At 41.9% G+C, this 144179-nt stretch overlaps 6 protein-coding genes across 6 annotated transcripts in view; 3 read left to right on the top strand and 3 right to left on the bottom strand.

Moving 5' to 3' along the window:
* The first annotated feature begins 41292 nt into the window (after positions 1-41292).
* gsx1 (GS homeobox 1) lies at positions 41293-42139 on the top strand. The gene is made up of 2 exons (XM_056284459.1): positions 41293-41668; positions 41790-42139. Exons 1-2 carry the CDS (start codon positions 41293-41295, stop codon positions 42137-42139), a joined length of 726 nt encoding a protein of 241 aa, XP_056140434.1.
* A 9144-nt stretch (positions 42140-51283) lies between these two features.
* On the bottom strand, positions 51284-66899 carry arhgap31 (Rho GTPase activating protein 31). Its single transcript, XM_056284458.1, has 12 exons — positions 65999-66899; positions 62091-62193; positions 61259-61403; positions 60991-61073; positions 60738-60845; positions 59352-59494; positions 58958-59165; positions 58565-58689; positions 57335-57391; positions 56478-57134; positions 54394-54545; positions 51284-54135 (listed from the first exon to the last, which is right to left on the bottom strand). The coding sequence occupies exons 1-12, from the start codon at positions 66096-66098 to the stop codon at positions 52042-52044; spliced, it is 3975 nt and encodes a 1324-aa protein (XP_056140433.1). The 5' UTR covers positions 66099-66899; the 3' UTR covers positions 51284-52041.
* Positions 66900-75055: 8156 nt separating this feature from the next.
* b4galt4 (UDP-Gal:betaGlcNAc beta 1,4- galactosyltransferase, polypeptide 4) lies at positions 75056-88968 on the bottom strand. Its single transcript, XM_056284595.1, has 7 exons — positions 88904-88968; positions 84172-84722; positions 82433-82665; positions 79706-79893; positions 79184-79306; positions 78864-78968; positions 75056-78730 (listed from the first exon to the last, which is right to left on the bottom strand). Exons 2-7 carry the CDS (start codon positions 84434-84436, stop codon positions 78592-78594), a joined length of 1053 nt encoding a protein of 350 aa, XP_056140570.1. The 5' UTR covers positions 84437-84722; positions 88904-88968; the 3' UTR covers positions 75056-78591.
* A 7667-nt stretch (positions 88969-96635) lies between these two features.
* On the bottom strand, positions 96636-100985 carry casr (calcium-sensing receptor). The gene is made up of 6 exons (XM_056284222.1): positions 100801-100985; positions 100344-100650; positions 99152-99991; positions 98783-99013; positions 97881-98004; positions 96636-97783 (listed from the first exon to the last, which is right to left on the bottom strand). Exons 1-6 carry the CDS (start codon positions 100983-100985, stop codon positions 96636-96638), a joined length of 2835 nt encoding a protein of 944 aa, XP_056140197.1.
* A 14969-nt stretch (positions 100986-115954) lies between these two features.
* zgc:175280 (cationic amino acid transporter 2 family protein) lies at positions 115955-131585 on the top strand. The gene is made up of 11 exons (XM_056284221.1): positions 115955-116324; positions 118344-118499; positions 119141-119303; positions 119565-119698; positions 119962-120184; positions 122747-122883; positions 127379-127481; positions 129516-129649; positions 129748-129914; positions 131216-131324; positions 131434-131585. Exons 1-11 carry the CDS (start codon positions 115955-115957, stop codon positions 131583-131585), a joined length of 1848 nt encoding a protein of 615 aa, XP_056140196.1.
* Positions 131586-135472: 3887 nt separating this feature from the next.
* Positions 135473-144179, top strand: part of kif20a (kinesin family member 20A) — a 21317-nt gene continuing 12610 nt past the window's right edge. The window contains exons 1-5 of the mRNA XM_056285014.1: positions 135473-135662; positions 135822-135998; positions 136795-136920; positions 138672-138791; positions 141281-141419. Coding sequence (XP_056140989.1) covers positions 135660-135662; positions 135822-135998; positions 136795-136920; positions 138672-138791; positions 141281-141419 — 565 coding nt within the window. The 5' untranslated portion in view covers positions 135473-135659. The remainder of the gene's footprint in view (positions 135663-135821; positions 135999-136794; positions 136921-138671; positions 138792-141280; positions 141420-144179) is intronic.

Here is a 144179-nt window from a genome sequence, read left to right as displayed (position 1 = left end):
ATGAAGTTACATCATCTCAGAAATGGGCTCAGTTATTTTGCCTTTTCTATTGAGCCAAAACCTGGGACTTAAAAGTTCTTTCAAATTATAGACTATAGAATTAGAGATCAACATCAGACCTTCTGTCATTCTCCTGGAAAAGGTTGCTGCCCTACAGTTCCAGTTTCTTCTTATTACCTGTATTTATGATCCTTTCATATGCATAAAGACAGCAGCATCAAAACGAACAGTTGTCAATGGCCTCTTATTCACAGCTGTGCCCTAAGGTAGGCACAATAATGAGGCCGGCTGGAGCCTAACGTGTAACTAATCACCAGACCATTTTACTGAGTTTGCTGATATCTGTAGGACATCTAAAGGTTAAAAACATGACGGGCTAGTCTTGGTGCTCTGTAATGTAAGCATAGTGGGATAAATACAGCTGCAGATAATAAAATAATAATGGTCCACATTGGTAATGGGTCCGTTTCAGTTGGTTTACCAGCACAACTATCAGCATTAGTAGACTGGCACTTTTAATGCTCAAGAGTGATTGGGATATCTTTTTGGAGGAGAAGGATTTAATGAGAATCATCCATCAACTTATACATAAATGCGGAGAATATTTATCTCTATAACTCCTCCATTTAAGAGGTTTCCTTTTTCCTTGTGTTGATAAAGAAAACATCTCATTGTAGATGGGATAAAAATCAAACTATTCAATGACGACTTGAAGCTAAGATGGAAAAAGGTGTACACTGACCTTGCTAGCTAACTAAAGCTAATAGTCAAATGACTACATAAAGAGAGATTTTATGCCTACCTACACTACCGTTCAAAAGTTTGGGATCACCCAAACAATTTTGTGTTTTCCATGAAAAGTCACACTTATTCACCACCATATGTTGTGAAATGAATAGAAAATAGAGTCAAGACATTGACAAGGTTAGAAATAATGATTTGTATTTGAAATAAGATTTTTTTTACATCAAACTTTGCTTTCGTCAAAGAATCCTCCATTTGCAGCAATTACAGCATTGCAGACCTTTGGCATTCTAGCTGTTAATTTGTTGAGGTAATCTGGAGAAATTGCACCCCACGCTTCCAGAAGCAGCTCCCACAAGTTGGATTGGTTGGATGGGCACTTCTTTGAGCAGATTGAGTTTCTGGAGCATCACATTTGTGGGGTCAATTAAACGCTCAAAATGGCCAGAAAAAGAGAACTTTCATCTGAAACTCGACAGTCTATTCTTGTTCTTAGAAATGAAGGCTATTCCATGCGAGAAATTGCTAAGAAATTGAAGATTTCCTACACCGGTGTGTACTACTCCCTTCAGAGGACAGCACAAACAGGCTCTAACCACAGTAGAAAAAGAAGTGGGAGGCCGCGTTGCACAACTGAGCAAGAAGATAAGTACATTAGAGTCTCTAGTTTGAGAAACAGACGCCTCACAGGTCCCCAACTGGCATCTTCATTAAATAGTACCTGTTAGAGCCTGTTTGTGCTGTCCTCTGAAGGGAGTAGTACACACCGGTGTAGGAAATCTTCAATTTCTTAGCAATTTCTCGCATGGAATAGCCTTCATTTCTAAGAACAAGAATAGACTGTCGAGTTTCAGATGAAAGTTCTCTTTTTCTGGCCATTTTGAGCGTTTAATTGACCCCACAAATGTGATGCTCCAGAAACTCAATCTGCTCAAAGAAGTGCCCATCCAACCAATCCAACTTGTGGGAGCTGCTTCTGGAAGCGTGGGGTGCAATTTCTCCAGATTACCTCAACAAATTAACAGCTAGAATGCCAAAGGTCTGCAATGCTGTAATTGCTGCAAATGGAGGATTCTTTGACGAAAGCAAAGTTTGATGTAAAAAAAATCTTATTTCAAATACAAATCATTATTTCTAACCTTGTCAATGTCTTGACTCTATTTTCTATTCATTTCACAACATATGGTGGTGAATAAGTGTGACTTTTCATGGAAAACACGAAATTGTTTGGGTGATCCCAAACTTTTGAACGGTAGTGTACATGGGGATCACTGGTTTGAATCCCCGTGTTGCCTCTGGCTTGGTCGAGCGTCCCTACAGACACAATTGGCCGTGTCTGCGGATGGGAAGCTGGATGTGGGTATGTGTCCTGGTCGATGCACTAGCACCTCCTCTGGTTGGTCGGGGCACTTGTTCTGGGGGGAGGGGGAACTGGGGAGAGTAGCGTGATCCTCCCACTCACTACGTCCCCCTGGCAAAACCTCACTGTCAGGTGAAAAGAAGCGGCTGGCGACTCCACATGTATTGGAAGAGGCATGTGGTAGTGTGCAGCCCTCCCCGGATCAGCAGAGTGGGTGGAGCAGCGACTCGGACAGCTCAGAAAATAGGGTAATTAGCTAAGTACAACTGGGGAGAAAAAAAAGGGGGGGGAGAGATTTTGGAGGTTGTCATCACTATTCAACCGACAGTATTAGCAGAGAATCAAGATACATTATCAAAGGTTAACTACTTCAGAAATGTTACCATTTCTTTTTTCGATGATGTGCTGGCAAACAACCTCAGGGACTGCTTTACAGTAGTTTTCAGTCCAGTTTTGTGCTAAACTGGACTGAGAACTACTACTAGACTGGACTGAAAACTCCAGTTTACTGCTAAACTGGACTGAGAGCTGGGATAGCCATGGTATATGATGTTCATCATTTTTAGGATTAGGTTGGGTATGGTTATCCAAAGATTCCCCTCCCATTTGGAAAAAAACAGGAGGGAAGGAGAATGCTTCATTCACCATACTGTAGAATGGACAAAATGGTGCCATATTTATTGGCACCTAGATGTAATGTCTGGAAAATGAATTCCACACTCATGGTTAATACGCCCCAGTTTTGACCATTAGATTATCTATAGTTGTAGCTGACTGTAGACCTTCGCATTTGCCACCATGAAGTTCAGTAAAGAAAAAACAAGTTGTGTCTTGCTCTCCTTCAGTTATGTGTGCGCATTAATCATTTTATTATCATCCAGATTAGGCAAACCCAAGTATTTTGCTACTTCTTTGATTATTTCCTTTGTAATTGGGCTGAGTTCTTGTGATGTCATGACATAGCTGGGGGCCCCTGGTAATGTTGGCCCCTGCACTGCTGAATGGTTCACAATTGGGAACTGTTTTCAGCACACAACTCAGATGAAGGAATTCTATCCAACTATCCAGACATCTAAAAAATGGTATGAAAAGGTTAAGTTTTCAGTTATTGTATTTTCCACCTCCATCAACTGTTAGGAGTACAATTTAACAATTGGAAATACTGCCTATTCATAGTTTATTCTGTAATTTATGCTTGTGTTCCCTCATTGAAACTAGTCATAGGTGGTTACTCTCTGATTGGAGGAGTTCTGTCACTCTGTCATTGCTCTGGATATATGAGTAGTCCAGTTTGCTGCTAGAGTATGCTGGGGCACTTTAAATGCCAATTTAAAAATGCACCCGGTTTGCAGATGCCTTTTCTCAATGGCTGGAAGAAGAAGAAAAAAAATGCCGTCAAACCAGGAGGCTGTCAACTATATGTACATGGGCCATTGGAGATATAATGACATCAAGGAATTGAAATGAAAGCAGGTTTTTAAACAGACCGATGCAAGCTTACACTTAGTACACAGGTCAACTTCAGTGCGCTCATCTGGACATAACTGAGGTTGACACAATTTGACCTCACCAAATACCCAACTCCACTGGTCTTTGTGTTGCATTTTCTCTCTTGAGAAGTGCGTTTAATACTAGCCATACAGATTATATACATTTTTTTATAGTCCTCTGAACTCTTAATTCCCAACAATTGTTTTTCTATTATTTCTCAGAACTCTCTGTTCTTTTAGAGTAGATTTTTTTTTCTTTCTTTGTTGGGACTGGGAGTCTGATAGAATTGTTTCTCTTGGCATAGCCTTCAAAGGACAGCCCCTTCAGAAGCCTGAATGGAGAGGCCATTGTTGTTGAATTAACTTAAATGTTTAAACATTCGGGAATATTTCGAAAATTTAATTACTTTGATCAATCCGAGTTGACTCCGAAACTCATTTGGCAACGTTTAAACATGTTTGTTGAACTTAAAACAAATACCCAATGTGGGAAACTTTGAACGAGGTGGATTCTACGATGTAAGCTTAGTCTATAGCCAGGCCTTAGCCCTTAGAAACAGTCATTCCAAAGATTTCACAGTCAGATGAACAGCAAAAGATTAATATGTTTAATGCTTCCCTGTACAAAGAGGGTTTAATCTTTGCTTCATTCAATGGCTTGAACCTCAATGCCAGGCAGCGGAGTCGTGTCTTGGTGAACTGTGTTGTTATAGCACAGTCACCTGCCCCATGCCACAGGTGTACATGGTCTTTTCACTTAGGCTCTGCTCCGTCAATGTCTTCGCTTTGCACTCTGTATAAAAAGCGTAGGTCAGAGGTGGAAGGGGACGTGGTTGCTATGCTCAGCTGTGTTTTGATTATTAGCGGTGCTTGCACATCAGTAGGCCTTGAATGGAGACGTAGTTTCAGAGAGCTGGGCTTTCACTGCTCTCAGTGCAGGCACAAATCAGAACAGAGGTTCTTCCAGCCCTGTTGGCTTTGTTAGCGCAATTGCTTTTTTTTTTTTAATGCCAAGGCCAGGAATGCATTAAAATTAATGTTTTGCTTTTGTTGTGCAAACATTAAATTTTACAACAATTTTTACGAGTGCTCGACACATTAGAATGACTCTTTGTCGACAGAGGGTTTAAATCCTTTTAAATTGTTCAAACGGTGTACTTCGAAGGACTGTTGTTCTGATTTGAAATTTAACATTTCTTGACGTTGACACAAAGAAGGCATTTGTACTGATAGATTGTAGAAATGTGATGGGAAACACCACAATACAGCCCCCCATGGCCTGGCAATGTTTAACATGTCATGGGGCACAGACTGCCTATATTTGGAAACCTATTTAGATTCTTTTAAGAAGAATCTGAACAAAAAAGACCATCATTTGGGAAGAGCAGGTGGATCATTGTACACGGTTGACTGATTTTAAAAAAAAAAATGCCTAAGAGAGCATTCACGATGGGAAAGGCAGCAGCCCTCATTTCCCAATTAGCGTTTGGATTCTGCTTCCTTGTGTTGATATCCCATATTGTTGCAATGCACCAACAAAAGGGTGTGTTAACCCTCAGAAACTTTTCAGTGTCCTTTCAGAGGAACTGTTTCATTCCAGAACAATGCAGCCTTTACATGTTTGTTTCATTTGTACCACTGAATGGCTGTTAGGTGCGAGGTTTTGAATACCCTTTGAGGTTGATTCGCCCATGGATGAATCTTTTTACCGTGAATCTGTAAATACAAATAGAACCAGCCATTGACCCCGAAACCGCGCTACCCTCATCAGTTCCTCTAATCTGAGAAACAAATGATTGAACAATGTGTTAGCATGACCTATAGCGAAACCATTTGAGATTGAACAAATTTTAATTCATCCCATACACGGTTTTTCTATAAACTTTACATCTGTGCCATAGGCAGAAGTATTATACTCTCTAAAATAATATGTTATGGAAATATACACAGTTTTGAATGAAATTAGCTCCTACTAGCAGCTGACCCTATAATACTATCTATTACTTGTTACTTTGCAAATGAGTACTTAACACTTGATGTGATTTTTTTTTTCTTTTTAACTCAATGGTAAACTTTGCAGCACATACATTTTTGTTGATGTTCTTTGTGGAGGTGGATGCATTTTTCAGTAAAATAACTAAAACCTGGAAAGTCAGTTTTCTTTATTTCTCTGTATTATATAAATTGCATAAACACATCTATTGCATGCTGTCCGTCTTCGGGGAGAGATCCCTCCTCTGTTGCTCTCCCTGAGGTTTCTTCCTATTTTTTCTCCCTGTTAAAGGTTTTTTTTTTTTTTTAGGGAGCTGTTCCTTATCTGATGAGAGGGTCTAAGGACAGGATGTTGTGTTGCTGTTAAGCCCACTGAGGCAAATTTGTAATTTGTGATATTGGGCTATACAAATAAAATTGATTTGATCCATCCATCCATCCATCCATCCATCCATCCATCCATCCATCTATCTATCTATCTATCTATCTATCTATCTATCTATCTATCTATCTATCTATCTATCTATCTATCTATCTATCTATCTATCTATCTATCTATCTATCTATCTATCTATCTATCTATCTATCTATCTATCTATCTATCTATCTATCTATCTATCTATCTATCTATCTATCTATCTATCTATCTATCTATCTATCTATCTATCTATCTATCTATCTATCTATCTATCTATCTATCTATTACATTTCACAAGTAGTTTATTTAGACTACCATTAAATTCCAAATGAGGCAAGAGCACAGTCTTTTAAAAATTCAAACACACAGGTAAAACACAGAAAGTTGTATCAGTTCATCTGGACACAACGTTTATTGAGAGAAATGTTTCATCACTCATCTAAGTGACCTCTTCAGTCTCCACCGACTGCAGACTCAGTCTCAGACTCAGCCTCAGCTGACTCCACCCTTATAAACAATACAGTGGCATGACGACCGAAACCAACGATCGGTTTCATATGCAGATTGCCGTGGCCAAGTGTGGGGATACCTGCAGTCAGGTGAGACCGAAGATGTCACTTAGATGAGTGATGAAATGTTTCTCTCTCAATAAATGTTGCATCCAGATAAATTGATTAAACTTTCTATGATTTCCTTACCTGGATTGTTGAGCATGCATAAATGCACAGGGAAAAGGATGAAATAGCCAAGTTAGATTCTGGATGTGGATGTACTGTACACGTAGCCTGCCAAATTGCAAATGTAGGAAATTTGGTAACCTGTCATAACCTGTCACAACTTGTCTGTTATGACAGGTTAGTGACATTTCCTGGTTGGTCTACCTTGAACTGATTATTATAGTAATAGTCATGTGGGCATTTGTGTGTGTGTGTGTGTATATATATATATATATATATATATATATATATATATATATATATATATATATATATATAAGGATAGCTTTAATTGGCTATAGCATACCCATTTTCATGGGAAGGTCTATGGTTTAGGTCATTAAAGCTATCCTGTTTTTGTTTTTCTTCTCCAGTCTGTATAAATCAACAGCATATCTTTTCTGTAGTTTAGAAATGTGTATTGGTAGACCTAACCCCAGGCTTGGCGCAAACCTAACTTACTCAGCTGCATCGGCTTGGCCAACATTTCTAGCATAGGCTACAATATAAGCTTCTGCATTTCAGCAGCCTGCACATAAGTCAGCCAAAATATGGACAGCTCTTAATCGTGTAACTGTGGACCAACCCTGTTCACAAAAGCCATGTGAGGCTGATGGGTCTCTAAATTCTTCATATATTTCTAAACCCATTATACTTCTGATGAGTTATGTCTGTTATACTCCGACCCCCTGAAGTGAGCCACATAACGAGCAGTCCAATGTGCATTCAAAAGGGAGAAAAGCAGGTGGGCTATAGCCTACTGCTTTGGCAGCTAATGGCATAATGCCAAAATGGCCAGAGCATATTACTTCAGTGGTAAATAGCATACCGCTTGAAAGCAGTAGAGGTTGATGTGAGACTTGAGAGCCTGTTTTCCTGTCTGTTCCTTCATGTATAACAAGTATATAAATCTGTCTTTTGTTTCAGTAAGACTAGTCAACTTATTCATTGCACTCAAAATGTTTTGCTTATGTTGTGCAGAATACTGCAGGTGCAGCTCTCGAAATGCCCAAACCTCATTATTAGTTGTCATTAGTTGTTCAAGTTGCACGTTGTTTTTGCTCAAGGCTCTCTTTTATATCTGCAGCTTTCATATTTTTTTCTGTAAACAAGATGATGTTTGTGTCATATCCTGAGCCAAAGCACAGGCAGTATGACTCTTGAGTTAAAATGTCTCTTTGCCAGTGTCAGCCCTTAACTTTCGAGAGCCTACACATGATTTGGTTTGGGGGTCACCAAATTGTTTGTTGATGGCTGTTTCAGGGCCAGGGATTGTAAAGTCTGACAATTATGATAATAATAATTAATAAACTTGATTTGTGTCGCACCTTTCTAAACAACATTAAAAAGTACCTTACACAACAGGATAAAATAATGCACATTGTCAAGATAAAACAAAAAAATACCAAAAAAAATAGGACATAATGCCAGATCCGCTCCACAGAACAAGGTAAAACATGGTCAGGATAAAGTCACAAGAGCATAGTTAAAACAAAGAGAATTAGACCCGATGAAGCAAGGGTTATGATAAAAACAGCTAAAATAAGGTGATGAAAGAAAAATATAAAAACAAAGAATTAAAAATGTAAAATCATAAAAGTATAAGATATCTCTACTACTACTTTTGGCTGCTCCTGTTAGGGGTCGCCACAGCGGATCATCCGTTTCCATCTCTTCCTGTCCTCTACATCTTCCTCTGTCACACCAGCCACCTGCATGTCCTCCTTCACCACATCCATAAACCTCCTCTTTGGCCTTCCTCTTTTCCTCTTCCCTGGCAGCTCCATATTCAGCATCCTTCTCCCAATATACCCAGCATTTCTCCTCCACACCAGTCCAAACCCTCTCAATCTTGCCTCTCTTGCTTTGTCTCCAAACTGTCCAACCTGAGCTGTCCCTCTAATATACTTGTTGCTAAGCCTGTCCTTCTTTGTCACTCCCAGTGAAAATCTTAGCATCTTCAACTCTGCCACTTCCAGCTCCGCCTCCTGTCTTTTCATCAGTGCCACTGTCTCCAAACCATATAACATAGCTGGTCGCACAACCATCTTGTAAACCTTCCCTTTAACTCTTGCTGGTACCCTTCTGTCGCAAATCACTCCTGACACTCTTCTCCACCCACTCCACCCTGCCTGCACTCTCTTTGTCACCTCTTCTGCACTCCCCGTTACTTTGGACAGTCGACCCCAAGTCTTTAAACTCATATGCCTTCGTCACTTCTACTTGCATCCTCACCATTCCACTGTCCTCCCTCTCATTGACACATATGTATTCCGTCTTGCTCCTACTGTCTTTAATTTCTCTTCTCTCCAGTGCATTCCTCCACTTCTCCAGGCTCTCCTCAACCTGCACCCTCTGCAGATCACAATGTCATCCGCAAACATCATAGTCCACGGAGACTCCTGCCTGATCTCGTCCGTCAACCTGTCCATCACCATTGCAAACAAGAAATGGCTCAGAGCTGACACTTGGTGTAATCCTACCTCCACCTTGAACCGATTTGTCATTCCAACTGCTCACCTCACCACTGTCACACTTCCCTCATACATATCCTGCACCGCTCCTACATACTTCTCTGCAATTCCCGACTTCCTCATACAATACCACACCTCTCCTCGGCACCCTGTCATATGCTTTCTCTAAATCTACAAAGACACAATGTAACTCCTTCTGGCCTTCTCTATACTTCTCAGTCAACATTCTCAAAGCAAACATCACATCTGTGGTGCTCTCTCATGACATGAAACCATACTGCTGCTCACTAATCATCACCTTTCCTTTTAACCTAGCTTCTATGACTCTTTCCCATATCTTCATGCTGCGGCTGATCAACTTCTCAACTGTAGTCGCTACAGTTCTGCACATCACCCTTGTTCTTGAAAATCGGTACCAGTATACTTCTTCTCCACTCCTCAGGCATCCTCTCACTTTCCAAGATTGTGTTAAACAATCTAGTTAAAAACCCCACTGCCATCTCTCCTAAACATCTCCATGCCTCCACAAGTATGTCATCAGGACCAACTGCCTTTCCACTCTTCATCCTCTTCGTAGCTGCCCCCACTTCCTCCTTGCTAATCCACTGCACTTCCTGATTCACTATCCCCACATCATCCAACCTTCTCTCTCTATCATTTTCTTCATTCATTAGCCCCTCAAAGTACTTCCATATTATCAACACACTATCCTCCTTTGTCAGCACATTTCCATCTCTATCCTTGATCACCCTAACCTGCTGCACATCCTTTCCAGCTGAGTCCCTCTGTCCAGCCAATTGGTACAAGTCCTTTTCTCCTTCCTTGGTGTCTAACCTCTCATACAACTCACCATATGCCTTTTCCTTTGCCTTTGCCACCTCTCTCTTCACTTTACGCTGCATCTCCTTATACTCCTTTCTGCTTTCTTCATCTCTCTGACTATCCCACTTCTTCTTTGCCAACCTCTTCCTCTGTATACTTTGCTGTACTTCCTTATTCCACCACCAAGTCTCCTTGTGGTCCTTCCTCTGTCCTGATGACACACCAAGTACCTTCCTAGCTGTCTCCCTCACTATTTCTGCAGTGGTTGCCCAGCCATACAGCAACTCTTCACTACCACCCAGTGCCTGTCTTAACTCCTCCCTGAACTTCACACAACAGTCTTTCTTCTTCAACTTCCACCATTTGATCCTCAGCTTTTCCTTCACTCACTTCTTCTTCTTGGTCTCCAAAGTCATCCTACAGACCACCATCTGATGCTGCCTAGCTACATTCTCCCCTGTCACCACCTTGCGGTCTCCGGTCCCTTTCAGATCGTGCCTTCTGTATGTAGTCCACCTGTGTGCACTTTCCTCCACTCTTATACATCACCCTGTGTTCTTCCCTCTTCTTGAAAATTCACCACAGCCATTTCCATCCTTTTCACGAAATCCACCACCATCTGTCCTTCCACATTTCTCTTCTTGACACCATCACCTCTGTTCCCTTCACCAACATGCCCATTGAAGTCCACTCCAATCACCACTCTCTCCCCCTTGGATACACTCTCTACCACTTCATCCAACTCACTCCAGAATTCTTCTTTCTCTTCCATCTCACACCCAACTTGCGGGGCTGATGTTACATATGTGCTGATAACATTCATCAATACACCTTCAATTTCCAGCTTCATACTCATCACACATGCTTCACCTCCAGCACACTCTTGACATACTCTTCCTTCAGAATTACCCCTATCCCTAAGTGCTCTGGTTTCCCCCACCATCAAAAGAAACATGCATGTTAGGGTTTATACTCCTGTCTGTGCCCCTGTCCAAGGCAATGGGAAAAGAATTGGAGTTGGTCCCTGGGTGCAGCATGAAGGCGGCGGCCCACTGCTCCTAGCTACACAGATCACAGCTAGGAGGGGTTAATTTTCAGTAAATGAATTTCACCAAGGGGATTAATAAAGGAAACATAATTAATTTAATTTCATCTGATAAACCAGGAGCTACTGCAGGGTCTGAATCATGATCTGGACCACATATGTTGTTGCAGCCTCTAATGCCTGCTTCAGGATTCTGTATTTAATACAACAAGGACACAGTGTCATAGATGCAAAGCCCAACTGTTTTGTGACTACAAACAAGAAGACAATTCAGGCACTCCAAATATAAGAAAAAGTAGCAATGAGGGAGGAAAATGTTAAAAATTCTTTATTATAGTGGCTGACTCAATGTTTTGTGACTTTGTTGTGAACACAATATGGAATCATTTTCTTAAGTTTGCAATTGGAAGTAGGGCTAGTACTGACTGCACATTTTCAATTGAGTACATATTACTAAATATGTTATATTTAGTAATATATTACCATGTAACGTTGAGTACATATTCCTCAATGTTACATATTGTTTACATAATATCCTGATTGGATGTTACCACTGGCATTTTAAAACAGATGCTTTTACACTGGTTCAACAAAAACAACAAACCACTAAAGTTAGCTCATCTGAATCATATTTTCAGCTAAACAACAACCCAGAAAAGCTGGCACATCAGAGACATGTAAATCCTCTAAACAAAAGATTAAGGGCTCTTGTTTCCGGATGGCGCAAGGCCAGTGGTAGCGCTGACACAGACGTAGTGACAAAAAGGAGCTGGATAGAGTCCCTGGTGAGGATGGGCTGTGGCTGTGCCATTAATCACATCTATAGGTTTCTGATGATCTGGACAGAGAGGTCTTGCAGAAGGCACGATTTGTCAATGAAGAAGCGCAGTTTATTGTTGAGGCTGAACTTGAGCTGGAAGGCAGATACTGAACTAGAGCTTCCTTTAGGCAGGCAGGGTTAGAAAGCCTCAATTTCCTTTCAAGAGCATAGGGGTTTTTGTTATATATTTATAGCCCCTATCGGTACCCCTCTTCCACATGTTTGATCAGCTAAACAACCAATCAGCATTGCTTCTCCAAGAGGGGGACAATCACCACAAGTGAAACAAGGAAACTCAGAAATGAAAAACGACAACATGTAACAGTTAAAGGAGAAGACAAGAAAAAAAGAAGGGGGAGAAAAGACTAAGAAGAAGAAGGATTTAATTCAGAGATTTCCAGGGAGTGTGCGAGACAGATACTAGCAGTGTATATGTGTGTGTGTATGTGAAGTGTCCACCTGTGAGTGCACGGGATTAGTCCCAATAAATTCTGGTGTCTGAGATCCGTTACGTTTCGTAGTGCCTCTGAGCAGCAGACAGGCTCTGGAGCCGCCCACAGGCACCACAGTCATGCAGATACCCGACAAGAGAACAGCCAGAGCCCAAAGTACTGCAACCCCAGAGGAACACTGAGCCCACAGGTGGGCAAGGAGCCCACAGAGTAACAGCTGCGCATGTCCCTAAGGAACAAAAAACAGTCTGCAAAAGCACAAGCTGAGGCAAACCCACACTGCTAACCCCCAAGCACAGGTACAAGGTGCATGCACAGGCATGAGACCCGAGCCATGGATGGCAAGCACTGCCTGTCAGCCCGGAGCCAGGCTCCGCAACCGACAGATCAACGCACCGCCGGAACCACCCACCCAGTGGGCGGTCGGGGGGGGGGGGCTATGCCCGGCCATACCCCACCTAAAGGCAAGCCCTCCCAAAAGGCCCAGGATGCCACCGTAACTACAGCACCCAGGGTTCAGGACAGCTGCAGGACACCCACCCACCACACTATAAGGACCCGACACGGCCCGAGAGCCCTCTACATGCCCAAAACCCACAACATCATCCTGAATCAGGAATACACAGGTGTTGATGGATGGTGCTAAGTCTTTCTCTTCTTATTTTTCTTTTGGCTGCTCCCGTTAGGGGTCGCCACAATGGATCACCTGTTTCCATCTCTTCCTGTCCTCTGCATCTCCCTGTCACGCCAGCCACCTGCATGTCCTCCCTCACCACATCCATAAACTTCCTCTTTGGCCTTCCTCTTTTCCTCTTGCCTGGCAGCTCCATCTTAAGCATCCTTTTCCCAATATATCCAGCATCTCTCCTGCAAACATGTCCAAATCATCTCAATCTTGCCTCTCTTGCTTTGTCTCCAAACCGTCCAACCTAAGCTGTCCCTCTAATATAGTGTTATACTATATACTATACTATAATAATATATTCCTAATCCTGTCCATCTTTGTCATTCCCAATGAAAATCTTAACATCTTCAACTCTGCCATCTCCAGCTCTGCCTCCTGTCTTTTCGTCAGTGCCACTGTCTCCAAACCATACAACATAGCTGGTCTTGCTACCATCTTGTAGACCTTCCCTTTCACTCTTTCTGGTACCCTTCTGTTGCAAATAACTGCTGACACTCTTCACCCACTCCACCCTGCCTGCGCTGTCTTCTGCACTCCCCGTTACTTTGAACAGTTGACACCAAGTATTTGAACTCATCCATCATCGCCACCTCTACTTCTTGCATCCTCGCCATTCTGCTGCCCTCCCTCTCATTCACACATACACTATATGGACAAAGTATCAGGACACCTGGCCATTACACCTACAGGAGCTTTTATGACATCCCATTCTAAATCCATAGGCATTGATAATGGAGTTGGTCCCCCGTTTGCAGCTATAACAGCTTCTACTCTTCTCCACATCCACAAGACTTTGGAGCGTGTCTGGGAATTTTTGCATAGATTCCACCGGTGCCCTGCTGGGCAACAGTACCAATGTCAGTCATTGATCGTGGGCATTGATCGATCTGATATGGAAATCTGATTTATGATCCACATATTTGATTGACCCTCCTTGACACAGCTCTCCCCTATCCCATTTATGGGACTGGCGCTAAGAATAGACTGGCTTGTGCAACCCCTAGCTGGGTTATTTCTAAGTCACTGATAAAAGTAGTCCATATTTCATTAAATGAATCCAGTTCATTTTTTGGATAATGCCCCTAGTCTTACCATTGAAATTTTTTTTTTAAATAGATGTAACCATTGGGATGTGGTACTTGTCCAATTGAGTACAACTGTTTTCTTGATAAGTGTTAAGGCCTTCAAAATGGGTTGCTGGTGTTTTGGGTGATGGTTTGACCAAGGAGAGATCTCCAAGAAGACAAACCAAAGGGCAAACTGGAATGCTTTCGCCCAGGAGAGAGGATAGTTTATTTATTATGTTGGTTCAGAATGTCTGAATATGTGGGCAGAGCCAGTTGGCGTGGAAGTAGTCATCTGGGGTATTGAGTGTACAACGTGAGCAAGTGTCGTTGTGTAGGAATCCCATTTTGAACATTTGGTGTTGGTTGATATGAACTCTGTGCAAGACTTTGTACTGGATAAGTTGCATTTTCAAAGACACAGTGTCATCTGTTTTTAATAAGAGTTTGTATATCCTAGGAAAAAAAAATAAGCTAGCGGTATGAGTAACGTCATTATCACAGGTGGTTGAAAAGTGTTGTTTGTTAATTTGATTTTTACTTTTAGAGATTGCTGCAGTTGGAGATATTGCAGTAAGCTGTGGCCACCGATGTCATAAATCTGGGTTAATGTTGGGAATGATGAAAATGAATTGTTTTCAAAAATGTGTTCCAGATGAGTGATTCCTTGTTGCTTCCAAGACGAAGAGAATGGTGGTTTTTTTCAACCGGAAAATCTGGGTTGTGTCAAATTGGAGTGAGTTTGTTTGGGGATAGAGTGTAACTTGAGAGTTTGTTGAATTTCCACCAGGCTGTCAGAGTCGTTGAGATAATGGATTTGTATAGCAATTATGTTTCTGTATTGATTCGGGGAGAAATGGGAGATCAGATATTGATAATTCCTGACATTCAGTTTGTTCTATTTCCAGCCAAGTGTGGTTTAATTGTTACTGTGGCCGCAGCCATTTGGCAATAAATTGAAGATAGTTAGCCAGATAGCAGTGAAGAAAAGAATAAAAGAAAGCCCCAATTTTAGTGTTGGAGGAAGGAAATGACGGGCGGGGTTAGGTCCTGTCAAAGTGGGATGTGTCAAGTGGTCTGTTGCAGAGAGAAGAGGATCTAGGACAGAAACCTCAAAACCTCACTGGAGAAGTTATGTGGTAAAGACAAAGAAACCTCCACATGACAGCTGTTGTGTGCTTAGAAAGACTGAAGGTTAACCATAAGAAAGAAGAACCAGATGTGTTGCGGAGAGTAAGGGATGTGAGGAGCGTGTTGTGGTTGTCAGTGTGAGAGGCAGCAGACAAGCCTGCCAGGATTAGAGTGGAAACTTTATTTGAAGAAGATATCGAGGAATGTGGTTAGACTGAGTAGAAAGGGAGAAAATCTATTTGATGTTATACAGCTATATACAGCAAATAGCCAGGGTGTCTTGACTTAGGAATACTAACTAGAGTTATAAATGTTGTCGTAACTAAATCTGTAGATGCTGAATTAGCATTAACATGTAAAAAAGTAGATATTTTGTTAAAACGAGGCTGAACATCCTATTTTTGGGCGAACAGCCCCCCCCCCCCCGTTAGGTTTAGAGCATGGTTTAGAATGGTTTATGATTTTATGTTGACATACAGTTTTAGTTTTTACAAAATTCTGCATGTTTTATTTTAGTTTATATCAAAGATTAATACAGTTTTATTGCATTTTCTCTAAAGAAATTGCTACAAACCCATACTGACAGGTTGTCACCAAAATAACTATCCTCAGTGATTGGTGAGCTGCTTGCCGAAAATGGTTTCACTGCAAAGATATCAAACAGGCAAAAGCCGTATAACAATCTGTTAAAACAAAATAAAATCAACCATCGTTTCAGCCAGTAACTTAAGTATAGCAGTATCATCTCGAGCCTGTTTGTTCAAGTATGGCCAGTAAGAAAGTCTTTCAGTTTATGGATGTGAAATTTGGCTTCAGAGATTTAATGAATTAACGATAGCATTGTTTGAAACATCAGTAAAGTCGTTTTCGAGCAACTGCAGTTGCACTATTTGCCCATAGGGTGTCACTATATAGAAGGTAATCATAGCGGAAAACCTGTATCTGTTGTACCTGTATCTGTTTTTGGCTATTTACTGTAATGCTTTTTATATTTTGTTTGCCTCTATACAACTTAGTATGCCTTCAAGCATTCAGGCTTGACAAAACTGGAGCTGTTTCATTTCCTAAAATAAATGTATCAGTAATTGAGTGGAGATAGAGTAAGTCTTGCTGTTTTAGAGATGGATGAACAGCCATATTAACTTCAGGATGAGAAAAAAAATACATTTATGACATTTTGTGGCACCATCTTGTCCTGGCTTTTCTGCATGAAATCTCCTTTACAGAAAAGTTTGTTTCTTGACCACAGAGTATCTGGTAAGAATACTCAGACTAAATTGTTTCATCACCAGCCTTTTGCAATCTGCTGAATTACCTCCCTGATTTTTCAGACGTTGCTTTCACTTTGCATTTGGAAACGACAACTTATAGAAGTAAAACCACCACCAGCATACAATTAATGTGCAGTAATTTATAACGGCAACATCGATAATATACTAACATACTGTAAGTAATATATTCTCTGTAAATGCAAAGGCAGTTTGCCAACTGCCATTACACCAGCTGCAGAGCCCTCGGTTTCTCAGCATATCAAACTTGCAGATGGACCACTGTAGAGGCACTTTACAATGGGTACTGGTACGGTACTGGCTAGTTTAGAGTTCTTTAAGAAATATTGGAGAGAGAGCAGGCTGTTGCTAACAAGGCTACAGCCTTCAGTGTATCTTTGTATCTTTGCTCCCTCAAGGCTCTCTAATGGGGGTGGGACCATCCTACCTCTGTCAGAGCTGCAGACAGTTTCAGTGCCAAACATCTGTCATGAACAGAAAAATCATCTTTTCCTCCTTGTGCTCTCTCTCTATGACTCTGTCTACCTGCAACTTTGCTTTCTTCTATTCAGGAAGGGTCCACCTATATCTTATTACCAATTACCACATGATAATGTATGAATATTATAGTCGTATTTGTTGCATCCCTCATTTGTGGCTTTCAGCTGAAGACTTCTTACTTTTGCTCTCCCTGAGGTTTCTTCCTATTTTTCTCCCTGTTAATGTTTTTTTTTTTTTAGGGAGTTGTTCCTTATCCGATGAGAGGGTCTAAGGACATGATGTTGTATTGCTGTTAAGCCCACTGAGGCAAATTTGTAATTTGTGATATCGGGCTATACATATAAAATTGACTTGACTTGACTTTTTCTGCCCGCAGTGATGACATTTTACCTGACTACTACTGCACTCACTGAGAATTTCCCTTGGTAACAACAGCAGCAAAATACAAATATTTTTAATATAACTATGAAAAGGAATATCTTATGAACACCTTTTAGATAGATGCTTTATTTTTTTCCCTATGGAGAAATTGGTTTCTAGCACAATCACAAAGCATTTCATTACAACATCACAGTCACCAGTAGTCATACACATACACATACCTCGCACCTTGCTTATTATTACATACATTACCTGTTTAAAAACTTAATGGCTTGTGCAACAAATGAAAATTTGAATCTATTTCTAGTGAGTAGAGGGGGTCAATATTGGCTCCTGGATGGCGGCAATTCAAATGAGGAAGGCAAGGGGGTGCCTCTTGTCACCCACAATGTTGTTTGAACTATATGTGTTACAGAAAAATAGAACCTAATTTTTAGGATTTTTGCATATGCTTGTGAAAAAGTTAGTGAAGAAAAGTTGTTATCGCTAGGGTAATGATTAGAAAGTATTGGGGGTCTGTTCCAAAGAAGATGTATTTCCCTTCTTTTGGGAGGAGCTGCTAATGATCCTGGTAGACATCCAGCAATTGAGCCAAGCTATACTAAGTTCACCATTCAGCGTACCTTCAAACTGCATGCAAAGACATAAAAAAGGCACTCGTGAGTGTTTCAGACTGTAAAGACATAGAAAAGAAAAACCCTGCTAACTCAGCTATCCATTTACTGAGCGTGACAGCCTATAGAGGAACCTGTATGTGCGAGCTTGGCCTTGTGTGTACAGAAACATTATCATAACCTGCAGGGCACAGGTTCAAATCCACTGCAGCGGTAGAGTTGATTGTCCTGTTAAAAGTCTTTTTGATCAAGACAATGAACTTTCACCTATTTGCTTATTTGACATAATGGTTTACGTACTGTTTCTGCAAAAAAAAAACAATATAAAACTTCATTTTATCTGCAGTGATTTGAGATAACATGCTCTGGATAAGGGCTTCAGCCAATTTCCGCAAATGTAATGTAATGAATTAAGTAAACATTTTGTCTGTGAGCAGGTGATCCATTTGCTGTAGCTGCTGTTGATTAGTCATTCATCCTCTGCTGAGGCCAAAATGCTCACTGCCTACTCAACCCGTCTCCTGTTCAAATCTCGTTCTCTGTGTCGGAAATACCTTTCAGTTTCTGCTTCCTTCTGTCTGGTCAGGATGTGAGGATTTTTGGCTGTGTCTCCACGATTATCGGTCTGTCGTTTATTGCGTATGCTGTATTTTTTGAAGCCAGCATCCTCTAAATCTAATAATTCATGAATAAGAAAGTACATGTTATTGGCTGTGGTGGGCAAAGGCTTTTATCAGGCAAACTCCCACTGGCTATAGTAGGAATTTAAAGAGTAACTGAACCCTGGTGAGTTTGATGGCATCTACATGTTAAAAACCCTCTCAAGGTCTAAAACATGCCAGGCTGATGTTCGTACTCTGTGTTGTAAGCGTAGCAGGATAAACACAGCTGCAGATAATACAGTTAATAATGGGTTCATTTGAATAAGGTGTGCCAGCACACCTATCAGCATGGAAAGACAGACAGACAGAACCAGCACCAATAATTTTTAATGGTACTATCAACACTGGTCCTTTGGGACACTTAGATCCAACAGACCCATTGTTAATGTTATTAGCTGCAGCTGTGTTTATCCTGCTACACCTACATCACAGAGTACCAAGACCACGCTGGCGGGTTTTTTTTTAACCTTCAGTTGGTTTTTAACCTGTAGATATCAGTAAACTCACTAAAATGGTCTGGGGTCACTCTTTAATGTCCTCTAAAGTACGGCAATTGGAGATGTTACCTTACCCAGTGTTGACAAAAACAGAACCTCTGGGTCGAAGAGCTTCTTTTCATTTAGCCTCTTGCTAACCGAAAGGTATCTGTTCTGTAGCAACCTGTGACCTCTCTGTTCAGGGGTCAAGGGTGAAGACCGCGTTGCCGACATTCTTCCTTTCATATGTGACTGCAGCAAATTACGTTAACAAATCGTGTTCAAATATGTCACCTTGTCTTCCTCAATACTTCCTAAGCACACAGGAATTAGATGTAAATAGAAAAAAAACCCAACAACAACCACAACTACATACTTTCTCTACTGACACTGTTTCAGCGTTGCTAACCTTTGAATACCTATAGCTGTTTTTAATCAAAATAAAATCAAGGCTAATGCTTCATTATCAGGTATTTTTACATAATGATCCTCATGCTGCTGCTGTTAATTTTTTTATTAACGCAATTACCTGGCTCTTAGTGGATGGGGTCAGAGAGGTCTAATTACCCTGCGTCATGCTGGTAAATAGTGGGAGGTGTCTCTGAGCAGGTGGCCCTGGAGGTAAGAGGGAGACATGGGGCATGCCGAGGCGGACAATTACTGGATGAATTTCACTTTAATAAATGTTGAGCTACATTTGGAAATTCAGATAACAGCGCTTTCTGCCTAATGGGTGCCGCACTGAAGCCACTTGAGCAAGAAAATGATCTGAAAGAGGGTTTAATTAACACAAGCTACATGATCCAGAGCGAGCGTGGCAGAACGCTAGCATGAGGGGGAGAGTACACAAGGATAATATGAAAATTAGCGAGGGAGGAGGGTGCGATGGGAAGGGGGTTAAGGGAGCACGGGCATAATTTTCCTGCCAACTTTGTTTTCACTGATTTGTAATCTCAAATACGCCGGCTTTTATCATTACCAGCCACGGCAGAGAGCAAGTTTAATGTCTGCCACAGGACGCATCACAGTGACACCTAATAAAAGCTACCCACGAGGCCTGTGTCATTATTCATTAATGAATTGGCTTCTGGGACTGTCGGGGGGCTTGTGACCAGGTGATTGGGACTGGTCCTCATCATGTTAAAAGTTACTCGATAATGTAAAAGATACATTAATTTGGTTACAGGTTTTTTATTTTTTATTTATTTAATCCAGACAGTGTAAATTCGGTCTTAACTTAGAGATCTCTGTGGCATCAGATATACCCTGTTTTAGTGTAAGTATAAGGAGACATATTAGAGAGAGGCTGTACTCTTGACATCAGTACTTTTCATCACACTCTGAGACAGCTCGGTACACCAGTCACTTTTTCTGTTTAGTCTGTAAGCCGTATAAAAGTTGAGGTACTTCTAAGACTATACACTTCCATCCATCCATTATCTTAACCGCTTAACCTGCTCTCAGGGTCGCGGGGATGCTGGAGCCTGTTCCAGCAGTCATTGGGCAGCAGGCGGGGAGGCACCCTGGACAGGCCACCAGACCATCACAGGGCAGACTATACAGTGATCTATTAATCTGAATTTTAATGTAGCCCAAAATAGAAAAATGTCAAATTTGGTATATTGTTATATCAGCAATGGCCATAAATCATAAGTCACTTTGGGCATGCGTGCATGTGCATATATGTATATATGGGTGTGTGTGTGTGTATTTGCATTTGCGTGTATTTTCATTTGTGTAGGGATAGGTAAGTATTTTCTTCAAGACCACCGCAAAAGTCAAACTTTTCAGTTGCAAGTCTGCATGCAGCATACCTGAGACCCAGTGCATTTATGAAAATATAAGTTATCTTAGTCATCTTTAGCTGAGGGTTATTTTACCATGCTTGCTTGATTCGTTTTGAGGAAACCTGGGCAAGAATACATGCTTACGTAAGACACAGTACAGCCGCTAGCTCAGTGCAATCGAAAAGTTAGGCCATAAGCGATTAAGTATTGTGACCTGAGTTATGTGCATGCACAGATCAGCGACACAACTCTTCTCAGAGTTGTGTGCAGCTCCTGTTTGTCTATCCGATGGGCCCCGCAACAATCTTTACTGTGTGGGACTATGTTTTTGTGTGTGTGTGTGGACGACGTGGGGTTTTGTTTTTGTTTAAACAGTGTTCGTGCGGTTTTGTTCATGTAAGGTCCTCATGGTTTTACACACCGCGGTTTCCCTCCACTCTCCACTGGAGCTAAAAGCCCCGAAACGGAACGGTAATTGCCCAATTAGGGCCCTCGCTCGGTGGGCCGCGGAGCACTATGCGCCTCCACACGCTCACAGAGTCAGATAATTGAGCTGAAAGCAAATGAACGGATGGCAGACAAACAAGCTACTAGAAAATAATTACTTGGAGTGTTTCTTTTCAGTACCTGTACAGCGAATTTCATTATTGTCAATAGCCTCTAAAGCTGCTCGAAACGCTGGTATTTGTCATTTTCATAGAGACTTGATAATGACATTAATTTGTCTTAATGGGCTGGTTCTATTGTTAAAAATAGTAAAATGAGCTGAAATTGTCTTTCCTCAGCAGGTAGAGAGGACTTCACCACGCTCCCGTCAGACATGAGGAGATAATTTGGTGTGCTTGTCAAATTTCCAATAATTTGTTATATGGAACATGAGTAATGCTAATACCATTAATGTCCATTTTCCACAAAATTCATTACTGCCCTTTTTCCCTTTTATGTTTTTAATGCCTCTACCATTTCTCTGTGCTTCGAGAGGTTACACCAGGACTTATTAAAAACATGCACATTTGGACTCTTGCCTGACAGACACACATAGACGCCTACAAAGCACATACATATACAAAGTTAAAAAACATCTGTATAAGATATCGCTTCAATTCAAGCCAAATCCTCAATAAGTGAAGTACCCCTTCTGCCAAAGCCTGCAGCGCTGTTTTACCTCAATGTGCAGAAATCAGTCGTTTGCAAAACTTCAGTGTGGATACCATCCAAAATAGTGAAACTTAACATAGTAAAACTCATTGACATCACAACACTGAGGACTATTTGTTGCATGTTAATTCAGAATCAAGGTGTGCATGCTGCTCTTAAGCCCAATTTATGCTCCAAATGTCGGCTAGCCAACATAAGAAAATGTGTAGTGTACACGACAGCCTTGGGAGACACAAAAAGTGTCTCTCATGACGTCAAAATTGTCGAGAGACATCTGTCTGCTAGCCGACATTTGGAGTATAAATTGGGCCTTATCGTTGTCATGATGGATAAAGTGATATTTTTTCATATCTGAGAATCTTGTTTATGCTTTTTTCCCCTGGAAGTACCTCTGCAGTAGACTAATTTTACCTCTGATTCATGTCAGTGTAATCTTTGTTTGTCATGTTTATAACTTCAGCATCTAATAATATCTAGCTTGGCGGAACTTCTTTTTCTGATTTGGTGGTCCCGGTATTGAAGGATAATGATCTTCGTCAACATGTTTTGCAGTATTTTTGAAATGAGATCATCAGACTCTCTGAATTGACAAAATACACAGTTTGAATTTGGTTAAATTTTCACCGGAAAACATCATTGAATTAAAGTTGGGATTCGTCGATAATGATAAAAAATATAATTATTTTGCTAGTTTTATCCATATAATGCAAGATATTAATAACTGGACAAATTATACTGTAAATCAACGGCTTTGCATTCCTCACCATATGGCATCATTTCCATCATTTGTAAAATATAGATATGATTTTAAATAGATATGTAAAGACTGTGACTTTTTTCTAAATACGGCTAATTTCTCAGCCAACACACCTTTATCTTTAATTTAAACTTCTGATTTCACAAACATTTAGATTAGACAAGCAAACATGTTTTAAAAAATTGTGTGTGTATATATATATATACACACACACACACACATATATATACATATATATATATATATACATCCATCCATTATCCAAGCCGCTTATCCTAGGTAGGGTTGCGGGATGCTGGAGCCTATCCCAGCAATCATATAACTTCATTAAATGAAACACTCAATGGTAGGGAAAGTGCTCAACAAACAAGGAGCAAAATAATCCAGTGATTCAGATAATTCTTTAATTGACAGTACAAGCCTGTTTCATGCTGTGTAGCTCTAGTCACAGCTGATGATTGCTTATGGCATGAAACAGGCTTGTACTGTCAATTAAAAACACTGGATGATATATATAATATATAATTGATCAAGTTATTGTTTCAAGGTGTTTCCCATTTACAGGTCAGTGTAAAAAGTCTGTCTTCATGAAATTATAAATGAGTACAAATAAATGGTCGTAGAATGAAAAGGAATACAATTGCAACAGTGAGAATAATAAAGACACTCATGAAAATACTTCATAAGAAAGGATGGTGGAAAGCATGCAGTGGCTTGAACATAAAAAACCCCCACAAACAATGGTTGGATTGGAAGAACTAGACATTTTGTGCTAACCCCCCCCCCCCACGCGTGTCTGCGTGCGCGCGCACACACACACACACACATATTCTCAGCATGAGTAGAAAAGCATTGTTTTTCTTTTAAAAATCTTTTCTGCTTTTTTTGAAAATGTATTTGTTTATTTGTTTATTTATTTTACTTATTGTCTTGTCTGTAAGTACTGACCTGAGAAAAATAAATGTCCCCTGTGGAAGCGGTTCAGCTAATGGATGGACAATGAACTACATCCATCTATCTGTCTATTTATCTTTCTATCTATCTATCTATCTATCTATCTATCTATCTATCTATCTATCTATCTATCTATCTATCTATCTATCTATCTATCTATCTATCTACTGTGTGTGATTTTATCATATGCACAGGGACAGGGGGCCTCAATATTCATCCCAGTATTTATGGTTCATAACTGAAATGTATCCCCCTTGTTATGAAATGTGATAGAGGTACAATGAGATGTTAAGTCGTTAACAGTTTTAGTCGAGTGAAACAAAAGTGGTTATTCACAGTGGTTGGTTTTACCTGCTATTCTAAAGATTGATTTCAAGTGCACCAAAAGATCAAGAGAACAGCATAAAAAGTGTGTTTAGGCTTCATGTAGAAGGAATCAGTGATACCCATGTTGAAGCGAGCTGTAACCGTGGTGACCGTTGGGAGGCAGCACTTCAGCCACCTCCTTTGGTAGGAACATGACTGTTGCATTGCCGTGTCAGGAAAAGAATCACAACATTCTGCTCATTTCCATAAGATAGGAAGCAATGTCTCTACTTCTCTGAGAGGCAGTTTCTAGTATTTCTCATTTGTTGCTGCTGCTGATGAATTCACTCTGACCCAAAGTGGAGAAAGTCATGTCGGGGCATCTTTTCGTTGCTTTCCTCCACTGTCTGTACAGGTTGTTGTAAAGTGGGCACAAAATAAATGCGACAGCGACCTAACCTAAACTTAGCCAAATCCGGTCCATTGTATGTTTGACTTGCTTAGGTTGTGGCAACACTGCTTGTTGCCCGGCTGCCGGAGTCGGGAGTCTTTCTGAGAACCTGTGGGGATGTGATGTGGGCTAAGCAAGCGAGCCACTTGACCCTTGACCCTAAGTTGCTATTATCACAGCGTGCTGCCAGGAATAAAACAGCTTTACTCTGGAGCTTTATGAATATAACTGATGATAATAAACTGCAGTGACCAACCCATATCTACATGCAAAAGGATGGTGCAATTGCAAGTGCATTTGATTTTGTGTGGTTGATAGAAGACATGCATTCAGTGTAAATTAATATTCTATCAACGTCACAATATCTGTTCTGTGTCTGTTCACACAAAGGTGGAAGTCAATGCTGAATGTGCCAAAGCATGTCTCACTCTATTCTTCTGCCAGTAAGTCCTTGATATTAACAGTCCTCAGAGGATGCTGTTGAAGCCAGAATAAAATAGAAAGGAAGGTATGCAGGTATTCAGAAAACTTTGTCAGTACTAGAAAATATATCAGAAAATAGCGAGAAAATTTTACTGAAATCAATTGAAATTTTTGAATTGTGACTTATAGTTACATCCTGAAGGTCTCCTAAATGTTTAAAGTATACAGTTAATGTCTGTTTCATACCTTAGTACATTAATTGATTTTTGTTTTTTAGAACAGGAATTGAGCAACTGTGGTGATCAGTAAGAAAGTGCTAACTGTCCAAAATAATAATTTTGGAATATTTAATATACAAATGAGATTTGATTTTTAGACTAATTTAAAAGTGGTCTGTCATGTACTTAGCTAAGGGGCCCGAGAGGAACCAGGGAAACATGTTCTCACCAGCACATTATTTCACTATTAATATCCTTCTAGAAACAACTGCTGATATTTCTTATTTATGTCTCAACAAATGGCAAGAGTTTACAGTTTATAGCAGATATTTTGATTATGTATTTATTCCACACTTGGTCCACCCCACATGCAATTCAGTTGTACTTTGTACGGTGGGGGGGCTGATATCATGTATGCCTCCTTAGCCTTTTTTTGACTGCAAAGCAGATCTCAAGCCAAACTGCAGTCCACCACATGTATAGGAGTACCTATGGCCTAAAACAATAGATAAGAGACAAGGAAATTGGGTTTAAAGAAGGATTCTGGCGCATCATTGGTGAGACAGGTGTTGGGGCCTGCCCTTAGCATGTCCTAAAGGGAGATGTGTCGCCAGTTCATTGACACCACACATCACACATAAACAACCACTTTTACACCCATTTACATCTTGGGCAGTGGTGGCTGTTGCTAAAAATTTTGGGGGTGAAAAAATTGGAGGGCTTACATAAGGTATCGTTTGGCCGGCGCCCCTCATCCAAGAAGTATATGTATTCAGACAGAAATCAACCAAATACCATTTGGAACCTATATTTAATGGCTGCTGACAGATGCTCACAGACTGAAAAACACTTTTATTTCATAATTATTTGCATTATACAACTAAATTATATTTAACATGTTAAAGTAGATTCTCATCTCTTGATATTTGAACGGGGCGGCGCCCCAGCGCTCTGTACTGGCCAGCTGCCACTGATCTTGGGACACTTCACAATTCCCTATTCATCAAGGACAAGCATGTATTTGGATTTTGGCAGGAAACCTGTACATGCATGGTGAGATCTTGCAAAACTTAGTGACCTTGATCAAGCCCAGGATCTTGTCATGTGCTGACCACCTGGCCACAGTGTTCTTATTTTTCATCGCCTGTCTTGGCAAAATTACTTCAAGACATGTCATTCTTCATCGTTTCTTCATCTTCATCTTTTGCATGTTTTCCCCATGTCTGCATGGGTTTCCTCCTGGTGCTCCGGGTTCCTCCCACCATCAAAAATACATGCATGTTAGGGCGTCCGGGTAGCATAGCGGTCTACTCCATTGCCTGCCAACATGGGGATTGCCTATTCACATCCCCGTGTTACCTCCGGCTTGGTCGGGTGTCCCTACAGACACAATTGGCTGTGTCTGCGGGTGGGAAGCCGGATGTGGGTATGTGTCCTGGTCACTGCACTAGCGCCTCCTCTGGTCAGTTCAGGGTGCCTGTTCGGGGGGGGGGGGGACTAGGGGGAACAACTATAAAAATTGATAGAATGTAAATAAATAGTGTATAAATAGCGTGATCCTCCCATGCGCTACGTCTCCCTGGCGAAACTCCTCACTGTCGGGTGAAAAGAAGCGGTTGGCAACTCCACATGTATCGGAGGAGGCATGTGGTAGTCTGCAGCCCTCCCCGGATCAGCAGAGGGGGTGGAGCAGCAACCGGGACGACTCGGACAATAGGGTAATTGGCCAAGTACAATTGGGCAGAAAAAGGGAGAAAAAAATCTAAAAAACAAAACAAAAAAAGACATGCATGTTAGGGTCAATACTCCTGTCTGTGCCCCTGAGCAAGGCAATGGAAAGAAGAACTGGAGTTGGTCCCCGGGTGCTGCAGCTGCCCACTGCTCCTATACAATAGGATGGGTTGGATGCAGAAGACAAATTCATTGTGAGAATACAATGTCAAATAAAGTGACATTCATTCATTAATATTTCAAAGGTTATTCCACAACTTGCTGGAGGACCTGATTTCTTCCTGGTCTCTCTGCGGTTTCAAAGACCGGCCTTCTGTAAAATATTATATCCCCTTTGAAAGTTTGCTCAACAATGTGTGAAGTTTATTCCCATCTACCACTGGCTCAAAAGCATCATTGTCCCAATTTGAAACATTCTCAACCATTATGTCATTAATTCAAGTTGTTCAGTGTAATGTTTGGGCCTATCAATTGAAATATGCATTTTAATGTCTTAATTTCAGTTCCCCATTTTCTTTCAGACATGGTTGAGCAATCATGAGCATCGCTCAGTATCTAAAACCGCTGTCTGTTGAGTTTGGTTTTACATTAACCACTATCAACAACAGCTACAGCTGTAAGTACATACCCCTGTTCCCACACAAACAGCCGTATTCACAGTTCACACCATTCAGCTCTTTGCAAGTTGCTGCCAGTACACGTAAGTAGGGGGGAGTCTTTTTAAATAGCATATAATGTCATTCTCAAGTGTGATGAGAAGTGCCACAGAGGAAGGGCAGGATGGCTGAGCTGATGACTCATTTTATGGCCACTCTCCCATTAGGAGCTTCTTGTGTAACGACGCCTTGTTGAATAATACTTTTTAAACAGCTCTCTGTAAAGCCTCTCATGGGAAATGCTGTCTTAGTGTGCAACATTAGCCTATGCATTTCCCCAAGTACAAGGTTATGTAAAAGTTAACCAGAAGGAAGAAAAATGTCTGTTTGGCTGTTGAATTTGACAAGCGTCAATGATGTTTGGGCTGACGTACAGGAAAATTCAGCCCAATAGAATAGAATAGAATAGAATACTCTTTGTCAGTCATTTTGTACATACATATAAATGAAATTTACTCTCTGCATTTAACCCATCCTAGCTGTGTAGCTAGGAGCAGTGGGCAGCCGCAGTGCCCAGGGACCAACTCCAGTTCTTCGTTTCCATTGCCTTGGTCAGGGGCACAGACAGGAGTATTGACCCTAACATGCATGTCTTTTTGATGATGGGAGGAAACCAGAGCACCCAGAGGAGACCCACGCAGACATGGGGAGAGCATGCAAACTCCACACAGCAAGGACCTGGGGCAGCCTGGGGTTCGAACCCAGGGCTTTCTTGCTGTGAGGCAACAGTGCTAACCACTGGGCCACTCTGCATAGTGGATGTCTGTCTGGTCCAATGGGATGTATACATGAGTACTAACTGTCTATATCTGGTCGGGACTCTCATGGGACAGCAGTCAGTTCTACTATCAGAACAGTGACAGGGACAGGATTTATTCTTTCACTGAGACATAGGATCAGGGCATTCTCTAGCCAAGACCGGTGTCCACTGTCGGTCTCTGTAGGCTTGTGCATGACATGAGAACACTCTTGGGAATTTGACATTTATGTCAGTAAGGAATAATGCTTCACATTACATATATTTTGTCATATCACAATCCATAGGGATGGAGTATATAGTTAGAAAAAGGTGGCACAGGGAAATATTTACCGCTGTCAGATTTCATTCTTCCAGTCAACCGAAGAGGATTGTGAAGCCGTTCTGATGCGCTTCCCTCTTCATCCATCAGGAAAATGACAATACACTGTGGCACAGCACATCTACAGGGTACGAGAGGAGCAACAGCACCACGCTCGCCACATCAAATTCCTAGTGCACAAATGTCATGTGCTTGGCATTTAAAGTAGGATTCTGGGTCTAATGATTCTGAGTCTGATGATTCTGATTGATTCTCATTCTGATTTTATTGGGCCAAGCTGAAGCCTGCCCCAAATCCACCTGCTTATAATGTGTTCATCCTAATCCCAACCCTTTTCTCAACTGTGCCAAGGGTTGCACATGTGCCTCTGGTCACCGAATTACCAGAAATATATTGGGCATGCCCACATGTGCCAGCACGCCTGTGTTTGTGCTTGTGCCCAGTTTCACAAAATGGAGCCCTTAATATTAATTCTGTGCCATGTCATATACACGCTGGTCTAGTGGCCCAAGGCAGCCCAATGCATAAGGCACTTAACTGTGTTTGCATTATATCCGCGAATATCTGCAAGTTCAACAAGTGAACAAAAACCACCATGCTTTATGCAAACTTTATGCATGTTTTACAGTGTGACTTTATTTAAACTGGGTGATACTACCTGCTCCCTAGAATGTGTATTTGCCAACGGTATTAGTAAAAGGACATAAAAAGATGATCACAGGACACAGAACAATATTTTGGGGTGGGTTCAGTCTGTTCTAGCTGTATCTTTTAAAGGTGTGGTTTTTAAACTGCTGGGAAGAAAGGAAGAGATAATAACTTTCAAGAAAAACAAATTTAAGCAAGTTCAACCTAAACTGGATGCTCCCAATAACCATGGCTAGTTAACAACAAGAATTACCAAGTGCACGGCTAAAAAGCAATGCGGCCTGTATATATTAGGAAAATATTTGGGAATAATTCCTAAATGCGTGTCTCCACCTGCCTCTGCCTAAGTGCAAGCTTCTTTTTTTGTTTGAATGAGGGGCTGAATAGTGATGTGTGACACACTCCCGATGAAAAATAACAGAGGCTCTCAGATCTGCACAACGGTTGATGAAGAATCGGTGACTTTTATTGGTGTTGAAGAAAAGGATGTGATGAAAGAGTCAAAGCCCAAAGAAGAGAAAGAGGGATTCAGTGGGCGGGGCAGAGGAGTGCAAAACAAGGCCCCATCCATCACAGACGTTGAGAAGACACATTCCAGTGCCCTTAGCAAGAGGATACATTCACTCAAAGTCACAATAGAGGGGGAATCTGGGAGAGGCTGGGAGGAGCAACCATCAATACACAACCTCACCCTCGGGCTCTCTGTCCACCCAAACTCAAAGCCTCTTCCAGTCCAATTCACTGCCATGACAAATGTACATTTAGCTGCCAGTGAAAGCATTTCTACTCAAAACAACAAAACAGATGAACAACAAAACTTGCACCTCACTGCTTGGATGCTAACGGCAGACATTTCTAATTCCCCCCTGCTTCTTCCCCTCTTGTAGCCACTGCCATCTCTCCACAGCTCTCTCGCTCCTATCCCTCATTCTCCCTTTCTCCCATTAACCAGAGTCTGGAAGAAATTAGAGTTGGGTTTGTAGGGTATCTACCCCAGCACAGTTAGTGGGGATTTTAGGGTGGAGGGAGCAGGTGATGGCTTTCTGGAGAGCACCCTTTTACACCCCTCCCTTTCTGTGGCTGAGCAGCGTGAAGAGGTGGGAGAGATGAGGGGCCGCCTCCTCTCACTCATGGGCTGCACCTGCCAGGGGTGAGAGTATCAGTTGTGAACTATGACCTGGTATCTTCCAGAATGCTCATTTGTACATGTGCATGCAATGTGTGCATTTTTCCTCAAGACAATTCTTTTATGATTTTTTTTATGACATCTAAATCAAGTGTGGTCACAAAAATACAAGCGCACAAGTGACTAATGTATATTGCAAGTACAAAGACACATACTCTCTCTCTCTCTCTCACTCTCACTCTCACTCTCTTTCTCTGTCTGTCTATCTGTCTCTGTCTCTCTCTGTCTCTCAGACGCACACACACACACACACACACCCACACACACACACACACACACACAGCTTTATGCTCTTACTAAGAGGAAGTGAATGACTTGATTGCAAACTTGGGCAGATAAACTGGCCTCTCAGTCCGACATTCTTGTATCTATGTATGTCAACTTTATCATACTTTTTTGTGGCAGTTCTTTCCCGTGAACTGAGTAGAGACGGGTATTATTCAAAGTGCCGACGTTCATTTAGGTTTTGTCGAGACTCAGGGTAGTGTGAAAGTCGATGTCAGTGGACCCCTGGCCTAGATCAGCTGAAAGCCAGTGTGTTAGTTTCTATGGTAATGGAGAAGTAGTAGCCACCTCCCAGCAGCGTCCCGCCGCGTGTCGCCTCCTCAATGGGGCGCATCTGCAGAAAACTGGCGGACCCTGTGAAATGGGCAGTGACCCGTCACCAGTGGCAACCTCATGGATATATTAACTTATAATTGTAAACCAACGCCAAGTTTTTTTTAACAGAGTTTATATATCTTCCTGGCAAAAGGCTGTGGTCAGTGTGTGTGTGTGTGTGTGTGTGTGTGAGAGAGAGAGAGGTGCAATCACCCAAGTCATTAGGTTATACATGTATGTGTGTGTTTATGTTGGGGGGGGGGTGGTTGCAACAGCCAAAATGTATAGAAGACACGCAAACAAAAGCGAATTGGGAAACATAAAGCCTGCAATAGAAATTTTAGAAGAAAAGGAGATATTGGGTTATGAAAATCATACAAGGGGCTTTTCTTACTTATGCAAATGTCTTTAAATTTTTCATTCATTGCCATGAGAGTGTTGCTCTCACCTAGGAAACGGCTGCTTTCTCTCAAGACTGAATAAAGTTGGACATTTGGAAAAAAAATGTAGACTACCTTAACTTTCACAGCAGATACATAAGAAAACTAGATTTATTTATTTTTTAAATTTCGTTTTACACCTCCTTTCTAGTTTCCCATGTGGATTATTTAAATGTCATCTCATATTATTGTATAAATTTGCCAAGTTATTTGAAAGAAAAGCTCTCAGCATGCAATATTGTGCTGCACAAAACAGGTTTTAATGGAAAATGTAATAAGTAAACACATTTGAAAGGTTAACACTGACTATCCCGCAGTTTTTAAATTTATAGTTAAGGCAAGCCCATTACAATATTGGCTCTTGAAAGGAGGCTAATGTGCAATGAATGGAAAGGAAATGAGGCAAACCACAGGGGGTTATTAATGAGAAAGACTTGGAGAGTAAGAAATAACAGAGTTTGTTGTCTGTTTCATAGATATGTTATAGTGAGATGATTCAGTGCTCCCCTTAAAGGCCTGGCAGTCAATACAAAGACTTTCAAAATAAAAGTAATTTTGGTTTCAAATCAGTGAGTAATAGTTACATGATTACTCCGGGGCCTCAACCGCCTGCATTTACTCTCTGACCCCCCTCCCTCCCATCCCCGGCCCCCCTCAGTGGTTTCCCATGGTTCTCCAATTGACTCAATTAAGTGAATACACAAATACCATATGATGAAAGATGCCTTTTTCTCAACGCGGCACAAAACGACTCGGCAGCTGCGCCACACGAGAATGCTTTGGCCATTATCTCCGTCATACTGTCGTAGAAGTCGAGCTCATGACAACTGAAACTTTTCAAAATGGCACTTTAATGCAAACAAAGCGTCGCCATTTTTATAACAACTTGCCCTCCTCTGTCATCTTGTCCTTTTACTTTATTACCATGTCCTCTCTTTACAAGAACCGCTGCAGAAAGCCTGATGGGACATCAGAGGGCCAAAGATGGAGGCTCTCTGATGTCCCACTGGGAGGAATAGTGACAATCAAAGATGGGGAGGACTGAATGAAGGGTGGGAAAGAGGGGAGGATCAAAAAAAGCAAAGATGATATAGGGAGGGAGGAGAAGAAAGTTAGTGTCAGAGGACAGTAAACAGGCTAAAATTCTTTGTTTTTGTTTTTTATTTTCTCCTCATTTCTGTACAGCTTCGTCATTTTCCGTACCGTACAGCATAAAACGTGATGAGGGGAAAGAGGATCATGGGGTACCGGAAAAGTAGCTGGCGTTTTTTTTTAACTTTTGCAAGTTGGGAAGTGGTCCTGAAAAGAGAAACACAAACAGAATGGGCAACAAAGGAGGCGCACTGTGGACGAAGGCGCAATCACCGACATCCCCAGTACTGTGAAGCGACACTGGAGTGACTGCATTCTGTTGCATGTGTTTACAAACCCTGTGAAAGGCCTTGCTGACCTGCCCGTATCCCTTTATCAGGGTTCAAATGGCAAGAGGCATTCATTGTGTCTGGGGGAGTTCATTAAATTCATTGGTTTGACCTGTTATTCCTAGGCCAAAAGTCCGCCGATTTGGAAAAATGTTAGTCAGCCATACGTAATAGCCTACTGACCTCCACTGGGTAGGGGGAAAAAAAACCCTCTTTGAAGAGGATTTCAAGGCTTTTATATGAATAAGGCCAAAGGGGATGTTTGAGACGCGTCTATACCATAACCAATGGATTTACATCAAAAGGAAATTTAAAATCATCCAAAAATATTTAGTTCTTCAAGGCAAAGGGAAAAAAAGAAACTTTGCAGTGACTTTTTAACCCTTTTTACAAGTATTTGAAGGAGGGCTGTAGAGAGGATTAAGGAGGGACAAAAATCAAGAGACGTTTTATTTTTCAGGTTTTATCAAGTGCATTGATTTGACCGGGTATTAGTGTAAAAGACATTGGCAAGCAATGTATTAGTGATCTTATCTCTGAAAGGACAAAGTTAAGGCAAAAAAAAAAAAGACAACATGCATTTGGGCCAAGTTTTGGTACTTTCTAATTCCTGTAATAACATGTTGATCAGATGTAAATTTACTCATTGAAAGAGAGTCTTAATTAGAAACAGACTTGGGATCACATAGTTACATCTGTAAAATTACTGCAGAGTCGCTGGAATCGTGATAATAATTTCTCTATGTTGGCCCTATAAACTACCCTTGAGCAACACAAGGTTACAACCATGTGACGCTAACTTTCAGTTTACCCCCCTAAATCCACATGAGATGATACAACCATCTAAACCTCCGCCACAAACTTCAGAGCTAGGTGATTTAAAGGTGTGTTGTGGTTTTGAGGTAGCTTCATTATAAAGAAGCTCTATGTATCTAACAACTCTTGTAGAAAGCCATTTCCCTCGCAATAGCCGAAGTGGATTGCAATTGTCACACGGGCAAGTTTAAAGTATGTTTTGTAAGTTTAAAGACCTCCTAGCTTGTTTTTCACAACTTTTTTTTCTGTCACTGGCCAAAAAAGGAGAAATTGAGCTTGGCTGAGGAATTTTGCTCACAAAATATGTTTTGTTTTTGTTTTTTGTTTTTTTTGAAAGGTGCATTCATCTGTGGTTCTTGACTGAAACTGGAGGAAGTTTATGGTAGTGGAAGAGCAAACAGATTTAACCAAAGCATCTGTGTGCACAGGCTCCTCCAGGGGAATTCCGACTGAGACACCCATGCTAGCCAAAACATGTAATCCTTTCAGTCTACCCTGGTCCACGTATGGCTCCCTCTTCCATTCAGCTCTCCCCAGATCAAAACGGAAGTAACTGCAGGGCATCATTACCAAACAATCAAGCCAGCTCAACTGACTGCTCAGCTCTGAGGTCCTCTTGAATTGCTGTTCTCCTCACCGTCTTACAAAAGGTTTAACTGCATTGCCCTGTGGAGAGAGCTCATTTCAGCAACCTGTGCCCTTGACCTCATTCTCTCTGTCACTACCCAAATCTCCTCACTGTGGTTAGCTTGTATTTAAGTCACTGCTCATCCATCGAAGGGCGCGTCCTGTCTTTTGGTGAACCTCATCATCCCTTTTACCCTCCCTCATCATGAAAAAAAAAGACACCTAAAGATTTAACATCTGCTAATTCCCTTCCATAATGACAAGTCAACTTTATCTCTGAGAGCAGACAGAGGTCTAATATTTTGAGGTGCTGACCCTTTTGCTAAATATGTTATATCTGCTAGCAAACAGTTCCAATGCAAACAGGAGTTTATTGACTGACAAGGCCAAAAAGGACTACATCATCTGCAAACAACAGCGATGTCAGCCTAGTGTCACCAAATTGGACATTTTTAAGGCCTTGGTTTATTTCCAGTCCACAAACAGACGGGGAACTCAAATGAGCTTCATCTAACAACAATTTCCCACTCTTGAGTGTACATGGGCATAATGTCGATTCAGCATTCAAACATCATCATTTAAGGTAGACGCATTGTTGCTGAATAGATGGCCGAAACAATATACAAGATCAATGTTCAATCATTGTTGAAGGCTAAGTTGTCTTACAACTTTTGCACATTTTTTCATGGAGGCAGTGATTGACCAGAGTAAGAGACATGGTTTGTCATATAAAAAGTTCTTAATTCTCGCTGGTTCGAACCCCAGTGTTACCTCCGGCTTGGTGGGGTGTCCCTACAGACACAATTGGCCGTGTCTGCAGGTGGGAAGCCAGATGTGGGTATGTGTCCTGTTCACTGCACCGTACTTTGGGCGGTCAGGGTGCCTGTTCAGGGGTGAGAAAGAATTGGGGGGAATAGCGTGATCCTCCCATGTGCTATGTCGCCGATGAAACTCTGTCAGGTGAAAAGAAGCAGCTGGCGACTCCACATGTATCGGAGGAAGAATGTGGTAGTCTGTAGCCCTCCCCGGATCAACAGGGTGTGTGGCTCAACAACCGGGGTGGCTTGGAAGAACAGGATAATTGGCTGGATAAAGTTGGGGGGGGGTTCTTAATTCAAAGCTCATAGTTTGTATTTTGACCAGAAAATGATCCTAAATGTAAAATTCTGAAAGAAGAAGCACTATCTGAAACTCCCTGTTTCAGCTTAGTGCTTGTGATTAGATGTTTTCCTATATCCTGGGTTGTTTTGAGACTTCAATTGGTGATGTCATGCGGATTTACCAATCAAGTTCAAGGCCAGAATCACCTGACCGTGTCTAGGGAAAAGGTGATGGTAATGATATCCAAGGAGGATTTGGTTGGTTTGAGAGTATGAAATAGGTGCGGGGATATTAGTACATGATCATCTTAAGTACGCTCTACTTTTTATGTACTTTCTTATATACAAACTCTTTGCCGCTGCGATTACCAAATTTGTTCATAGGGATCATTGTAATTTCTCTGATATTATCTGCAAAAAAAACCCAACAACCTGAAAAGCGTTGTGAGAGGGGAAAGACGTGCACTAAGTAGATAATCGCTGGAAATTTGACACGTCTGTCTCATGGAAATCTCTTGACTCCTGAACAGAATAAAGTCACAGGGGTCCTCAATCTTTTTCAATTTGCAAGTGTGATATGCAATTTTTTTTATCACCAGCATCACTCAAACCACTTCACCATGCTCCCTTACAAGTATAGATTTAGTTTATTTGTAAACTTGTTATATTCGAGTAGTCATCGTCTTTATAAAAACATCTTTCTGAAAGGTAACTTGTGCTGCTCTTCGAGCAGTACAGTGTCATCAGTATTGAACCAGATGTGCAATCCAAATGTACAATTATAAATACACATTAAACTGCTGTATACTGGTTACAAATCATTGCTGTTATTTTTGTGGTTATAACATAGGAATATAATATAGTATGTAGTTTTCTGGTGGATGGTAGGTGAATATAAAGTGTGTACTTCTGATATATAAGATAATATAGTGTACTATAGTGTGAGTATATAGTATTGTATAGGGGCATGATAGGTTATGGAGTTGTGGTATTGGTATATGGTATAGTGTATGGCCAGTATAGTATATAAGCAACATGGTATAATATATGGGCATAGGTTGTTGATGATTCAGCCATAACAAAACTCTGTATAGTAGTGACATACCTGTTGTGCATACATGCTTGCCTCTGATCTCCTGTTCGTTGTTCCGTTTATTTCTTCTTGGGTTTTTTTTATGTTTGTTGTTTGTTTGTTGTTTGTTTTGTTTTTGTTTTGTTTTTGTTTTGCATGAGTGATGTGTGCAAGTGTTAGAACCTGCTGTGAACTGGAGTCAAACTCCTTGTGTGCATCAGCACACTTGCCCAATAGAGATGACTCTGATTCTGATTCTGAATATGCCATCTGAAATCATCATGTGTAGGAGGAAACATCTTTCTTTAAAACCAGTGTGGATAATTGTATATACAGAACAAATATGATTTTCATGCTTCTCTTTCACGGCCTGCTGAGTAAAGTTGTTATGTTGTTTGTCAGAAATGTGTATGGTTGCTATGCTTGGCTTGTGGACATGTAACAGAGAAGTCCTAATCACAACCTTGGAGGGAGACCTCAATAGTCATGAATCAACACTTAATTATCTAAAGCCTTTATTTTTATTTATTTATTTTTACTTCTAAGGATCATGAAATCGGCTGTTTCCTCTTTTTTTTTAATGTAAACTGTGTAAAATGTTGACGTATCCACTGTCCGCAAAATATTGTTTGCCTTTTTGTATGTATTTGTTATTTCCGGTTCATCCCGCTTTCTTAAAAAAAGGTGTGAGTGGATGCAGTCGATGTGACAAGAGAAAGTCTTCTTGCAGCATCCTCTCCTACACATAAACATACATGAGGGGTTTTTCGTCACTACATTCCCATACAATATTTCTCTGCATGCTTATCCCCCACAATGATGAATCTATTATAATGTTTTTTCCAAGCCATACAATGACATTTTGAGAGGGGGGAAAAAAGCAACATCTTTGCCATGCGTTGACACATTTCAGATCTAACATTCATATATTTCGTGTCTTTTTGAATAAAGCACCCCTTTATATATCAAAAGATGGGGCTACAGCTCTATGTTGTTGCTCAAGAGGTGCTTTTACATCACATCATGCCAAAATAATGATAGAAACGAGTTCTTTATCTACATGACTGTGTTCACCTGTCGCACCCTCATTTCTGTCAAACAATGCCACCATAAAATCACCATCTCAGTGTCTATCTGTCCTCCTGCCCCTCGCTGTCTCGCTTAAGGATTCATTAGCGCCTACGTATGTAGCCTGCTGCAGCCTAAACATATTGCACTATTCAGCCGGTACTTACTTGTCATCTGTTATCTGTTGGGCTGGTTGCTCTGGTGAGCATATGAATGATAATCAGGCCTTTGTGTGTCCATAGAGGTGCAGCGGGATCTTGAGTCTGTGAAGTTGCCTTAGGGTGAGATTAGGAGGGGCAGCCGGCCCTCTGTGTCACGTCGACAGTCACAGCGCCCATCCGCGGCTTGGCCCAAACCCCACTGGGACCTTAAATCCTGTTACACTGTCAGCTAAAACCATCATTTGTATCAGACATGTGTGGGTGTTTAAGTGTGTGTGTACATATTAAGTGCGGGGGGATAGTGTCTTAAACTATGAATTATTCATACTAAAAGAAAAGGAGATATTGACTACATCTCCATAAACAGACCACTCTCTCTTTATGTCATCAGGCACGAGATCTTTGGATATATAATTACATAAAAGCCCTTGAAAACGGTCCCCTCAAACGGCACAGCAGGCATGCAGGCACCGGGCCGCGTTATCGCCCCGGCTGGGTTTGAGTGACGGGCCATTGTTGGTATTTAATATGCAATAAATAATGCACATTCTCTCTTAAGTTTGCGATTTTTTTCCCATTTCTAATCCTCTTGAAAACTGGTAACATTATTTCAATTAATGTAAAAATTGTTTAGCACTCGGCACACAGAGAGAGAGAGAGAGAGAGAGAGAGAGAGAGAGAGAGAAAGGATATGAGTCAAAAAATTGCATAAGTATCTTGGAAAAAAAGAGAAAAAGAAAAAGGCATGCTTTTCCCGGAGTTTAGAAGCGGTGCAGGGTGTAATAGGATCGTGGTGGCACGAGTGGGCTATCTCCCTCGGTTATTTATCTCAGTAACAAGTCATTACGCCCAATGAGATTCTTTGCACTTCTGGCCCGCGCCTCCAGAGGGAGGTCAAAACTATTTGTCAGTCTCCAGTCGAGATGGCAAATTGGGATGAGCCTCCCTGCGTGACGACCCATGAAACCTCTATTCCTAACCACGGGGGTGACTGCTGTGTGTACCACAATCCGAGAACTAGGGGCCTTTGATGATATCTCTATGTTAGGCGATAGCTGTACGCCTCGAGACACGCCAGACTTCCGGTCCGGCACGTCTGCGTCTGAGCTGCGTCTGTGGGCTGCGTGTCAGAAAATGAGACTTGTATTTTGTTGTGGCTCTTCACTCGTACCTCAGCACACTTGCGGATCACGCGCAGAACAGTTCATTAATCCATTAGATTAAATGCATGATGACAATACTTGCGATTGATTGTTTTGTTGTTATGAAGAAATCTTAAACCCTTATATCGCCCATAATTAAAGACCACCGTAGACGTTGCACAGCTGGGAGTGCAGGAGTAAAACACTGCCTGTTACTGGTCTATTTATAAAAAACATCCCTACTCGTGACTCACTATCTGTACAACTTGTTTAAATTCCTACTTTATTGTTCTCCCTAATTCGTCCTAATAGTAGGGTCCTAATTATAGGCCTACCTGTTCTGCAAGATTACAGTTGAGTGAAGCTGATACCTTTCGGTGTAACGTTATCATGGATTAATGAGATATCACACAGTCCCCCTGAGCCGAAAAGCCCCCCTCGCTGGTGGGCTTGTTGCTTCTCAAAAGTTATGTATGGTGTGGAGATGGTCACGCGCACTAAAACTGATCTTTTATATATATATATGTGTGTCTCCTAAATGACTCGTTTATGCTTATAAGTCGCGGTTCTGCAGCACGCCGAGCTGCTGTGCGCGTCCCCCACGTGTCACACTGAAGTAACGGATCTGGCCGGAGACTTGGAGCGCGCGCGGGACAGTTGAGTTTCCTGCCGCAGTCCCGCGTGTTCGCGGCTGGGCCCGTGGAGGGTTGAGAACGTGGCGATCACGCGAAGACGTCGGGGATCCCACACAGGCTGCGAGAGCGCTGCGCACATCCGCCTTATAACGCCCCGGCATACCGGGTCGCTCTGGTTACTCTGATCTCCCTCTTCTTCTTTTTTAATTACCACCGTTATAATGGAGTATTTGCTGTTATCATCTAACAGGCCTATCTAAACGATTTGCCCCTCACGTTACACATACAGCGGGGGCGAAAAAATAGCCAAAACCCGGTAGGAGGAGGAAGAAGAAAAGTGGCGTTTCACTGTTTACTCACACATTCTGGACGGCCTCCCTTTGAAGGTCTCGCTCGGAGCGGCTAAAGTGAAAGAAAATGTTTTCCTATTACTTAATTCAATCAGAGCGAGGCGGGGGCTTCACGCGCCGCGCATTCGGCCTCTCTATGACAGAGTCGCCTTTGTGTGCGTCTATCCGCCGCTGTCACACACTTTAATTCGAGTCTCTTTCTCTCTCATTCACAACTCCCCACAATGACATTCAATAAGGGCCGGCAAGTGAAAACCTGGTTATTTTTACATATTCTTTCCCCCGGCTCGGCAGGGGCCCGAGCAAAGGAATTAATCACTGGTCTTTAACAGCGTTGCCTTAAGGCGATGACTTGTCCCTTTTTGTGTGTGTGTGTGTGTGTGTGTGTGTGTGCCCAGAAATGACACATTAACCTTAAAACGGCTATGCATTTATACTCAATACTTTTAAATTCGGCTATAGAATCTGTTTGAGCTCAGCCCTAGATGAAATGCATATATGCATATATACATATTCTCATTGGGCCACTCTGTTTCTTCAGAAAGCGCCCAAAATAGATGTTTCCAAAATTTTGCAAATATAGAAAGACGCAGAATTTTTCACATCAGTTTACCCATCTGGACGGCCTTACTCTCTCTCTCTCTCTCTCTCTCTCTCTCTCTCTCTCTCTCTCTCTCTCTCTCTCTCTCTCTCTCTCTCTCTCTCTCTCTCTCTCTCTCTCTCTCGTGTCCGGGATACCGGGGTAACTGAACATAACGTTAAAAAATACCAAAGCGATGTCACCAATAAGATGCTCGAATTATTAGAGGAAAGACCAAAAAGAAATGTAAAAAATACACCTGTGGAGCTGTGAAAAGTTTCTTCGTGCTCCCACGGATGTCTGAGGCGGGCGCACAGACCTAGAAACCCACTTAAATCCACATAGCCACCACATCCCGGAGATCCTCAGTTCTGAGTCCAAGCGAGGCTATACTAGCTTTCCAAATTTGACAGATTTGGTTTTTTTTTTTGCTTTCTCAAATGTATGCTATAGCGATGATAAAATGAGAGTGATGATAAAAAGGAGAATGGGGCAGTGCCGCCTCTTGCGGCGTGGGTGGGGCTGACAAGAATAGACTACATTATGCAGTTCATTTAGTTAACAAGTGAAATAATGGGGAAGCGTGCAGTGGGAATGCCGAGAGAAAGGCACAAAACCCTATTGAGTGCTCTCAGGCGCTTGCAGCGTAACCGTCACATGGCCGAACCGAGTCGACACTTTGGTATATATAGGAGCAACCGCGACGCTTCAGCACCACTTCGCTGTCCACCCTCCAGGCGAGCGCTTCACACACAACGCGGTGGCTCCCAACTTCATCCGGACTGAACCCCCACCACCAAAGCGAGCGAAGATGCCCAGGTCTTTCCTCGTGGATTCCTTGATTTTAAGGGAGGCCAACGACAAGGGAAACGAAAACAACCCACCCGTATTCCCCTACGCCATGCACTCGTCTCACCCTCACGCGCTGCAGGGCTCCTGCCACTCCAGGAAAGCGGGGCTGCTCTGCTTCTGTCCGCTGTGCGTGACCGCCTCTCAGCTGCACCCGTCCCCGCCGGCCTTGCCCCTCCTGAAGGCTTCCTTCCCCGCCTTCGGATCACAGTATTGCCACTCCGCCTTATCGAGGCAGCACGCCTCCTCCAACGGCGTTAACCTCAGCCACGCTCCGGGGATTTACCAAGCCGCGTATTCAGTCCCGGACCCGCGGCAGTTCCACTGCATCTCCATCGGTGAGTAGCCTCTTAAGCGTCCGCCAGTTTGCGCAATGTGTACCCGACTCCCGCACGTCCCGTTTCCCCCGCACTTTCACACCGTCTTCCACGATTAACCGTGTTGTGTTATTTCCCGCAGAGAACAACAGCGGCAAACTTCAGAGCAGCAAGCGCATGCGCACGGCCTTCACCAGCACGCAACTTCTGGAGCTGGAGAGAGAGTTCACCTCCAACATGTACCTGTCCAGACTGAGACGCATCGAGATCGCCACGTATCTGAACTTGTCCGAGAAACAAGTGAAAATCTGGTTCCAGAATCGCAGGGTGAAGCACAAAAAGGAGGGCAAGAGCAGCGGGCACAGGACTGGCGCGCACAGCTGCAAGTGCTCCTCGGTGTCGTCGGCGAGGTGCTCGGAGGAGGAGGACGACATCCCGGTATCTCCCTCGTCGTCCGACAAAGAGGACGTGGACCTCTCCGTCTCCCCTTGAGTGTGGCCTGAGCGCGCAAGAGCCCGGCCGTCGGTTTGAAACTCTGAATGCAGCCCCAAAAAACAAAAGACTGTTCAAACTGTGTTCAGTCGTGTGTACATAGGAAGAGAATATATGATCAGGGAGTTGCCCTGACTTGTTGTATAGCTGTGTACATGTTGTACGTCTTGTATGTAGGTTTTTTTTCTTTTCTGAAAACGGTCCAACTGTTGTTGCCAAGCCCGTAAATATGGCCCGGCATATTTGTAACGACATATCCAAATGACAAAGATGAATAGCACCATTTGTTTATTAGCATTATTTGGGGGGGGGTTGGGGGGGTTAAAGCCGTATTTTGTATACGTGATGAAAACTGATTAGATTCATTCTTTGTGGATGGTACTGTGACAAAACAAAAAAAAGATAATAGAAATGTCCTTTGTCACATCATTGATATAAGTCTGAAATTATCTCTTCAGTGTAATTGAAAAAAAAGTATTTATTTATTTAAGAATGTTGACACATAAATAAAAAAAAGGTATTTCTAATAAGAAGTGTGGCCTGCGTTGTCTTCTGAGTCACACACTTCACTTTTGCGCGCCGCTGGGAGCGCGCGGCGGGGCTGGAACCGTATATGTGGGAAGAAAATAACCCCCAAATCGTGTTGGGGTACAATAACCAGACAAGTAGGAATAACGCAGCGAACAGTCCACATACCCCATACGCCTATAAGCACATCTGCGTATACTGCGTATGGCAACAAGTCTAAACGTGCAGTTTGTTTTATTTTTAAGCATCAAACTTATTTACACATTACACCAAACCCTTCCTATCCGCACACCAGCTTGTGATGCTGTTTACGTGAAGGCTGCTATGCGCAAGGGTGATTTGACCAAAGGGTTATGAGGAGGGGAAAAAACCCCAAACTGAAATAGTGAAAGACTGTGGTGACAAGAAAGAAAGGCTGCGTGCAACATGCTTTTTAGGTTAAATTTTTTCTATGAGATGCGTAATATGTATTGTTTAATTCATTATGGTCCCAAGGGGACACTCAGACCACAGTCGGGCCAGCCGGAGCTCCATCTGAACTGTCGTGTGACTGAATTAATCATTGCTATACGGTTTGTACAGCAGTGAATCGAGAGTGCGCAAAGCCCAATTGTTTGTATGGACGTGAAAAACAAATGTGGGAGAATTACAGTTTGAGGTCCGCAACCCACATTGTTACGTTGTTACTTCGCAACATTGTTACATTGTTACTTTGCTACATTGCTACATTGTCAAGGCAACGGTCCGGTCAACGTGTCCATTTTATGATTTACAGGTGCGTTTTATTCCCTCTGAAAACCCCATTCCAGACATAAAACCCAACTTTTTGAAAGAATACTGGTGTAATAGTTTGGAGTTGTGTGTGTGTGTCTCCAATCCCAACCAAACCAAGACAAGGTTTGGACAGCATGTAACTTGCAAAATAGTACGTGGCATAAATTTACTCGGCAGCACTACATTATAAATGTCACGATTGAACTTTTTACCTCAGAATATAGGCAGTCCCATGCAAATAATGACAAATAATGCAGAGGTAGAAGTATGATTTATGTGAATTCTACAAATCAGCCCAAATAAAGGAGCATGTTTTCTAGGGGGTTGCTGTGAGAAGCCCGCGGTTTCCCGTCCATTTTACGCACCGCTCGTGAGGCTCACTGGCTCACCGGCTGCGTCTCCAAATTAAATATATTACGTGCAATAGTGTTTAAATTGTGTTGGCTTCCTCAGAAACGTATGACCAGACTCCGCTGACAACAAAAAACTATCCTTAAATAGGGAGCCGCGTATTATCTGCATCATTGTATCTTTCGGGATGTGAGGCTTCACTTGTAAACTTTAATTTAATCGTTCACTTAACCATTTTAACAAAACTCCCAATATTTGCATTTGTTAAGATATGGGATTAGACTATTTTGTTAATTGCACCATAGAGCCCCATTTTGCTCACTTGGTCCTCTGCAAAGCGCCCTTTATCCATTCAATAGCCCCGGGGGTATGCGCCCTGGGGGAGCTTATATACGCTCGGTGCTCCAAATGCCCAATTTATTTATTCTTAATTTTGTGCCGATCAATTCATTGAAGCAAAAGAGTCCGTGGTGTCTTTTTTAAAAAAGAAGAAAAGCGAATTGTTGACGTAACCTCGACGGGGCTGAGGAGAGGGCTCGCCTGACGCTCGAGAGCCGCTTGAGTCAACAGGCGCCCATCTAGCAGACTCGCCCTTGTCTTTATTCCGACTAATTTTTTATTTACGGCCTTTCTTTGACATGTCTCTTATCTATCAGATTAAAAGAACAGCTTGTAACAAATCAGTCTGCACGATTTACAACAGCATTAAAAGGGGACAAAGGGAGCAGGCCGTCAGTACCTGAGAGTCTGGTAGACGGCGCGGCGCTGCAGCTGATTCGATGGTTTGAAAATACGCACGAAACAAAATACTTGAATCCTGAAAAAGAGCCCTTTGTACGTTTCTTTAGAAATCAAGCAATTCTGCATGACAAAGGACAATTAATAAGCCGTCTTTTCACGACCAGCAGCTGGTTTCCCCGTCAAGGAAAGTTGGAAAAAATTCAGACTGAATGCGCGCAAAAGCCCTTTGCGCGCAGACAGCAACCCAAGGTGACCCATTTGGCACAGTTAAAATAACCAAGCCGAAGTAAAAGCGAGGGAACTGTCAAAAACATTTAAGCTGAAATATCTTGAAATTGCAAATCCCTTTATGTGGAGGGACGCTGCCGATGTGGGTTAGTCGTACAAAGGAGGTGGTTAAGTTGGAGAGGCTTTGGAAACGGACACGTGGCTTCTCAATGAGAGGGAGAGAGAGGGAGAGAGGGAGCTGTGGGACCCGCGTGGCTCGCTGTGGCACTGCACGCTCAGCGGCAGTTTAAACTTAGTTTGAGTCCAACATTCAACAAGGAAATTTCACAATTAGCGACCCATGATCATAACTTTTCTTCACATTTTGAAAAAAAATAAATATATATATTCTTTTAAGCTGTAGTGTGGGTGCACGGGCAGATTGGGCACTTGTCTTTCTCCTCGGTCTCACTTGCATGCGGTTACAAACCAGGAGTTATCGTGTTGCCTCTCCATGTTGTCTCTTGAGATTTCAATAAGTTTAATACGATCTCATCTTTGCAGCGTTTAGACGGCTTCTTGTTTATTTTTGGCTCTTATGTAAGTTGCAGTTTCGCCCTCCAAAAATATCGGGAGATTATTTGACTCGTCGAAATTGAAAGAAGAAAAAAAAGAGGACATATAGGGCTACATTTGTGTGCTCTCAAAAAATGTGAAATATGTTTACATTCGTAAGCGTTTTATCCGCAATGCCTATAGGAAGACTGAGAAGGACGCATGTTGTGTGCACGTTGCTCGGCTGATAGCGTCACATCAGGCTCCAGCTAAACGTCGGACCTGCGAGGGAAAACTGTTCCTCTCCCACGTTACACTGCACTTATGTGGCAGCAGCTTCAAGGTGCAACAAGTTGTGTGTGCGCGCGCGTGTGCGCATGCGCGCGCGCGTTCGTGCGTGGATAAGTTCTGGCTGCCAGCAGGTGTTGTGTGGAATACGGCAGGGGCGCACACGGTGGACTCCGCCGCTGCACCGGAATCGCTGATCTTGACCTTGGAAACGCAGCCTGAACACTTACGATAAGCCAGCCGTCCAGTTTGATATGAGCAAGGCTGCTGCGTGCGTGTCTCCCACGTCTCGCAGCGTGCCTCCTGATTCATTATGCAGCAACATGCGCCGCATACCATGCTCAGTGTGGTGGGACTCGAGCTTTTATAAACTGCGCCTATAGAAGAGCGGTGTCAAGGGTCGGGAAATAATGAACTCCGCAGACTTGGAAGTGACCTTTGTAAGCATGCACCACCTTGGCTTCAGTGAGATTTTGTGCGCCAGCTCCTGTGTCTGGCTCACTTTCTGTTGCCCCAGAAGATATTTAACGTGCCATTTGCGTAAAGTTTGACTTTTTGTTTTTGTTGTTTTTTGTTACGCCCCTGACTTCGTGAGATCCTCCGTCCTTGGTTTTGTCGTTCTGCGTTACACGACTGGCCGCAAACGTCGCAGTTGTTGGGAGTGTGTACAGCACGCATTCTTCAGCTGGGATTTTATTTCGCGTTTCTATTTAAAACATTGATTGGGAGAACGCAGCCTGGGATTAATCCTGCAGTATATGCATGTGCATGTACTGCAGGCCTGGCAAGTGCCACTTGTTGCCTTGGGCTTTTGCATGCATGGTAAGAAATGCTGGTCTTCCCATGGGTTGCGTTTTCACCTCAGGCATGTAAAACAGTTCAGCCTGTCAGCCCCACTTTTTGTGAGGCTCCACTGTGGAAGAAAAGTGCTTTTTCAATACATTTTTTGTTGCATTCTGGGGTTTTTCCCTCTGTTTTTTTCCAGCGTGGAAGCAGTGAGCAGACAAAAGACAGGCGACAGGGGTGAGGCCCAGATACTGTTGTTTGATAAATGGCAGTTTACGTACACACGCACGCACTCGCGCGCGCGCGCATACACACACATTAATTGGCACAAAGCCAAACATGTCCAGCCCTGGAACTGTAACCCAGATCCTGTTTTCGTGCCTTGATAAAGAAACGGTCGCAGTTCTGCAGCACAGGCACATTATACAGTGCGAGTATTGATTTTTTTCAGCGTGCGTTTATTCAGCCAAGAACAGATGAAGCACACGTATTGTGCTGCCTGCTAGTCCCGGAGACGTTATACCACCTTCCTCATTGGCTTCCCTAAATCACAACACTGAGCAGGAGCGCCACCTGCTGGCGCTGAAGAATAACTCTCATCCCGGTCATCTCCAATATTGTAGTGGGGATAGTGTGCTCCTTTCTTCTTCTTTTTTTTTTTACAGATACATTTTCTGTACTTGCGAAAGCATCACTCTTATCTTTTTAAATACAAAAATTAAAATAATATCCAATAATAGTAGCAATAATAATAATAATAATACATTTTATTTAGAGCGCTTTTCAGAGTACACAAAGATGCTTTACATATGTTAAAATGAACATAAAAGAAACATACCAAAAATACAAAACATGCAACATTAATCACACATTAAAAGCAATCTGGGGGCGTCTGGGTGGCGTAGCGGACTATCCCGTTGCCTACCAACACGGGGCTCTCCGGTTCGCATCCCCGCGTTACCTCCGGCTTGGTCGGGGCGTCCCTACAGACACAGTTGGCCGTGTCTGCGGGAGGGAAGCCGGATGTGGGTATGTGTCCTGGTCGCTGCACTAGCGCCTCCTCTGGTCGGTCTGTCTCTCAAAAATAAAAAATAAATAAAATAAAAGCAATTCTGAACGTGCAGAGATGGGTACAGTCTCTGATGTGTTTGAGGAGGGGGTTCCAGAGCGAGGGACCCCCAAATCTGGTGCTTGGTCCTGTGTGGTGGAGACAGGAGGTTGGCATCGCAGGAGGGAAGGCTGCAGAAAGGAGTATGGTAGTGGAGCAGATCAGTGAGGTAGAAGGGGGTCTGGTTATGGAGGGCTTTGTGAGTGAAGAGAGGGACTTTGAATTGGACCCATTGTGGGACAGGGAGCCAGCGGAGTTCTGGATGTACTGGAGTTTGTTTAGGACTTTGGATGATCAGCAATAGAGAATGCTGTTGCAGTAGTCATATCTGGATGTGATGAAGGCATGGAACAGACTTTCGGCAGCAGAGAAGGAGTGTGATGAGCGGAGACGAGCTGTGTTTTTTAGGTGGAAAAGGGCAGTTCTGGTGATTTGATTGACGTGGTGTTCAACAGAAAGATTGCTGTCGAAAATGATTCTGAGGTTGTGGATGTGTGGGGAAGGAGACAGAGTGGAGTTATCGATGGCGAGGCAGAAGTTGCGAGTGATTTTGGCAAGGGATTGGCACTGATGACGATCATGTCAGATTTATCACAACTTAGTTTGAAGAAGTTTGCTTGCATCCATGATTTGATTTCAGTGAGGTAATTGGCCAGAGTGGAGTGAGTTGTTGTGGCGATGGATTTAGTGGAGATGTAGAGTTGGACATCACTGGCATAGCAGTGGAAGTGGAGACCATGACAAAGTTTGATGTTACCCAGGGGGAGCATGTAAAGGATGAACAGGTGAGGCCCAAGCATGAACCCTGGGGGACACCTTGAGACAGGTGAGTGGTAAAAGGAGGTGCAGCTGTTGATACTGATGAACTGTTGTCTGTTTTTGAGATAACACTGTAGCCAGGAGAGGGCAGTTAGTTTTTTGTCCAAAATGGAATAAAGCATTACCTGAAGTTCCTCAACCGACTTGAACAAAACCCAACCACCAACAACACCCTTCATATGTTGCCAATAATAACAGTCATATTGTGAGAGAGTGGAGGTCACCCTCCCTGTGAAACAATGGACACCAGAGCCTGGACACTCCTCAAAACGATTTTGAAATCCGCACATACACTGGTTGTTGGAAAATACCCAGACCCGGCCAAATCTGGATAGATGCTCATGGACACGTGCTAGACATTTCAAATCAGAAAGACAAAGCAGGCAAACGAATCACGCAAGTTTGAGATCACATGATCAGGTACCATGATGAGTGTCAAGTCGAGTCAAGTCCGTTTTGTTTGTATTGCCCAATCTCACAAATTACAAATGTGATTTGAGTGTGAAGACAACATATTCGATGTAATTTGCTCAGGTCCGTGCGGGCGATGGCAATGTCTTTGTACTGATAAGAGAGCCTCGTTTAGCTGAAACTCAGTTTTATCTGATGTCAGCACATCGGTTAAAGCACATATTCAAAACTACACAACCCTATGCCAATAAACATATGATTAACTGTCAATTTTAGAAAAAATATTTAAGTGTGTGTGCGCGCGCGTGTGCGTGTCTATGTATGTATGGAGCAAATCAAGATTCCTCATTAATATTAATAACTGATAAAGCATCGCAGTAGAAAAAAAACATTTGACTTCTCAACTAACTGATGTAAAATATCTGAATTAGACATGTTTATCATTATAAATGCTATCATTTAGATGGTTATGTAACTTTTAGCAATAACAAGTTATTCTCGTAAAAGCATTATCAAGATGCAAGTGCACTGAACCGAGTCTCTGCCCCCCCCCCCCCCAGGGCTACAAACCGGTTGATGTGCTCTGATGGGAAAAGCAGGAAACACGTTTGTTCAGTGAGTGAGAGGACCACCAAAGGACATTTTCAAGCAAAACATGTTTTGATCAACCTCTTGCGATGTCACATCAGCCGTAAACCTCGCCTTGGATTCGTGTCCGTATGAAGTCTTCAGAGTTAACCTCTCGCTTTGTCCCCGTGTGACCCAACCCGCCTTCCCATAACTCTCATGTGATGTGGCAGCTTATGCAAGAACAGAAAACATTTTTTTTGCCCTTTTCTTCTCCGAAACCAGGCAACAACTGTGCCCTCTCCCTCTCGTTTCTTTGCACGTCATAATGGGGAAACGATGTAATTGTACCGCCATTAACTGCTAAGTGATGTTTTTCCATATTTTCAACTTTATTATATCTTTTTTAGCTGCATACAACAGGACATGTGAACAATTCATGGACGACGTTACAAAATGCACCAGTCGAGACCAACATCCAAACCAGACCAGAGAACTCACGTTTTCCTCAGGAGCCTAGAAGGTTCCAGCAATATGGACCCTCCAAAAACTTCAAGCCAAAGAGCTGCGGCTCCATTCTGCAAAGAGAAGAGACGCTGACAGTGCCCCCCCCCCCATCCACTTTTAGACTCCGTTAAGAAAGGGTGCCCTGTTTCACCAGCCGAGCTAAAACCATCTCGGGTATTGTCAAGATGCACAACATTGATCTCCGTTTTCGATCAGCGGAGCAGCTCGAAGACATATTGATAACTTCCTCAAGATAATTTTGTCTCTGGGGCGTCCGGTCACTGGTAGCGTAGCGGTCTATTCCGTTGCCTACTAACACAGGGATCGTCGGTTCGAATCCCCGTGTTACCTCCGGCTTGGTCGGGGCGTCCTTAAAGACACAATTGGCTGTTTCTGCGGGTGGGAAGCCGGATGTGGGTGTGTGTCCTGGTTGTTGCACTAGCTCATCCTCTGGTCGGTCGGGGCACCTGTTCGGGGGGGGGGCAACTGGGGTGAATAGCGTGATCCTCCCACGCGCTTCGTCCCACTGGCGAAACTCCTCACTGTCAGGTGAAAGGAAGCGGCTGGTGACTCCACATATATCGGAGGAGGCACGTGGTAGTCTGCAGCCCTACCCGGATCGGCAGAGGGGGTGGAGCAGCGATCGGGACGGCTAGGAAGAGTGGGGTAATTAATTGGCCGGTTACAATTGGGGAGAAAAAGGGGGGAAACCCTCCCCCACAAAAATTGTCTCTTTCCTTTCTTGGTTTCTTTTCACATTCTACATCTTGTCTGAAAAGAAAACAAAATGAACAAAAACAGCTGATGGTACGATAACAATGAATAACAGAAAATAAGGATACATTTTAAGTAGAGTCTTAAGATTGGTACATTGTATTAGTTCAATATGTTATACGACAAAAACAAGCGAACAAACAACCAAAAAAAGTATTTCAGTGGAAAACACCACATCAAGATCAGCTTATCACAGGCCAATACATACGTCCTATGGTGAGAGTCAAGTTCACGTCATGTCATGTCATTCGGAAGTTATAAAGGGAATAAATAAACACGGTGTCAGAAAGATGTCTCCTGTGAGATGCCAGTCACAAGTTAAGTTAGACTCAAATGAAACTCTGATGACCGTTACTCTTGTCTAGAACATTTACACATGCTATAGTTCATCTTTTTTACAGTTCATCTATATTATCTTTTTTTGTCATCCTTCTAAACACCCCCTTGACTCAGAGCCCGTTAATCTGATGGAAAGTATTTCTTTGAAGGAATGAATATTTAAGTCAACAGTTCATAAACATAATAATTGTAATTTCTCATGCAATTAGCCCATGGTGTGTGAATGGCTTATTATAATGACAACAGCTAGATGTCGTTAAGGGATACATTCTGGTTCCGTTGAAAGACAGAGCAAAAAAAAAAAAAAGAATAGGAAGAATATATATATATATATATATATATATATATATATATATATATATATATATATATATATATATATATATATATATATAAATATATATATATACACTCCATTTTAGACCCAGAGGAAGGGAAGATGAAAAGAACCATTATAAAATTTTCACATATTTGAGATAGTAATCCCACCATTTAACTGTAAATAAAACAAAATGACAAATTAAAGTCTGGCAAAGGCTGATTTTCACTGTTGTTGAGTTGCAACTTTTTGATGGTATTTACTGTTGTTGTAAATTTTCTTGGATCTGCTGCACTGAGTCATTGGTCATGAGCGCACTATGGACGTTTTGAGAGGGTGACGTTGATGGTGCTCGAAAATTCGTAGTCTGAATGGCATTTTGCAAACACAAAAAGTCAGATGGGCATCCCACAACCCTTGCCCCACACAGATTATGAAAAGAAAAGGCACACTTCTCCCTCACTCAGTGTGGCAACATCTCAGAGATCACTTGTGCATGAAACTCAAATCTTGCTGAATAACTTTTGAAACGTTTTTCCAATGTTCAAATATGCCAAAGTTTTCTAAAAATGTTCACTGTTCTCTTATAAAAAAAAACCCTTCCGAACTCACCAAGATATTTTGGGTCTTCCTCAACTTCATCATAGAGCACATCAGCATTTCAACAAATACTGCTACGATTTTTCGAGAAAAATAACCAGATCAAATAGTGTTATCTATTATCAGCAATTATCATAATCACATCCATCAAATTCTTTAGATTTTCAGAAGAAGTTTCACTATACATTTATTTACACATGCTTCATCCCATAAACAGATTTCAGTCTGTCAGTCAATCTGTCTGTTGCTCCTGCTATCAAATATCATTGATCTTCTCTGCGGTTGATAGAAGCAGCTGGTGGAGGTTTCCAGCCTCTGTCCGCTTTTGGGAATAGTCATTTTGTTTTGAGGATTTATACCCTCCGGGATCCTGAAGTTTTCTGCAGTCTCTTTGGAGAAGACATTAACGGCTGATGTGTCAGTAATGTTCCGCATAGGAGACATGAGTAGCTTGCTATCGTCCCCTAATGGTGGGTAGTCCATGATGGGAAAGGGAGGACTGAGCAAGATAAGACTCTGTGGTCTTTGCCTGTTTCTAAAGGATGGCCTTTGTAAGAGGTTGGCTCGATTAGGTCTTGGGCAGTCAACAAATAAGTCGACATTGGGAGGATGTTTCCTCATAATCACTGGGAGGTCTGGATTGGGCAAGCTCTTGGCTGACTCTGCAGATTTCTCTGTGCTCGGCTGTCTTTGATATTTTGGGGCAGGCTCTTTATTCTCTAACTCCTCCTTAAGGTCGGTGATTGTCTGTGGAAGTACAGTTTTCTCCATATTCACTTTAGGATGCTCCTTTTCCTGCTCCTTGACGACATCACAATCTTTCTCATGCTTGGTGTGAGGTATCTGACTGTACTGCACTTTTGGAGGTATGACAGGCACAGCTTTGGCCTGGCATGTCTTTATCATGAAGGCTGTTCTCACTGATGATACACTTACTGGAGCAGAGTTTCGGCGTAGTGGGGCCTGGTGGTCATTCAGGAACAATTCTAAGTCCATGGACAGTCCGTTGTTTATGGTCCCAGATGGTGTCAATAACCCTCTCTGACTGAACTCAGAGCAATTATGGTTTTGCTGGTTAGAAATATCTCTGATGCACCGGTGCCCTAAATCCAAATTCAGAGAATATGGCCTGTGTTTGGAGAAGCCACCTTCCTCTCTTTTCTCTGAAAGATATGTATCTTGAGACATCTGCCTGTGAAACCTCTGAGATGAAAATGCGTTCCTTTGTTTCGACGTATTGCACTTTCCTATCTGTGGTTGTGCTGGATTGGTGCTGGCCACACTGAATCTGATGGGCAAGGGCTGTGGGTAAGTCCCTTTACTGTCTAGTTTGCTACCGGAAATCTGAGGACTGCTTCCTGAGAGCAGCTTGGTACTTTTCTTAGATTGTTTGTTTTTTTGAAACGAAAGAGATGACGCGTTTCCCTCCTCCAAGCACAAAGTTTCCTCTACTGCGGGGGAAGAAGATGACGTCGGCAGTTTGCCAAACAACTCGTCCATGTCAGGTGAATGGAGAGGACTGGTAACCCACTGTTTGGTGGAGCTAATGTCCTCCCAGGGTTCCAGCAAGTCCAACTCCTCTAAGTTTCCCACACATCCATCTTCATCTTCGAGGTTGGGTAACTCCAAGGTGTTGGGCCTGTCCTCCAGACAGACTGTCTGTCTCTGAATCCCTCGTAGCTCGGCACTCACATTTTTCTTTCCGCCATCAGGGGAGACACTTTTGTCCTCCTGATGGTTCCCTGATTCTTCTTGGCTTTTATGATCAACTGGCAATCTTGAGTCTGTAAGAGAACATCCTCTTTGCAACGGTTTTATGAATTGACCATATTGTGCAGAATCTAAACTCGTGTGCTTTGAGAGAACTTGCCAGTTTTTGGTATCAGCAGGTTTATCTGTGCTCAGGGATTTACTTTTTATGGGGACCTGATGCAGTGTGTTCTCTTTCACATCCTTCAGATCAACAGACTGAGTGTGAGGAATCTTTGCATTCCCACTGAGGAAACCCGAGTTTTTGTGAGATGGAAATAGGATGTCTGACTCCGAGGGTTGCTTTCTTGCAGAGTTTGATGCAAAAGTGATGAAATTATTAGATACAGCAGTATTTGAAGCCTGTTCCCTGTGTAGCAAAGAAAGCGTTGGAGAGCTGCTGCTTCGTTTGGATTGTACGTCTGGTTTTCGCTTAACATCCTCACAAGCGCTGATGGAAGAGAAAACGGGCTTTAATGTCTCATCCAGCAAGTCAATCTCAGGCTCAGTGATTTTCAGTTCCTGGTGGAGTTCAGACCACAATTTTTTCCCAATGGGAGAAGCGCTCATGTCCTGAAAAACAAACAAACAAACAAACAAACATAATATGAACTAATTATTTAAAACATCGTGACAATTTTTTCAGGACTGATTATCACCAACATCCTTCTAGCATGTTCATTTTGATGCCCCCATATTTATTACTTTGTAATAAGCTTATAAATCACTGTCAGATTCGATGTGATTTGACGGTTAACACTGGAAGACCTCAAAATGGGAGACAACGTCCATTATGATTTTCCAATAACAGAAATACCATCTAAGGTTTACCAGTTTTGTGGCTTTGGGCTGGCTGTACAGTTGTTTTCCAGGAGATGGTGCTGTAGCTACGTCTTCGCTTGCATTTGCAATGGAAGAGCGTTCCAGTTGTGAAATATCCCTCCTCGACCCTTGAGCCTCCTGAGTCACTTCTCCACTTGAGTCTGAGGGAGAAAATGAGATTTGTAATGATTCCGCATACAGTGCAGAACGTAGCCTGTAACCAGGAGTCTCATGTTGAGTGTTTGAGTATTGTCACAACACCGGGCTGCAGCTGACTAAAAGGGGTGAGGTATTTTTTCCGAAAAAGTTGACCTTTTTATCCCAACCACAGGATAAATTTAGCGTGCCAGCCTTTGACTTGCTATGGCTACGAATACACTATGCCTTATAGTATACAAAAACTTGTAATTTAGTGGATTCCGTGTTACTGTCTTAAAAACATATAGGGTGACCAGATACAAACAGTCCAAATGCAAGATAAACAACATTTTGGGGAACGTTGCGAGACAGATTTAAAATGTCCACTCTTTATAGGTCACAAACGAATAAAAAAAAATCTAAAACTTTGAAAAAAAATGCATTGGTCTTAATTAGGCAAATTTAAACCCTGCTTGGAGTTCCGCTCTTACCCGCTAGTCAGTGCATGATAATATATTATACACTTGCATAACATTAGAAAATACATTTCTATAGGCTTTACCAAAGGTTCATAATTTAAGCTATCTATAATGCATAATTCCACCCTGCTTTTTTCTCCCCAATTGTATCTGGCCAATTACCCCACTCTTCTGAGCAGTCCCGGTCGCTACTCCACCCCCTCTGCCGACCCGGGGAGGGCTGCAGACTACCACATGCCTCCTCCGATACATGTGGAGTCGCCAGCCGCTTCTTTTCCCCTGACAGTGAGGAGTTTCACCAGGGGAACGTAACGCGTGGGAGGATCACGCTATTCCCCCCGGATAGCCGCCCCGACTGACCCGAGGAGGCGCTAGCGCAGCGCCCAGGACACATCCACATCTGGCTTCCCACCCGCAGACACAGCCAATTGTGTCTGTAGGGACGACCAACCAAGCCGGAGGTAACACGGGGATTCGAACCGGCGATCCCCGTGTTGGTAGGCAACGAAATAGACCGCTACGCTACCCCGGGGCCCCATTAGTGCATAATTTATATCCAAAATGCAATGTATAAACTACTACTACTACTACTTTCGGCTGCTCCCCTTAGGGGGCGCCACCGCGGATCATCCATTTCCATCTCTTCCTGTCCTCTGCATCTTCCTCTGTCCCACCAGCCACCTGCATGTCCTCCCTCATCACATCCATAAACCTCCTCTTTGGCCTTCCTCTTTCCCTCTTCCCTGGCAGCTCCATATTCAGCATCCTTCTCCCAATATACCCAGCATCTCTCCTCCACCCATGTCCAAGCCATCTCCATCTTGCCTGTCTTGCTTTGTCTCCAAACCGTCCAACCTGAGCTGTTCCTCTAATATACTCGTTCCTAATCCTTTCTTTCTCCATAACTCCCAGTGAAAATCTTAGCATCTTCAACTCTGCCACCTCCAGCTCTGCCCCCTGTCTTTTCATCAGTGCCACTGTCTGGTACCCTTCTATCACAAAATGTAAAAACAAATGAAAATAATGATAATAACGATAATAATGATGATAATAATAAGAATGAACAAGTACGTCCTTCTGCATCCTGACCTGAGTTTAGTGTGTTTAAAAGAGCGGCGATGTCTAAGCAGAGAATGCCAGAGATTATTCCTGGATAATAACCAAAACCGTTTGTTTAATGTTTAAATGAAGCGACGCACAATCTTGTTATTTTGCTCCGAAATGTGGGGTTAAGGATTAAAGGATTAAAATGATGTGCAGCACAATTTAAAGCGGGGTGCCTGCTCATAGGGTGATGACTGTACGCTTATTTTGTTCCTACGGTAGCTGCCGCTTGGTTTCATTGAATACACTTTAGTTAGACTTTTTGGACCTTTCGTCTTTTGAGGTAGGTTGAATGACCCACCTGAACCCCCCCCCCCCAGCTACGCCCATGCATCGTTCCACTTTCAAATGTGGCAAAAGAACATGTGCTACCTTCTGCCATGCCCAAAGAAATGATTTCCCCGTGGTTCTTCTCCTTTGCTGTTTCTTCTTTCCCTGTTTCCAGTAGGGGGGCTGTGTTGCCCCTGTCACAGTCGTTGTACTCCTCTAAAATTGCCGTCTCTTTGCAGGGTTTCAGGGCAGCTGCGGCTGGCTTCTCTTTCGTAAGCCCCCTGCAGGGGGTGCTGTTGGAGCTGATGACGGCCGACACCCGTAGGGGCACGGACACCGCAAAGGGCTCAGATATGTTGACGGCTTTGCGTTGATGTCTCGGGGAGGACTCCAATGGGAAGAAGCTTCCTGGGAAGGAGGGTCTAGATGAGCTGTTGTGGGCGGCACCGGAGTACAACATCCTCCTGTTTTTAGGAGAAGTTGGCTGGTAGCCGCCGAGGTCATCACCTTTGAACACTTTCAGCTGTTCTGGTAGTGCTTTTTGAGGTGGAGCCGAGGTTCCTGTGGACCCTCTTTGATTCATGCTTGGGTTACAACCACCTGTTGCCCCAACAGCTTTTTTCCCTTTTAATTCCCATTTTTCATCCTGTTCACTCAGGTCATAGAGTGAGTCAGATCCTAATGTTCTGGATTTCATGTCTGGAAGAAATCCACCGTTTGTTCCACAGGCTGGGCTGCTAGCTCCCATTCTGTCGTCATCTGTGCAGTAAAAAAAAAAAGAATAAAAAAGAAAATGGAAGACAAATCATACACGATTAACAAAAACTAATAAAAATATCTGTAGAGTAACAGAATAATTTTATAATTGGACGGCGATTCAAATGAAAGGATCAGTTTCAAAGATGGCACAATTTTTTCCTATCTTTTATTTTTCTTGTGATTGTTGCGTTTCTAACCACCTGTTGGCAGGGAGCACAGGGATTCCATACTCCTGGATGGCCGAAGAGCCGCCTTTTCTGCAAAAAAACCCCAAAAACAAACAATAAATACATTTTTCTGTGAAAATTTGCAAGTTAGATTACCATACAGTATGTTTTCACAGAATGGGAAGTTAAGAGTTCTTTAATCGTTAACAGAATGCAACATTTTCATAATTTTTCACCCCATGTCCTACACACAGCTCATTTAAAAAAAATAAATAAAAAAAAAACATAAATTGGATTCACGTCATCGAGGATATTCAAATAGAAATGTATGAAGACACACAATGGATGGGGGACTGATTATGTGGATCCCCAAAAGGTTTGTCTTTGTTTCTATTCTTTTTTTTGGGGGGGGGGGGATTTTTACCCCTTTTTCTCCCCAGTTGTACTTGGCCAATTAACCTATTTTCCGAGCCGTCCCAGGCGGTGCTGCACCCCCTCTGCCGATCCGGGGAGGGCCACAGACTACTACATCTCCTCCGATACATGTAGAGTCGCCAGCTGCTTCTTTTCACCTGACAGTGAGAAGTTTCGCCAGGGGGACGTAGCGTGTGGGAGGATCACGCCATTCCCCCCCCAGTTTCCCCCTCCCCCCTGAATAGGCTCCCCGACCAGCAGGAGAAGGCACTAGTGTAGCAACCAGGACACATACCCACTCCGGCTTCCCACCCGCAGACATGGCCAATTGTGTCTGTAGGGGCCCCCCACCAAGCCCGAGGTAACACGGGGATTCGAACTGGCAACCCCGTGTTGGTAGGCAACGGAATAGATCGCTACGCTACCGGACATCCCTGTATTTGCTTCTATTCTTTAAAGAGCATTATTCTTAGATAATTTAATAGTTTTGAACCAGACGATGTACCTTTATCCCTAAAAAGGGCTACAAGCCTTAAAACTCGATGATATTAAGTCAAGTCAATTTTATTTGTGTAGTCCAATATCACAAATTACAAATTTTCCTCAAGGGGCTGTACAGCAACACAACATCCTGTCCTTCGACCCTCGCATCGCATAAGGATAAAATATTACATATTTTAGTTTTTATTTTCTTCTTTCAAGCTTTAAGAAATACTTGTTCACGTGCACAAATATTTACTGGGCTCTCCCGATCCACAACAACACAGTATAGGCAATTGTGAATTTAGCGGTGTCTCCTATAAAGGCCGAGTAATGAAGCAGCGAATCATTTTGAGTTGGAGACCTTACCTGTGACACTCGGCCCCCGTATGAACACACTGCCGTTCCGACTTAGTTTCCCCTTTGAATCTGTGACAGACTTGCCCAGGTTGAAGATAGACTTCCACTTCTTCGATTTCCCAGAAAACTTTCTCCTGATGGATGAAGAGAAAGTAAACCTTTTAGAGGCGTGACCTCCTTAGGACCTTAAATTCCTGCATCCTAGAGGATGACACAGACTTACAAGAATACCTCAGAAGCAGTTCCCATTGTAAGGGATAACGCTCTCTACATGTAAAAACTCGAGATTATTGTAAGTTTACCATGGAATACATTCCCCGGATGTGTGTAAGCATTTGAGTGGTTTTCAAGCAGGTTGCTCTTAAATGATACTAGATATGGCTTCATGTGAACCCAGCTTACTTGCTCTCTGATATGTCTATGACAGTGTGGTACAACATGGCGGTGCTGGTGTCTGGTAGACTGTTCTCTCTCTGGCGTTCTTTATGTGCTGGGTGGTTTGGGCTCAAGGAGCGTGCTTGGGCCTCCTCCAAGCTCATGAGTTTCATAGGCCCACACTGGCCACCCATAGGAAGTGTGGCATACTTCTCCCCACATGACAAATTGAGGTCTGGAAAAGTACAGTTACTCATTTTTGGAGCCAGTACATACGAAACACAGAGACTAAATATATCTTTGAATTTAAACAATACAGTATATGTTTGAATGTTTGATTGATAAACGTTTCAGGATTTTGAGTTTTTATGCAAAACAAATTCCCCCAGTTCAAATGTGCAAGTAATCGTTAACAGAATACCTTCTTTAGGTTTGATCGGCACAGCCCCTTGGTTGAAGATGTGGTCTGTGTGGTTCAGAATGAACTCCACTACCGACTGTTGCACCCGTACCTCCTGGAAAGCCATATCTCCATTACAGGTTGCAACTTCAATGTCTTTAGACCTGTAAAAACCAAGAAAAATGGCAATAATATGCAAAAAATCTACTACTACTACCACTACTATTTTCAGCTGCTCCCGTTAGGGGTCGCCACAGCGGATCATCCGTTTCCATCTCTTCCTGTCCTCTGCATCTTCCTCTGCCACACCAGCCACCTGCATGTCCTCCCTCACCACATCCATAAACCTCCTCTTTGGCCTTCCTCTTTTCCTCTTCCCTGGCAGCTCCATATTCAGCATCCTTCTCCCAATATAACCAGCATCTCTCCTGCGCACATGTCCAAGCCATCTCAATCTTGCCTCTTTTGCTTTGTCCCCAAACTGTCCAACCAAATAATACGCAAAAAAATATGCAATAAAAATATGAAACGGCAACTGGTGGCATAGCTCTTTGCAGCACCAGCCTTCGACACAATGCAAAGTTGAGCAGCAGTGTGAAAATGTCTCTTTAATGACCCGACCAATTGAAAGTCTTGGTTTTCTGGATTCCAGATTTGGGGAACAATTATTGATGTTCACAAGCATTTACTGAACTGACTGAGATTATATATGTATGTAACATGGCTTTTTTTCTTCACCCCAATTGTATCCGGCCAATTACCCCACTCTTCTGAGCCGTCCCGGTCGCTGTTCCACCCCCTCTGCCGATCCGGGGAGGGCTGCAGACTACCACATGCCTCCTCCATACATGTGGAGTCGTCAGTTGCTTCTTTTCACCTGACAGTGAGGAGTTTCACCAGGGGGACATAGCGCATGGGAGGATCATGCTATTCCCCCCCAGCCCCCCGGACAGGCGCCCCGACCGACCAGAGGAGGCGCTAGTGCAGTGACTAGGACACATACTCTTATCTGGCTTCCCACCGGCAGACACGGCCAATTGTGTCTGTAGGGATGCCTGACAAAGCCAGAGGTAACATGGGGATTCAAACCGGCGATCCCCATGTTGGTAGGCAACAGAATAGACCGCTACGCTACCCGGACACCCCCAACATGACATTTATTTTATGGCAGAAGACTTCTTCAGCATGAAGGTCAGTTCTTAGATTATGCATTGCTGTTTGGAGTTGTGGTTGAAGAAATAAAGGCGTGGCATAAGAAGGAATATGATGATTGGGTGTCAGGAATATGAACCGCCATTTCCACTTCAGAAATGGTAGTTGTAACTTATAACTTATGGGAGATTTATCAGATGACATCAGGTGACTGATAAAGGTAACTCTGAATAACTCTACTCACTATTTACCCACCTCAACAGATTTGGAGCCCACACCAGCGCCAGGTTACGGGTGTGCATGTTTGTCTGGGTGCTCAAGGTGGCAAGGTGGCTCAGGTGTTTAGTGAGGTACTCCAGCGTCCTGTGGAAAGTTGACAAACTCTTACTAATAATACACCTACCACCATATTAGCGGTAAAAGCTTACTGGCAAGGACTGCCCAGAATTGGCCAGTTTCCTCAGATGAAGTCTCTTAGCTACTGAGCATGTAGAGGGGTGAGCTTTACCTAAAGTGGGGGACGGGGAGCTGTTGGATGACACTCTGCATATGTAAGAGCTTCTCATGATCCCCCTGAACTGTCATTGCTTCCTGTGGGCAGAACACAATTATAGATAGATGAGTGTGTTGCAACATTTCAATATAGAAATTAACTAACGGTTAAAATAAACCCGTCACCAGGGGTGGCTTATGATGCACGAATTTAACCTTTTACTAGATAGGAGTTTAGATAGGAGTTTCTGCTAAATATCAATACATAATGTCAGTGTACTCACGGTGAATTTGCTGTAAAGCTCATATGTGAGCAGGGGATTGGGCAGCTCCCTGAAGTACAACTTGCATAAGGAGCCCACACAGTGGATGTCCTGGAGGTACACTTCCTTTGTAAGGTCAGGGCAGGCCTCAGAGCAAAATTCCTGCCTGCGAATGCGCACGCGCACACACACGCACGCACGCACACACACACACACACACAGACCAAGTTAGCTGAATGCTTTGATTGTTTAATACTGCTCCTCGCTACTTGTTGCTGGCCCATTGGCTTAGATTCCGTCCATATGACCAGTTCATAAACCACAGATGTCAAAATTTTTTTGTTTATTGCCAATCTGAAAGAAAGTATTAACTTTCAGAGTATCAAAGGATACTAATAGTGGCCCTGTGACATTTTACACGGACAAAGCCTAAGCCTTTAGTGCAAGGCCTTTACTTTTATAAACATTGTAAATGTAATAAAGCACCTATTTAAAGTTAGTGTGCACTTTTTCTAATCTGCTTTATAGAAAATAATCTTGAAACTACTCAAAAACTAAATAAAGATTTGAGGTTGTTGATAGAGATGAGTCTAAGGATTCAAAATGTCTGGATTCAGAATCATAATTATACTTTTCTCAAGTTTATATTCATCATTTACAATTTAGATTTCAGCTTTGGGGGTAAATCTTTACATCAGGTCTCCAAAATCAAATTCTAGGAACTTTTAGACATTTGACTATTGGCAAAGCGCTGCTGTGCGAGAAATGAACACTTGAAATGAAAGCCAACCTGAGCTGCACGGTACATGTGAGTGACGGGGAAGTAGCTCGGACGGCTCGATCAAATATTTACCTGAGTCGCTGGATATTTGAGGTGACCCCTGACAGTCTGTAGATCCCATCCACAATGCCATGCTTCTCAATAAACTCCGCACAATACTTAAGAACCTGTGGAACTGAAGAAAGTAAATGAGTTAGTCATTTCAGTAACGCTCCAACCTGTGCCATATATAAAGACATGTCCTGTACGGCCATTGGCCAACAAATACGATAGCAGAGATATTTAAACACAATGAAAAAATGCCATTAGTGAATATGAATGTACTCCAAGTGTGTGTGTAGTGATACATCCATGTTCAGATTTTGCCCATAGTAATGATTATTATTATTATTATTGATACATAATGATTATTATGTTGTTATTATTATACTATTTTTTAATTATTATTATTATTATAGTAACATCAGTTCAAGATGGTATATTATGCATACAGATACATTGGACTATCCAGAAAACCTTAAAGTCTTAAGTGCAAAATAAAGAGAGGGAAACTATTACAAAACAAACTGTACGAGCATTAACACGACACATTGCGTTAGGATATGTTATATAGATACTGCAGGGTATTTGTTACCATGGTTCAGCTTTGTATTCCATAGGGGGGCTCATTGTAGAGAAGGTGGACTTTAACAGGAAGTTAAAAATGGTTTGTTTGTTTCAGAGGAAGGTTGACACACCCAGTCCTTGTAGCTGGTAATACTTCCGACATTTCCTCTAATAGAAACAGGCCAGCAAACTATACGACCGCCGTCTAAGCTATAGCACGGTCCCTTATGGCTGATCCTTACTATGAAAATGTGATACAGTATCTACTAGGTGTTTGAAACACACCATAAGAGTGCTCTGACAGGGTGATTTTTAATAGTTTGTGCAGAACACAACTCAAATTTTAAGTAAGAATAAAGACAGGATTATAATTGTGAGCAAAAAAAAATGTTTCCCCTAAATTTATCAATGTAGTTATGAATGCATGTCACTGGATGCATAATATAGATGGATTTAAAGTGAGACGACAAAGTGCAGTTTGATGGATAATTTTCGCCATGTCAAGTACTCACATAGGCATGATCACATTTGCATGGTCATCTTTCATAGCTGATAGGAATTAATTTTGAAATCTATCAAGAAAAATTAGCATTTATATAATCTATTATCTACAGACTACAATATCAACATGTAAATGGTGTTTTAACTACAGTTGAGCCTCTGGGCAGCTTGATCTGCCCAGAGGCTCAACTATACAATCTGCGTGATTGTATTCTCATTTACAGTGTGTCCCATCAGTTGATCATCCCATGGAAAAGTCCAGAATCACTTTTCAAATGTGGGTACTGATTAGCATATGAAGAGCTTAGCATGTGCGATTCAGTCTACCTAAAAGTTAAGGAACGCTTTTGTGGGAATGAGTTATTTTTATGCCGGTACTACAGACATGAATCTATAATTGTCCTCATGCTTTGCCCCTGTGTTTAGAAAAAGTGAACCATAAGTCTGGCGTCGCTGCATATGCATGAAGCATTGGACTGCCAGGGCCAACTGTTGTGGTTGAAACGCTGGATGGGGAACAACTGTTTACCTCTGTTTGCTCTGCGGGGAGCGCTTCAAACACTCTCTGATTTCATAACAGGGTGCAGTTTGATAAATTTCAAATGACTCTTAAATAAAGCTTCGCTGAAACATCTTGAATTTTCATGCAAAAGCATGAGGTCGGTTCGTTCAATAGTTAGTTGTGAAGAATTTTCCAATTCAGAAGATTAACAAACAAGCCAAAGCCAGAACCACAACTATAATGTTACATATTGCTAATAATAATGGCACATGTTGTTAATATGGAGGCAATCTAGCAATACTTCAGAGTTCTGCAAAATAAGGGGGGCGGGGGGGCAGCCAAGTTTGATGCAACAGTAAATATAAGGAAAGGAACTAGAGCTGTGTCTTAGCCTGATGTTTCCCCAGGAAATGACAGGTAAACTATAGTGTTGTACATTTTACACATAGTTACTGTGTGTAAAACACAACAAGTGAGAATAAATACCCTGTAGGCTTCTTATTTCAGGTTCAACCATAACACAACTCCCTCTTTAGCTCCCATCATATTACCCATATAGGTCATCATATCATCTCATCATATTACCCATATAGTAGGCTACCTTATTCTATTTTCCCCACGTCTCTGCGTGGCTTTATTCCATATCGATGTCTTTGCCATCACCTTCACTCTGTATCACTCTGAACAACATTATTTGTGTTATTTTGTCATTTTGATCCTATGCAGTCTCCTGGTTTGTATTTTGCACTGTTATGTTTGCCTGCTGCTGTGCACCGTAATGTCTCCAGGCAGCCTGGTAACATATATGTTGTTCTAGCCTACCTTGTCTTTAACCATACTTCTGAAACGCTTTAGAAGTAAGACACAAATCGCTTCCTGTACATTTTTTTGTTGTTCCATCGGTGGCAACATTTGTATTTTAACGGGTGAGCCAAAGAAGACCCAGTTTTATCATCGTGAATTAACTTCTTCTTTCTTTTTTTCTTTTTTTTTTTGGACAGGCATGGGAATATATGCCGACATCGACGGTTGCTAAGACTGGAAATATCCCCAGGGGACACGGCGCTCATTTCCCTTTTCGAGCATGGAGAAACGGAGCGGCAGCGCTGCGTGGGTGCAGAAGTGGCCCTCCTTTATAAAGCTGGAACTGTACACATGGAAGGCTGAGGCCAAAAGTAAACAAAGTAAGTTACAAGTACACTTCTGTACCCTGTGCCGACTTGCAGGGCAAAGCCAGTCCAAGGCAAGCAATCCCCAGCACACGCAGAATAAACAAACAGTTTGTTTTTCTACTGCCGTGTCGGTTCGGTGGACCGTGAACGCAGGCATACTTTGCTATCAGTTAAACGTGAACAGTTGCTTATTCATGGCACGTTTCTTGTCGTACTCAAGGATCACAAAAAAGGCAGTGGTCGTCTTGATGTTAAGCTAACGTCGCCGGTCCGTTGTTAGCCGACAGGCCAACATAAATACGAGGCGGTGTGGTTCTGATGAACAATCCCAAAAGTATGTCTGCTGTGTAAAGTGGGAATTGAGAGTAAACCCAGTTCCCTTTTTTTTTCCCTCTTCCTGCTGTGAATGCCTTGTCTCACATTGTGTGTATGGCCACCCCACTAGGTTTCCATGACCTTTTCCTCCTCGTAGCCACCCCGAATGCCCAAGTGGACTCTTGTTAGTGCTCGTGTTAGATTTCGGCTCTCTTTCTGCTCAGAAACGCCGTGTTAACCGTCACGAACAAATCACAGATTGTCGAAAAGGGAGTTGGAACAAGAAACGGAAACACAAAGAGATCAAACTCGAGAGTAAACACGGCTATCGCAAAGGTTAACCTCACATTTAAACTCTCGATTCGTCTTTGTATTTTCTATAAACGGATGCTTGGTGTTGTACCTCGCTGCCCCCCCCCCTCATCTTTAAGCAGCACCGCCCAACCTTTTGTCAGACACAAAACTACTTACAGGCTCTTTAGTGACTGCAGGAAATTGACAGAAAGTGTATGAGCCACGCCCGAAGTCCCAAATCCCCATTTTATTGAGTCAATGGGAAAATGAATTGCTGTACGAAATACAAAACACATGTACACCACCAGTTTACAAGGAGACATAACGCCGGAGTACAGTCGGGTATTGGCAATGTTCAGACACTTTTAAGTCAAACCCAGTTTCACCATCGCATGTTGATATACAGTTAGATAATGTGTACTCACGATCCCAAGAAAATTACATTAAAAGAAAATTAAACCCATAATTTTGTCATGAATTTTGTCTTGTATATTTTAGAATATGTGATCAGGGTGATGAAGCATAGCTTACTGAAAGTGGATAAACTGTGAAAGGAGAGCTGTAAGGAGAGTGCCGTGATAAAAGTTTACCATCTTGTCCAGAATTCTGAAGGTGCTCGATCAGGTCACAGCCAAATGCATTCTCACTTCCTTTCTTTTTGGCCTTCTGCTTCGTCCCTTTATTCTTCATGTGGCTCCACTTAATTGTCCAGATGATCAAAAGAGACAAATCCTAGAAAATGCAGCGTCTGATCCATATGACCCCGGCAAAGGGTTAAGGCTGTGGGTCAAAAAGCAACCGCATAGAAACCCAAACGTTCAGCTCCCAAAAAGACTGCATCCGCTCACATCTTGACTAACCACATTGTCGGAGGCTGAGGAATTCTTGTGTGAAGAGCAGATGTGACGTCACTCTCTAACTTTTAGCCCTGCGTTCAGAGATGCCAGCTTGAGGCATGGTCTAACTTTTTAACGGTTGTAACGGAGAGCCGGCTGTGGCAGTCTACTGCAGCATTTTATCTCAGAAGGATTTGCAGAAACAGCATTAGATTCGGTTGGTTTCCTGTTTTTTTTTAGTTTTTTTTTTTTTACCCCCAGCCAGTCTCTCTGTGCCTTTTTATCTCCTCCTCTTTTCCTCCATTCCACACAGTCTCTCTCTTCACTGGTTTCCCTGAAGTTGAGGAAACATGCGGACGTCCAGTGAAGCGGCCCGTGTTATTTCTGGAACATCATCTTTAAAATATGTCTTGCTTCTCCCTCCCGGGCTCCCGGTGTTCGGTGTTTAGAGAGCCAGCGGATCGTGGCAGTGGCATGGCAAGGAGTTTTGAAATGTTAGGGGCTGAGTGGAGGGGAGGGAGGTGAAGCGATGGGAGGAGAACAGCTGACCTCTGTTTCTCTGCTAGTTTAGAAATTACTGAAACTTTTATCCCGTTTTTTTTGTTTTGTTTTGTTTTTTTTCCCCTTTTTGCCAAGCTCAGTCCTAACGGGAAAGCTGCTCTCTGCCTTCCTGAATGCTCCCAAAGTACACAATTTCCTGTACAGAGAACCTTGTCTCGAAAACAAAAACAGACTGGTTCAGAAGGAAGAGGGAAGTGGGAGGTGACTGAAGCGAGGGCCTGAAGGGCACAGATGGGAAATGTGGGGATGGTGGGGGGTGGGGTGGGGAGATGGACAACACATGGTTCTTGTTACAAACTGCTCTGCAGTTTCATCGTTTTTTTCCTCTTACAACTGTGACTTTTATGGTGGCATGCTACTACATTCGGAGAGGTAATACACGAGATCTTGAGAGCAACTTATAACCCCGATGACATAATGGCATTTTATTGCTCTGCCTAAGATGCCGGGTGAAGTAACTCCTTGGACTGCCGCTTTCCTCATGACGGGACTGTTTAGATGTTAGCTGCAATTTGGGAGCCACATTTGTCTTCTGCTAAAGCCATATGGTGATATTTGGGTTAGAAATACCATAAAGGAGGTCTGCACACAGCCATGTTGGTGTGAATTGTAATCGCAGTTATGTCTCCCCCTGTTGAAGCAGAGTCACTCCACCTCTGGCTATACAAGCCTTGCCAAATGTTTGCATCAAGTCTGTCCAAAACCTGTCTTCCTGTTTCTACAGATATAACACACCGTCACCGCAGCACTGATGAGCTCACACACATTTTACGCTTTTTATCGTGTCTTGATATTGTCCCCATTATCTACTTTGCAAAAAAATAAAAAATAAAAATCTAATCAAGAGCTTTTACTGTGGTGTAAAGATCCATATCTGAAAATGTAAGTCTTGATGGACTGGTTCCAACAGCAGAGCTAGATCACAGTGTACCGTCTTGCAGAAGATATTTTTGAAAGTGTTGTTTGAATGTCACAAGTGAGCATAATGACTCGGCCATCCTGGCCTCCACAAAACAAAGCTTTCTTTCTACACCCTAGGAAGAGGAAGATGACATCATTCTGTCCATACAAAGCCTCAGACTTCACACTCTTTCTTTGCACGGCAAAAGAAGTCTAAAAGTGATAGGGCCTTCCCTATAGCCAAACAATAAAATAATAGGGAGGTTATTTTTTTCTTTCTTTCTTTTCATTATCATCTTTCTTTTTTTTCTTTCTGTTAAATGATAAAAGGTCGAGCGCCCTGAAAGGCGTGCAGAGTCTTGGTAAAAATGGAACCCATTGTTCAGTGTTTTGCTGACGGTCTTATGAACAGCAACAAAATTCAGCTGCAACTGAGGGAAGAAATGAAGGAGTCCATTTATAGAGGAATGACACTCAGAAATCAGACACCTTAATTTTAAACGTGTAATATTTAACCCATAGCCCCCCAGCTATGGGTTAAATAGTGCCACTGCCTGGTGGATACCTCGGGAGAGGAATAGGCTACGGGAGTAAACCCCTACAGAAAAATCAACGTCCACAGTGCTGTTGCTTTTTGTTTTTCTTGCCCTTTTATATCTGTTTAAGTGGGAGAGTACTGCTGGCGTCGTGTGTGGCTGCTGGTTCTCCCTCTCGTAGCCCCCCCCCTCCCATCCACCCCTGTATGTCTGTGTTATGTTTATCTGTTGTCTTGTTTCACCCTGTTTATTGTAAAAGAAAGAAAAGTGCTATATAAGATTGATTTATTATTATTATTAATATTGTCAAAATGTGAAGTTTAGAGCTGCTACAGTAAAAATGCATGAGAGAATGATTTGAGGGGCAAATGACTATTTCAGACACCCAACTTAGAAGTATTTACTATGCAAATGTATGTCATTATGCATGCTCAATAATCCAGGTAAGGAAACCACAGAAAGTTGAATCAGTTCATCCCACTAAATGTTTTGTCCAGATGAACTTATTCGACTTTCTGTGAATGTGAACGGTATATCTACATATACCTTTGCTTAGTGCAATGCACAAAACATGTATGGTTTAACGGATGTGGGTAAGGGCATGAAAAGTGACTACGCAAGGGATTGTTTTCCAGCATTTATTTGCTCCTGCAGAAGACAAACACAACACACATGAGTTGCCTTCTGGTCCCCTCTGCACATCCACTCAGCGATGCCAAATGGCATGTTTGAATGTAAACAATTTATGGACAATGAGCACACTCTTTTGGCCCCGTTAAGCGACCTGTGATTTAACGTTTTGTTAAAATGCCCCATGAATACATCTGACATATTAGAAAATGACAACGTCCAGCTGGTGTGAGTTTCAGGGGAAAGCAATTGTTTCCAGTACCACCTGAAGTGTGCAGGGATGTTTTAGGTCATTGGCCAGTGGGTGCGGGCCATAACACGACCATAACATTTTAGAACAAGGGGTTGGCAGGGCGGGCGGGGTTAACAGTTATTTTTTTCAGTGTTCTTTGTGAGGCTGCTCTTGTAAAGAACACTAGCAGCAGATGTTTGTGTTACCATCCTGTTTTTCTGTTTCACATTATCTGTTGAGCCTTTTTCTTTTATCCAAAAAAAAAAAAATCCCCACCACTTACACCCCTTAGCAGTCTGTCCATGTCTATCTGAAAGCCAGTGCAAATAAGGCCGCAGACAGGACTTGTGAATTGACATTGATTGAAAAAGCAAAGCTGTTTCTCCTACCGCAAGTACACGCAAAGACACGCAACTGTGACAGGCTACAACACCTAGCTGCAGCCACCAGCAACGAAGGTCATCTCAGTAAAAACACTGAGCCGATTCCTAGATGGGGGACAAAGGTTGTTTTTCTTTTGGTCGTTTGAGAAAGGTGCACGGCTTTAATGTTTGCGTGTCCTTGACTGATTATAACACATCCCTCTACTTTAACTCTATTCACCTTTTTACATGTCTGCATTGTTTTTAATGCGTTCAAACTAAATCACAAAAAGTATTGTAGGGACCGGAGAGGGAGATCACTCTGACTTACCGGCAGTTGTGCGCTGGGGGAGCGCAAAGGATTCTGAGACTGTTAACGTTCCTGTCCAAACTGTTGTTTTAGTGTTTGTGTTTTGGTTATTGTGGTTGTTTGTTTGGGGATTTGACTGGGACTGGGTAGATGACCATTTTACTGACTGACTGACTGTGGGATCGTGACTAAGACTGATGCTTTTAACAGTGACCTTGGGGAAGAAAGCCACTGTTCGGCAACCATTTTGGGGGCAAAAATAAAAGAGCACTCCCGTGGTCATGGTGTATGTGACATGGGAGCTGCCATTCAAACGAAATCCCTGCCTCTTGCCTCCGCCTTTCACGCCAGCTCGCCACATTGGTGTCAGAAGTGGGCTCTTGCTGAAAAATGGAGAGGGAGATCCAGAGACTACAGCGGGAGCAGACCCGTTGGTGCTTGGAAAACCTGGCGTGGCAAAAGACGGAGCCTGCCAGAGAAGGAAAATTTCCTGCCCACCCTGATGGCTCCAGTGCACAGCAGCTCCAGCACCCTTTAAAGGCCAGGAGGACCAGCACAGGAGAATGCCTGCTGCTACCGATCGCCCCCTAGCAAGCAGGAGGGATGCTGCGCATAGAACGCCAGCCAAGCTGCCCAAGTATAATGGGATGACACAGCTAGAGCCGTACCTCTCGCAAATCCAATTATTGGTATGGCACAGTGGATGGAACAACAAGGAAGCTGCCATCCACCAGGCTCTGGCATTGGAGGGAAAGGCTTTGCAGGTGCTCCTCGACCTAGCCCCAGCAGAGCAGCATAACCTCCAAGTCCTGACCATGGCGCTGGAGAGGGGATTCAGGCAATGAACCTTCACTGACCAGAACAAGGAGTAGCTAGCCAGCCGCTACCAAGAGGGAGAGAGCCAGGGTACCGTCGTCACAGATGTGCAGCTACGCACCCAACACGGTTACCTGCAGTTCAACGCAGCCACCCAAGAGGAGCTGGCGCTCCACACTTTACTTTAGGTCCTCACATCAGAGCAATTGCGTCAGCAAGTTCACCTTGCCATTCCCCAGTCCCTCAGCGGGGCTCTCTGCGAAGCTGAATGGGCTGAGGTAGTACTCTCCACATGGCCTACCCAGCAGAAGATCTCTGAACACACGTCGGGGGGGGGGGGGCTATGAGGAGGAGGAGGAGGCAGACGAGGTCTACCAAGTCCGGCTTCTACCACAGCAGTCTTGGCGATGCCAGGGTGATAGAGCCCTATGACAGTCCTTGGGCAGCTCTAGCCATCTTGGTGAGGAAAAAGGACGGTGGCTGGTGGTTCTGTGTGGACTATCAATGCCTTAATGCCATCACAAAAAAGGACTCTTAGCCACTCCATTGAATTGACAATGCCATCGTAGGATCCAGTTGGTTCAGCTCCCTCGACCTGCGCAGCAGCTACTGGCAGGTGGAGCTGGCCCCCAATCCGAGACTGAAGACCGGATTCACCATCGGGCAAGGTCTGTGGCAGTTCTGTGTCATGCTATTCGGGCTCTGCAACGCACCAGCTACATTCGAGCGGCTGATAGCGACGGTGCTGATGGACGTATCCCGGAGCCGTTGCGTTGTGTACCTCGATGACCTGCTGGTACACGCCAACAACTTTAACAGACCCCTGTCCAACCTGCATGAGGTCTTCGTCGCCATTTGTCGGGCTGTGCTGCAGCTGAACCCTGTCAAGTGTCACCTGCTGATGAGGGGGACAAAGTTCTTGGGCCACGTAGCCAGTGAGCATAGCATAGCCACTGACCCAGCTAAGGTGGCTGCCGTCCAAGACTGGCCAACCACTGCTAATGTTGGTGAGCTGCAACATTTCCTGGGTCTGGTGTCATACTACTGCCGTTTCATCCGGGACTTAGCCACTGTCACCAGTCCATCCTGCCGCTTGATTGACAAAGGCCGGCCATTCGACTGGGACAAGGCCTGTGCTGCAGCTTTCACCTGACTCAAGGCGGCTCTCACTGAAGCTCCAGTCTTGGTCTACCCTGATGCTCAACAGTCTTTTATCGTGGACACTGATGCCAGAAAGGCATACTTCAGTTGCGCCCTGAGTTGCACGGAAAATAACTACTGCATCACCCGACACAAGCTGCTGGCAGTACGACACTTCCAGCCGTATTTTCCCAGAAGCCACTCTCTCATCCACACCAACCATGCCTCACTTCACCTGGCTCCTGAACTTTAAGCACTCTGGAGGCCCTTCAAGGGTACGACTTTGAAATCCAACATCAGGTGGGGTGACATCATGGCAACGCTGACACACTCTCCCGGCGCCCCTGTATGGTATTGGAGTGCCACTACTGCCAGCGGCAAGAGGAGTGGAGCCAGATGACACTGACAGTGATGGCCGTCCAGACTTCCAGCAACGAGGAGAGGTGGTTCCCGTTGACCACGCAGCAACTGAGACAACAGCAGGAGGCAGACGTGACCCTGGCACTGTTGAAGGGGTGGCTGGAGACACGGCGGTGCCCCGAGTGGACAGAGGTGTCAGCGCTGGGGCCTGAGGTAAAGGCCTACCACTCTCAATGGGGCAACTTCGAGCTCCACGATGGGTTGGTGTGCCAGAAGTGGCAAGCTCCCAGATGGGGGAGCGGGCTCTTGCAGCTATTGGTGCCCTGTGTACTCCGTCCCCAAGTTCTCCAGATTGTCCATAGCTCGGTGGGGAGGGGGCACTACGGCAATGCCAAGACCCTCCACCGCCTCCGGGGCGGTTCTACTGGCCTGGCTGTTGATGAGATGTGGAGCTCTGTGTGCACTGCTCTCACTCCTGCACCTCCCAGAAGGGACCTACCCAGTGCTCCTACGCCCCACTGCAGCAGTTATTGGTGGGGGCCCCAAGGGAGTGAGTAGTGGTGAACATCCTTGGACCTTTCCCCGTCACCCACTACATCCTCGTGGCTATGGAGTACTTCACAAGTGGCCAGAGGCATATGCAGTGCTGGATTAGAGCGCCACCACGACAGTGGAGAGGCTGGTAGATGAGATATTCACCCGCTTCGGAGTTCCCGCCAAGCTCCACAGCAACCAGAGGCGGAATTTCGAGTCCCAGGTCTTCAGTGAGGTCTGCCAGTGGCTAGGGGTGAAAAAGACAAGGACAAGACCACTCCATCCTCAATCTGACAGACTGGTGGAGCAGTTCAACTGTATCCTGGCCACCCAGCTTGCCATCCTCACCAGCCAACACCAGTGGGACTGTAACTGCCACCTGTCCCTGGTCCTGTGGTCCTACCTGACTGCTGTCTAGGAATCCAGCCAGTGCATGCCTGCTGCCTTCATGTTGGGGCCAGAACTCTGACCAGTGGACAGGGTTTTGGGCCCCGCCTGAGCCTGAGATTGCCGAGGGAAAAGAAATAGACTACGGCTACTGAGGGAACACCTTCAAGTGGTCGACTACACCCACTACTGACTACGCTCAGGCCAACTCTGGGGTACAGCAGAAGAGGGCCTATGACACACGTTGCCATGGGCAGGCCTTTGTGCGAGGAGACAAAGTATGGGTGTATTGTCCTGTTCACAAAATGGGATTTCCCCCAAGCTTCGCAGCCACTGGCAGGGGCCCAGTGAGGTCATGGGCCAGCTGTCTGAGGTGTTGTACCGGCTGCGCATGCCCGGCCAGGGGGGCATGTTGGTGCTGCACCAGGACAGACTCTTCTCATACCACCCTCTTGCTTAGCTTATTGTTGGGGCTGGGGGCGACAGTAACACCCCATGCACCAATCAGTGTGCTTCTCCCCCATTTGCACTTCCTGTGGGCCCCAGGCGGCCTGTTCGCCAATGGCACCCTGGACATTTGAGGGACTATGTATTGGTTGATGGGGTCGTCTATGTAGCAACCGGAGAGGGCGGTCACTCTGACTATCGGCAGTTCTGCGCTGGGGGAGTGCAAGGGATTCTGGGACTGTTAATATTCATGTTAAAATTGTTGTTTTAGTGTTCATGTTTTGGTTATTGTGGTCATTTGTTTGGGGATTTGACTCGGACTGGATAGATGACCATTTTACTGACTGACTGACTGATTGTGGGACCATGCCTAATACTGATGTTTTTAATAATGACCTTGGGGAAGAAAGCCATTGTTCAGCAACTATTTTGGGGACAAAATTAAAAGGGCACTTCTGGGGTCGTGCAGTGTATGGGACACAGGAACTGCAATTCAAACGAGATCCCTGCCTCTTGCCTCCTTCACGCCGCCACAGTATAGTATAGTTTAGGCAGCCTTGACTGGCTTCCTCAGCACTTTACACGTGGTGCGACAGGTCCTGCCATAGGTTTTGATTACCTAAAACGAACTCCTTTATTCCTTATTCGCTGTATCATATTGACCGAATTGGTACATTAGAGGATTACGTGTTCTCACTCACATGATGAGACGACAAAACATGGAAATTGCTGTGTGTCGTTAATGTATTGTAATGTGCTTGACACTTTGAAGCAATGTTTGTGTGACTGTACACTACAATTAATTAAGTAATGTGGTTGTGTTAAAAAAGTAGTGATTTATTTCATACCTTATTGTCAGAAGGATTTGACAACAAACTAAACTGAAGTTAATTGTATTGGCCCAGATTTATGTAGGTCCTTGATAGAATGCTGTGACAGTAAAGCATCTAAACCCATCTTCAGTTACAACCCCTCTGGCAACTTCATCCTCCAGTTTGTCATTAGTGACCGTATGGAGTACTTATTTGATATTTAATTGCTCTATCCTCTTCCAATCGAAAATAATTGCATTATGGAGTCCATGTTATCGTTTTTGGCTTGGGAGATAGATATTATTACTTAAACAGCACATCCTCTTGAGTCTATCTCTGAAAGTTGTTCTCAAGCATTTCTACTTAATAAAGGCTGATGAACATATGATGATAATAGATAATGTAACAGATAACTTTGAATAATCCAAAGGGAAAAACTCTGTAAAAACTGAGCAGGTTAATAAAATGTTGTGCACTAGCCCCAACGTGGGCAAGACATCTCTAACCCAGAGCCACGGATGCAGAGGACATTAGTGAAGAGTGAGATTTTCAGACATTTGTACTTCACTTAAAATACTTCTTTGAGTGTGATGGCCTAAATAAAACAAGTGCAACTGATAGAAGGCGTTTGGTTCTATAACTTCTATAAATACCAACATACAGCCCTGTCCTATGACATCCAAGCAAGGACTCTACAGCAGCACTCAACCCAGATTCAACACACAAGAGTTACTTACATCACATCTGGCGAAATGACTAATGTGCTAAAATAGAACACAACTCATAAGAATAGGATATTTATTATAAATTTGAAAAAGGAAATGAATTTATCAGTGTTGAATTGTGTAACGCCCTTTTGGTCATTACTTTAGTCACCCTTAATCCCACAATCAAAATATAGAAAATTGAAAAACAACATACAAAACATTCCAAAGTATTCAAGACGGTATTGCAAAACAGTCAGTGTGGCATGGTTTTCATCCCTTTCAGCTACGAATCAGAGTTAAGTAGGAATTCATATGAAAAGACACAGTTGTACAATTGGCTGATGCTAAAATATTGGAATAAACTTTGTTGGTTTGATAATCTTACAAAATCATGACGAGACGTTTGTGGCTCATCTAATGCATGAACAATATCCTCAAATATATTAATATCTCAACCAACAACAGGCAGATGTGAATAACAATACATTCAGTAAAGAGAGGACATGTCACAATGAAATGACTTAGTTGACTCTTAATTCACTGACTTTTTTTTTTTTTACACTGGCATAAAAAATGCACTTTATATATCAATGTTGTTTACAGGGTAGTACTTTACCCTTAGGGAGGCTCATAACAGCTATATGACACATTTATGAAAAGTAATACCGTCCTTACATCAATATGATGACTATTTGGAAGGAGAGAGGGAAGTAAGGAGAGACGGGAAGAAGGAATGATGTGGGAAACATTCATTTTAAATTGCTCAACACAGCATTTGGTTCAAGGAATGAATTGTGCTCAAATTAGGTAAATTACATTGACTTGTGAATATTTCTTTTACCAGAACTGTTATGGCAATGGATATGGTATTACTGGAGGTTTAAGTCAAGTGTCATTATTAAATAGTTTGTCAGCAAATTATAATATCGCTCTGCTAGGTCTGAAATAATTCCTTAAATTGACTAACCATTTGCTGTTATGTAAATTTGAGGATTTGAGCACATCAGTCACTACACATTGATAAGCAGCATGCAATGATTTAAGGTATGCAGATTTCATAAACTATATATTACATTTGTAATAAAGTGATATAAAGTATTGGTCTGGAATGATATATTTTACTTAATAAATGTTGAATAGTAAAATATATGTCAAATAATCCAGCACCCATTTATATTTACATAGAATCCAGGTGTCTAAGGCATTAAAAATGAAATGCATCGTTAGAAATAATCTCCTATCATTATTTTAAGTATATGCTCAAAAGAAATTACCTTTCAAGTGAAATATCTTATTCATCTTTGACCATTTTAAAGAGGCTCTCAATCTCTTTGGGCAAAATTAGTTGCCACAAGGCAGCAGAAGGCTTTTTAGAAACAGGCTAGAGCTTCACATGGAATAAAAGCATTGCATTTCCATCTTGTAAATAAGGAGCCCAGGCTGGTTATGGTGGTTAAAACTGCCCACCCACATGCCCGACCTTCAAACAAACTGTGACACTGTGATTTTGCTTTCACCAAATTGGCTAATAATTCAATCACAATTATCAAAAGAACATTTTTTCCCCTGATAATTGCTTGCCTTTCTTTGCAAAGGATGGCTCCATAACACATACTTTTCATTTTATCTGATGTAATCAACTATCTTTTTTATTGCTCAACACTCCTTGAGTTTTCCTGACATTTAAAAATAAGGGAATTTAGTGATATATGTTATGTTTCAAGTTATATGTTTTGTTGTACACTGAAAACAGAATAATGTCCATGGAGGAAAATTTTGTCAGTGTCAATACATGGGCCATTTAAACTTAACATTAAAATGCTCGATTTGCCATCATAACAATGAGAAAGTAAAGAGCAGTATCTTAACATACCCCCCTTAAACAGGAGTTCCCCAGGACTTACAGCTGAGCCCCCTATTCTTTCTGTACAAAATGTCTTAATATCTTCCAGCATGAATAGGAAACATCTTTAAAAGAAACAACTTCAGCACAGTGCCTATTTCTTTACAGCATTTCCCCAATACACAAAAATCAGGACATAGGAATATTTGTTTTATATATTGTTTGGGCACTGAGGCCTTGACTCTTAAATGACTTACTACAGGTTAATTGTGATGTTGAGAATTTAGGAGTAGTTTTTCCAGCTGTCTTTTGCCTTTTATCTAAATGTAGAAAATTGAGAGTAAACCCTAATGCTGATGTTGGCCTACAAGCAAACTTGAAATTTGTTTCCAGAGATCAAATCACAAATAAATGCTTTCAGTCACACATTATGGACCCAATACAAACATTTCAATAAATACAGTGAATAATAACTATGAAGTGGGTGTCATTTTCCAGTCAACAGACTGACACAAACTAACATGGCTAGTCCTCCAGTGTCACTGATATACAAGTTTCCGCTAAGCTGTCAGAGGCAAGTCTCAGCTCCCTGACAGTCTAGCCTAAATCAGGTCTATATTAAAAGGTTTTATATATGATATTCAGCACCAAAATCTCAGACCAAACCAAAACAAACCTTCCCCCTCCCTTTGCATTCTTGGCTATTATTTCATTGGGTTCGGTTGTAATATTGATTTTTTTTCCTTCAGTATAGAATTATGTTATTAACATTAGTAACATGTTCAGCTTGGTAAAGAGCCATTTCTTCTATCTGCCGAGTGACCTAAATCCATCTAACATAATTACTAGCTTGCTAGCTATCCTGCTAACACTAGCTACCTCACATGCACTACCATGCACACATGGCTGGACCGGCTTCCCAAACTAAGAATAAAGAAACTTGGATTACAACACACACAGAGGGAGGGACTTCATTCTCTGCTCAGGATGGCATTACTCCACTGTCTCTTTATAATAGCTGTTTAATGCTATATTAATGTTCAAAATCTCACATATAGCACTTTTAAATATTACCAAAAGCTATATCCATGAAAAATTGTAAGGAACATTCACACCATCTGCACAAGGTACATGCTATAAGCATAATATAAAATATATGCAGGTGTTAATGAACATGTTCTACAATTCAAGTGTGCATAAAAGTTTTGAAGGCATGCAACAATTTTTAACATGTGCACAATATGATTAAAGTTGGATGTTTGAGTTGCCTTTTTTCAACAATCTAATTCTAGACACTGGGAATACAAATTGTCTTGGCCAATTCATGAAACCACTACATTTCTGCCTTTACAAAAAGCTTCTCATTTGTTATGCTAGGGCTATCCTTCACATCCCCGCCTTGACAGCGGAGAAGGTGGAGTAAGTAAAAGGACAAAGCACTTATATTTAAGAACAGAGTATTGAAGATGGGAGGAATGGCATGTAAAGGTGCTGAGATTTGTTTGCTCTCTCCAGTTAGTTGCTTTAGCGTCTCTAGGTGGTGGCAGAAATCAACAGTTCCCTTGATAAAATTGATTAAAACATTTTTCTTTTGAGGAAGTAAGTGTATTTGTGCATTCAAAACTGAAGATACAAGGGAAGAAGGTGCATCCTGTGTGCTTACAATGTTAAGTTGTGCACATGCAATAGTCTCTTACACTCAATGGCCTCAATACATAAGAATTTGGGGGATTTTTTTTGGTCATAGTGGGAGGGTTTCTGTTTCAAATCTCAGTGGGCCAGTGGTTTCCCAATGTCGACAGTAACATTTGTGTAAAGTGGTAGCCTCTCTAGAGACAAAGTCTTATAGGAACAAGTGTTTAATCCATCTTTCCTCCATACTTGGGGAGTCCGTCCCAACAATCGCATCCTAAAAAAAAAAAATAAAAAAAATCAGTGTTCATGACATGAAATAAACTTGCAGCATGACTCAATTTGCACACATTTCATCTAGCAGGCTATATGCAACAACCATGACATCACCCAGTTCCACATTAACTGACCTGTCTTTGTTTATTTCATTGCCACTGTCGCGTTTATGAAACACCATGGTGTAGCGAGCCACATCAGGAGGTGGCCTCACAATCTTCATTTTCTGGAGCTCCACCCTGTCATGGAGCGAGCAGATACATAACTGTCAGCAAATACATGAACATAGAGAAGAGCTGGGTATATGCATGTTGCTCAAAACAGGCAAGTAGAAGGTGAAAAGCAGACAGGAATTTGCAAATCATTTGACCTAAGACTGACATGCATGAAACTCCCAACATACCATACAATGCATACATAAAATACTCTTATATGACAATGACATGGGACTCACCTGATGCGGAGATCGTCATCCTCTCCACCCCAACCCCAATAAGTGTTTGAAAATCCATTCACTTTATGAAACTGGTCTTTGGTCATCGCTGTGACTCCTCCAAAATAGCCTTTGTAACGCAGTCTAGAAAAAGTGACGTACAAAGCACAGACCTTTAATGGTAATTATTACTGAGCAGAAAAGCATTGCTCTTGTGTTAACATTTTTTGAGGTATCAATCTTTTTTCCTCATTGAATGAATGCCTTTATTTGCATTGCACAGCTGTACAACGAAATTAAGTGCAACTTCCCAGTGATACAAAATAAAAAAAATTAAATATATACAAATAGTCAAAGTACAAATAGACACACATTTGCAGCACAATCAACATATAATGTATGCGTAAGTGTAAAAATAAGTGTAATATTTATTACACTAGATAAATAGGCTGTGTATCGCACTAACTAATCATTGTTTTACCATTTAACTGTACAGTGACACTGTTAACTCAAGCCAAACGTGGATTTAAGTCAATTACTTACTTGTACCCTGTGGCATTTCGGCCAACCACCAAGTGTTTGGGCTGCTTATCACATGTGTATAAATTGTAATCATTCTCAGGAACTAGGTCCACATCATGGAAAATGAAGCACTCCCAACTGTAGTCCTTCAGTGCTTCCAAATATCCGACATTTAATAACTTTGCACGATTAAACGTTGCATCACCAGCCTATTAAAACAATAAACAATAAAAATCACAATCCACTATTTTGCATTACCAATCCAATACCATTCTGAGATCCGTGTAATGACATTTACCCTTAGAGATCACAACATTTTTTATGTGTGGTCATCTCAGATAATTTAATAACATTCTGTCGAAGAGACAACTTCAGTTAGAAGGCAGTAAATGTCTGAAAACAGTTCCTATAATAGGTGAAGTGAGCCATTTAAGACAGCTTACTTAATTTAAATTTCTTCTAAAACTTAGTGGTCAGTGACATGTCATTCATCGGCGTTTAAAGAGTTTAGGAATACATTTGTTGAAAAAATTATTATTATTAATATTTTTATTTTTTTTATTTTTTTTGGATTTTTACCCCCTTTTCTCCCCAATTGTATCTGGCCAATTACCCCACTCTTCCGATACGTCCCAGTTGCTGCTCCACCCCCTCTGCTGATCTGGGGAGGGTTGCAGACTACCACATGCCTCCTCTGATACATGTGGAGTCACCAGCCGCTTCTTTTCACCTGACAGTGAGGAGTTTCACCAGGGAGACACAGCGCGTGGGAGGATCACGCTATTCCCCCCAGCTCCCCCTCCCCCTGAAAAGGGGGGCCCGACCGACCAGAGGAGGCGCTAGTGCAGCCACCAGGACACATAACCACATCCGGCTTCCCACCCATAGACACGGCCAATTGTGTCTGTAGGGATGCCCGACCAAGCTGGAGGTAACAAAGGGATTCGAGCCAGCGATCCCCGTGTTGGTAGGCAACGGAATAGACCGCTACGCTACCCGGACGCCCGCAAACTCCTTTTCTTATTTTATCCAATCGGGCGAATCACAGATGACTAAGTCAGAACTGGTCTGCTTTTTATTGGAGGATGAAAAAAAAAGCCAACTATCATAACATTCAATACGGCAATTAATAAGATAACAATGTAGAATAGGTTAAAGGTTATGTTTTATATATATATATATATATATATATATATATATACATACATACACACACACACACACACAATCCAGTGAGTCAAATAAATTCTTTATGAGACAGTACAAGCCTGTTTCATGCCCTAAGCAATCATCAGCTGTCAATAAAGCTACCCGGGAAAGAACATATACGTATATATATGTTATAAAGTGAAATATGTTTATCTTACAGTGGTGTTCAGCTTTTCACATGTAGCGTAGCGTGCTGTGACCACTGGTTAAACACAGCTGAGAAGTGAGTGAACAGTTCAAGCTCCCAAAACACAATTCAAAATGTTTATACACCTATACAACTTCATTTTTTAAGGATATGATGTTAAATTAGGAAACTTGTCCAAAGTATTTTGTTTTTTTTACCCCCAAAAACCCAGAAACCATTTTTTGTTTAGTTTATGGGGATTACTTACACAGAAACATCTTCACAAACTGGGAAAAGTTCAGCTTTTATGATGATAAGGACAACATCAAATAATTTTTGTTTTTGTGAGCCAATGAATCGAAATAAAGGAAAAGCGGGGTTTCATGCTGACAGTTTGTGACAATAGCAGTAGGAGTAAATATACATTAGTAAAAAGAAATTACCAACAGAAAATTGTAGTAGCTTTTAGTTAGTATTAATTTCCAGACTGAAAATAAGCTAGCCAGCATGAGAACACACTGGCTGTGTTGGGGGAGCTTTTGTTAAGTGTTTGAATGGTACTACTGTTTGCTGATAGTGACATCTACAACAAAGAGTGTGTTGCATGACTTTTTTTCCCACACATGATCGGCTTAAACTGTGGTTGAGGTAGCACTGCTTGATTGTCATTAAGCTGTGTAAACACTATCCATTTTATACAAATAATAATGTGCAGCCCCCACATGTTTTAGGAATTCACTGCTGTGCGTAAGCATGGCAGATGACATGGGGATATGAACTCGGGTCTGGCTTATCTGCTCCAAAGTCATAAAGTCAAGAATCGAAATGTGAACATTAAGTCTAAAATTCTAAAATTATTTTCAACTTTAAAAGCATTTCCAAAGCATATTATTGTCAATAATCTATGTTTCTTAGCACAAAATCACAAACCCGTCACACACCTATGGTTCACTGTTCAAGCTTGATTAGATTTCAAGGCATATTCTGGTTTTCATACTGCAGCCCAGTACATTTAGAAAACCCAATCAGTTTTGGCTCAGCAAGTATCAGCTTGTATGCAACTCAGGACTGGAAACTGCCCCTTATAAACAGAAATTACTCTTGTGGAGTGCCGAGGTGTTACAAAAGTTCATGTCTCGAGCATGTTGAACATAACAAGAAAATCAAACAAATAGAAAGAAAAAAAAACAGCATAAGAAAAGGGATTCAGTCCTTTCTGAGCATGAACTTCAACCAGTAACAATTCATCATAATAATACCTGTATTAATTCCTACTGTTGCAATGGGGTTCACAGGCACCCTAATAAACCAAGATGCTAGGGTTTCAGTGGTAAGTACATAGTGCTGAACATTTTCAATTTCATATAAAAGCATTGTGTGTCATTGGCGCTGTTCGACAGATGGCGCAGTACCTGCTGGATGACATAAATGCTGTAGTGTAGCTGCTGCCTCTGGAGGAAAGGGTGCAGGTGGTGCAGGAGGTAGAGAAGGTGTTTCTCACGGCTGCGGTGGGGAATGAGGATAGCTACACTCTGCTTCGCCACACAGTCCGGAGGCTGGTACTGACCGTCAGCCACCCCGGCGTTCTCACCCTCCACGTCCTTCATTGTCAGAGAAGGCTCAAACGACAACTTCAGTGCCCCCTCTACAGAAACACAGTCAATGATGCATGATGAGTCCACAGTTTTATAACTGGTCTGAGATCAGGTCTGGTCACCAACAGTAACGCATGGCAAACAAAACACACTGAAGGTTAGCTCATGTAACTAGCCGAAAACAATTAAAAAATAAAAATCACAGGCTTAGGTCAAACTTGGCTGCAAAGGCCCCTTGCCAGTCCCTACATAAAATAATTATAACATCTAACAGGTAAACACAAGTTTTACAAGTATTTTAAAGCTGTAGTCTAAATGGTTTGTGGTGTTTTCAAAACAGAAAGGTAAAATACACCACAGGTTAATTCCTAAGAACAAAATGATGAACTATAGCCCAAATTAAGACGGTCACTTAAAACTGCTGATTCAACTTAGGGTCCCCCTAATTTGAAGGAAAATTAATGTAAAGATCCAGTACAATGATTTTAATTAAAACTGAAAAGTTATATTGTGGAATAATGTCAGGAGTGTTGTTCTTTTAGATATGAAAAAATGACATATGTTGTTGCTATAGTCTTGGACAGACCAGTCAGTACTGTTGAGGAAACATTTGTCCGAGGCTGGGAACCAGAGAGTTTTGTGTGCTACATAAGTGTTGTGATGCAGTATTGATATAGCGTACAACAGCAGTTGATAGGAAGCTGATTTTCCTAACTGTATATGTCCATATGCCTAGAAAAGTAGCACAGATAATACACTTACTGTGCCTATACAGTGTTACTCTTCTAAAGACACACAAATTACAGGCAACAAAATGGAGCATATCTCTCACCCGTTTCTGGTAAAAAATAAAATAAAATAAAGACAGTAGCTCACGCAGTTTGAGTTGTGATAAATAATACGATTTTAAAGACTTAATTCATTATCTGGTAACGGTAAAGGAAAATCTCGACATCAAGTTGTCCTATGAAGTGATTTCCATAAGCTTTACAAGTGAAAAAGCCAATGTCAATAAATAACCAACAGGTTATGAATATAATAGTCACTAAAGGTAGACGGTAAGAACACACTACTATGTAATGTTGAAAAAATACTATGGACAGAAGTTTATCGAGTTTCTACTGATGCAGTGTTCAAATAGCGCACCAAAGGCCCTGTACAAATTCGGCCGTTCCAAACTATGTTATCAATGGAAATGTCACTGGGGATTTTTAAGTTGTAATTGATTTACTAGTTAATTTTCAGTCCAAATTAACTAATGGCAGGGATACATTCTGAAACTCAAAATATAGCAAAAAAAGTTGTTTTGTCCCCAAGTGTGCAGATACTAGGAGCAGTCTTTAAAGAGCTCTATCTGAAGAAAGCACAAACAAATTAAAATGCACTGTGAGACATTCACTTTATAACCCCCTTATATATTCCGACCACAGGCATGAAAACTGGACCAGAGAAGCAAACATTCTAGTTCAACAAAACTGACACTGAATGTGGCTGGGTTTTAAGTTATTTCTGAGAAGATGATTGCATGTTTTTGACCAAGGCCGGCATGTACTCACGAAGCAGTGGCGATTTCTCAGGGCACTTGACTTTTGGTGGTGGACTACTAAAGACTTTTTCTGTCACCGAAGCCTCAGAGTTCAGTTCACCCCTCAAAATTTTCCCCTTGCCGACAGTTTGTGTCGTGAGCGGGACGTCTTCAAAGGACTTCACAGTTTCACCTGCAAACGTGGCGATCCAGGCCAACACTGAGAGACAAAGGAGGAGCAGCACAAAGTATTTCCACCTCCTTAAGAACTTAAACGCAGAGGGACAGAGTCCCATGGCTGTGCGATTTTGTTGGTGTCAAGAAAAGTAAATACAGAGATAGCTGAAGCACTTTTTGGTTTATGACACTTCTGCATATACGTTGCTGTAAAAACTGAGATGGCTGCAAGTCCTTTGACCAGTCATCCCATGGTGACAAAACATATTGTTGAGCTTCAAATCTGGAACATATAACTTCTAAGTGAGAAAGGCTTTCTTCCCCCAATGGCAAATCCACTGCAGCACCATCAAAGTCCATTCACAAGGGAGCGAAGATGGGTCAAAATGCCGGCTTCTCGGACGTCTGAAATTAGAGTTAGAGAGAAGATGTTATGGTTGGCAGTTAACCCTCTTGCAACATAACCATTACACCACCATAAGCAGCACTACAAAAAGCATTCAATAATGCACCAAACAGGGCAGTGTCTAAAGAGATGGGGTGCACCACATACTCATTCAATATTCTTATTAACAGTGGGGGGGGGGGCACCCTTAAGAGAAGGGAATTGTCTTCCTAGGGAAAGAGAGACAATCGTCTTTTTAAGTTCTTCGCCTGTCTTTTCTTCAGTTTCATGTTGACACAGTTTAAGACTGCTCCAGCATTATTCGAAGAGAGTCCTGGATAGTAATCCTACACTGTACAATAAACCACCCTTTGTCTGTGCCCCGAGAGGGCTTAAATGTCATATGCAAAACACTGCTTTGTTTTACTTCCCTCCGCACCTGTGGTGTAAAACTCTCAAATAGCCACCATGAAATGAAGTCCCACATAGACCTATTACCTCTTAAAAGTCAAGACAGTTCGATTAATATTTGCAACCCCTGACACGGTAAAACAGGGGACCATGACTCATCTCTTTTGTTATCAAGAGACAAAACAGAGGACTCCACCTACCCGATAACAACGGTTTCTTTCTGGACGTCTTTGTGTGCTGAAATTAAACTGCTGCTTGTAAGAGATCGGAGTAAAAAGATCCCAAACTATTTGCTGGACCGCCACGCGTTATCGGTTTAAAGGCCTGCGCCTATCTTGTATTCTCGTATTAGCTGCGGTACAAACGTGAACAGGAATAAATAACCACCCCCATACCCTCCTGGTAATATGTTCCTTGAATTTACGCCTGGGGGCAGTTTGATTTGCTGTGCAAGTTTCACACCTCAATGTAAACCAATGTCACACACCACAACTGCATTCCTCCTCCATTCAAAGTCAAACAGCTATTTTCCATCATTTTCTTGTATTCTGCTGCAGACAAAGTGGTGCCTTAGTCGGACAGGTTACACCTCTGCCATTTCGGAGGTTGACCTTTTGGTGACTGAGAGCAATTTCAGCTTGTAATAAAACATGATGAAAAGATGAATTCGTAATGAGATACTGACACACTGAAACTTATCTTACTGGTGATGGGGAGCAGAAGCACTGAGAGGAATTCTGGGGCCCGTGACAATATAAGATATTGGGTCCCGACCCCTTACACTACACTCATGTTACAAAGATGTCTCATGTTACCAAGATGTACTATGCAGCATGCTGGATGATAGATTCACAATAAAAGGATTTATAATCAGTCTCCTGTGGCTACCTTTCTGGCAAAGGCTATGTCTTTTTTTATTTATTCTGGCCCCAATCCTTGTTAATATGATGGAAATAAAACTCCTCTGAATCTTCTGCATATGTTTTTAATCTGTGCTTTGTGTTTCAGTTTCCTTACTTTTCACTCTATTTCACTTTCTCACTTTTTAATTGGTGTCATCTTTCACCTCTTTGTCCTCATCTCTATTTGGGCTTTGGTCACCAGAGAGGATTCTGGCTCTGTGGAGTGCATTGATAATTCATGATAACTTTGAATTTCTTTCCAAACCTTCCCTTTCTTCCTTTTATTAGCAGACTTCAGTCACACCTCATATTAACTGTTGTACTTGACAGATGAATATTATTTCTGTTAGGAGGGAGAAAACAAACTCAAGTTGAAAACTTGTGGAAACAAACTTGGAATGGTTATTGGTTAGGCCCAGCTATGTCATCACTAGCCAACCCCATGCTGCATGTTGGCCTCAGTTCAAGAACCCAACCGAGAAACAAGCGAACAGAGAGCAGCATGCAGGCCACAGTAACAAAACCCCCCACAAAGATAGCATATGAACCCTTTACTGTAGGCTCTTTCTCTACGACTCCCTCGCTTCACTAGGCTTTACCATTATGTTTTTAATATGGCCAAATGAAAACAATGAAACCTCAGTTTTGGCATACAAAACAACCATAATGGTTCTTCCGCACTATTATGTTTGTAACACAGAAAACAACAGTCTTGGTATATCTGCAAATAACAATGTGAGAGATGGATTTAATCTGTATCAATACATGATACAAAAAACGGAGAAAGGACGTCAAAACCGAAAAGCTATAGACCACTGGCAAGACTACCCACTAGCAAATAGTCAATATTGAGGCCTTGCCCTCACTTTTCACCGATTTCTTTCCCCATTTGCAATCAATCAGTCAGTCAAGTTGCATTTTATGTAGCGATTGTCTAGTTGCAACAGTCACTCAAAGCACTTTACAATTAATTCACACACACACACGACAAATTGAAATCCATTGACGTCTCTTTAACAACTTTGTCTTTTCCCCCTGACTTCATCAACAAAATAAACAAGGTTGAAATAAAGTTATGTGTTAAGCCACTTAAAGGGTGACAAGACTTCCCAGCCACTGAAAACATAATGTAATGAGACTACATTGACACACCGTCATATCCTGTCAAAAGCACAAAAGCACAGCTGACTTGTGGTTATGTCCTACATAACACCAGGAACTTTCTCTTTTTAACAGTTCAAAAATATAGCATGTAGTTGGACCGAGCAATAACATTTATCAGCTTTCAATTGTATCATATCGGGATGAAATGAACTGCACAATGCTTTCTTTCCTCTCTTAATAATAACGAGAATCTGTTGCATAATTTCTCACAAAATGAGGTCTGAAATATTTAAGGGGGTATTATCTGAAATCTAGTTTTGGCCTGATGTTACACTACATTTTCAAAGAGATGGAATGTCTTGAACTTTAGTGGGATTCTCCTACATGGTATTTTCGCATATGAGCCAGTATTGTTACATATAGCAATAACGTGTAAAATTCAAAATTAACACGGTTTTCGTGATGCTTTCCATATTTACAGGGCTGCCAACTTCCGGGGATATCTTGGCGTGAGATTTGTGACCGGTGGGGTGGGGCAGTTAGGTTTGCAAAAAGGGTTAGCGTATTCTCTTCCCTCCAAATACTTAAACTTTTCACAAGCAGCTGTCACTGTGTGAAACTGAATATTTCATTATCAATGAGTATAACTATGAACAGTTATCAATATTAACTTACCTCGTTACTTTTTTGTCAAGTTCTGTCTGTGTCGAGACAAAAGGTCTCCCGTGGTGAACTCCTCTCAGACAGACCAGCTCTATTGAAACGTAACCATGGCAACAACCTACACCTGCATACTGTCGCAACAGACCCACATTGAAACGCGTTTGATGGCAGCTAGATTGAATGACAGACGGGTGGGGGAATAAACTAGTAGACTTGTATTACTGAAAATTAAACAAATATAGGCTACCGCTTTCCACGCGTGAGAAATTACTAAAGTGTGGCCTGAGTGCGTGTGAGAAGACCAAATTGCGTGGTGTCAAGCTCAATGCCTGAGGGTTGGCAGCCCAGCACTAGTATGGTACATCAATGGTACGTTACAATATCCATATAAATTTACTTATTTGTACAATCCAGCTCAAGTATTTCTTTCATCAAGGTGGACAGCTTGATCATACCGTTTTCAGTAACACAGCCATTTATCATTCACGTATCAAAGACCGTGTAGCCAATCCGCCTCGTTAAATTACAGTGTGTACACACAGCTCTGAACTGAGACGTCAATATTTACACATAACTGCTGCAAAGGCAGCTAAAAACCGTTACCTTCCATATGATGCTAACCGTTCTGCTGAGTGGACGGACGCCCCCGATACCCGAATTACCACAGCACAATGAGTCCCGACAGTCCTCTGTAATTACTGTGGGAAATGTGGGATCCTCCAAACACTTGGACGTCGCATATTGTCATGAACTGCTAACATTAGCTAACATCCAGTTCACAGTTACAGCTAATAAGAACAGCTAGCTTAGTTGGCTACACGCCTTTTTCATGATGATTTTTATAGACCCCGGAAGTGGATTTAACATTTTAAATGATCGACACCTATATAACCGAGATGAGGTCATCGAGCATCTTGCCTGCGCCAGTTTTCAATTTGGTTAACTAAACAACGCGTATTGTATACATCATACAAAAACTCAAGCTCATAAAGTTTGACAGCCAATAGCAATGTAACCATGTAAGGTGTGTTAACTGTTACTGTGCGTTACTCTGTTTAAAAACAAGCAATAAATAGAATACAAGACGCTGAGTTACAACAAGCCGAAAGAAGATGAGTTACCCATCAGTTGACATCACACCTTCCCGGCTGGTCCTGTTCGCCTACATATTTGAAGACGAATGGAGACGTCGGCACATCAAAGTCAATGGACATGAACGAAAACTACTTCCGCTATATTTAGTTTCAAAATAAAAGTAACGACGTTTGTTTTAAGCGTAAATTGAAACTTTTGTGTTGAAAAGAAATAGAACGTACCAGCGGTAGTGGTGGTGGTGGTAGTAGTGAGGTAGCTACATTAAAGGTTAGGTGATGTTGCCAATATTTTTTTTTCTCCAAAACCTTCAAGTCATAGCTTGATGCAGGATTCATAGCAACTAATTTGAAACCATGACTGCCAAACAGTATTTACAAATGATTGAAAGACAAAGTACATACCAGACAATATCCAGAGATTTATTCTGGTAATTCCTGTATGAATAACCCGTTTTTAATGCTTGCCCTAATAATGGTACGTGGTGGTGAACATCCCCCAGTGTTCTATGATGTTTTTGTGTTAGTTGCCAGATGTATTTAACTTAAAGTTGGCCTTCAAATTACCCTCTTTAATCAAAACATAACATTCACAAAACACCATATAATGTCTTTGGTATCCATTTTACAAATACACTGCTCAAAAAAATAAAGGGAACACATAAGCAATGCAATGTAGCTCCGAGTCAATCACACTTTTGAGATATCAACCTGTCCAGTTAGGAAGCAACACTGATTTGTGAATCAATTTCACCTGTTGGTAAATTGTCTAATTTCCACCAGGTTGAAATTAGACAATTTGCAAGACAACCCCTATAAAAGGAATGGATTTGCAGGTTGTGGCCACAGACCATTTGCCTGCCCTCATCTTTTCTGGCCGATCTTTGGTTAGTTTTTCATTTTGCTAGTGCCCTCACCACTAGAGGTGGCATGAGGCGGTATCTGCAACCTACAGAAGTTGCTCAGGTAGTGCAGCTCATCCAGGATGGCACATCAATGCGTGCTGTGGCAAGAAGATTTGATGTGTCTCCCAGCACAGTGTCCAGAGCATGGAGGAGGTACCAGGAGACAGGCCAGTACACCAGGAGACGTGGAGGGGGCCGCAGGAGGACAACAACCCCGCAGCAGGACCGCTATCTGGTCCTTTGTGCAAGGAGGAACAGGAGGAGCACTGCCGGAGCCCTACAAAACGACCTTCAACAGGCCACTAATGTGCAGGTTTCTGCTCAAACAGTGAGAAACAGAATGCATGAGGATGGTATGAGGGCCCGACGTCCACAATTGGGGCCTGTGCTCACAGCCCAACACCGTGCAGCCCGATTGACCTTTGCCAGAGAACATCTTGGTTGGCAGATTCGCCATTGGCGCCCTGTGCTCTTCACAGATGAGAGCAGGTTCACACTGAACACATGTGACAGACGTGAGAGAGTCTGGAGACGCTGTGGAGAACGTTCTGCTGCCTGCAACATCCTCCAGCATGACCGGTTTGGCGGTGGGGCAGTGATGGTCTTGGGAGTCATATCCTTGGAGGGCCGCACAGACCTCTACGTGCTAGCCAGAGGTACCATGACTGCCATTAGGTACCGGGATGAGATCCTCAGACCCATTGTCAGACCATATGCTGGTGCAGTGGGCCCTGGGTTCCTGCTCATGCATGACAATGCTCGTCCTCATGTGGCCAGAGTGTGTCAGCAGTTCCTGTATGTCGAGGGCATTGATGCTATGGACTGGCCTGCACGTTCCCCAGACCTGAATCCAATCGAGCACCTCTGGGACATCATGTCTCGTACCATCCGCCAACGCGATGTCGCACCACAGACTGTCCAGGAGTTGACCGATGCCCTGATCCAGGTCTGGGAGGAGATCCCTCAGGAGACCATCCGTCGTCTCATCAGGAGCATGCCCAGACGTTGTAGGGAGTGCATACAGGCACGTGGAGGCCACACACACTATTGAGCCTCATTTTGAATCGTCTTGAAGAATTTCCACAGAAGTTGGATCAGCCTATGTTCTCATTTTCCACTTTGATTTTGAGTATGATTCTGAATCCAGACCTTAATGGGCTGATGATTTTGATTTCCATTGATCATTCTTAGGTTATGTTGCTCTAAACACATTCCTCTGTCTAATAAATAAAGATTATCAGCTGAAATATTTCATTCATCGAGGTCTATATTGTGTTTTTAGGTGTTCCCTTTATTTTTTTGAGCAGTGTATATTGACTCGTGACTTTCAGTTTATAGCACGGTCTAGGATCACAGGCCTAAAACCACTACAGACATGCTTTGCTTGAAGTCCTTTGGAAGTCATCATAGACCCCCTGTTGGACCCCCTGCAGTTAACTTAAAGAGCCAGCAAGCCTTTAAAGGACACATTCAGCAAAGTCGGGCACTTCATCCCATGTCATCTTGACAGCCCTGGGACCCTTTGTCAGTCATATAGTTTATAGTGTTTTCCTCTGCGTACACTACTATCATAACTAGAATTCTATAGGCCAAGCTTTGCAAACTGCCTGTACTGGGCCCTATCTTTCAACTAACATCACCAACTTTCTGACAGACAAGGGAGACAACATCTGAGGCTGAAAATAGTACACAGAAAATACATTTATACTCAGCACGGGCATTCCACAAGAGCATTTGCTTTCTCCGCTGCTCTACTTCCTCTACATATGCTAGTGAACCCTCTTGCACATAATAAATACCCCGTGCAATAACCGAACATGTGAACATGCTGCTGTATCTTAATGTACATCTGCTATATTTTTATTTTTCTACCAATGCTCTTGGTCCACCCTGCTTTTATATAGTATAAATATATATGTCTTTATTCTTATTTATGATCCGCATATTTGATCATAAATCAAATGTGTCTTTATTCTAAGAAATGGAAACGGATGATCCGCTGTGGCGACCCCTAACGGGAGCAGCCAAAAGTAGTAGTAGTAGTAGTGGATACATATCTTTATTCTGTTTTATTTAATAGGTACCACGTACTTCAGTTTAGTTTAGTTCTTTATATTTTGTATATTCTCTATAGTTTTAACTTTATATTATCACTATTGTGTATTTTTGCTATTGTGTTCATTTGGATTAGACGAGCTGTAATGATGCTTTAATTTCCCTCAAGATCAATGAAGTATCCATCTATCTATCTATCTATCTATCTATCTATCTATCTATCTATCTATCTATCTATCTATCTATCTATCTATCTATCTATCTATCTGTCTATCTGTCTATCTATCTATCTATCTGTCTATCTGTCTGTCTGTCTGTCTGTCTGTCTGTCTGTCTGTCTGTCTCTGTCCGTCCGTCCGTCCGTCTGTCCGTCTATCTATCTATCTATCTATCTATCTATCTATCTATCTATCTATCTATCTATCTATCTATCTATCTATCTATCTATCTATCTATCTATCTATCTATCTATCTATCTATCTATCTATCTATCTATCTATCTATCTATCTATCTATCTATCTATCTATCTATCTATCTATCTATCTATCTAGATGCTGATTGGATTTATTCATGATGGCAATGTGCCAGCACACATGGAGTGTCAAGTAGCTGGCTCCTTGATACAGTTATAATAACTCAGATGCTCAGTGTTTTAAGAATGGTTAAAGATGTCTGTCAACTTCAGGAGAAGCCACCTTTCCACTCCCCCTAAATATCGATAACTCCACAGTGTCCTATATGAAGTGAAATCGATTCCCAGGACCAAATGTGCCTGTTCCAACTTCAACCCCTCTAGTCGGCAGTACAGAGCACTGTACACCAAAACCACCAGGCACAGGAACAGTTTCTTCCCCCTCACTGTCACACTTACAAACAGTTAACTCACTGTGGCACTGTGCCATAACCCTGCAACACTATAATACCCACTGCACCTAGAAATCATATATATTTATTTTAGTCTAAAATACAAACGTGCAATACATTTCACTTACTACTGTATATCTGAACAGGCTGTATACTGTACATAAAGAGTAAAAAAAAAATCCACCTACCCTACTATATGTACAGAGTAATGTGTTTTTTTCTCCCATTTAATATGTATCTCACCACTCCTTGCACTCTTCACTTCTTTGCACTATTTGTATCCTGTTTACAATTCACAGAAACAGTTTCCCCTGTATATAGTCATTCCTTGTATATAGTCCCGAAGATTGTGGTGTTGTTATTCTGTGTAAATACCTTGAGAGCCACTAAACCAGAGTCAAATTCCTTGGATGTGCAAACATACTTGGCCAATAAAGACGATTCTGATTCTGATATGGGAAGAAAAAATGGACACATTCATCCGAAAAGACCCAGCAAAGGATGTACACTCTGAGGCAGCTAAATTTATTTAGCCTGACACAGGCTATAATGGCCTAATTCTGTCACTGAGCCCAGCCTTACCTTTCACATAAAGCTCTGGCCTGGGTCAGCCACGTCATGGGACAGAGCCAGACTACAGTGCATCATCCAGTCAGCAGAGACAACCAGCAGCCAGCTGCTCATCCTCCAGCCTCTCTATGACTACAGGTCAAGGAGGCACAATCAGCAAGATCATCACTGACGCCTCTCATCCTGGCTGACCTTTATTTCCAGTGCTTTACTTCAGGAACATATCAAACAATGGAATAAAAAAAAAGTCAGTGATAAGAATAGCTTTATTCTAGCAGTGCTCCATATAAACAGCTGAACTGTATCAACGTATTACTAATAGCTCTTCTACGCCACCAGAGACAATAATAGATTTTAACACTCAGTTTTGGTATCCAGTACCCACTTTTATAAACGCTTACTCACCCAGCTTGCACAGAATCTATAATTAGTTGTACAATTATAGCTTTTTGTTATTGGCTGTAGAGATAGAAATGAGTAATCTAAATTGAACTGTATTTGAAATCTCCTGCTGAGATCAATGTAGACCTGTGTATTTCTACTTTATGTCATATCGCATCCTATCTCTTTCATGTCGTCATCTTACTAAGTCAAATTCCATATGCAAATCTACATGGCAAATAAAACAGATTCTGAGTCTAACGAGAAACCTAATGCTTTTCTTAATCAAAGTTGTTTTGTTTTGGTTTTTTTTTACATTTAGTTTGAAGGCAAGCTGCTATAAACCGGTGGTCTATAAACTGCATTTTCCGGTTAACTTTGCAACGCCTCAAGACGTACACTTCCTGTTCTGTTTTTTCAAAATAAAGTCATATCGTGATCGTAATTAGAGACGGTGGAAATTTGAACGTCCGTCGTGGGGAATTAGAAGTGTGATGCTTTTATCGCTTTCCATGCAGTGTTCAGCTTTTTCCATTGCGTTTTTATATGTTTCTCAGGGAAACTGTTTGCAGCTGTGGAATAAGGTCCCAGTGCTGGAAGCATTTTTTTTATTCTTGTGTTTTGCTCCTTGTTTATAATAAGGGCTCAACTTTCACGTGGTTTTATCATTGTCAATCAAGTCAGAGGAAAAGCATGTTTTCATTCAGGGGCCCTGGATTTTACTCACCGGGACCAACAGTGTTGGGAAAAGGCAGCACTGATCAGAGCCTTCCCCCTAGCTGCTCCTCCTTTGTACTTTAAACCTCCCTCATGTCTATGTGGAGACGTGAGGCGTGTGTGTGTGTGGGGGGGGTAGTGGGGGGGTGACGTCAGCATGTCAGATAGTCCTGCACTGTTAGTGGTTGTCAGAGACTTGTGATAAGCAAGCAATGGGAGTTTCTGAAAAGAAGTTCACACGACGGGTGTTGAGATGCATAACAGACAAAATACTGGTCTTGAAGAGTTTGCTGCCTCAGCAGGCCAAGACGTTTAAAACCTGTCGTGGTGGGAAGAACCTGAGCAAACAAACTCCACTGAGACAGTAAACCGAACTATGGCTCAGACCATGAATGCAGCCTTTCTTTATTAATATCGTTGTTAGTTTGCAGCAGAGCTCTTCGGTTTCACAAGGACAGGGGCGAGATGATGGAAACAGGGTTATCGTTTATTCTCTACCTCCAGTTCCTTATCAATGCACTTACATATAAAAGCCAACAAGTGTTGGGAGCAGAAAGCATTTTCCACCTAAATCTGCTTAAGGGATGCCCCACACAGGGTTATTGACTATTTTTTGATGTGAATTAAGATCTTATACCAAAATCTTAAAGAAGGACACCAAAACAAACACCCCCTACAGAGTCAGTTGGTTTAGATAGTTCAGTGAAGCGCATTGGCAGTAGTTTTCTGAAAAGACTCTCCCCTATGGGGACAAAATAATAATAATAATAATAATAACTTTTTTATACAGCACTTTTCTAAAACAATGTTACAAAGTGCTTTAAAAAGAAATAAAACCATGCAGGGCAAAAATAAGCATAAGACAAAATGAGTAAGAGTAAAAATAAAAATAGCATGGACATGTAACGCCAGCATGACATTCTTTGAAATCCTCTTTCTGCAACTCCCTTTTCCTTACTTTTGTACATAGTAATGTACATAGATTAGTGATTTATGGGTCTTCAGCAGTAATGATGTGTTTTAAACCGACCAGAGGAGGGGCTAGTGCAGCGACCAGGACACATACCCACATCCGGCTCCCCACCCGCAGGCAGGGACGTCCAACCAAGCATTTGAAACGGGGTCCCCGTGTTGGTAGGCAACAGAATAGACCGCTACGCTACGTTTGATAGCTATTCCATCAGTTCAGTGTTTGAGTTATTATTTTTTGTGACTTGCACCCCTCACACACTTGGATTTCCAGTCTAGCCATGCAGCCTTGGCTGCTGGTTCAGTGTCTCCTGTCTCTCCCTTTGTAATGTATAATCTAGCAGAGCTCCTCAGGTCCGCTCTCTTCAGTGTTGGGTAGCAACAATACAGCAGGTCACTGTTTAGGCCGCTGTTAATTATCCCATTATTCACCTGCAAAGCCACATTAAAACTGTTCCCTCTCCCCACCGGATCAGTAAACGGTACCTCTCGTTGAGATTATGTGGGAACAACAGCGTATAAAAAGATGCTTCAAAATATGTGTAAAATAGATGTCTTGATGTCTCCCATCTTCACTTTCCCTGCTCATCTGTTGTCCCTGCTTGGCTTCAAAAACCTGTCTCTGTATACATGGTCCTACTTCCTCCTGTCAAAATGTTGCTCCTCCGCTAATTTGTTTCTTCTCTATGATGGCCGGACCAGCAAGGACATCTGCCAAAGCTTGTCTACACACCGTAACAGCCCATCTCACCTGGTCTTAAACCTTTAATATCCTCTATCTGTACACTGAGGCTTGTATTGTTCGAGCCTCATAACGTCCCATGAGGAGGTGCCCCATGATTTTTGTAGCTAACACTAATGTGCTAATGTAACGTTAAAGCTGACTGACCAGGTGCGCTGTGGAAATTTTCCTAATTCCATTTGAAACTGATTATTTATATATAAAATGAAATAAGTTCATATTTGTATTAATGGAAATGAGCCCTTGCGTTGCAATTTCAAAACTGTATACCTAACTCAACATGTCATTTTGGACAGCGGGGTGCCCTTATTTTATTTTTTTAATTTAATTTAATTTTTTTAGTATAAAGTGTGCTGTGGCATAGAAAAGGTTAGAAAACACTGTTTTATTGTGATGTGGTTAAGTAATTTGTCCAGAAATCACAGGATCCAAGTTCCTTAAATGGACTGAAACATGTTTCTGCAAGTCAGATATGTGATCTTTTTGACAAACCTTTCAAAAAGATCCAAATTTGATACATGAAATTACTAGATCTGAAGTACCCCACATGTCCATACGTTATGACATCACTGAATTTCTTCTTGACTCTTCAAAGCTCAAGGACAGGGTGACGGTTCCACTTCCAAAGCTTACCCTCGGCTTATGGATTCTCTGCTTTCCTGAGGTTGGGTCACAGTCATTGCCATTGGTCTTGAGGCTGATGGATGAGGAGGGGGTTGAGGCCGAGGACCCCCCAGAGCTGATGGAGCGTTTTCGAGAAACTGTGTTATGTTTAAGGTTTGCTTTAGCAGCCACTTTAAATGCATGGGCTGCAGTGCTGCACCGGACTTCCTCGGTGGTGTTCCGGGAAGGTTTGAACAGGATGATGTAGACCTTGTTGAAAAAGATGCAGGCCAGCAGTCCAAAGCTGGATGCCAGTATAGCAATGACCTCCACAGCTGACACAAACTTGCCATAGGTACTAAAATAAGCAGGGATGAATGAGATCCACACAATGAAGAAAATAAGCATGCTGAAAGTTATAAACTTGGCCTCCGTGAAGTTTTCCGGTAATTTACGTGATTTGAATGCAAAGAAGAAGCATATGGCCGCTAGCAGGCACGTATAGCCAATCAAAAAACCTAGAGCCATTACAGAACCTTCATTGCAGGTAATAAAGATGATTTCATCAATGTCATGGTTCCTGTAGCTGGCTGGAGGGGCATTATAAAGCCAAACCACGCATATCATTACTTGGACAAATGTGCACAGAAACACCAACAGAAACTGCAGGTTTAACCCCCACCATTTCCGATGGAGACTGGTGGGTATCTTGGCTTCAAATACCAAAAGCACTCTGTTGGTTTTCACTAGGATGCAGGAAATACAGAGAACAAAACTTATCCCGAAGGCCGGTTGGCGTAAACGGCAAGTCCAGTCTTGCGGCTCACCGATGAAGATGAGCGAGCTGGAGAAGCAGCACACGAGTGAGAAGAGGAGGAGGTACGAAAGTTCTCTGTTTGTGGCCTTCACTATCGGGGTGTTGCGAAATCTAACAAATACACCCATCACAAAGGTTGTCAAGATGACTCCTAGCACTGCAAATATGGCCAAGGCTATCCCAAAGGGCTCCGTCCAGGAGAGAAACTCAATTTCTTTCAGGAAACAGAAGGTGTGATTCTCATTTGACCAAGAGTTATTTGGGCACTTGGTGCAAACACTGGCATCTGTATGAACAAGAGGACATCAGTGTTAACATAGCCATGCCACCAAGTTTTATCACTGTTGAATTCTGAGAGGCTTAAGGTTTTCATTTTCTAATACCTTTGTGATTGCTGTATTCTCCATCCGAGCATTCGGTGCATTCGAAACAGCATGTGGGCATGCTGTCTATGATGCCTTTTCTGGTGCCAGGGTCACAGTCCTCACTGCAGTTAGAAAATGGCACCTATAGGAAGTGGCAAAGAAAACATTTTTCCCAACACTAAGACGTTTTACTAATGTTTCCTCACAAAGAGCAGGAATTTAAATTAAATGACTTGAAAATGTGACACTCCAATGTCTGGTATCAAATAGATGCCAAATTATTAAAAGAAAAAAAAGTGTGAGAAGGTACAGCCCCCATAAGTCGCTCATTATCAGCCTTGTTTGTAAACTTGTCTTTCTGATGTCCCCCCCCCCGCCCCCATTGTATCCGGCCAATTACTTCCGAGCCGTTCCGGTCGCTGCTCCACCCCCTTTACCGATCCGGGGTGGGCTGCAGACTACCACATGCCTCCTCCGATACATGTGGAGTCGCCAGCCACTTCTTTTCACCTGACAGTGAGGAGTTTCGCCAGGGGGGCGTAGCGCGTGGTAAGTTCACGCTATTTCCCCCAGCCCCCACCCCCCAAACAGGCGCCCCGACCGACCAGAGGAGGCGCTAGTGCAGCGAGCAGGACACGCACTGACATCCGGCTTCCCACCTGCAGACACAACCTGGACATGTGTCTGTAGGGACGCCCGGCAAAGCCGGAGGCAACACGGAGAATCGACCCGCTGACCCCCGTGTTGGTATGGCCCTGTCGTTCTAATGTGAAGGATTCCCGTCCTGTATATTGGAAATCTCGCTTTAGGAACGCAAAATGAGTCATGTGAACACACAAAGCAGCTGCTGCTTATCCCGTCAGTTGTGTGACATCACAACACTGAGGCTCTTCCTCTCAAAGCACATTTCAGTGGAATACCTCAGAGCTGTATCCGTTCCATAGAACCTTTGTCTTGTCGATGAACAGTTTGGCTCCTTTCTTAGCATGAATGTTATAGTAACCGACTTCCTCAAGCACCACAGACGCATCTTCTGCAGACCTGTGCCAGTTTACGATGATGTAGTTTCCCACCAAATCCGCATTCTCACCAAAGCGCACCTTTTCCCCCATGCTGTTGGTGTAGTTCACATGCCTCAGCTGCTTCAGCACCTGTGAACAAGAAACACACTTTTAACTAGGCCATGGATTGGCGAAATCATTAATTAAATGGTTTAATTTGCAATGATTGGGTGGCTGAATATAAAAAAGAAAGAAACATGAATTGGTTTTCATCTTTCTAAAATGTACCTGCCAGGCTTCCACTTTTTTTAGATCGGCACATGATTTGTTAGAAAAAAGACCATATCCAGGCTTGCATGTGAGTATGTCCTGCAGGGCCTGCGCAATTGAATAAACTGCCACATAAACATTGTAGGAGATACGAAGGTGCGTATAGTCCAGATAGGGGGTTTCAACACTCGTGATGTCTTCCTCTCCAGTGCACAATGGTCTGGAACTAGTGCTGCCATTCTCACTCTCCTGGAGTCTCAAGCTATCCTCCAGATAACAGTTGAAGGTTTCTTCCCAAAACTCCTTGACGAATTCATTTTGACTATATTTCTTTGGGTGCACTTGTTGCAAGAACTGCTTGAAACCAGGTATGTGGCCAGCCCTTAAAGTAAAGCCAATAGTCCCGGCCATAACATCAAGATATTCTGGTTTGGCAATGAGGGAAGAGCTTGCCCAAGCTTCACTGGCTAACCAGATACGGTCGGTGATGTTTCGCCTAACCATTTCTATGATTAGGGGCTCAACATCAGGGCCGCTGGCAAAAACAACAATTACTTTAGCAGTTGAGTTCTCAATTCGGTCAGCCAAGCCTTGGATTTCATGATCCTCATAATACTGAGAAATAAGTTCATTTAGATGGATGCAGATGTCTCGCTCCTCCATCTCTTTCTCAAACTTTTCAATACCGGGACGTCCATACTCATCATCAGAGGCCACTGCAATGACCCAGTTCCACTGGAAATATTCAATGACGTCTGCCATGGCTGTGGCCTGGTGCTCATCTGTGGGGATGGTTCTCATGAAGGACTTGTACTGGTTCTTGTTACTCAGCAGACGGCTGGAAGAGGCATAGCTGATCTAAAACAGGAAGGAATTTTGATAATCTGACATGTTTGCGTGTCCTGTGCAAAGTGTGGTATTGCATTCTGCTGGTGATCAGATGAGGGAACAATTACAACATATTTATGGACAATTTAACTAAAATTAAGGGTCATGTTTACAAAGTAAAAATGAGAAAAGTGTGTTAAACTTCCGCTTGTTTGAGTTTCTGTCTGGAACATTTTCTATCAGGTTTTCAGCTCAGTCTGCTGCTGCAGCTGAGTGTGTATGCAGGAGGCCTGAGAGCCGAAGTCACGTATATTAATTCATGTGTGATTACAAAGATGGGTTATCAATGTGATATCGATACACCGACTGTTTTGTGGCTCACCTGGGGAATATAAAATAGTCCGAGTAAATTGGCAACCGCCGTAGACACTGCAGATCCGGATGCTCCTACTACCGCGATAGTTGATGGGATGTGAGCCGTGCAGTTACAAAACTCATCTAAATTGAGGGAGTCGATCTTGTTTTGAGCGACAAAACTGAGAGTAGCCTCCAAGGCCTTTGACACGGTGTTGCAGGTGTCGAAGATCCTGTAACCGAGCGTGATGTTGGGCAGCAGACTACTGCTGTTGTTAATCTCGTCAATTGCAAAAATCATGGCCTGAAGCCAACGGAAGCCACGGAAATTGTACCTGCAAAAGATAAGATGAAGTGCGTTCAGATGAGCGCTCTCAATGAAACGACCACTAAAGCATCTCGATCTTGTTTTGACACGTCTAATTCATCTTATTTTGGAAATGAAATGCTGAGTTTTCATCATAGAAATCGATCACAGAAATTACCTGACACACTGAATAGACTGCGGCCGAGCTGCTAGATCTTGGTCCTTGGATGTAACGCCAAAGTGCATTGGGAAAAGACCCCCAAGGAGAATATCGCCTGTTTTCTGTGCTCTCTGCTGTGGCCCATATGTCGAAATGACACAACTGGATCCCAAGAGTATGAGATAATGCAGGACCAATCTCATCTTCTTTTTTTTGTGTCTTCTCTGTGTAAGAGCCCTCTCTGCGCTTCCAAAGCTTGGAGATATTCTCAATTTTGTCTCCTATGACTCTGTTCACTATGTTGTTGTTTTGTCTTACTCATGTTTGCACTGATGGGAGAGGCTGCAGGAGGAGAGGAACAGGCATTTTGTGATTGTTTCAGCGTATCACCTGATGTGTTGGAATCCCATGGCACCTGAAAAAGAGCAAAGGAAAATGGCTTTGGCGAATAAAAGCCAGCGCAATCCAGCAACACTTAACATTACGAATAACTCCCCAGGTTACCACTGAAATGTAAGTAAAAAAATATGGATTACGCAGTGCTATAATAACGTAAGTGCTGTTAGGGAAATCAACCTCTTAGCTTAGCTTGCTATAATCTATAGGGAACTACAGGGTAAGAATGGGAGCAAATATGCTACCCACATGACCCAGCGACAAAGCAGCGTCATAACAGATAACTCAGTTATGAAGAGAAATGAAATTGTCATGTGTTATTGCTAATGAGAAATGACAGCATTACATGGCAACAAGATAGTATCCCCAAAGAGATATGATCTATCTGTCCATATACGAGTACCAGCCAAATCTTTGGACACACTGGTGGGCATTTCTCAAGGCATTTTTTTTTTATATTTGAAATAGTCAATTTTTTTCCATTCCATTATCCAAGCCGCTTATCCTAATTAGGGTCGCAGGATGCTGGAGCCTATCCCAGCAGTCACTGGGCGGCAGGCAGGGAGACACCCTGGACAGGCTGCCAGGTCATCACAGGGCCGACACAATCACACCTAGACACCTAGGGACAATTTATCATGGCGACGGCAAAATAGAGACATACTTCAGCCTAACAGAGGGAACACTCAAAAAGAGGTTTAATGCACACATGTGTAGCTTTAGAAGCAACCGTTTAAAGAATGTAACATCCTCTTTAAGCCATTATATTTGGTCATTGGCGGACAGAAACATTAGTTATTCAACCACATGGAAAATCCTCTCAAAGAACAGGACATATTCAACCAGTAGTAAAATGTGCAATCTATGTCTAACTGAAAAATATTTTATCATTTGCAAACCAGAAATGTCCACATTGAATAACAGGAACGAATTGGCCAGCAGTTGCAGACATAGATATGAGCACCTATTTTGCAATTATAAATAAATCATGCCAAGTGACAAATACCAACCCCCCCCCCCCCATTGGACTGTTAGTGATCACGCGTTTTTGAATTTTTGAATGTCGCACCTCTCCCTTCTTCTCCCTTCCCCATTTGACGTTGTGCCCGTGATGTGCATGACAAGGCAGTAAATGGTATGTCCTTACCTGAGTAGCTTTACTGACAGCTGACGATACGTATAGCATGAAACAGGCTGGTACTGTCTCATAAAGAATGTACTTGACTCACTGGATTACTTTGCTCCTTATTTGTTGAGCACTTTCCCTACCATTGAGTGTTTCTTTTAACAAAGTTAGATAGATAGATAGATAGATAGATAGATAGATAGATAGATAGATAGATAGATAGATAGATAGATAGATAGATAGATAGATAGATAGATAGATAGATAGATAGATAGATAGATAGATAGATAGATAGATTTTTTTTCAGAAAACATCAATGGTGTTGATAAAAGTGCTCAACAAATGAGGAGCAGAATATTAAGATAGATGTAGGAAAAAAAACTCTAATACGTAGCAGAACAAGGCTGTTTCATGCGTCATGCACTCATCAGCTGCCAAGTTGGCCAGCCAACATAGCCAACTTGGCAGCTGGTGAGTGACGCATTAAACAGGCTTGTTCTGCTACATATTAAAGTTTTTTTCCTACATCTATCTTGATATACATATATATATATATATATATATATATATATATGTGTGTGTGTGTGTGTGTGTGTGTACATATATATACATATATATCCATGTCACCTTCTCAAAAGGGGTAATCACGTTGTTTAAAATATCTCCTTGGGGAGAAAAAAGGAGGCTCTCAAGATTTGCATGAGTCATGAGAGGAGTCACACTTCAGTGACTCTTCTTGCGACAAATGCGCGGCCTCCTGCAGTGGCCAGTAAACCCAGTCACCATGGAGAAATGTGATAACAGCCCTGCTGCACCTGGCTAATAATCCTGGAAAAATGCTAGGGCAGAGCTGCGCTAGACAGCCACGCTCCTTAAGAGCCGCTCCTCACCAAATGAAACCCTTCAGACGGACTGCATGTACGTACCGTCTCTCACCAGCTCTTCTAATTCACTAAAGTTAAGTGTTTGGGAAGGACAACAAGTCCCTTTTATAGATCAGCATTTCCACATGTTAGTGTACAAAGGGTTCCTATTACCAGAAGCAGATGTTGTTAACCATCGGTTTCTGATTGACCCTCAATGCAAAATAAAGGCTCTCTAGGTTTACAATCTAGGAGTTACCCAAAATAAAAGGCGCTTGCGTCTACCCTACTTTCCACAACAATCCAGTTCATTTAAATACAGGTGTGAATAAAATGCTTTCAAACCATTAGATTAAGACACCAGCAAATTATTTTAAGATTTGTTTTTCAAAGATAGCTCAAATTGGATTAAAACTGCAATTATAAAAGTATATTGAGGTTATGCATTCAATTGTGCTTAATCACTGTTGTTGTTAATTGCCAAGTAAGATAATGGCTTAACCGCCATTGTATAAGTTTTCACAGAATGAAGGGGAAGACTTTTCTATGGAAAAAAAGACAAATTACCCTTTGCTGCACTGCCACTGGTTAAACAGATAAATGTCCAAATCCGTTGGACAAAATACGCATCAAACTTACCATGGAAATTATGAGATGGCATCCAGACACAGATGTGTAGTGTGATACAGCTGGTCTTTATCTATGCGACGTTTTGAGTCCTTCTGTAACAAAAGTCTCTTGGGCAATTTCTCCACAAAATGGGGATGGTGAGTCTAATTCACCAGATGAATCATTAACAGAGTGGGGGCAGTCCATTTCCTCCAGCTAATTAAACCCATTCAAATCCCAGTCCCGTCCTTCTGAATGTAAGTTAATTCAACCAAAACTGGCATCGCTGTCAGAGACAGGGTTGCTTCAAAATTCATTTCATTACAGATTACAGTTACCGCGACAGATAACCGCAATTCACACAGCCATTAAAACCAGTGGCTAAGTCGTTCTCTTTATTTTCTTGGTTGACATATATTTCAAACTTCTTAAATATATGGACCTATAATGTTTCTAACAAACTTACTTTTTTTCTACAAATATTGTGAGAGTAACCCAGCGTGTCATCACAGTTTTACCCCAAAAGCACACCCATGCAGCCTTAATGAGAGACCCTAGATGCCGGACTGCAGCTTATAATGCTGAAACTCCATAATGTCCCGGAGCACAATGCGTAACCATAAGAACGCTGTTGCCAAAAATTGAGACACGTTGACTTAATTTGACATGACAGCCTTGGCTTTAACACAACACATTGATTATTTATTACCGGACTGATTTTGGTGTCAGCACTGACCATCAAGCATAGCTAATTTACTCACAAAAAAAGGGGACTCGAAATTTGAGGGAGTGCATCTTTATGATGTAACCATCAACTGCTGGCAAATTATCTATGAATTAAGGCCGTAATCTCATTTCCTGGAAGCAATGGACTGTGCCCTTACATTCTTCAAACACATTGTTTTCTCCTTTCACTCTAATGGACAAGTCATCAATTTGTCGCCCAGCAGATGTCCCGGGGCAAGACAAATTACACTTTACAACATGCTGACTCGCTGCATCTGGCTCATGGGAGAGAACAAACACGGACTGAAAGTATTTTGAGTAAATATAGCTATTTTGAATTTGTATTCAGTTTCTGGATTGTGCTGTGTAATTTGCAGTGAACTGGTGGTAAATGAGAATACAATTTGCATCAAGACACTTTTAGAAACAGTCATTTATGCATTGTCAAGTTCAAATTTTAGGCATCTTGTTTTTGCCACAGGACAGCTGTGGATACGGTTGTCAAGCCAAGTCGCTGAAACTCTCCTCGTCTCGACTGGATGTTGCATGTGCCCACCCCTGCTGCACTGCTCATAAATTTTAGAAAATGGCCTGTCTAGCCACCTTTGAAATAACAAACCAGACCAGACCAAAGCAAACAAAACAGAAATGACATTAAACAAAAGAAAGGCAAAAAATAGTACCGCAAACATGATTCAAATCACAACACAATAAAGTAGAACCGACCGAAAAACACCAGTGCTGATCAAAGTGTGTTGACAGTAATGAGTGAAAAAAGGGCTTTCTTGTGGTCATCTGACAAGCTGGCTAACATGTTTAGCCTCATGCTTTTGCCCAGTCAAGCATTTTTATTTATTTTTTTTGCTAATTATGCAATGACTACAATTTGGCACAAGTATTTTGTAATTAACTTTACGGATTTGGGGTGCAAGTATTTATCATCACAAAAACATATAGCCCAAAATGTCTCCACACAACCAAAGTTGTAGAGCTGAGACTGCTGCCGTCTGGTGGTCTGTATGGCCAATAACAACTGTGGTATGCTTCAACCTCAGCCTCTACCCACAACCAACCATGCTAGAAAAGGGTAAACTGTTAAAAACCATCATAGAACATTTAATTGACTCAAAACTAAACAAGCGATAGATAGATAGATAGATAGATAGATAGATAGATAGATAGATAGATAGATAGATAGATAGATAGATAGATAGATAGATAGATAGATAGATAGATAGATAGATAGATAGATAGATAGATAGATAGATAGATAGATAGATAGATAGATAGATAGATAGATAGATAGATAGATAGATAGATAGATAGATAGATAGATAGATAGATAGATAGATCGATCGATCGATCGATCGATAGAAATCAAGGTAACTGTAAGTTATAAATTCATTCAGAATGAGGCTTTTGTTATTGAGTGAAGGTGTGTTGAGTGAAACCAGTTTCAGATAATGTTGCGCTATGATAAGTTGTGAGAACTGAAGAAGGTGATAGAGATTACTGAGGCAAATTTTTAATTTGTGATATTGGGTTATACAAATAAAATTGATTTGATTTGATTTGACATGTCATTTGTTGTGGTGGTGATGATGAGGGTAATGATGTTTGTTGGTAATACGGTCAGTAATGGGAAGTGGTAGAATAGCAGTGTGATCATACCATAGGCGCAGCCGGATATACCATATGGGCAATCTGGGCATGTGCCCAGGGGCCCCTGAGCACAAAAGGGCCCTCCGTGATGGGATACATTTTTTTTAATACATTTATTTTTTTATTTTTTTTATGTCGGGCTCCACAAAAATATGACACAAAGCTCGACCCGTTCTCTTGATCTTGATAATCATCCGATCAGAATGAAATAAAAGTTGTTTCCATGAAAATTAACTTATGATTGCTTTATTGGTGAGATGGCTGGGCAGTTGGTGACTGGTGAGCAAGCGGCAACGCACTGTATTGATTGGCTAGTGGTCAAGGTGGGTGGGCATTGAGAGCAGGTGGCTTACTGCACAGATTCAAGATCAGGTAATGAGATGATGGGTCCCAGAGGATGGTGTTGGAGAAGGCTGAGTTCATGACAGATCGTTTTGGATTATGAGGCTGGAGTGTCAATATAATCAGATAAGAGTCCCTTTTTCACAGTTCATCTGAGAGCCATTTGTTGTTGTTTTTAGGCAGTCCTCACAAGGCATACTAATAGTAGACCGGTTGATCAATGATCACAGAAAAGAAAATTAGCTCCGATAGCCATTAGCTCCAAAAGCTGAAAGTTGAGTTCTCATGGTTCTCACCAGGAGTGCAAGGAGTCAGTGCAGTAATCTATGATCGGGTAAAAATCCATAAAACGGGAAAATCATAAAATCAAACTGCAGCTGGCAATCGGAACCAGAAACCAATTCAGGCCATCAATGTATCAGCTTGAAAGACTTTATGAGAAAACTGGTTTAACAGTGCATCTCCAAGCCTACACAGACTATCTTCAACAATACAAAGACACTTTCATCATAGCCCAGTCCACCTACTACTCACACCTCATACACTCTGGGTCACCAACCCCAAGGCTCTCTTCTCAACAATAAACAATTTTCTCAAACCCAGTGACAACACCTCCAAATCATTCACAGTTAACAAGTGCAACTCTTCCCTTTAATTTTTCCAAACTAAAATTGACACCATCTAAAGCAACCTGACACCCCCCCCTTTACCACTCAGCTGCTGTCAAAGTTCTCCCCTGTGTGGACACAACCCTTGTATCATGAGCAATTTCCAGCCTATCTCCTATTTCCCCTTTCTACCAGAAATACTGGAACATGTTGTTGCCTCCTAACTCAAAGCTCACCTCATCGCCAATGGCCTGTTCGAACCATTTCAATCTGGTTTCTGCTCACAGCATAGCACAGAAACAGCCCTCCTTAAAGTCACTAATGACCTCCTCCTCTCCACAGACTCTGGCCACCTCCTCCCTCAACATCACTAGTACTGCCCACTCCTGGCTAAGTCTTATATCACAAACAAAAAACAGTTCATCAGCATCAACAACTGCACCTCCTTCACCACTCATCTGTCCCATGGCATCCCCCAGGGTTCGTTGCTTGGTCCTCTCTTGTTCATCCTTTACATGCTCCCCCCTCAGTAACATCATATGTCATCACGGTCTCCATGTCCACTACTACACTGATAAAGTCCAGCTCTACATCTCCACTAAATCCATCCCCACTACAACTTACTCCACTCTGACCAGCTGCCTCACTGAAATCAAATCATGGATACAAGACAACTTCCTCAAACTAAATTGTGATAAATCTGACATAATCGGTCCCAAATCCCTTACCAAAACCACTTACAACTTCTTCATTACCATCAATAACCGCACTCTGTCCCCCTCCCCACATACCTGCAACCTTGGAATCATTTTCGACAGCAACCTCTCCTTTGAACACCATGTCAATCAAATCACCAGAACTGCCTTTTCCCATCTAAAAAACATAGCTCATCTCCGCCCATCACTCTCCTTCTCTGCTGCTGAAACCTTCATCCATGCCTCCATCACATCCAGAATTGACTACTGCAACAGCATTCTCTACGGCGGATCATCCAAAGTCCTAAACAAACTCCAGTACATCCAGAACTCTGCTGACCGCCTGCTCACCCGCTCCTATGACTACATCACCCCTGTCCTCCAAAACCTTCACTGGCTCTTTGTCCCACAACAGGTCCAATTCAAGTCCTTCTCTTCACTCACAAAGCCCTTCATAACCAAGCCCATTCCTACCTCACTGACCTGCTCCACTACCATACGCCTTCCCACAGCCTTTGCTCCTCTGATGCCAACCTCCTGTCTCCACCACACAGGATCAAGCACTGGATCTTGGGTGACAGAGCCTTCTTCCATAGTTGCCCCCTCCCTCTGGAATTTTCTCCCCAAACACATCGGAGACTGCACCGATCTCTGCACATTCAAGTCATTCATCAAAACTCACCTCTTCAAAATTGCTTTTAATGTGTAATTAATATTGTGTATTTTTTATGCTTTTGGTGTGTTGCTTTTATGTTTATTTTAACTAATGTAAAGCATCTTTGAGTACTTGGAAAAGTGTTGTACAAATAAAAATTATTATTATTATTATGAGAAAAAGTGTAAACTTGCTTTCATGACAAACTTGAAACTTGAAGACAGACAGACAGACAGACAGACAGATAGATAGATAGATAGATAGATAGATAGATAGATAGATAGATAGATAGATAGATAGATAGATAGATAGATAGATAGATAGATAGATAGATAGATAGATAGATAGATAGATAGATAGATAGATAGATAGATAGATAGATAGATAGATAGATAGATAGATAGATAGATAGATAGATAGATAGATAGATAGATAGATAGAGATGGCTGGAGTTTCAGATAATAAATGTTTGAAGACAAAGACAAAAAAAATGTGTATTGCAGTGCAAATACTTGCTCCTTGGTTTCTCTGTAAGGTTTATGTGCATATTTAAACTGAAAGGTAATGTACAGAAGTAATCGACAAATCTTCTATTATGCCATATTTTGCAATTGGACTTTTGTTATGTTTCTCATTTTTTCTTCTTCTTATCGATCAATATTATCATACTTTCTTTTTATATAAAGAATTAACTAAAAACAAAACCTTTCTGAAAAAGTACTAAATATTTTGGTATATTGCCCTTGGCTTGAGTTTGAATAAGCGTTGCTGTGCATTGGTATTTAGTATAGTTTTTCTTTTTCTTAACTTTTTTTTTTTAAGACAGATAACATTAGCTGGTGTTTGCACAGCCATTCAACGAGAAACCACAATTCTTGAAATAAATGAATCTTGCATATTTGGCAATTAATGTGAAGAATTCGAAACATTTTACTCATGAATTGGCTCAGGTTGGTTCAATTTCTATATTCTTTAAAAGCATGATAAAGCATTACCACTCATGTAATTATGTGAAAGAGTTGTATCATCTTCACATATTAACAAGTGAGACTGTATTGACTACTTTCAATATTAGCAGTTGTATTATTGACCGGTTCTTAAAATATAAAAGTACACCTACGTATACATGCGTGAATTATTTACTGGTTGGCTCTAAAAGGACTTTGTGCTTCATTCTTTAAATCTGAGAATCATGAAGTTTTAGAAAGTTTTTAGATTCCTGCTGAAGAAACAGATTAAATGTATATGTAATGATATAAAATGCTGATGGGTGCTTTTGGAATAAAGGAAAGTTCTCAGACAAATCATTCTGATCCTCTTCTTTTTTTTTTGAGAAATGGCACATACATCTGAAATGTAACATAACATGTAAAAAATGTCCTGTGTACCTGAAGCTGTAAGTCTTAACAGAAGAGGACACGCTGAAAGGGTTTATGTCCACAAAACTGTGGTCTGCAGCTTGAGTGAAATACAACACAGACCTACTGCGATACACAGCTGGAAAGGTAAGAACATAATAATTTGAATTATCACTAACCCAGGTGTCATTACCATAAGGGTGTATCTTGTTTTGTTGATTAGCGGGAGACCCACATGCAAAACTTATTTCCTCAACTTCACAATGTTTAGATGCTGCATGATTGTTTATTGATCACTTAACAGCGTAAAAGCAATTTAGCAGTGTGTTATGGTCGATGTAGCGCCGATGACTGCACTGAGATCAAGTAGCAAATTAAAATAATGACAGAGACTTGTGTGGTCAGATTATTCCCCCTCAGCCCAGAGATGGTAGCCTTTAATACCACACCACTAACATGGGAATAAGTCAATAGATAGGAATATATAGGAATATATTATGCTTGGGTTAGACAAGTGCAGAATAGCAAGGCAAGTCATGGCTGGTTTATATATATATATATATATATATATATATATATATAAACGTTAAATGAAACACTCAACAGTGGGGAGAGTACTCAACAAAGAAGGAGCAAAATAATCAAGTGATTCAAGTAATTCTTTAATTGACAGTGCAAACCTGTTTCATGCCATAAGCAATCATGATTACTTGAATCACATATGTGTGTGTGTGTGTGTGTGTGTGTGTGTGTGTGTGTAGCACATTTTATACACAAATGCAATTCAAAGTGTTTTACATAAAGACATTAAAAAAGAAAGAGTTTTTCCTGATCACATTATAATCCCAAATGTATGCTTGTTGATTATATCTAAGAAACATCTCTCAATTTACACCAATAACTAAAACATAGTATGTTCAAATTACCTATTGTTTAAGAGGTTTATGTATTCACATATAGTTATCATTCATGTAGAAGTTTATCGCTGGGTCATTTTTTGCAGAACAAAGAGGCTTATGATGAGGTCAGATAACGGCATATGTGATTTCAGGGTAATTCAAAAAATGAGCAACTCATTGTGGTGTTTCTTGTCTTACGGAGAAAAAAAATGTATTGTGAATTTACCCATCAGCTTACATCTCCGACCTTAGTTCTTCATTTTGAGGATTGTTTACGCTCAGGGCTGTTGCGCCCACCACAATACATCATTGAATGAAAATTGGAATAGTTATGCTGTCCAGGGACGTTTCCTTATGGCCTTCAAGCAACAACTTGAACAAGGAAGTGCTGCTTGAAAGAGGACATATCTGTGTTTGTTCTTGGGCTGAGGCTATATTTCTGTTGGACTGGAGGTTCATCCATCTCTCATAACAGTATCAGTGGACGGTCCATGGTGGGGGTCATAAGTAACCTCTTTCCCCTTTTGTTTGACAGGTGTGTGGGACATCTGTGTAGGAAACTAATGTCGTTTACATTTCTGTTATGCAGCAACAGTGGTTAGTACAAATTGGGCTGTATTTAGACTATCCAGGATTGGGGATTTTTTCAGTCGTTCAGTTTGTTATTAACAGCAACAATAGGGCTGCCAAGCTCTTTTTAAATGGAGAAGTTGTTAAGAGAACAAAATGTTCTATTATATTCAGTTACATAATTAATATTAATAATGATTAATGATTATTAGTTATATAATTATGTTATAAATATTTGATATAATATGTTGTATATAATATAGTATAGTATATGTTAATTAATTAGTATAAGTAGTAGTAGCAATTAATAATATAATTAATAATAATAATAATAATAATAGTTGTAATAATATTAATTATATTATATTATTATGTATTATTATATAATTATGTTATTATGTATGTATATATTATTATGTTATATCATATTATGTTCTCTTATATTGTAGGCATTTTAATGAGAGAATAATGAGTGACCATGTGGAGGTATGTCATTCCAAACAATGTGAGACCATCTTGGAAACCCAAGTTTCCAAGATGTCATTCCCAGTCATTGCCTTTGTTCCACTCCAATGAAATAAATCAGTCATAGGATATTTACTGTTAAGGTACCAGAAACAAACTATGTCATGAACAACATGAAAATACACCTTGTGTTATACAAATTTGTCATCCAGAACAGGTGACAGTGTTTATACTGTATGAATATCAAATTGTCGAATGGTCGGCAATTGTTTGGAATGACCTGATGATAAAATTGAAACGTTAAGTTCATAAGATGGATTCTGTAAAGCTGCAAGTAAAAGAATGTGTCTGATATTTTCTTCGTTAAGACTTTAGGCATCTTTGCCCTCGCCCACACATCTGTCACTACAATTGACGAACTGTTTAAGAGGAAAGTTAGGTTAAAATGTTACTCATCCACAGAAATAAAGTCTTCAGGATTTCAATTCCAGGGCTTTGTGTTGAACCTCTCCCAGGGGATTTTTACAAAAATGCAAATGTAAAACTTTGAAACATCCAGACGTCTGCTTATTTCGAACATTCAACCGAGAAGATGGTGGGCGATTCATGGAATGAGCATTCTGAAAGAACAGGCATAGATGCCTCCCAAGAAGCCTGACACCCTCCCAGAGAGCCGTCCGGCTAAAAGGGAGCGCTCAAGTCTGCACATTTGTATTTGAGTGAAACTATAAAAAAAAAAGGCAATATGGAACAGCACAGAATATTATACCAGCAAAAAGAAAGGGTTTTGGCAAATGATCTAGAGACAAGAGGTTGGAAGCAGCCTTCTACTAAACCCCAACTGATAGTAAAGATGGAGAAGAATAAATAGATGAATATATGGCCTTCATAATTTCACATAGTGCTGAGAGAGAGATGATTTATTTTTTCTCTGAAAACCAGAGTGCTTGATGCCGGCGGCCCCTCTAACAGACCCACACATTCCACAATGTTGTCAAGCTTTGTGAATCACAGCTGACCTTACACTCTAAATACTATTGGGTGTATAACAAAAATCTAACTTTAAGATTTGCTGGCAATAATTATGAACAAAATGAGCTCCATGGTATGCAGAGGCACCAGATGGCTGTAATTCTCATTTGTGGAGAGATGTTGTGAGCTTTCCCAAATTGCTAAAGGCCTCAAAGATTTGAAAAGCGGTGTCGAATAGTTACAGTCCTTGTCTTCTAAAAAAATGTTTAATGCACTGTCAAAAAGTTCAAGTATTTGTGAGTGTGTGTGTGCATGCGTGTAAAGTTTGTCTTTTCTGAAGGTCACCACACCACCTTCTTGTGGTGGAGACCCTTGCATGTACTTAAGATCTCAAGAGCTAAGCTGTCTAGCATCAAGGTAAGGTCACCTCAGTGATTGTGGGGGATTCTGACAAAGTGAAGTCCAACAAGTCCTCAGAGGTGAAAATGCAGATGGTCTTGAGTGGTTATCACCTGGAAACACCACAGCATTTGTGAAGGCAGAGGAAGGCTACAGCAGACGGAGACTCCCAACTGTTGTGGGGTCCATGCTCTCAGACCCAAGCACAAACAATCACCTTTACTCCTGTACCATCGACTGAAACCTCTTTCCCATCAATAACAATAATTGTTGACAAACTCTGTGTGGAAAATGTGGACCACTTTCCTTACCTTGGTTGCTATCTCTTGTCCAAAGGCCATATTGTTGAAGATATAGACCGATGCATTTGCTGTGCAAGCGGAGCTTTTGCCATGTTGAGGATTGAGGTCTTTGAGGTCTGTGACCTCTAAGCAAAGACCAAGTTACTGGTCTGCAAAGCTGATGTTCTTTCCACTCTGCTCTATAGAGCCAAAATGTGACGACTTACAGTAGACCTCTCACACCACTTGGAAACTCACCATTAGCGGTGCCTCCATGAGATCATCCTACAATGACTCCAGTGCCACCACCATCATTCAACACAGACTCAGGTGGACTGTTTGTGTTGTCAGAATGCCAGATTATTGACCCCCTAAACAATTTCTCTTCTTCAAACTGCTTTGTGTCCCATAAAGTCAGAAGAAGCACTATAAGGATAACGTTAGAGTGAACTTCCAGAAGCATCTTATCTGCCACACCAACCAAAGAGACCTAGCACAAGACAGAGCAACATGGGAAGCCACTGTCCATAAAAAAACCATGCTTGATGAATTACGACCTATGACGACCTTTGAAGACAAAAGGCAGCAACGAAAAGAAAAGCTATCCACCTGGAAAGCCAAACCACATGCTAGCTAAGGTATCATATCATATCATCATGGTAGTGTCTCTTCAGCCATCTCATCATGACCCACTGAAAGGACCTGCCAGACAGACAATCATACTTGAACTCAAATGATCCCCAATGATGAAGATAATGGTGGTGTGTTTGGAGGGGGGGGGGGGTCGAACCAATGATACCAGACAAATAACAGAGACATCCCATATGTCTGAATTTGCTATACTTCTTCTCAGAAAAAGGAAATCTGGTTGCTGTAGCTGACATTTTTGTGCATTTTATCTGCAGCAGCAACCTCCTCCCCATCCTGTAACATCCAGGCGAGAGCTTTTTCTTGATTCGGTAAAGGCTTGAGGTAAATACCTGCAGACTGTCAGGCTTCAAGGGGAGGTATTACAAACAAACAAAAAAGATCTGCCAAAGTAAAACATTCCTTTAAAGCCCAAGACAGGTAGCTTATTTTAGAGTCTCCAGACCTTATTTGCTCGGCAGAAAAAAGATGACATTAAATTCCTCACATTAAATATTAAATATCTAAGCACACTCGAAACCCAACTGGGACAACACATCAGGCCTGATATTAGAACCAGTATGGATGAGTTCAAACCTCACTTGGATATGGATGACCAAAGCCAGCCCAACTATCTTTTGCACTGACAGTGGGAAAAAGTTGGTTGGAAGTATTTTGAGGAGCCTTTTGATGAGACCTAATCCATTTTACAACACAACATAACAGAAAAGCAAAGAATGTTGATACTCCACATCTGCAGATTCACCTGCTCTCTCCCATTCTGCAAATCATGGTACAACCTGACAAGAATCAGCAATGTGTGACTGGAGCTGAAGATAGTCATGAGCGGCGGCTTCAAAAGCAGAAGTTATTGTGGCCTCCGCTGAAGCATAAATACCAGTAAAGCAATGAGATAGAGCAGAAATACTTGGGGTGGGAATTTATCATGGTATATCATCACATGGTCAATCAAATAACACTGGCCTTGTTTTACACAGCCCAAAAGCTCAAACAATGATCATGAATATGATTTTGCATAATAAATCAATCATACACCATCCTGTTTGCTTTAGAGACATATTTTTAACTTATCATGTCATATACCTTGAAATCATGATTATTATTATTGTTTTGTCCTAACATCTGCTGCCTTAATAGCCAGGCGGCCAATCAGGATGGCAAATAAAGTGTTTGCATCTAGTTTGAGAAGGACTTTACTTGGGGTTTGCTTTACTTATTAGAATCTCTTCAGTTCTGCAATGGATGGCTCAAGAAAACAAAAAATCCATGATTTTTTTTTTTGGCCTCTGACAGGGAAAAAAAATAATCATGAATTGGATAACAGTGCTGTTTTTTAGGGTTTTTTTTTTTTTGCTGTGCCTAAAGGCAGTTATAGCCAAACTACTTCTGCTTATCTATTGTCACATATGCAATCTAACGTTAGTCTACATTGGTGATGTCAAATATGTTTTTTCGACCCCTCTCGAAACAAATTCCTAGCTACACCAGTGCTTTGGAATGTCCCAGAGCTGGTGCACACATGATGGTGCTGCTAATGAGAGATTTGCAGCTCTGCACAGCAAAAAGTCAGGAGCTCAGCTACATGTTGCCATAGACACTCTGCAAAACAAATCCATCCATCCAAAATACTAAGAATGAAATGATGATCAAGTCTGTTAATTGGTGTGTCATCATTAGAAAACCTGGTACTTTCACTCCTGTGTGCCCTCATACATTTTTCAGCAGGTGAATACAATTGTCCAGTTCTCTGAAATGACTACAGAGCCCCCAAATAATGTCTTTTTATGGTTGTTGTTTTTTTATGTGTTATCCTTTCAAGTTTACTTCCTTCTTTATCACGTCTATTTCCTTGTATTTAAGCGACCCTTACAATAACCACACGGTGTTCTGGTTTCAGGATGTCTGGCGTGAAGATACTGCAATTCTTACAGAGCCTGTCTCGTAGAAAACCTCTGGAGCCTGAGGGGGAAGTGTCAAACTTTCGACGATGTTTGACCACACTTGACCTGGTGGCTTTGGGGGTCGGCAGTACTCTGGGAGCTGGCGTATATGTGCTGTCAGGAGAAGTTGCCAGAACTGTGGCTGGACCTAGCATCATTATCTCTTTCCTGGTGGCGGCAATAGCTTCTGTTTTTGCGGGACTGTGTTATGCTGAATTTGGAGCACGTGTCCCCAAGACCGGCTCCGCTTATCTCTACAGCTATGTGACTGTGGGAGAGATATGGGCCTTTATAACTGGTTGGAACTTGCTTCTGTCTTATATAATAGGTAGGGAAACACATCGGTCTCTCTGTAAATTGGCAACACATTTAATTTCTGTAGATGGCAATACCAGGTGTGATGTCATTATCTGGCTATAAAAGTTGGCATAGTTTCTCCCAGTGTACAATGCCAGTCATCCCAGTTCAAAGCACCTTGAACTCTGGTTCTGCTATACTGGGGGACATGCTCCATCTCAGGAACAGCTGGGAGGAGCCAATGACACCACTTCATGCAGCAGCATCTTCATGCACATTCACTTTAGTGTTGGTATTTAGAAGGAAAAAAAAACCTGGCTGGATTATCTGATTTGTGCTGTCTATGCCCCTCGGCTCCCAGGGAGACTTGGGACAAGACTGAACACTAACCCTCATGTACAACCATTTTACAAAGCCCATAATGCAATTACCACCCTGATCCTCAGGATTTGAACTCAACACCTATAGGCTTTCAAAGAAAGAAAGTTGAATCAGTTCATCTGGACACAACGTTTATTGAGAGAAACATGTCATCACTCCTCTAAGTGACCTCTTCAGTCTCCACTGACTGCATGTATCACCACCCTTATAAGCAATACAGTGGCATAACGACCGAAAACGATCGATTTCATATGCAAATTGCCACAAGCATTAGCTAAAGTTACAATGGCAATGTGTACTATTCACAGAGGATTGGGGAATCACAACAAGATGTTCGCAATCACAGCATTGTAAGATGGTGACAGATGTACTCTTACCCCCCCCCCCCACTCCCGTTCAGGGATGGCCATTCCCTCTTCGCATAGATGACTCCCATTCTATTAGCTTTAGACATTTCCCATCTCTAGACCACTGCAATTATTTCCTGGTTTCCTGGTCTGGCTTCCTTTGTACACATTTCACATTTTAGCCTGTTGAACTCATCTGAAATGCGACAACTTGCTTTGTAGTCTATCTCCTAAACATTTGTCCTGTCTTACTCCACTCCTGGCCTCCCTTCACTCAGTCCAGATTCAAAACCGTACAGTTGGCCTGCACAGTGGTGCAGTGGTTAGTGCAGTCGCCTCACAGCAAGAAGATCCAGGGTTCGAGCCCCAGGGTAGTCCAACCTTGGGGGTCGTCACGGGTTGTCCTCTGTGTGGAGTCTGCATGTTCTCCCCATGTCTGCGTAGGTTTCCTCCGGGGGCTCTGGTTTCATCCCACAGTCCAAAGACATGTAGGTCAGGTGAATCAGCCATACTAAATTGTCCCTAGGTGTGAATGTGTGTGGGTGTGTATGTGTATGTTGGCCCTGTGTGATGGTCTGGCGGCCTGTCCAAGGTGCCTCCCCGAATGTGGCCCAATGAATGCTGGGATAGGTTCCAGCATCCCCGTGACCCTGAGAGAGCAGGATAAGCGGTTCGGATAATGGATGGAATGCATGGAATGGATGGACGGTTGGCCTGCGTGGCTACAACAGGAGCTGCAGCCCCTTGACTTCAGCAAAGAATTCAGCCAAGAGTTTCCAGAAGACCAGCGTGACACACAAACCCATAAGTCAATTTGTTTGAGTAATTTTGCTACTGTCAATTTTGGGATAGAACACAACTTTAGTAAAGGGTTCAGGTTAGGAAACCAAAACATCTTTAGGCAAATTTAGCATTTAGTTTCGACAATCACAACACAGCTGAATGACACAAGGGCAGTAACTATAGTGGGTCAAACAAACTGTGTTATGGGTTCAAGCATTGCAAAAAAGCCCATCTAGTCAACTCTAAGCTTCAGCTCTACACCTGCTGCATACTGTTGGCATAGTGCCACACTTTTTCCTCTCTTCTAGCACAGAAAAACATCTTTTCAGGTAACACTTTTCCTTTTCTTGTCTTGATGCATGCTCAATAATCCAGGTAACTCAATCCACTGTGTGGACATGTTTTTTTGGATTTGTCTCCTCATTAGTTGTCGATACACACTCAAGCTGATTTCATTCTTTGTAAAAGTGTCAACTGAATGTGCGTAATGTTAATCTACCAAAAGCTGTGTTTATCAATCTTTTACTTCATCCTTACAGGCACCTCAAGCGTAGCTAGAGCGTGGAGTGGGACCTTCGATGACCTCATTGGAAATGTCATTGCTAACTCTTTAGGCAAACACGCCGCTATGGACTTACCTGGATTGGCTCCCTACCCAGACTTCTTTGCAGCTGGCCTCATAATGTTGTTAGCAGGCAAGTTCCACAATCTGTTTTTGGATGTGTAAACCTTCCCAAGGTTTTTTTGCATATGAAACTGGTTGTTGGTTTCGGTCACTATGCAACTGTATTGTTTATAAAGGGTGGGGATACCTGCTGCCAGTTTAGACTGAAGAGGTCACTTAGATGAGTGAGGAAACGTATCTGCCAATAAACGTTGTACCCAGATGAACTGATTCAACTTTCTGTGATAGAGACTCAATGACAATGTGTACTAGTCACAGATGACTGGGGAATAGTTGCAATCACAGCGTTTCTACTATTCCCCAATTCAGCTTTCTATTATTTTTGTTTTTAATCTGGATTATTGAGCATGCATCAAGACAGTTTATGGAGCAAAATAATCAACTGCTCATTTGTAATCTGAAATAGATATGCTCAAGGGATTTTTCATAGTTGTAAATAAATATAGAAAATATATATCATTTGGGATTCTCAATTTAAGTTACAGTTTGTTTTTGTTTTTTGTTTTTGTTTTTGGCAGGAGAGTGTCAGAATTTGTGCATACATATTTCAGCTCTTGGAATAATTTGTTCTCCTAAACAACTGTTGTTGGAGCCCTTGTTTGGTATTCATACTCTAATCAATGGTTAATCTTCTGTGGGCTTCCTCTCCAGGGATTCTTGCATTTGGCGCTAAAGAGTCAGCGGTTGTAAATAAGGTCTTCACAGCAGTAAATATCCTGGTGTTGCTATTTGTCATCATCTCTGGCTTCATAAAGGGCAACACCAGCAACTGGTACATTAGTGAGGATAGCATCATGAATGGATCGTTATATGAGTAAGAACATTTCTTCTTTTATAACATTAAGATCAAAATGCTTTGGCATAGCCACTACTCAAGTGCATTAGTGTTAGTGTTATTTCTGTTCAATAGCAGTAAGATAGTCTATGTACACACTACATGGACTATAATAGGTTGTCATGGTCATAAATGATAATGATATTTTCTTCTTATTTTCAAATTATATAAAACTACAAAAGTCATCATACAGTTGGTGATCGCTACATGGCCATTTAAGAAAATGTTTACTCTTTTCAGATATCACAGTTCAGTAAATGAAACCAACAGCTTTGGCCATGGTGGATTTTTCCCATTTGGCTTTGAGGGAACATTAGCAGGAGCAGCAACTTGTTTTTACGCATTTGTGGGATTTGACTGCATCGCAACAACAGGTAAGATAAGTAATCTATTTCTTCTGCCGGGTATTTCCCTCTGCTGTGTATTTCTTGTACCGTTCAAGGTAACGATGCAATGCAATAAAACAAATTGGTTGCAGAAAGGTGGGCGCATTGTGAATGCATCAGAATTACCTGACCTATCTGGGACATCTGCATGTATTTAAAACATGTCAGTAAATATATAAATAAACAGAAATATAGACATAAAGTCATGCTAACAGTGATTTAATATTTACACAACCCATTTTTTTTCTTAGGGGAAGAGGTTCAGAACCCCCAGAAATCCATCCCTTTGGGTATCGTGGCCTCTCTGCTGATCTGCTTCCTGGCTTATTTTGGTGTGTCTGCAGCCCTGACCCTCATTATGCCATACTATTTGCTCAGTGTCAACAGCCCGCTACCTGTGGCCTTCACATACATTGGTTGGGGCCCTGCAAAGTATGCTGTGGCTGTGGGCTCTCTCTGTGCACTATCAACAAGGTATGGGATCCTGTGTGACAGGTATAAAACCAGAATATATCCCCCATCTCATGACAGACTAACCCTCTGCAGTAACACTTGATATGAAATCCATGAATGCTTATGAATGATTCATGAATACTGATAGTGGAATGACAAAAATGTACTTACCTTAATAAGCTGGCATATTGCTAAGCTGCTGCCACAAACTCTATGCATAATATATGAGCACCTTAAAAAAAATGGACATGTGAGGATTAAATTGGTATATGTGTGCAATGTAGCTGTTATGAGGTCCATCAAGCATTAAAGGCTGCTTGTTGCAACGGAGATGTCAAACCACATTGTGAAAATAGTTAACCATAATCTTTTCAGTAGGGTTGTAATACTCAAGTATGGACTCGGGCTGGTATCAAGTCCATATTTTGATGGTCTTGGTCTCATCTTGGATATCACAGCATAAAGACTCAGACTTGACTTGGCATCAGACAGTGAAGACTTGTGATAATTTTTCAAAACCAGTCGAATACATGACTTTAATTTCCTTTTTTTATTTTGAAATTAATATCAAACTTCCCCTAAGGAGATCAGTAAAGTACCATCTAATCTATTTTATTTCTTTTTTATTATCATTATGTTTCTGAAATGTTGGAAGCTGGAAAATTGGCATTTGAAACTTTCCTTTGTTGGTAGTGGGGGGGAAAGGCTCGATAGATATTACAGTGTAGTGAAATTTGGACTTTTGGTATGTTTGTAGACTACACTGGTCTTGAGTTGGACTCGCCACCTTCAAGTCTTGAACTTGACTGGGACTTGATAAGTTTCGGTCTCAGACTTCACTGGGACTAGGTAGTCTTGATTACAAGGCTGCTATATTATATATAAAGGTCATGTATACAAAGCACTTGAGGAGACAAAAATAGAAAGACGTCACGCTAGGCCTCATCGTGTGGTGAAGGGAAAATAACTGAGGAGCAGAAAAACGTCTCTTTCAGAGGCACAGCCACAGGTGCTTGCAATCAGTTTCAAACTTTCAAACTAATGCTGGTAAAAGAAGGCAAAGAGGTCCATGACAAAACACTGCAAATGTGTTTCTACATGGCGCAAATGGTGTTGCCCCCATTGAACCTTTAGCAGAGCATGTGACTTTTATGGATAATTTTTAAAATTGAGTTGAAAACAAATCAACACAACAACAAATTTCAATAACCCTTGTCACTAATTTGCAGGATAGCAGCAGTAAAAGTGAATATACTGCCAAAAATAAACTCCATTTTCTCAATGCCCAGTCCCCCCACAGCAACAGCATAGGTCTCGCCCTTATGCGAGGTTTGGTTGCTTGCTGGGTGGGTGGTCCTGGTGGTGCATCAGTCTGTTGGTTGTGGGGCCTGGCTCCAGGCCAGTGGTCTAGGCTTGTCATCCGTGGCTCGGGTCCCACGCCTGTGGGTGTGCCTTGTGCCTGGTGGTTGGTGGTGGGGGTGCACCTCAGGGGTGCAGGCCCAGCTGGTGCTTTTGCGGACTCGTTTGTGCTCCTTGGGGGCATGTGGGGCTGTTGCTCTGCGGTCTCCTGGCCACCCTGTGGGCTGTGTTCCTCTGGAGTTTCTGTGCTTTGGGCTCCGGCTGTCCTCTTGGTCGCGGGGTGTCTGCAGGACTGCAGGGCCTGTGGGTGCCTGCAGAGTCTGTCTGCTGCTCAGAGGCACTATGACAAGTCACAGACCTCAGACACCAGAATTTATTTGGATTAATCCCTTGCACTCACATGTGGGCACTTCACACACTGCTAGCATCTGCCTCACACACTCCCTGAAACCCTCTCTGGATTACATCCTTCTACTTACACCTTTCTCCCCCTCTTTTTTCCTTCTCCTTTATCACTACAACTGTTGTCCTGAACTGATATTGAAAAGAATGATTTAAGGATGTTTTGTTGAAAGCATGTCAGTCTCTTTCTATTTCTCTGTCTTATCATATACATGCTGTCATTTTTTGTTTCTGCGTTTCGTTGTTTCACTTGTGGTGATTGTTCCCCTCCTGAAAAAACAAAACAAAAACAAAACAAAAACAAACAAAAATAAATGAAGAAAATGAAAAGCAAACAAACAAATAATGAACAAAAACATGGTCAGGCAAATTTAAACAGTCAAAAGATGGGTGTATCCATTCACTATCCTGCTGACTTGAATAGTAACAATGGAGAATTGTGTCTAATTAAATTAGTTACTGTATTAGCAAATATTATCATATTAGTATAAAATAATAGTAATAGTAATTATATATATTATATATATATATATATATATACAATATTAATAACAAATTACTATTATGTAATATACAAACACGTATATTAGTATATTCATAAAATATGCATATGCTATTACTATTAAATATTAAGGGTTATATATGATATCAATAATTATTATTATTAATAAATTATTTTATCAATCATTCACATTGTACATGTTGACTAGTGACATAGATATAATGGAATTAGGAATAAATTATAAGGCTATAATAACTGCATGAATTGCCAAAATTGTAACTGTTGTGGTTATAGGTCGGTGTTGTTTCTTTTTCATACAGTCTGTTGGGATCCATGTTCCCGATGCCACGTGTCCTCTTTGCCATGGCCAGGGACGGGCTGCTCTTCAAGCCCCTCAGTAGGATGAGCAGCAGACAGAGTCCTCTCATAGCCACGCTGGCCTCGGGGGCTGTAGCAGGTGAAACCGTCACTGGGAACCTTTTGTGTCAGCAGGCCTTGGTCCTTGTTTTTGGTATTGTTGCATCTATAATGCCTAGGCCACACATGGGGACTTTCGAAAACAGGGGTTTTCTCCCTTCGTTCTTAAAAAGGGGAAAAAAACAACCTGTCCACACAAGCACTGTTTAAAAGAGAAAATCTGCATCCAAATGAAACCGCAAAAACACATGCTACTAAATGAAAGTGCTGTCAAGAGCATGCCAAACCAACAGGCGGCGACATAACCCTAACACTAAAGCCATGTTGGCCAATCAGAAGCCTGAAAAAAAAGGCCAACAACAAGCCAACGATTCCGTTTTACCTGTCTACACGTTGTAATGATCTGTGCCCTCTGGCTATGTTAACGTATAACATTAATAAAGCAAGGACGACTTCTCTCGTGCTGGGTGTTTATTCACGACCGGATTCCGACTGACGTTGTTACGTACATCACGTGACTTTGTTGTGGCGCTACGGAAAGCCGTAAGGGACATTAGCAAATCAAATATTACTAGCAAATATTGCATCTCCCTTTTTCTGAAAAGTGCTGCTTTCTCTGCAGAGATACAGACCACGTTGAGCACGTTTATAAGCGAATACAATCTTAATAAGAAAGAATATGAAAGTGGAACTCTTATATAACTGGACTGCAACAAAGTAGTGTAAAACATTTCCTTCACTGTCTAAATGTGACACCGTAATAACATTTCATCTTTTTTTTTCATTTCATTACTGGTAACTGCAAACAGCAGGTAGGTACACAAGGTAAGTGAACGCTGTAAATATTTCTTTTCAAAACATAGCAGGTATAGTACAGGTTGGTGTAAAATTCTCTTTTTTTTAACATTCATAAGTCAAGGATTTGTCTTGGTTTGATCGTGCGACCTGACCTCGTGGTGTAACCAGGCTGTGTGTCTGGTTGTCGCTGATTGTTCGTGTCTGGAGGTTCAGCATGCTCTTGCTGATGGGCTTGTGTGTTGTTGTTAGCGCTGGTAACAGTCTGCTGTGAAGTGTGTGTGTGTGTAGTGTGAGTGTTCACTCTGCTTTGTCGCAGGTGTTGACGGTTGCGTTGGTAGATCTGACCTTCTTTGGTTTGGATGTGGTAGCTCCTGTCTGTGTTCGCTGGTCTTTCCACAGTTGCAGGTCTCCAGGATCCATCCTCCTGCCGGAAGCGGATTGGTGTGCCTGCGGGCAGGTGGGGCAGAGGTTTGGCTGTTCGGTTGTAGTATGCCTGCTGGCGCTGTTGACATACCTCTCTCCTTTTGTGAACATCCTCCTGACTGGCGATCTGTGGCTGCAGGTGTTTTGCTGTTGATGGGAGAATGGACCGCAGCCTCCGACTCATCAGTAGCTGTGCCGGTGATTTCAGGTTGTCCACCGGTGTGTTGCGATACTCCAGTAAGCTCATGTAGGGGTCTTTGTTCTCAGCTTTGGCTTTGTCCAGGATGCGTTTGGCCGTCTGGACAGTCTTCTCGGAGAGGCCGTTGCTCTGTGGGTAGTGGGGGCTTGTGGTGGTGTGTGAGAAACCCCATGTCTGTGAGAAGTTGCGGAACTCACCAGAGCTGTAGCACGGACCGTTGTCGCTGATGATAGTCTCGGGGATTCCGTGTCGAGCCATTGCTGCTTTCAGCTTCAGGATGACGGCAGATGAGGTGCAGCTGTAAAGTCTCTCTAGCTCGAAGAATCTGGAGTAGTAGTCCACAGTGACTATGAAGTCCTGTGAGTTCCATGTGAATAGGTCTGTGCCTATCACTTGCCACGGCCGCTCGGGTATGGCGTGTGACATCATTGGTTCCTTTGCATTTGCGCTGCGCCGTTCTTGGCATATGCTGCAGTCTGCTACCGCATCCTCGATCTGTTTCCCCATGCCAGGCCAGAACAGTAAGTCTCTTGCTCGGCATTTGCTTTTTTCCCCGCCAAGGTGGCTGGCATGGATGCGCTGTATCATGTCGTTGCGAAGCTTTTGGGGGACAATGATTCTCTCACCTTTGAACAGGATACCGTCCATTTCTGAGATTTCTGCTCTGTGGTTCCAGTATTCCTGGATGCTGGGCGGGCACTTTTTCTTTGTGTCTGGCCAGCCAGTGAGTGTGGCTCGTCTGAGTGCGGTGAGCTGTGGATCTTGCGCTGTTTCCTGCTTGATTTCTGAGAGTCTTGTGTCGCTCACAGGGATGTTGCTGAGGACTGTGTGCACTTGGGCCTCCATCCCTTCCTGTAGGTCACTGTCGTGGTGTTCTATTGACTTGCGTGACAGTGTGTCGGCCACCGGTATGTCCTTACCGGGGCGGTGGATGATTTGGATGTCGTATTTTTGGAGCGCCAGGATCATCCGTTGCAGCCGGGGTGGTGCTGCTGCCAGTGGCTTTTTTAGTATTGCCTCCAGAGGCTTGTGGTCTGACTCCACAATCACTTTTCGTCCGTACATGTACTCGTGGAACCTCTTGCAGCCGAAGACCACAGCGTAGAGCTCCTTCTCTATCTGTGCGTAGTTTTCTTCAGTGCTGTTGAGTGACTTGGACGCATAGGCAATTGGTTTGCCATCTTGGAGCATGACAGCCCCAAGGCCACTTTTGGATGCATCCACTTGGAGTCGCAGCTCTTTCTGCGGGTCGAAATATGAGAGTACTGGACCTGGGTGCTGTGTAATGAGATTCTTCATCTCTTGGAACGCCTTGTCGTGGACTGCATCCCACACAAACTCACTGTCCTGTTTCAGAAGCTGTCTGAGGGGTGAGTTTATCTGTGAGAGGTGTGGAGCGAATCTGGCGAGGTAGTTGATCATGCCGAGGACTGTCTCCAGCTCTGCTTTGTTCTGTGGGGGTTGCATGTCCTTGACCGCCTTCACCTTGTGTGGGTCTGGTTTGATGCCTTCGTGTGAGAGCGTGTGGCCGAAGTAGCTTACCTCGGACACGCATATGTGACACTTGTCGGGGTTGAGCCTCACCCCTCGCTCCCTTGTGCGCTTCAGCATCGCTCTGTCAGTGGTGTACTCTTCTGGGTTCTCTCCGACGGCATGTACTGTGCCGCGGTAGTACTTTGTCTGTCCCTGGGAGCTAGACTTGCATACTTCAGCAAAATGATTGAGCTTCTTGCATTTAATGCATTGTTTACCCTTAGCTGGGCAAGTGGCTTTAGCGCCGTGTAGCCCTCCACAATAGCTACACGCCCTAGCGGCGGTGCTAACGTTACCTTCCCTTTGTCTGAAGTTTGCGTTAGCTGCTTTGGGTGCGTTCGGTTTGTAAGTCTTTCTGCCTAGTGCGTGCACCGTTTCATGTGTGCTGCCCTGGCCCATAAACTTTAGCTGTTGCTTTGCTAGCTCGTGTGAGCGGGCTACATCTATGGCTTTTTCTAGCGTTAGCTCAGCTCCCTGGCTAAGTAGCTTTTCTCTCACTCTGGGTGAGTTGGTGGCAAACACGATGCGGTCCCTGACCATCTCGTCGGCATTTGGGTAGCCACAGTCTTTGACTAGGAGCTTTAGCTCAGTTACAAATTGTTCGAAGGATTCACTCTCTCCCTGCATCTTTTCATGAAATTTATATCTGGCATAAATCGGGTTTGCTTTGGAGGTGATGTACTCAGTGTACTTATCGTAGTACGTTTCTAGCTTCTTGGCTTGTTCTCCGCTGAGTGTCCAAGTGTTGTGCACATCGCGCCCTTTTTCCCCTATCCAGAGCAGGAGGTAGCTGCATTTCTCCTCTTCGTTCTTCCCGCGCAGGGGGCCCTTGAACATTAGCTCCGTTGTTTGTCGAAATCGTCTCCATGCTTCAGGTAAGTTCGCCGATTCCCAGTCCATCCGTGGAGCTGGAACGCCGTACGAATCCATATTGGGTATTTAAACTCCGCTACTCTGACACCATGTAATGATCTGTGCCCTCTGGCTATGTTAACTTATAACATTAATAAAGCAAGGACGACTTCTCTCGTGCTGGGTGTTTATTCACCGACCGGATTCCGACTGACGTTGTTACGTACATCACGTGACTTTGTTGTGGCGCTACGGAAAGCCGTAAGGGACATTAGCAAATCAAATATTACTAGCAAATATTACACACGTCAACACTGAAAACAGAGTTTCTGGAAATCTTCAACCTGGGAGGAATTTCCAGAAAGGTTTGTTTTCAGTGACCTAAAATGCAGTTTGTGTGTGGACGAAAGGCCAAAACACTAAGAAAGGCTATGTTTTCATAAATACCTGTGTACACGTGGACTAGGCATAAAGCTTCGAGTATTTACACACATTTCTTTATGTTGAGGAGGGGTGCAACATATACATTATACATTTTGTGTATAAGCTGCAAGTCAGATATTTCTCTGGTACTTCTCTCGCAGTTTTATGAGCAGAGATGGACCATTTCTCAGTGTGCATCTGCTGTTGCTGAATGAATGCAGGGGAAATGCCAATGACATGGCCTGGTATTATTTATTGAAGTGGCGCGGAAAGAGGACAAGTTACACATCTATGCATATCTTTGCAGCTATCATGGCCCTGTTGTTTGACCTGAAGGCATTGGTTGACATGATGTCCATCGGAACTCTCTTTGCCTACACCCTCGTTGCTATATGCATCCTCATATTAAGGTATGGTTTATCCAAAAATATTTATGCACCAGGTCACAGAAATCCAAGAAAGCTGAATCAGTTCATCCGCACACAACGTTTATTGACAGATACGTTTCATCACTCATATAAGCGACCTCTGCAGTCTAAACTGACTGAAGACCTCACTTATGCCTCTTTTCCACTGCATGGTACTGGCTCAACTCGACTCTACTCTAGTCTACTCTACTGACTTTACTTTTTGGGATTTCATTTTCCACTGCAGATAGTATCCCCTCACAAGCGAAGCCCCGCTGGTCATTTGTGGGCGTGTTGAGTAGTGTTTTTTTGTAAGATTTTATTTAAATAAATATACATATATTTATCCATCCATCCATTATCCGAACCGCTTATCCTGCTCTCTCAGGGTCACGGGGATGCTGGAGCCTATCCCAGCAGTCATTGGGGGGCAGACAGGGAGACACCCTAGACAGGCTGCCAGGCCATCACACAGGGCCAACGCGCGTACACACACACACACACACACACACACACACACACACACACACACACACACACACACACACACACACACACACACACACACACACAGAGACAATTTAGTATGGTTGATTCACCTGACCTACATCTCTTTGGACTGTGGGAGGAAACCGGAGCACGCGGAGGAAACCCACACAAACACAGGGAGAACATGCAAACTCAGCACAGAGGATGACCCGGGACGACCCCCAAGGTTGGACTACCCCGGGGCTCGAATCCAGGACCTTCTTGCTGTGAGGCAACCACGCTAACCACTGCGCCACTGTGCCACCACATATATTTATATTTATTTATATTTAGATTTTATTTATTGTATTTTATTTATTTATTTGTAGTGGTATTTTCATGTCACCATTTAGTATCGGCTCAGCTCACTTGGAACAGAGGTTGTACCAAAAAAGTACCTGGTACCAGGTACTATCCCTAACTTTTGCCCAACGGAAAACCAAAAAAAGCGAGTAGAGTTGAGTCGAGCCGGTACCATGCAGTGGAAAGGGGCATTAGTTGACTTTCAGCATGGCCATTGAAAGTCTAATTAATGCTCACGGCAATTTTCATATGAAACCGATCGTTTGTTTCGGTCGTTATGCCACTGTATTGTTTCTAAGGTTGGGGATACCTGCAGTCAGTGACTGAAGAGGTCACTTAGATGAGTGATGACACGTTTCTCTCTCAATCAACCTTGTGTCCAGATGAACTGATTCAACTTTCTGTGATTTCCTTACCTGGATCATTGAGCATGCATAAGGACTGTATGAACTCGGGATATATGTATGTGTGGGATTATCACTCTAAAAATATTTGATCAATACATATAAAAGGGTAAGATTACTGAAAAAAAACCAAATAAATTGGCTACTAATGTGAGTAGCCTTCACTTCTTGGGTTACTCAGATTTTTTTTTACAGTGAAAAAATACATTTTATATTTTCTTCTCTTTAAATCTATAGAAAGGTGCTCTGTTTGGAAATGGTTAGAGCTGATAGGATAAACCTTGTAACATCTGTAATGCTCCCTTACCTAAAACCAGCTGTCAATGAAGTTGAATCAAACCATGATTTTAGTTAAACTGCACCATAGCTGACTCTACTTGCAGCTTTGCCAGTAATATTCTAGCATGTACTTTAGGTTAAAACAAAAGCAGAAAAGAGCATTTGATCTTTGGGTCCATGTGCCAATCCATCAGCATTCTTACTGTTTTTTTTCTCCGTCTAACTCTATAAGGTATGAGATAAGATGTGCAAGCCATCTGCCACCTGAGTGCTTTCAGTGGTCTTGTTTCGCCACAAACAAATCAAATGAATTAAAAGTGGCTAGAAATGTGTGAGACATTCAAAAAATGTTAAATTATAGTCTAATTAGATTAAAGTGGGCAAACTGCTACCACCTCCTCTGTATATCAAATCACAACTACGTATGTACGTATATTATGCTAACATAAATAGGAACATAAAAATACAGTATGAATGCTATGTATGAGCACTATTTGTGTGCATTTCTATCTCACCTTTATAGATACCAAGCTGATGCAAATGAGGATTCAGGTTACAGCAACCCAGAGTCATTCACAATAAACGGAGTTCTGCATCCGCCCTCACTGGCCACTGCTCGAACTTCTAAAAATGTGTCGACGTTCACCATTTTCCTTAGTAAGGGGCTTTCATAAAATTTTCCTCATTCTTATTCTGACCATGGATGAAATACACACCTTGATTAAAACCACTAATCATAATTCTGTTTCTTACAGTCTTCATGGCTGTTATTCTAAGCCTCTTTATATCTAAGGCTGCAAGCTCCCTGCAAGGCCACGAGTGGTGGAGCCTTCTGTGTGTCACCGTGATCTTACTGATGATGGTCCTCATCACCGTGATCATCTGGAGACAGCCACAGAGTTCAACCAAAGCAGCTTTTATGGTATTCTTTCAAAACATCTACTCCAAAGAGCTGGTTTCCAACAAATGGTTACATAGACCGTATCCCCTAATTCAGTATGGGACTTTTGATTTGAAGACAAAATGTGAAATTTTGAGCCCCTATATATATGTATAATATCCTATAATGCAAAACTTTTCTCCCACTCACTGGAAAAAAAAAACAAATCCATGCAAATGATGGGAGAGACATGACGTCCACACAAGCACTGCACACAAATAGCCCTGCACAGAACTTGAGCGACGGTTGTTAGCATATCCAGCAGACAGTTGCACATCTTTTCAAACTGCCCGCTTAGAGCTGGCAGCATTAAGAAATGGTTTGAACCTCTAAAAGCTTATGTTAGTGACATTCTTAGAGAAAAATACCATCTTCTTTATTTGCCTGTATCTGGTAGTAGTGACAAGCATTCTATAAATTAGAAAACGTTTCACTTTAATTTAGTAATGGATGATAAGATGAGTATGTACAGACAGGTGACACATTAAAGGAAAAACCAGCATGAAGTGTCTTAGTATGGATGATTTGCAGAAACTCTTCCCTCTAAGGCAAGGATCGGCAACATGGTCCAGAAAGGTCCGGTGTGGGTGCAGGTCTTTGCTCCAACCAAGCAGTTACACACCTGATTCTATTAGTCAACCAATAGTCTTTGCTAAGGACCTTGATTTGTAGACTTAGGTGTGTAACTCCTTGGTTGGAACAAAGACCTGCACCCACACCAGACCTTTCTGGACCATATTGCCTATCCCTGCTCTAAAGGGACAAATGGACCCAAACCATGCCAGGAAAATGCCCCCCCCCCCCACATCTTAAAAGACCCCCTGGACCTTGTCACTGTAGGGGTCCAGCATTCAGGTTTTCCCTTTATTTTGTCACCCATCTGTCTGTATGCACTTTTCCAGCAATGCTCTGGTTCACGTTTAATTGATGAAAGACATTATACTAACTGATACTCTGTCTGTGCAGTCATTTCATCAATTTCACCACCTTTACAGTTCAAGTTGCAATAGAGGAATTGATGCCGGGAACTGTCACTGAATTTGATTTTACCTTTCATTTGCATGACCTTGCCAACAACTCATTATGTGCCTAAAAGGAATCAAGACCTAAATATTTTTGATCAGCTCAGAAGCAATGTGGCTGAAGTTTTCCCGCCAATGCTGAAAGGATCCCTTGCCAATTATCTCTATGAAGCGCTAACCCTTAATGAATCAAGGCTTATGCTTTACTTTATTGCTGTACGGTGTGAATAAAATATTTATCACTTTCCTTTATATGTGCAGGTTCCTCTTGTACCCGTGCTCCCTATTTTCAGCACCTTTGTCAATGTCTATCTAATGGTTCAACTTGGATCAGACACATGGATCCGCTATTTAATTTGGATGGCAGTAGGTATGAACGTTTCTTTTTTTTCTAAAATGCCAGTTTGACACCGAATACAGTCAAGTGTGTGGAACTTTACTGAACATGATGATATGGGATGTATTTTTGTTTCAAACAGGTTTATTCATCTACTTTAGTTATGGTATTAATCACAGTGTGCAAAAACTTAGGTTTCAAAATGCGCACACTGTTGTTAATATTCAAAGGATCGGTACTAACACGGAGCACAACTTTGAAGCTGCAGAAGACTTCAGTGGCCCGGATATGTGACATGCTGTAATCTACCGAAACATCTTTGAGAGTGAATATGGCTACATTAATTTCACACAATAACTCATCAATTGTTGAATAAAATTATTTGATTCAAGGTTGAAGGTGTAATTCTACCTCATACATGCAACTCTTTTTTCTTAGTGTTCAATGTAATGGATTTTCTGTGAGAATCTGTGTTATGGGCTCTCATTTGACATTTGCATATACTTTTTTTGCGTTGATTTTTATCCCTGAAGCACTTACTGTCCATTAAATACATATAATGTAGGGATTAGACATCTTGCCAAATTAAAAAAGTAGATTTTCTAAACAATATCTCTCCATGAAGCGTTACACCATGTTTTGATTTTAGTTATTTCAGTAGCTCAGCTACAAAACAAATGGCTGCCTAAGAGGTGACTCAGATGGTCTGTTTATGGTATTTGGACAAATAACAAAGTACGTTTGTGAAGTGCTCCTCAAAGCTTCTCTTCTAATCAGGACTGCTTGAAATGCGAAATGATATTGAAATGTCAAAAGTTTAATACTTTAGAGGTGGAGATTATAAATAAATTAGATGTATTGTAATGCATAATTAATCATTTTATTATCGACATTGCAAATGTTTGGATAAAAAGTACTGTACTTATGCAATTGCAAACTTTTTTGGTTACCTTGCTAAGTGGGTGTGGAGGGTATTTGTACCAAATATGTGTATCAACTGTAATGTACCTTATTCTAACCCAGTGTAGTCTCCTGATGTAATACAATGTCTACCCTAAACACCTAAAACAAATTCTGAGCAACGTTGGTTGATATGGCAATAAACTATGAATTAAAGTATTGTGAATTTTGAATCTTAAATTTACCAGCATTGGGGTAAGCACCAAATCAGTATGGCATTTGTTATCTTGTCTGGTTACCATAAGAATTGTCTTTTGGTGTTAAATAAATCAATAAATAAATGCATGGTGAATTGACTGAATTTATATAGCACTTTTCTAGTCTATTGACCACTCAAAGTGCTTTATAATGTATGCCTCACATTCACCCATTTACACACACATTCATATACAGATGGCAGAGGCTGCCATGCAAGACACCAACCTGCTCATCAGGTGCAGTTAGGGGTGCAGTGTCTTGCTCAAGAGCACTTTGACACACTCGCCTTCTGAGCCATGCCGCCCCATAAATGATGCATAAGTATGCTCTCTCGAGGTTCAAAAATGAGAAGTTACTGAAATTACACACTGTTACTTTCATGGCTCCTTCTTGTTAATCTTGTTCATGTTCAAGTTCAACTTTATTGTCATGTGCATGGAATACAATGAAATTCTTATGCTCTGGCTCTCTCTGCCTTAACACAATTAACATAAGGACCCCCCCCCCCAAAAGAGCTAACAACACCACAGACCTATATAGACCATTTACACCTTGATACACAATATAGAAAAGTACACAATAACACAACAGTGTAATGTAATATGGGTGCATCAGCTGTTCAGCAACCTTACTACCTGTGGAAAGAAACTATTACTGAGATGGGTGGTGTTTGATTTGATGTAACGTTTTTTTAGATGGAAGGAGCGAGAACAGAACAGTGTGGCTGGTGTCTTTAATTATTTGGGCTTTCCTTTTGCAGCGAGTGATTTAAATATTATGAAGTGGTGGTAGTTCCATCCCAATGATTTTTGCTGCTGTCTTTACAGTCCTTTGCAGCAGTCTGCAGTCCTGAGTAGTCAGTTTGCCAAACCACACTGTGATACAGTTTGTCAAGACACTCTCCGTGGTACTGCCATAAAAATTCACGTAATTTTGGTACTCTTAAACAAATCTCTTGAGACGCCTCAGAAAATACAGTCTCGGCTGTGCCTTTTGAGGATGCAGTTGGTGTTGAGAGACCATATGAGGGTGTTTGTGATGTGTAAACCGAGAAATCTAAAACTGTTCACAATGTCAGCAGACGACCAACTGATGGAAATAGTCAAATTCCATGTGTGTGCACACTTACATGGCCAATAAATCTGATTCTGATTAAAGGGTGGAGTTTTAGTTCACACTCCAGGTCAGTGAGTGACGGCAATGCACCCGAAAGCTATTTGGCAACCGCCGATAAAATCAGAAGAAGAAGAATATGTCCAATGAGAAGGCTGCCAACTCTGGCCGTACCCAATCAGTGACGAGTAATACAGGAAACCCTATGTTCAAAAACCTCAACGTCTGCATGCAGAAGGTTTAAACGGAATCGTAATCAGCATTGGGTTAGTTCCCCGTAAACGACCAGGATAATTTACCTTAACACAGTACAAATTTTGATCACAAGAACGGCGATATATGTTTAAGATACCTGCACCGTTTCTGAGCACCATTTAATCAACTTTACCGAGGACTTGGACATTCTTCCTTTGTAAGAGTCGAGGTGGGTTAACGTTAACGGTTATAAGTGGTTTGTTTGTTTCCTGAAGTTAGACTATAAAAGTATGCTAATACCGAACGTTACGTCAGTCAGTTGAGACTGAAGAGGTCATTTAGATGAGCGATGAAGCGTTTCTCTCAGTAAATGTTGTGTTCAGATGAACCGATTCGTCTTTCTGTGATATTCATACCTGGATTATTGAACGTGCATAAAGACTTTAGCTTGGTTAGTTAACGGCTATCTGCAAACCGCTGTAATACTGGATTATAAATGAAGTCAAGTATCGATCTACGTCTATAACTAACTACATTGGTTAAATCGGGTTCATCAGGCCACTTGTTAGCAGCCATAACCATGGCTTCTCCTATTGTGAGTGTGTGCGTGTGTGGCGTTTAGCCGTTTTCTCACATTATCTCCGGACAATGTCCCGTGTGTGGTATGGGGTCGGGTATAAGGCTTATCGACATTAAGTCTGACTAACATTCAAACCGTGCCAGTACTGCTGAGCTTTCTGATTTAAACTTTCGACACTTGTGCTACGAAACGTAAATAGCTACAAATGTGTCATAACGCCAGTTTACTTCCAAACATTACTTGTAGTTAGTAGCGTTTGAGTCAGGCTTTCAGTAACGAACTGCCTCCGCCCTCCACACAGCCACATACAAGATACTCTATCACGCACCGCTGGGTCAACACTAACGAGACGGTTAATCGTCAACAGTCACAACGCACACCACAGCAGCGATTGCAGTATCGCCATCAGATCTTCCTTTATGTCACTCAGTAACCGGATTGCACACGCACAATCACATGGCTCAAAAACAAGCAGAAGATTGCACTGAGTAGGGTGCAGCTCTCCGCCAGGCGTATCTCTCCTTCAAACCATCTACCGGGAGAAGGGGCCCTTACCGAAAGATTTAAGACGTGTTTAACCGTTGTGGCTTTTAATTCATTCTAAAGCGGTAATAAAACTGTAAGAAAACAGTTCAGCCATGGGAAATAATGTATTGTCGCTACTGAGGTGATTTCCAGCTGTGACTGATTAATCCTGCTCTTGAAATTGTATTTTTGCAGCACTGGTTAATCCCACGGCAAGTCTGGGCAAAACACGCTCCGTGCAGCATCCAGGCGTTTAGGTTTCCTCATTTTAACCAACCCAACCAACGGAGGCAACGAGTGCTGGCCAACATTAGCGCTTGAATACTACGCGGGGCGTGTCTTGCTTAGAAGTGCCGTGGGATTCATTATAAAGCGTCTTTGGCACTTCCGCGTCTAATCCCGTCATGGTGTCAGTTAAACAGACATGGCGGCGAAGTGAATGAAGTGAGTTATTTTCGGTTCATCCAGTGTTCCTCCAGTTCCCCTGTGCTGAGATCGGCAGTGAATTATTTGCTGGTTTGCGAAATAGGATCGACACCTCGTTTATTATCAACACTCGTTGTGGAATATAAAGTGGGCGTTGTTGCTGCCCGAGTTAAAATTAGGTTGATAGGTCCACTAGTTTGCGGGATTAGCCGCAGACAGACACGACCAAACGCATGCCACCTGTTGGAGATGAGCAAGTCCCCACAGTTGATGTGGTCTCCACCAGTCACTTCCGCAACTTAAACAAATTCAGTAAAGATCTTGAATTTTAGTTCGATGTTTTACTTGTGGAAAAAGCTGCCCTGGTGCAGATGGTGAGTTGTGTACAAAGAATAGTTTGTGGTGAAGTGGGTACAAGGTGACTCTAAAATGCAGTCAGAACAACAAATTTTCTTCTTCCACGTCCAAAATTTGATGTGGGCACTTAATTTCTTCAACGAAGTTAGACTAATGGAGACAGGCCTTCCTTTCAGCAAACAAGCATGGCATTGTTTTTGACTCCACCGACTGGATCTCCATCAGACGAGGAGGAGGAATTGGCTGTGTTTGAGTCCACAGCAGCAGAGCTGGGAGTGCCCACAAGACCACGTCTGCCGGAGCTTTCCATCATTTCTCCAGGCCTGGAAACCCAGTTGTCCATTTTAGATGTGGTAAGGGTTAACATATTTATTCTGTCTCATGCTGTGATATTGATGTGTTATTGGGGGGAGTTGATGTAGTTCACCCCTAAAATTAAAATTCTGTCATTATCTATTCTTCGTCATGCCAATAGAAACCTGGATTAGTGTTCTGTTTCCATACAACACTCAAGGTGTTATTGTCTAACAAAATGTCAAGAGCAGTTTTCTTCTAAACAATTGACGCAAATAGCGGTCTGTCCATTAAAGTTCCAACATTTGGTAATAAATGACAATAGAAGTACTCCAAATGTCTTATGCAGCACATTCAATGTCTTCTCGGGCCATATGATATGATAACCTGTGAGTGGAAAAGACGGAAATTTTAACCACTACTTACTGCAAATGATCCCTTCTTCCCTCACGTTCAGAACTAACCTATTATGGGCATGTTCAAACAGAGATGTTCTCTCAAGAACATGAATTTCTCTGATCTTAAAGATGCCCCCATGAGGTTTGTTTTGTAGCCCAGTTTCTTTCAACACCTTTCTTTCCACAAGAGCTTTTAATTGTTCTTAAAATAGCAAAATAGCTTATAAACATTTTTCTATTTTTTTCCTGAATGCCAGAGGGTGGTGTTTACTTAGATTGTGTAATCAAAACTACTCAGACTAATCAATAATTAGCAAGAGGGCTAGAAACCTCTTTATATATGACAACAAAATTATAGCGATACTATAAAAAGTTAACATTCCTTTGCTCCACAGCACTTTTTTTTAAAAAACATTCCAGTTACTCCACAGCCATCTTATTTTCTTAATTTTTCTAGAATGCAGTAGCAAAGCCTGGAGTGTCAAGACTACAAAGCAACAATGGTGGGAGTGCTGAAAGACTGAAAGTTTTTCTGCGCATCCGGCCACTCACTGAAAAAGAAAAGGAGAAGGGAGAAGAGCAGGTAACAACCTGATTCATATCTCTCGCTTGCACTACATTAGGTATCTTGGATCAAGTTTGGTTTTTCAAATAGAGTTGGTCTAAAGTGAACCAAATTTGATTACAAAGTAGACATGGTAACTATAGAGAATGCAATGAGAGCACTCTCTCATTGCATTCACATTGCCTCTTCATTTGCAAGATCATGAATCTTTTTCCAGTGTACATCAGTAATTGCCTAGTCTTACTAGCCAGATCTTACTTCAAGGAGGAGGGTCTGGCTGAATCATTAACAGAATTGGATAGTAAGAGAAACAGGTGGGGGGTTTTTCCATTTTTAAAGAAACCAGTCGCTATGGTGGTAGGCGGGGCTTCAGGTGACTGCTGCTACAAAATAGCATCAACTTGCAGTGATGTTGGTGATTTGGGTAAGTGAGCAAATCAAGAAGTCTCATGACATGATGGCACCACAGACAGCAGCCTCGGTTCTGCACTCTCTAGTACTTTCTGTTTTTGTTTGTTTGTTTAGTTTCCAGCTCTCACTCTGATCACATTCAGCAGGGAAGAACTTTTAAATCTCTGACTAGCTTACTGGTCAAACTTTTTTACTGTTTTTCATTGAACTGGAAAGTTTTACCAAGCTTTTAGTTGGAGCAGCAGCAGCTCTGTATGGGGTTTGCCGGGGCTGATGACGGGGAAAGGAGCACAAAATATCCAGACTCCCTTCACATTATCCTTGGGGATAATGAGAGCTAAGAGTGCATATGTCGCCATTTTACAGTGCTTTGATTGCAAATATTCCCCAATCCTCTATGAATAGTACACATGGCCATTGTAACTCTAGTTAATGGTCACGGCATTTTGCATATGAAACCGATTGATGATTTCAGTCGTTATGCCACTGTGCTGTTTATAAGGGTGGGGTTACCTGCATTCAGTTGAGACTGAAGAAGTCACTTGGATGAGTGACGAAATGTTTCTCTTAGTTAAATGTTGTGTCCAGATGAATTGATTCAACTTTCTCTGATTTCCTTACCTGGATTATTGAGTGTGCATAAAGACATGCTAATTGGAGATGTCACAGTCTCGGTAAGTTCATCCAGGTCTGTAGAAACAGCTTCAAAAACACCCAAAATCAGTGCAGTCATTGGTACACCTGGAGCTCCTCTGTCAATTTCCTCAAAGTTTTAACCACATGCTTTGCAGATTTTAGTTTCTGGCTGTATAAGATGTGGGAAAAGATTAATCAGACAGTGATCAGAGAGTCCCAAGGCTACATGGGGGACAGAGCGATAGGCGTCTTTTAATACTGTTTAGCAATGGTCCAGTGTTTTTGTCCCTGGTGGGACATTTAACCTGCTGTCTGTATTTTGGCAGTTTGTGGCTGAGGTTTGCTCTGTTAAAATCCCCAAGGATAATGAGAAGGGAGTCTGGATAATTGCACTCCATGTTTGTAGTTTGATCAGCCAAGTGTTTTAACGCCTCTTTAACATAGGCCTGGGGTAGAATATAGACACCAGCCAGAATAAATGATTAAACCTCTTGTGGTGAGTAAAATGGTTTAGTCACTAAAAATGGCCTTAACTTAAAATAAACAAAAACAGAAAAAGTACAAGAGGAGGCAGAACCATCCGCAGTGCCATGTTGATGACAATGTAAAGTGTTTCCACTTTAACAAAAACTGTGGGTTAGATCACTTAAACAGCTGAAACAATGAAAATGTGAAACCATCATAAAATGTTTTATGGCCTTTTCTTTTTTTTCCTGGTTTAGGGTTGTGTGACCATCCAAAATGACGAAACATTGATGCTCCAAGCTCCAAATGACTCTCAGAACATGAGGAATGCGGAGAGAGGCATCGGACAGAGCATGCACAAGTTTTCCTTCACCAAGGTAGTGGACATACACTTTTAAATGTTTTAACAAAAAAATGTTGGTTGGTGGTATTGAGGGGTAGGTGGAAATGGGTAACCTAAATAAGTGGTGTACTAATAACATTGCAAGGATTACTAGTAGGCACCAGCAAAATCTCAAATTTACTCAAATGCAGCACTTGTTATGAGCACTTGGCCTTCACTGATTAACTTAATTCAAGTCATGTTTCTTTGTTTCTAACTGGCTAACTTAATTCCTTGACTAAAGCTGGTTTTAATACAAAACCCAATTGATCCAACTGCTTGTTTACAGTTCATTAATTATTGTACTTGGTTCATATCAAACGAGACTGCGCTCAAATCAGTTTTTTTGCATAGAATATTAACCTGACTGACAGCCATCCATCCTACCTTTATCATAACCCAAATCTATCCAATCTACGCAAAGGTAGTTTTCAACCATCTTACTGGAATTTAGAATCTCCTACCAAAATTTACAGGGACAGCCACCAACTATAGTGGCTTTTTTTATATACCAACATACACTCACTGGCCACTTTATTAGGTACACCTTGCTAGTACCGGGTTGGACCCCCTTTTGCCTTCAGAACTGCCTTAATCCTTCGTGGCATAGATTCAACAAGGTACTGGAAACATTCCTCAGAGAGTTTGGTCCATATTGACATGATAGCATCACGCAGTTGCTGCAGATTTGTCGGCTTCACATCCATGATGCGAATCTCCCGGTCCACCACATCCCAAAGGTGCTCTATTGGATTGAGATCTGGTGACTGTGGAGGCCATTTGAGTACAGCGAACTCATTGTCATGTTCAAGAAACCAGTCTGAGATGATTCGAGCTTTATGACGTGGCGCGTTATCCTGCCGGAAGTAGCCATCAGAAGATGGGAACACTGTGGTCATAAAGGGATGGACATGGTCAGCAACAATACTCAGGTAGGCTGTGGCATTGACACGATGCTCAATTGGTACTAAGGGGCCCAAAGTGTGCCAAGAAAATATCCCCCACACCATTACACCACCACCACCAGCCTGAACCGTTGATACAAGGCAGGATGGATCCATGCTTTCATGTTGTTGATGCCAAATTCTGACCCTACCATCCGAATGTCGCAGCAGAAATCGAGACTCATCAGACCAGGCAACGTTTTTCCAATCTTCTATTGTCCAATTTTGGTGAGCCTGTGCGAATTGTAGCCTCAGTTTCCTGTTCTTAGCTGACAGGAGTGGCACCCGGTGTGGTCTTCTGCTGCTGTAGCCCATCTGCCTCAAGGTTCGACGTGTTGTGCGTTCAGAGATGCTCTTCTGCATACCTCGGTTGTAATGAGTGGTTATTTGAGTTACTGTTGCCTTTCTATCAGCTCGAACCAGTTTGGCCATTCTCCTCTGACCTCTGGCATCAACAAGGCATTTTCGCCCACAGAACTGCCGCTCACTGGATATTTTCTCTTTTTCGGACCATTCTCTGTAAACCCTAGAGATGGTTGCGCATGAAAATCCCAGTAGATCAGCAGTTTCTGAAATACTCAGACCAGCCCGTCTGGCACCAACAACCATGCCACGTTCAAAGTCACTTAAATCACCTTTCTTCCCTATTCTGATGCTCTGTTTGAACTGCAGCAGATCGTCTTGACCATGTCTACATGCCTAAATGCATTGAGTTGCTGCCATGTGATTGGCTGATTAGAAATTTGCGTTAACGAGCAGTTGGACAGGTGTGCCTAATAAAGTGGCCGGTGAGTGTATATTTACACAACATAACCATATAGAACAATTGCCATGGTGTGACCCTGGCCAACCCTAAAACATACAATAGGTCTGCACATAAATAAGTTTATAAAATCTGATTTGATGCATTTTCGATTACCATACACTCACTGATTATGTCGATGTTGATGGTAGAAGTGGGGAATTTTGTACTATGAAATGAACACTTCCTGTTCTGCATTTTCTGTCACATTTAGATTTGCTTTGAAGAACATGAGCATGCAACTGTCACATGACTTAATTTAAAGCAATAACTAAACCAAAAATTTTCACAATTCCTTTGTATCACTTGAAAGTCCTATTGTTTAGCAGCTACTGCTCAAGAACTTTATTGGTTTGCATAAGGATCTGGTTTTTATTATAATTGATATAAAATAATAATTGGTGGTGTTGTTATTGATAGAAAAATGTTTATTGATGATCAGGGAACTTTTTTATTCATTAGTTTTATTTATGAAGCACGTTTAAAAACATGGTTAACCAAAGCACATTAAAATAAGGTCTAATTAAAATAGTGTGTCCTTGGGCTGAACTCACACTAATACATGACCTGACAAAACTATTTGTTTGATGTTCATATTTTACAGCGGTAATTCATATGGTTCACATTCAGGGAAATGCAGTAACACACTCACTTAGATATAAAAAATAGAAATAAAAAATGTATGAACATCCTCAAATTTCACAGAAGCTGTTATTTATTTATTTTTATTTTTTTTAGATCTTTAGCCCAATGACCATGCAGCAGGAGTTGTTTGAGAGCACGATGAAGAAGATGGTCAGTGATGTGCTTCAAGGGGAGAACAGACTCCTTTACACTTATGGTGTCACCAACTCTGGAAAGACCTATACCATTCAGGGTAAGCTTTTTTTTTTTTTCAAACATAATAAAGATATATTAAACATTTATTTTTGCATTTTGAGCTGAAAACATGTTGGTGTTTCCTGAGGGTGTTAAAACTGATTGCCTTGCTGTTAAATTCCACAAAAAACAAGAAACATCCTATGGCCACATAGAAGAAGAAAATCTATGCTGTCTTAAAAACCCACTGCAGTTGGCTGAAGTCATATGAGGGTATCAAAGACACCGACACCACAAGTATTTAATTACTTGATTACAGACAGCATCACAGGGCCCAGGATTGATTTTTATGCAGTGTTTGAAACACTGAAATCATTTTGTGATTTCAATGTTAGTGTCAAGGCTTGCAGAAAATAGAAGCCTCTTATGACAGTAGCTTTGTGTCTCACCAGTGTACTGAGCAAGGTGTTTTTGAAACTGGAATTTACTGTGTTTGATAACCTTTATATTAATCAACCACATTGAAAAGGGCTGATTTATTTATTTATTTTAACCAGACATTATTAAATGTGTTGTCGGAGATTGTTAACAATCATACAGATATTTCATTGATCACTTTGGCATTGAGAGGTTTTCTAATTTACTGAGTTTTAATCACTGGGTTTCAACTTAGTCCAGTGGGGTAAGGAAGTGCTGAAGCCCAGTAGAACCTCAGAAGAAGAAGAAAATCAAGGAACAGTGGATATAGAAAGGGGAACATATTTGTGGTAGTGCAAAATGAATTTTTTTTTTTAATTATCTTTTTATTTGGAAATGTTAACAAGCACAAAATACAACAGGCATGTACTTAGACTATTTCCCTTTTTCTTTTAAACAAACACCCCAACCACCCACCCTTCCCGCCCACCTAAACATGGAGTGCACCCATCCAGAGAAGCTGAAAAAGAAAACAAGATAATAACACATGCATAATAATAGTAATACATACATTTACATGTGAAAGAGGTCACATTTAGCCATGTTCAATGTCACTGTGTACATATATATTCACGATTCCAGTCATACATGATTGCATTCATACATCAGTCCAGGGCAGAAACAATTTAAATACAAAATCCACAATATGTATATCCCTAGAATATACAATTCCTAGTAATTGGTGTATAAGGGAAAAAAATAAAGATATGGGAAAGGAAAAATAAATAAATAAATATGTTTAAACATTTCTATTTGTGAAACATTATATAGGCCTACTGTGGTCTATATGACTAAATATCTTAGGTCATCAGGCAAAGTTTAATGATTTCTGTCTTTTGTAGTGGAAGTTCAGTCTCAGTCCTATGAACTGCGTTGCTAGAAGGAGCTTGGAGATTATAAAAAAAAAATTCCATATCAGTACTGTCCTGTTCAAGTCTTTGCATCTTATTTAATCTAGCTGAATATGATATAATCTCACCCCTGATTACAGCTTTCAATGTTTCCCAAAGCAACAATGGGGAAATATTATCTTTTTTATTGGATTTGATATGGTCATCTTTTTTTTTTTTTAGATATCAATACACAAAAGGCTTTATCAGCCAATAAAGTTTTCTAATTTCCAAGGAGAATGTTCCAAATTGTTAAGAGGAAATGTGATAGCTAGTAACCCAGGGCGTGATCTGATTCAATTATAGTCAAATATTCAGTTTTAGTGACATAGGGTAGAAATGTTCTATCAATGAAGAAACAGTCTTTTCTACTATATGAATGACAAACTGGAGAAAAGAAGAAGGATTGATTTTGTGGAAATAAGGACCGCCAAGGGTCGACACCTGCTATCTGATCATAAAGAGTGAGACAGAGATTGTGCCATTTTTGAAGGGGTTGTGGATTTAGGATTAAAATCGTCTAATACTGGATTAATTACACAGTTCAGATCACCACCAAAGATCAATTGTTGTGGTTCAAATCTGGTATTAATGAAGTGACTCTTTCTATGAATTTATCATCATCCCAATTTGGGGCGTAAACATTAACCAAAATGACAAGTATGTGGAAAAGGAGCCCAGACACCATAACATAACGTCCCTGGGGATCTGAAATAACTGGATGCATTGAACTGAAATTTTTTATGTATCAGTATAGCTGTTCCACATGTTCTGGAATTTAAATTCGAGTGAAACACATGGCCCACCCAACCTTTTTGTAGTCTGACTTGACCTTTAACCACAACAGGTAAGTTTCTTGAAGAAATGCAATTTCAAAATTTAAATATCTAAGGTGATTGAATATTCTAGCTCTTTTTACAGACCCATTTAAACCTTTTACATTCCAGCTGATGAATTGTACACCGGCCTCACTAGTTCTATTTTCCATATTTAGCCAGGAACGGTAGAGTAACACTGATGACAGTGACAAGATAAATAAGTGGTTGTAATAGAATGCACAGCCTCATGAATAACCTATCTAAGGAGAAAAAAAAGAGAGTACACATTGTAAAAAAAAAAACTAGGGGTGCCCCTTCCCATAACCCTGTCCCACATCCCAAACACGAACAAAACTAAAACTGAGCCTATACTTGTTCCTCTCTCTGAGGCAAGCTTCAGGCTACATAGCCCTATTCCCAAGACCTTCCTGTAATGCAACCTGACTCTTTCAATGAAGAAGGCTCCCAGCTAATGAAATATTAACAACTTATTATACTCAAGGAAAAAAATAAAATGAAAAATAGAACAGAATAACATCTGTAGGCCAGGTGAACAATCAGTATATGTATGCAAGCACAACCTATGATGGCAATACAAAAGAAAAAAAGTAGGCGATGTCTCTATAATGAGTA

Source organism: Lampris incognitus, chromosome 8 (genome assembly GCF_029633865.1).
Source record: "Lampris incognitus isolate fLamInc1 chromosome 8, fLamInc1.hap2, whole genome shotgun sequence".
Taxonomy (NCBI): domain Eukaryota; kingdom Metazoa; phylum Chordata; class Actinopteri; order Lampriformes; family Lampridae; genus Lampris; species Lampris incognitus.
This window is presented reverse-complemented; position numbering and strand designations above follow the sequence as displayed.

Bases quoted from the DNA above. Each gene is read 5' to 3' on its own strand.
- arhgap31 (XM_056284458.1), bottom strand. From the start codon at position 66,098: ATGAAGAATAAAGGGACGAAGCAGAAGGCCAAAAAGAAAGGAAGTGAG. The intron at 62,194-65,998 runs GTAAACTTTTAT...TACTTTCTTCAG, and splicing joins TCAGAATTCTGGACAAGATG to TTCCACAGGTTCTTAAGTAT. The intron at 61,074-61,258 runs GTGAGTACACTG...TTCTGCCCACAG, and splicing joins AGCTTTACAGCAAATTCACC to GAAGCAATGACAGTTCAGGG.
- casr (XM_056284222.1), bottom strand. From the start codon at position 100,985: ATGAGATTGGTCCTGCATTATCTCATACTCTTGGGATCCAGTTGTGTC. The intron at 99,014-99,151 runs GTACATTTTAGA...TCTTGTTCACAG, and splicing joins AAAAAGTGGAAGCCTGGCAG to GTGCTGAAGCAGCTGAGGCA. The intron at 97,784-97,880 runs GTATTAGAAAAT...TTGTTCATACAG, and splicing joins AGAATACAGCAATCACAAAG to ATGCCAGTGTTTGCACCAAG.
- zgc:175280 (XM_056284221.1), top strand. From the start codon at position 115,955: ATGTCTGGCGTGAAGATACTGCAATTCTTACAGAGCCTGTCTCGTAGA. The intron at 119,304-119,564 runs GTAAGAACATTT...TACTCTTTTCAG, and splicing joins ATGAATGGATCGTTATATGA to ATATCACAGTTCAGTAAATG. The intron at 127,482-129,515 runs GTATGGTTTATC...TCACCTTTATAG, and splicing joins ATATGCATCCTCATATTAAG to ATACCAAGCTGATGCAAATG.
- gsx1 (XM_056284459.1), top strand. From the start codon at position 41,293: ATGCCCAGGTCTTTCCTCGTGGATTCCTTGATTTTAAGGGAGGCCAAC. The intron at 41,669-41,789 runs GTGAGTAGCCTC...TATTTCCCGCAG, and splicing joins GTTCCACTGCATCTCCATCG to AGAACAACAGCGGCAAACTT.
- b4galt4 (XM_056284595.1), bottom strand. From the start codon at position 84,436: ATGGGACTCTGTCCCTCTGCGTTTAAGTTCTTAAGGAGGTGGAAATAC. The intron at 82,666-84,171 runs GTGAGTACATGC...GTGTTTCTGTAG, and splicing joins TGAGAAATCGCCACTGCTTC to AGGGGGCACTGAAGTTGTCG. The intron at 78,731-78,863 runs GTCAGTTAATGT...TTTTTTTTTTAG, and splicing joins AATGAAATAAACAAAGACAG to GATGCGATTGTTGGGACGGA.